The sequence below is a fragment of the Lissotriton vulgaris genome, chromosome 8 (assembly GCF_964263255.1).
Source record: "Lissotriton vulgaris chromosome 8, aLisVul1.2, whole genome shotgun sequence".
NCBI lineage: Eukaryota > Metazoa > Chordata > Amphibia > Caudata > Salamandridae > Lissotriton > Lissotriton vulgaris.
In genome coordinates this window covers 919,507,105-919,651,283 of record NC_141696.1, presented here as the reverse complement: position 1 = coordinate 919,651,283, position 144,179 = coordinate 919,507,105, and positions in this window count along the sequence as shown.

The following is a 144,179-nucleotide window of genomic DNA, read 5'->3' as shown; positions in this document are numbered from 1 at the left end:
ATAGTTATTTCATTATAAGTCAATTATTATTAATTGTTTAATTGAGAATTAATTATAGCCATTAATATAATATTTTAGGTGTGTGTTGTAGGAGTTATTTAAGTAATGAGTAAATGTGAAAATAGTTTTTTTAACTGTTTATTTATGCTCCATGTTTATTTGTGTTATAATTGTAAATAACATTATGTTTGTTTGGTATTTTTATTGTGAGAATATAGTGAGGTATTTTAATTTAATGAATAATATGTTATTTTTATTTAAAATATTTACTAGACATTGTAATAAGTATGTTATTTTTAAATTCATTATATTTTATTTTAACATATTTATATTTTTTGTTATTTAATGTAGTTGTTAAAAAATTGTATTCGTTTGAAGTCAACTTCTGTATCTCTGCTGTTGTACTGATTGGAGTGGGACTGGGTAGTTGTTCAACCTCCTGAGTCCAAACCTTACCCTACTTTTGCATTGTCCGAAGAGGGATTAGTAAATGCTACCCCTCCACGATACAACCCCTTCCAACTTTTGCACTGAGTGGAGTGCGAATAGTGATTTATACCCCTCCTGAGTTCAACACTTTCCCTACTGTTGCACTAACTCTGGAGGCAATAGTACATTTTACTCCAGCTTCGTCCAAAGCTTTCCCTATTGTTGCACAGACTGGAGTGGGAATAGTAATTTGTACCCCTCCTTAGTCTAATGCTTTCCCTACCATTACACACACTGGAGTGGGAATAGTTCATTTTAATCCACCTGAGGCCAATACTTTCCCTACTGTTGCAAAGACTGGAGTGGGAATATTACCTCACCACATTCCAAAACTTTCTCTAATGTTGCACTAATTGGAGTGGGAATAATACATTGTTAGTCCAACACTTTCCCTACTTTTACACTGACTGTGGCAGGAATAGTACATTGTACCCCTCCACAATCTAAAACTTTCCCTACTGTTGCACCAGGTGGTGGGGGTTTAGTGATTTGTATGCCTACTGAGCCCAACACTTTCCCTACTGTTGCAGACTGAAGTGGGAATAGTATATTCTATCCCTCCTTCATCCAATGCTTTCCCTACTGTTGCACAGGCTGGAGTGGGGATCATAATTTGTACCCCTCCTGAGTCCGATGCATTCCCTACTATTACACAGAGTAGAGTGGGAATAGTACAATTAACACCTCCTGAGCCCAACACTTTCCCTACTTTGACCAGGCAGACATTCTAGGGGTCAAAATCTTGTTTAAATCATCCTGTCTTCTAATGCTGGTTGTTTTCCGCCCCCCAAGGCTAACCCCGAGCTTTAACAAACTATTTCTGGAAATTGTCACCGATCTCTGCTCCCGGTACAAATGGCTTCTTATTACAGGTGATTTTAATTATCACTGGGACACTGTCCCGAAAGAGCTGCACACTAGCCAGTTTGAAACAGGAATGTGTGCAATAGGGCTCCATTAAATAGTAGATGGCCCTACCTCTTGACCTCATCTGGACTACACTTCCCATGACCAGCCTAACGGATATTTTTCCCTGCGCCTCGTAATACCATGCACTCTTAATTTTGTTGGGTCCCAACGGACAGCCAACTATTACAACCACCCCCAGAGTCGAGTAAGGTGTGCAATTGAAAGAAAATTGATATCGCCAACTTAGTAGAAGCCCTACTTAGCTCCCCCCAGACACCCATGCTCAAATCATGAAATTTAGATCAAGAGAACAAAGCACTGACTAACACCTTACGCCTAGCCATAGATAAAGTAGCCCCTGAGATAAGAATTAGAGTGGGAAACAATAGGAAGGGAGCGCCCTGGTTTAATGAGACCCTTGGGGTACAAAAGCAAAGCCTCCGCCATGCCGAGACAACAGCAGAAAGCCTAGGAACCAGAGCGGCTGGCATTACACAAATCCTGATTTACCCTATATAAAAAACTATCATTGGCAGGAACTCTGAATGTTATGAGACGAGAATTACCACAGCTCCTAATAAGCAGAAAGAGACTTTCAAAATACTGAAGGAACTTAGTCAAAAAGCCGAAGTGAAAACTACAGATGCCTCCCTAGAATGTAATACCTTTCAGTCTTACTTCTTGCAAAAAGTCAGGGACATTATCTTTCAGATCGAAAACACCCCAATTAAGCAAAACGCAATAGTACAACCCCAGGTGCCCCTACCCTCTGGCCATCAATTTACTGCCTTACCGCTATCGGATCACACATCACTGACACAAATCAGGTTCCCCTGCCGACCACTGCCCCCCGAGGATCTTCCGAATTGCTGCTCCTGGCCTAGAAAACCAGTTTCTATCACTACTGAATAACTCCTTGGTGACCGACCACTTGCCTTCCAATCTGAATGAAGCAAGAGTAACCCTCTCCTAAAGAAACCGGGAGCTGACGCCGCCAACCTTAAGAACTATAGGCCTATCTCCCAGATCCCCTTAAAAGCAAAAGTGGTAGAACAACACATCCTTAAAACCCTCTCACTTTATGCTGGAGGAACACCTACAACTTCAAATGCAACAAGCGGGCTTTAGAGCACACCACAGTACTGTACTGGTGGTGCTCACTGTCCTGGACGACCTCAGAACGATGGCTGATAAAAACAACCGAGCACCCTGATTCTATTCGACCTATCAGCAGCGTTCGACCCGGTCAACCACACCCCGCTTTTGGACCGTTTAACAGCTTTAGGTCTTCAAGAGTCGGCATATCGGTGGCTAGAACCTTTTCTAACAGGGCGGTTCCGGAGGATTCAGTTGGGGGACAGGTATTGAATAGTGGCATCCTCACTTGTGGCATCCCCGCTCCTCTTTAACATCTACCTGCAACCCCTGGTCATAGCCCTGGCCCACATGGATGACTGTGTCTTCAACTATGCAGATGACACCCAGCTCGTTTTCCGGATTGACAACTCCACCTATGCCCAGGAAGCGGCACAAAATATTCTCAGATTTACGGTAAATTGGATGACTGCAAATTTATTAAAAATTAACCCTGGGAAAACTGAAGTTCTTGTCATCCCCACAAAAGGTAACCCATGGAGCAAGCATTTTTGGCCCCAGGAGCTGGGCGCTACTCCCACTCCAGCCATCGCCGTAAAAAGCCTATGCATTAAATTGGACCGAGGGCTCTCCATGGCTAACCAAATCACTACTGTGGTAGGCACCTGCATAGGGCTGTTAGGACAACTATGAAAACTTGTCCCCCTTCTTTCAACTACTTCCCTACAAATGATTGTAGAAGCCACAATTGTCTCTAGACTAGATTACGGAAATGCATTGTACATAGGCCTTCCTCAAAAACTCATCAATAAACTTCAAGTAGTACTTGACGATGCAAGTAGGCTGATATTTAGGCTGCCCAGACGGGCTTATGCCGTCCCTTTGCTGTGCGAACTTCATTGGCTTCCCATCAAGCAGTGAGTGAAGTTTAAAGGCCTCTGTATCGCCCATAAAGCAATTTATGGCAAAGCCCCGGCCTATAATAAGGAACGCCTGAGAAACTTTGTTGAAGGTCGCACACTGCGGTCCCCTGAGGCCTGCCACCTGGCCACCCCTAGATGCAACACCACATCTAAAGTGGGTAGGGCCTTTTCTGTTGTACTCCCACAACTCTGGAACCAGCTGCCCGACCACCTGCGCAAAGAACCAGCGCTTCTCCCATTCAGGAAACAACTCAAAACACTTCTGTTTAGGGAAGCTCTGGTCACTGTCTAACCCTTCAACACTGCGGGGCTTTGTGATTTGCCCGTGACCTTTGGCTTCTCCTCTAAAAGCGCTTAGAGACCTGCCGATGATTAGCACTATACAAAATACAATTACAATTACTGTTGCACAAACTGGAGTGGAAATGGTACATTTTACCTCTCTTTTATCCCACGCTTTCCCTACTGTTGCACAGACTGGAGTAAGAAAAATCATTTGTACCTCTCCTGACTCCAATGCTTTACCTAATGTGCACACACTGGAGTGGGAACAGAATGTTTTACCCCTACCAAGTCCTACACTTTCACTACCATTGCACAGACTGGGGTGGCAATAGTAAATGTTACCATTTCTACGTCCACTGTTTTCCCTCCTGATCAATTGTGTGTAAATGTATTATTTTTACAATCCTATAGTTCTGTTTATATTGTTTAATATTTATAATAGTATGAAGCTAGTGTGTACTTAGTATTATATTATTTTTATTCAGTATCGTTTGTAATTTTTTATATTGTTAGATTTATTAAGTGTAAATAAATGTGTTTGTTTGTATAGCATCACCCTTAGGATCCACAAATCCACAACTGACATCAGCAGCAGTATCACTTTTCATTCCCTGTGGTGTCATTTCAAAGAGACTTATCATTTTCCAGTGACTGTCTTATCAGGTCAGAACACAAGCTTTTCCTAAATACAGAACAAAGCCCTAGTTGTTGCCTACTGATCCTATGCAACTCATAACCTATCACAAAGCCAATAGTCCAATAAAGACCTAGGTGAAAGGTCACTTTTATCAGATATCTGGTAGCAGTGGCAGAAGCAGCAAAATACTTGTGAGGTGGCCCACAAGGAAAAGCACTGATGCGCAGTAAACATGTCATAAAACACAGTTACAATTACCTAAGACATGCCCCTCTTAGAGACCGTCCGCCCGAATTAGTATGAACCCACTGAAAGTTATGGGCGGGTTGAAGGGGCCTTCAAAAGAGTGAGTGGTGTGCATTTTGTAGCAGGCTTTAAAGTGTTTGGGGGTACGTCCCTCATCTGTGCGGGCAGGCCATCAAAGCTGATGCTCATAAGGTACACAATGCACATTCCATAGGTGCACACACCCTCAGATTGCAAAATGTTTCATTATCAGCAGCAATACCATCTTTCAGTGCCACAGATGGAACAGAAAACACACATCACAATCCATACACACGGTTGCCAGGTCAGAACAGAATCATCATCATCATCATAATTTCATGGAGGTAATCAGAGTCCGCTCTCCAATACCTAATGCTACTAACAAAAATTGACAAAAGGAACTATTCTAGTCAGCTGTAGAAGCAAACGCAGTTATATTATCAGATACTAAGATGTATTGCTATGCTACAAGAAGGAAGATATGCCATTGTATGGGACTATATGCCGATCTCAGATGTTCAGGTAACATGTATGGAAATCAGGCCCTCCTGTACATCAGCCACGCTCCTGTGAGAGCCCACCCCACACATAATGTCAACTCAAAGACCTCTTGTGGAGAACAAGAGGAACAGATTAAAGCATAAAGCTACACAGCACTGAACATGTCCACCGCAACAAAGAAGACAGAAAGTGTGTGTATGTGTCAGTGTGGGTAGATCAGACATCCCTGCTGACAATCTACAGATACTGTGAATCAACTGACCTCAAGCACATCAATAAAGGTGGGGAGACACTATATTAAATTCCTCTGCTGTTAATGCACTGTACTAGCAATGCACACAGCAACCACATTGTAAAGGAAAGACAGCACATTGGGTTACCCTCAAACCACTGTCTCAGGCATTTGACAGTCACAGTGTCACTACTGCCAGTGATTTGGGTCAGCCTAAGCTGGTGGAAACCTGGAAAGCAAGTGGCCAAGGCCACACTACACATAGCACTTGCATTAATGTCTTCATGTGCCTAGGACCTATGACATGGTATACAATAAGGACGATGAATATTTTCACCAAGCAGCATACATATGTGGCTAATTTGTAAGTACCCGTCATCTGCATAGGACCCGATCTTGAGCCTGTAGTTTCTGATGATAGTTACGAGTGGGCCATTTAGACATTGAAGAGGGTGGGGCTGAGGGAGGATCCTTGGGGTACTCTGCATCTGATCTCTGTCAGTTCTGAAAGGAAGGGCAGGAGTCGTATTCTCTGTGTTCTGCCTGTGAGTATTGATTGTAATCATTATAGGTCCTTTTCATGGATGCCCGCATCATGGAGTCTGGTGGCTAGTGTGCGGTGGGAGATGGTGTTGAAGGCTGCTGATAGGTCCAGGAGGATAGGGGCTGCCATTTGGCCTTGGTCGAGGAGGGCGCCAATATCATCTGTGGCGGTGAGGAGTTTGGTCTGTTGCTTTGGATGCTGCGAAATCTGAATGGATTGAGAGCTGGTTAAGGTGTTGTTGGTTTCACTAAAGGGTGGTAGCTGGGTGCTGATGGCCTTTTCGATTACCTTAGCTTCGAAAGGGAGCAGTGAGATGGGCCTGAAGTTCTTGAGGAGGGGGGTGACTTCAGCACGCTTCCAGTTGTTGGGGAATGTGGCAGTATTGAGGGAACAGTTGATGGTTCAGCGTAGCTCAGCTGCGATGTCTGTGTCGGACCGCTGGAAGATAGGTGGCGGGCAGAGGTCAGAAGGTGTTCCAACGTGGATGCTCTTCATGGTCTTTAGGGTGCCTTCTGTTGTGAGTGGGGTCAAGGTAAGAAGGGTCTGTTGGGTGGCATTGCTAGTGGTGGGGGCCGTGGTGGAGCAGAGGTCTTGTCAAAGAGTATCTTGGTATTGAGGTGAAATAAGGAGCTTACTCTGTTGCAGAGGTCTTGGGAGAGAGGGACATCAGTTGTTTCCCTGTTGGGTTAGCAAATTCCTCTATGAAGAGTTCCTTGGAGTTATGGGCATTGGAGAGGATTCCGTCTTGGAAGAACTTTTTCTTGGTGAATTTGATGAGTTGGTGGTGTCATGGTGGCTGTTTTGTAGGCGAAGAATGCTTCCAGAATTTTGCTGTTTCTCCACTTCTTTTCCAATCATCAGCAGGAGCGCTTGGATCTTGGTATACCGTGAACAACCAGTTAGCATTTTTATGTTGTGTCCTCTCGTGATGTTCTGCAGGGGGGCGAGTGTGTTTGTGCAGTTGGCGATCCATTGGTGGAGGTTGCTTGCAACAATGTTTGCATCTGTTATAGTTGCGGTTGAAGTGCAAGTGAGGGTGGAGGTGAATTGTTCTCTCATCCAGGCCCTTTGATGTGTAATTCCCTCATATTAGCCAATTAATAGCTATGACTGTAGTCAGAGTTACCAGATACAGTGTCAGGGAACATGAAAGGAGCACCTGGGCTACAGGAACATGACAATTTGCATCACTTTTCCCACAGTCAGGCCTTGGTCCCTGAAGGCTGAGGCTAATTACGCAGAATGTACATCCATATTCACCATTCTTAACCAATTATTCATCCTCTACCTATCCCATATGCGAACATACGGTTGAGTGGCAATAAGAAGGTGAGTTGTATTAATCTTACAGTCAACTGTTGTGCAAAGTCTGATGTGGGCTGAGTGGACAGTGGAACGGTACAATTGGATGACGTCATTTTCTATTGCTAATTACAATATGCAGACATGGCTCATGGTGAGATGCCTAGACAGACTAATGCACATATACCATGATGTGGCTATCCCAGTCAATGTACCAACAATGAACTAGAGTAATGCATAGAGATATGCATGTAACACAAGTGGATATCACCTGCCTCACTCATTCGAATGTTGGCCTCCTCTCCACAAACTGCTGGGTCCCATAGGCCTTTACATGTTTGCCCCATGTAAGGTTCATGCAATGTATGCATTTAATATAATGCTCACCCTCTGAGGCAATTTGTAACCAACAGGATCAGCAGGTAAGCCGTCAAATAGGGTTCAATGAATACATTTGAAAATGACCAGTACCTCAGGTGAGCCATAGAGTCTGCCATAGAGGGAAAGGACTTCAGCAACCAAGACGTCCAGCTCCTCTAGAGTGAAAGGATGGGCCCTCTCCCTTTTAGTCGGCGACATGAGTGATCCCTGAGGTAAAAAAACGACAGCAGGTGATGGGGAGGTGTAGTCATCAGCAGTGTCTGGAGGCAAGTGGTATGTTGCCAAAAACAAAAGGTATAAGAAGGCCACATGGGTGGCCTTCAGTGACCACAGACATTGGACAGCGGTGGACACATTTTTTAAAGTTAGTCTATGCCTGTGACCGCTATTGCTGAAAACACGTACAGTGTACTTCAAATCAGCCAGCAGTCGCAGAAAAAGCCGGTCCCATTGGTGATGACCAGCATACGCGTAGGCGGTCTCCACTGTAGTCTGACTCATCCCTTGAACCGCACCGGTCACAATAACATTCTTCAGCCTCTGGCTGTGATTGACGTGGCTGAACACGCCTACCGCACGGTTCAAATCAGCCAGCAGTCATAGAATAAGCAGGTCTCATTAATGATGTCTGGCATCCACAAAGGCGGTCTCCTCTGTTGTCTGACACACCCCTTGAACTGCACCGGCCACAGTAATATTCTGCAACCTGTGGTTGACATGGCTGAACATGGCTACCACGCGGTTTGAAAGCTCTATCGGTCGAGGATCCTGATAGTCACTTTTTGGAGGTGAGCCCTCCACTGTGTCAGACGTCATTACCACATTGTGGTAATGAGGACTGACACATTGTGGTAAACTCTATATCATCACAAACTTTTTTTACATCCAATACTGTCCCATTCAAAAGAGCAGTGTTTATTTCACTTAAAAATAATGCAGGACTTTTGACATAGTACAATCTTCTTACTCACGTTAGCATTGCACAGTGATGTACTGCTAACATTTTCAAATGATGAAAAACACTTTGACACACTTTTCTAAAAAGACAAGCCAGATAATGACCTTGCAAGCAAGTATTTTTTCTCACTTTACAAGAATCTAGTCCTTGCAACATCTTAATATTTTGTTTAATACTTTTTTTTTAGTATACTCTCGTAAGAAATGTCATTAAATATCAATAGACTCCTATCGTAAAATACAAATACTACTACAATCCCACGTAGACACTGGAGATTTTGTACGTCTCCCTTGAACTTCTTCAGCTATCACTTCTTCCACAATTCTAGGAACCATCTATTATTTTTCAATTGCACAACCGTTCTTCACATCATAAGAATGACCACTGGTATCAACTGCGTGAATAAATTTGTTTTGAAAGTAGCTCTCTTCATTAAAAAAGTTTCTGAACTAGAAGTATGCTTCCATTCACCCAAATTTTTTATTACAAAAGTTAGTTCTGTTGATTAGTCTTTTCCTTTTCCTTTTGTTCTTCATAGTATGCATTGGTTTATCTAATGTTTTCATTCTTTTCAAAACTAAATGAACAATCTTCTTTTCAATTCCAAAGCCTCTTCGACTATACTTTCAATCTCTTTTTTCTTTTTTATCAAATGCAGATCTTCGTTTATATTTCTTGCCATCTTTCAACAAATTTTGTAGCACTCTACTTTTATACATATGTTTCCTAATATCGTAAAACGTTTTCATACTTCTTTCAACATAGATTTTCTTCTCATTCCCTGAATTACTATTAATTTGTCCTTTTTTTCATTTCATTGTTTTTCATTCTACAAGTATTCTTTCTATTTTCGTCAATTCCAAAATCCTTCCCACTCCTTAATATTCTTTTAATAAAACTTTTTGTTCTCTTACCACAAGACTTTTTCTTTTCTGCCACATGTTGTAGTTCATCTAATTCTTATGTTTGTTTCTTCTTTAAATAATGCTGTTTTCTTTCTTGTTTTTTCTTTTGCGCTTTTTTTGTCATGGTAAATCTTTCTTAATAATAATGCAGAATATCTGAAAAAAAAGAATTAAAAAAATAATTTAATATTAGTAAAATAAAGATACACATATATACTTATCTACTACTAAAGAAACACTTTCTATTTGAAAGCTACAATCAAATGCATATATGGTGTTCTGAATATGGTAACAATTACACCTGAGCTGCACAATAAGTGAAAAGAGGTGCAGAAACAATTATACAACAGTAATGTCTTAATGATTACAGCACTACATATCTAGTGCATGCATCATTGTAAGACTGCATGGTGAATACTTTGGTATTTTTATAACTGTGTGAGAGGGGTGCAGAAATTTGCAAGAGAGGTATAGAAAGAAGCAAGAGTAGTCCATAAGAATCAAAAGAGGTGCAAAAAGAGGCAGATGAGGTACAGAAGGAGGAAACAGGTGAGCAGATTAAGACAAGAGAGTTGCAGTAAGAGGGAAGAGGGGGACACAAAAAGGCAAAAGAGATGAAGAAATTTGAAACAGAGGTGCAGGAAGAAGGCAGATCAGAGCAGAAAGAACCAAAAGAGGTGAAGAATGAGGCACGAGAGTTGCAGGTGCAGGCAAAAGAGGAACAGAAAGGAGTAACAGTTGGCCAGAGTGAGGTAAGAGAGGTGCAGAAAGAGGGAAGACAAGTACAGAAAAAATAAAAAATAAATGAAGAAATTTGGAACAGAGGTGCAGGAAGAAGATAGATCAGTGCAGAAAGAACCAACATGGGTGCACAAACAGGCAAGAATGGTACAGAAAAAGGCAAGTGAGGGGCAGAAAGAAGCATCAGAGGTGGAAAAAGAGGTAGCAGCACTACAGAAAGAGATAGGATAGGTGCAGGATGAGGCAAGAGGGTTACAGAAAGAAGAATGAGGGATACAGAAAGAGGAACAGAACTACAGAAAGAAGTAACAGCAATAGTGAAAGAGGCACAAAGGTTCCAGAAATACACAAAACAGGTGAAGAAAGAAGGCACACCAGTACAAAAAGAGACAAAAGTGGTGCAGAAATAAGAGAGAAACGGGTAGAAAGAGGCTGGACACTTCCACAAAGAGGGAACAGGGGTGCAAAAACAGTTTAAAGGTATGCAGAACGAAGCAAGTGAGGTGCAGAAATAGGCAAGAGAGGGACAGAAAAAGGCAGGACAGTTACAGAAAGAGGCAAGTGAAGTGCAAAAGGATACAAGAGAATTGCAGAAAGAGGCAATGTAGGTGGAAAAGAGGCAAGTGAGATGCATAAAAAGCAAATTTAGTGCAGAAAAAAGGAACAGGAGTACAAAGAAGAAAAAGGGATGGTGAGAGAGGTAATAGAGATGCAGAAAGAAGAAAGGTGCAGAAAAAAACAAAATAAGGGGAAAAAGAAGTAATAAAGGTGCAGAAACACGCAAAAAGAGTGTAGAAATATGTAAGAGGGGTACTAAAAAAACAAATGAGGTGCAGAAAGAGGCAACAAACACATAGGTACTGCCTAAATAATTCCATCATTTGTAGCAGTTACGCCTGAGTGATTACAGCACTACATATATAATGCCTGCCTCTTTGTAAGTCGCCATGCGAGTACTTGGGCGTTTTATAACTGCATGAGAGTTGTACCTAGTCAAATATAAAGCAGCACACTATTACATAACTCAACTATAAGTGTCTTCATAGTGTTAAAAGCACACATACATTTCTCTCTATGTTATCAAACCATCATGATATGTAAAAGATATATGTATACAATATTTCGGAAAAATGTTGAAACCTAGAAACTGAGACACGTAATAGATCTCAATAAGTAATCCCAACACTCAATGGGTAGTCCTTGTGTAATCGTATGTATGCAAGGGTACTCACTGGGTAAGTACAGGACAAGATGAAAAGTGACTGGCTAATTTCATGAGTGCAAACATACACAGTGGAAGGGATTCATCAGTCATTAAGTATTCCCTACATAAATACATAAATGCAACAGAAAGACATGGGTTATTTAACGACTGAAAGGGTAGTGTGTAGGTAATGAGATGACTACACAACAACAGCCTGCTTGATTGCATAACTGTAGGGGTAGAACGTAACTAGACCCCGAATGATTCCATGCCTGCAAGCGTAATATGTGGGGAATTACCGAAGTAGATAGCAAGGTAGTGGGTGATTTTATAAGTTCATCAGAACGGACTGGGTGATTACCGAACTAGTAAGATACTGCCTGAGTGAAACACAAATAAGGAATTCTTCACACATCTTTGGTAAAAGTTTCACCATATTACTAAAAGCAGACATAAATATATCAGTATCATAACACTATCCAAACCTCAAAAATTCACAGAACAAACTTTTAATTTCAAAAAACTTCTAAAAATATGCGGCACCTTTCAACAGACTTAAAAAAGAAGCCTAATTAATAACACTTTATATGAGCATCTTTGAAACCACACTTTTATACGGCATCTTCATATTTCTATCTAAAATTATGCGGCATCATTTAACTATACTTTTGTACAGAGTAGAAAACAAGAAGCCTAATTAATAACAACTTATATGAGCATCTTTCAATGCACACTTTTGTGCTGCATCTTCACCATTCTATCTAAAATTATGCGGCATCTTTCATCTATACCTAAAAAAAAAAGCCTAATTATTAACACCTTGTATCATCATCTTTGACACCACGCATTTGTGCTTCATCTTCACAAAGGGATCTAAAATTATGTGGCATCATTCAACTATACCTTTCTATAGACTAGAAAAAATAAGCCTAATTAATAACACCTTCTATGACCATGTTTGAAACCAGACTTTTGTGCTGCATCTTCACCTTTCTATCTAACATTATGAAGCATAATGTAACTATACTTTTGTACAGACTAGAAAAAAACTGCTTAATTATTAACACCTTATATGAGCATCTTTCAAAGCACACATGTGTGCAGTATCTTCAGCATTCTATCTAAAATTATGCGGCATCATTTAACAACACCTTTGTACAACCTAGAAAAAAGAAGCCTAATTATTAATACCTTATGTGATCATCCTTTAAAGCACAGTTTTGTGCTGCTTCTTCACTATTCTACTAGTACTCACACACTTGACCCTACCACATAAAAAGCAACAACAGCTCTTTGTCATACATCATGCACATTAAAATGTATACCACATATGAAAATACATTTAGAAGTAGAAACGTACTTGAGACAGAAGTCCATGCACACCTTAATATTTGAAAGAGTCCACCTCCAAATTTAAAGGAACAGCTAGAATTATGCGGTACACTACAAATATACATATACAAACACTAAAACAAACTACCATAATCAGTAATCTATATTCCAATATACTCATAATACTATACAAAATCTATTACAAACAACAGTTGACCACAATAAAACAAACTATAATACACATCTCCACATTTACCCCGTTTGATGCATCGGAAGGCCCCCAGCTGTCCAGCGTCACGGAGGGCGTGTGCGGAGAACGGCCGGGGGCTGTCCAAACCACGCCCACTTATTATTTTACCCTCAAAGCAGAGGAATTTGTGCTGCGGTCAACGGGTTAGTAATATATTTCAAACAAGTTTATGAATAAATATTTGCCTTTAAAAATAAAGCTAACACGTAATACCCCTAACACATTTATAAATTACCTTTCAAATTGATTTGTAGGATATGAAATATCAGAAACTCACAAAGGATTTTCTTATGCACACAATCAACATAATGCACTGGTGTCAGCAAGGCAAAACCAGTAATTGCAATGTTTCCCTCTCTTTCTCCACACAAATGCATGTAAGTAACAAATCACATTGCTTTCTACATTACTTCAATTTCTAAAACACAGTACTATTGGTTGGACATATTAACCCTTACCAACTGACTTCTAAAAGTACCCAAACACGGAGCTCCCCTTGCTCAAAAAGCATTACTGCTTTGCTTCTTGGAAGCGAGAGCAGGTTTCCAATGACAAGGGGGAGCCACACAGCTCCCGCCCTGCAATTGCAAACAGCAATGTCCTTGGTGTGGACACTCCAGGACATTGCAGGAGCCAACCCTGGTGGGGGTAGCAGTCCCCAGGGCTATCGAGGGCTCCATGAGGGGGTCCATATGGCCCCCTCACTTTATTTACATAGCCCCAGGGAGTTGGTGGTCTCCAGGGCTTGGGGGTGCAGTGTCAAAGCCCAGTTCACCTGAGTTTCTGTTCAGTTCTGATGGAGGTTGAAGACAGTCTGACCCCACCCTGAAACTGATTGTTCCAGCACACTAGTTTTAAAACAGTGCACTAAGAACCAGAAGCTCAAGGGAAGGGGGGAAGTGAATAAAATAAAAAAAGAAAGACAACACCGTTCTTGCGTTTCCACTGTAAAAGAGCTGCTAAAATCTGTGGCCCTCTCTGACTTCTATAGAAACTGGTGCCTAATGAAACATAAACAAAGAACAGATAAGTGCAACCTATCCATAAATGTGTTCCTGACTAAACCTTAATCTTATTAGAAATTCTCTTCTAAAAGTACCTCTTGGATCCTGGTCTCAAGCTTCCAGGTTTGGAATGTGTTACTGTTCAGGGATGTGCTTTCTATTACTGTAAAACTTCTGTAAAATCAAACGAATATCATTAACAGAATTACCAACGTCTAACATTCACCTTAATATAACTAAAGCCTAAATTCTTAATAGCAAACTCACTTTTCACACATTTCCAGACTGTTTATAAAACAAATACTGTACTTTTACATCAAAATACAGCAGGTAATTTGTGCAAGTCCTTGATTTATTGTTTTTCTTGCTGTCAATGGTTTCCTCTGTTCGATTCTTAAAAAAGTTCCATGTAAAACAATGTTGATTTCACAAAGTTCCACAAAGTATTCTTTTCTTATAACAAAGAGTTTGAACCACAAAGTTCGTGGGAGATATCTTGTTCCGAATTGCGGATAAAGTTCTTTCAGGTAATAAAAGGTTTTGCACTTACTTGTTGCTGAAAAGGGATACTGATCAGTCTAACCTTGACCTCTTTCTCTTTTGCAGGTCGATAACAGTGGACAGAAGAGGGGCTAAGCCAAGAAGTAGCCGGAAACCAGAAGAAGGAAGAGCCAGAAGCCGTGCCCGTTGAAGTCAATGACGGTCTGGAAAGAGCAGGAGTGCCAGCGCTGAAGGATCTGTTCTCAGGTAAGTGGGAGGTAGACGAGCACAAGCACTGGGTGAGGCTCAGGGGCTGCCTTTTTTAGACAGGGCTGGGTGTGGTTCGAAGAGCTGGGTGTGGTTCGAAGAACTAGGTGTAGTTCTCACAAGCAGGTGTGCAGAGCTTCAGGTATTATGCTAATGAGTTGAAGTTACACATGGCCTAGGGAGGAGTGTTCTAAATAAGCCTTGGTAAAAGCAAGGTCCAATGTTTTCTAAATAAGCCTTGGTAAAAGCAAGGTCCAATTTTGCAAACAAGACAGCAATGTCCAAACTTGTGAATACATTGAGCAACATACACAGAAGTCTTAGGGAGGGGCTGAGATAACAAGAAATGCTTTCAGTAGTATGTTTAAAGAGAGCTATTACAGAGACCACTAGTGCAATGAGAGGGGACATGCTCTTTGCTGTGCACAAACCCTAACAGGCAGTGAGCCCCCCTTTTCTATTACATATGCCCCGGAGAGGTGGTGGTCCTAATGCTGCTGGGGCCCCCGCATGCCCCCAAAAATTAAAAATTGATTACCCCCGGCATCAGGCCCACCCAGTGGCTTAGAGAAAATGAAGTGCTTAATTTTTTTTTCGTATCTGGAACGCAAATTCTGCCATTTTTATTAGCAAAAATGCTTTTTTTGGCCCTGGGGGTCTCTCTGGAACCCCCTCAGCAAACATAGGGGGTCAGGGTGTTTCTACCTTGCCCCCTTTTCTTGTTGTTTAATATTTTTTTTATGGTTTTCTTGTGACTCGGTAACCGAGTCACAAGATGACTGCCAACACTTCCTGGTTTGGAGTGTTGGCAGCCAATCAGAAGTCAGCTCATGCTCGGAAGGAGTCGCAACTCCTCCTCAGTGCTCAGATATCGATATTTCTCTTTTTTAAATTTCTAAGGAATTACTGAATGGATTTCAACCATTTAAAAAAAGGTTGCTTTCTGAACCAAGACCTACCTTTTTGCCAAATTTGGTGTACTTCCATTCAGCAATTCGGAATGTAGCTGTGTCTAAAATTTCCTATGGAAATTAACATGGGGAAAACGTGTTTTGGTACCCCCCTTTTTCTCGTCCCCAGCTTGACGAATCACCCACAAACTTTCAAGACAGGAGCTGACCGGAGTGTCCCATTAGTTTTGAAAATTTTGCGAAGTTCCGTCGTTTGTACAAAAATGCTTTTTGTATAGAAATGAGGTCCTAACTATTACTACCTACTAGTGACTGCCAGTAGGCAATATACATATATATATTTATGTATACACACACAGACACATATCTAATGTCAAACGATTTAACTCAATTGATATTAGATCAGGCAACTTGTTAACGTTGCTGGCTCCATTGCTTTCAATGGGAGTATGTTACAGTACATTTGAGGAGTCATGTGTGGTGCTTCACTTACCCTAAAGAGAAATATAGGGTACATGTACACCTTTATTGCTTCCTTTTAAATTGTAGTGCGGTTAGTACTGTAGTGTGTGAATAGCAATATTTATACTCATGTGTGAGTTTGTATTAGCATGCCCATCCAAAACTCCTCTTTGAATATGTCTAAATTCCTGTAAGCGACCCATATGCCCCTCCTATACTCATTTCTAAAAAAGAATACATATGTATGTAGAAATCTACAATAAAGGTAGAGGATTTCTACACATAAAAGGTGAGAGAGTCACAGGAAGATTTCTGAGCACACAGGTTTGTGAATAACATATTAAAGTATGTGAGTAGTGCTGCTTTAGTACTACTTTATGGAGAACAAAATGCTGCTATCGACCCCAAAATCTCAAGTTTCACTTTTCTTAGTGTCCAAAGTGTTGTAGATTCATGTATAATGTTATTTGTACAATTGTGAAAAGTCTGCAGTGATAGATTAAAACCCTCTATCAAATGGTGTATTGTTTTTTAGAGAGGAGTGTTAAGTGTAAAACTTCCTAAATAAAACATTTCAGATTTAAATACAATAGGGGTATAATTAGAGATCAAAATCAAACCAATGTCAAAACGTACTAAATCGGCAGTTACATTTTTAAATGATGTTTGCGTCCTATTAGGTAAGTAGATTCATGAAAATGTCATCTCTAAAATGGCTCAAAAATTCGATTACAATAGTCAGCAGGAATCAAAATGCTCTCTTTGAATGTTTATGTTTACAACATTTGGTATCTCTAAGACCTTAGAAAGGTTTTTACAAAAAATCATGTAATAGCCTTCATTTCCTCCTGGTACACTGCGATCACCTAGCTTGTTCCTACGATTTCTATTCCATACAATGTCTGCATGACTTTTTATGTCTATAATTTCTGCTTCCAATTAATAGATTTTGGAAATAACATAGGCTGCATTTTTTACTACACGCCAGAAACTCTTTTTTCCGATATTAGATTATTGGTCATCAATTCTTTGCAGCTTTTTATTTTTAGCTTCCTCTTTAAATAGTCTTAAGAGCTATATTCCTTTATTAGTATCTCCATGATAGACTCAGAGGCTGAGTTCACTGGAGAAAGAGACTAGTTTTGAGTCCTTTTATTTATCAGATAAACACTTTTGTTTTCCGGCTGCCATTAAAAGCAAAAGCAAGAGTAACAATTAAATGGATCATAGGTGCAACAGTATCAGGCCGTAATGATTCAGCACTTGAAGCTCCAAATAACTTGATAAGACGCTAGGATACTTCTTGTGGTGAAATAGATCTGGAATTGTTATAGGTATATCATGTCAAGTATGTAACCAATGAAGTTTTGCACATATAATAGAGGTGAAAAGAAAACATTCATCATGAGGCAGGATATTCAGAACATATTTTACTAACGTGTAAGGACTTGGTGAGTAACGCAATTCAATTACCAATATAACTCATGGTCAGGAATCTAACATTTCAGAGTTAATAGATGTTGTTTCTTTGTCTCTGATAATATTAATATTAATAATAATAATAAACCATCTCTCAATCACTCTTCATATAATTCTGAAGGTTCGATAATTCATTCAGGTAATTCCAAAATAGCCACTTTGTGTATAATATAATTAATACATTTTTGTATAATTTAGCAAACGTCACATGCAAATCCACATAATTGAGCTTTATGTGCAGTTTTTTTCATAACTGCGAAATTGGCAAGTTTTGCCATTACAATAAAAAAACTGCACAAAAAACGTGGGTGCAAGCCAAGTGATTAAATAGAAAGTGATGCAGTCTGACTGAAAATTAACGATTCATATGTAAACCATGTTTCAAAATACGTAGCAGCCTCTGTTTAACTGCATAATTAACAGCTGTTATGTGTCCAAATATTCTTGTTGAGCGGAACTGCCAAGTTAAAATTATAACAAGAATTAAGGGCAGAAAGTAAAGTAAAACAACCGACTAATGAGAAAAAGTGAAGTACAGTTGCTAAATGGCCCTCCACTTTTATTTCAGGAGCAGCAAGACACTTGTAAATGAATAGTTATTCCTTCATTATCAACAAATGAGGAGTTCAATGCCTCTAATATTGGCATATAAAGGTATAAGTGACTGTGTTGAGGCTCATGTACAGTGGAGTGTCTGAGAGGTGAAGTTCTCTAGATAAACATTTACCAGTTGAATATTCTAAATGTGTGGGATAGTTTTACACTGACGAATACATAGCTTGATGTGTTTATTGTACAATTACTTCATTTGCAACGTACCACTTTTTTGTGCGGTCAAGTAACCAGCACAAATAATATGAAAGTAGAACGTCTTATTATAGCTAGGTAAATTACATTGATGTTACTGACATATTCATGTTGAGACTGCAAAATCTGATTCTTTTATACACAGGTACTCGCACTCTTTCCATGATGCATTTTTACAATATCTTTATGCATAACAAATGGACATCTGTCTTTAAGCAGTATGTTATCTTAACTGGAAGTGCGGTCTGTTAAATAATTAATCACAGGCGTTGCTTCTTGGCATTGAGTGGTCATTTGCAGGAACTTTTTTACATTGAAATAGAATACACAGCTCCAATAGAGTGGACGTTAGGAAATGCAAGAAGATAAAAATCAAAATGCATGGCTACTCATTTCTGTACCCAGGATGTAGATAAAACATGCCACCAATAATGGAAATGTTCCTACTCTCCTACTATACAGAAACAAGTTGAAGATCCATCTCTTCAAACAGCATTACTCACACAATAGTACCTTACTTCCTGCCTTACTGTAAATGATTCTGAAACATCCACTATAGCCTTAGAGACCACGGTAGTGGGCTATACCAGCCATTAATGGCCCACTCCAGCATTAAAGACCCAAGCTCAAGGTGAGGGCCTTTAACAAGGGAGTGGGCCTTTAATGACCGGTAGAGCCTGCTATGAAGAGTTAAAGGGCCAATATAAAACATCCCGCCCCTAGAGGGAAGAATGTTCTAATTAATAAAATAAAGGCCATCACCGAGCCGTCCCCTTGGTTTCCTCAAGGCCTTTGTTCACAGCAGCAGCTTTGAACAAACATTGGAATATTGGAGCTCCGGACTTCTACCTGGCATTAGCAATTCCGAGCACTCTTTGAAGAGGCACCTAATATTCTAATGTTCTAATATTGCTTCATCCACTGCTCAGCACTCTGTTGCTTACCAGCTATGTGTGAGACTAAGAGTACTTTTTCATGCATAAATGCATAAATAGATAAATTCAACTAAGGGACAGTAAACCGGCTTCATTTGCTTCGGAGGCCAGTGTTGACTGCCCACATGTGCCAGGCCGCTTGAAATACTCTTCAGTTTTTGAAGCGTGTCTGATTAATATCTATGCTTCCCACTCATTCAGAAAACCAATCTTCTCCTACATTGCTCTTAAAGTGTGAAACCACCTACTGCAACACATAAGAGGCTTCTCACTTCATGAATTCCTCAAGAAGCTTAAGACCTGGCTTTATGAGTATTTCCGCAAGACCTTACTTACAGCTAGACTCACACATGTTTAGTGCCAGGATTCCCTCCTAGGTCATAGTGCACTCTACAAATTTGCATAAGATAACATAATATAACATAAGAACTATGATGTATGAAGGTGGTTCTCTCTGTTACATTCATGATTCTAAATATGAGGAGACTGTTACACTATTCTATCCTTACTTTGGTCTGCCATGAATGGTGTCTTTAACCTTTTAAGTTCTACTTGCCCTTCCATATAGTTATCAAGCACGAAGACCTGATGTGTTTTAGGTTCTAGAGTGCTCCCTGATTTGCTTTACAGATGTCTGTTTCTGCTTTGGCAGTAGTATCAGCAGCAGCAGATACTGTTCATTTCAGTGGTGCAGCTGTGTAAAACACGGGGGAACGATTCGGATGTGCTGTATTGTTTCTTGTCCTGCTCCTTTGTAAATTGCTTGACATACTCGTGAAAAGTCCAGGAAAATACGTAAATATGCGCAAAATAATATTTTACAAGGAAATGTCCATGTTAATTTGAAACTCAGCTGTAAAAAAATGTAATCAGCCAATGGTTTAAAAATATATATAATTAAAGCGATATATTCCTGTGTTATTTTGTGACTTTGGTTCCAGTCTCATTTTTTTGCCACTGGATTCAAGCTAGCCTGGCTGATGAGAGTTACCCTGAAACTGGTCCTAGGATGCTTGTTTCAGTCCCACGGTAGTCCTGGCTTTGCAGTTTGGGCTGGACTATTCTTATGAGGAACCGGGTCAAGAATGATTTGCATATGGCTGGGTCTGAACTGGGATGGAGAACTGAGCTAAAGAATAATGATGGATTCAGCCCGCGATCTATGACTGGGGTTGAGTGTCTGAAAAGTTTCAGCGCTCCGTCTATCATCTCCGTGTGTTTGATTTATTTTTGAATGATTGAATTCATTGAAGAAACAAAAAATAAGTAATGAACGAGTCTGTGTCAAAAGAAGGGCAAGATTACCTCTTCCACGGTTTTCGTTCAGCAACTGTTAACATTCTTCTTCTCTGACAAAGTATTTTCTTCTCAGAGGTAAAAATGAGGACATTGTTGAAAAATTTAACTCAGCTGCCCCCTTGACAGGGACAGTAAGTTTTTCTGGAATTGTGGAGCTGTCACTTGGAAGCAGAGCAAGTGAAATGCATGGATAAATATGTTGCTCTATTCCGGTACAAGAATACAAGAATAAACACAAATGCCCTCTTGCAAAAACCCTGTCACCAGACATTAGTCCCTTCTTTTTAAAAAATGTGCGAGGTTCGCGTAATTTTCTTCTTTTTTGCGATCAAGAGAAATTTCTGAGACATTAAGTGAATTTACGCATAATTGTGTGAAACGCAAAACTGTCATTTGGTGCTGTAGTTTAGAGCAAATGCATCAATCCTTGCATGTATTCTGAAAATGAGGAAACACCACTCTAAAAAAAATGCAAAAATCAAAAGTGCTGCAAACAGAAGCCATGCGCTTCTGGCCATTTACATGTTTATCGTTACCTGTGTCGCTGCATGGCATGCCTTATTTGTATCTAGAAAATACTAAATCAGACGGAAACGTGTAGATAAAAATATATTTTTGCTATAAGATTTTATCTCTCAATTGAGCACAGAATACAGCTGAGAACCATTATCATTTATTTTACCTTCTGATGCTGGTCTTTACCCACTGTTTCAGAATATCCGAGTTGTCATTATTTTCCACCTGAAGGTATTCATTCACTCTTACCCATTGTTTGCTATATTGTTCCTCTGCACAGGAGGAACATTAGCTCACTGAACTAATGTAGTTTTAATTGACACTTAGCTGCTGGTTAAGAGCCAAACATGCGCCCTTCAGTCCTATGTTTAGGTCATATGAATTATGATTTATAGTTAGATTATAAGGAACATATTGGTCACCAAACACAGGGGCCTTTTCACAGATGTAAAAGTGATTGCGAACATACGTTTATATATTTATTAGTCAGGAATCTACAGAATGAGGAATGAGTGTGGAGAAATCAGCAGTGACAAATTCGACTGAAGGGGTGGAAGGTGGGCATTCAAAGTAAGCTTGGTTTTGGAAGTTTGGGAATACCCACACACTGTACATTTCCACCATGGAAGTTATCTGAAACTTACTTCAGCCAAGGGTGGAACAACGCCCATTAAGGGCGGAAATGGAATCGATCTCCACCACACGTGATACAAGTGTAGGACAAGGCATTTATCATTGGGAAAAATATAAACCCCCCCCTCCCTGCCACTCCCCTCCCCCAGGGAAAGAAACAAGTTCCATTAACACAGGCAGCCCTATTTAAGGATTTTTGGGGATCCTGGAAAGGCATAGTTCCTCCCTGTTCAAACACTATTGAAGTGTATCTTACACTTTCAGAAATGTCATAATCATTTCTTTTTGTACTTTGATCTAGATTTTTTTGTTTGCCATTCACAATATTCTACTTGGAATTCAGAGTCTAACTAAACTGTTATTTCCATTTTGGGAAAAACAGGGAAAGAGTCGATTGATGTTTTTTTTTGGACTAGAGCATATTGTTAAATTAAAAGAAAAAGTGTAGTTCTTGAAATGATGCTTTAATTGCTGGATATTCATAATCACAAATAGTTCCTTCTTAGACTGCCATTCTAGCGACTCTAGTGAAAATCAAAGTGTTTCCCTGACAATTTTTAGCTTTCCAGTGGGTGTAATCTGATCATTTACTGCTTGATGCTACCCCCCTACAAGTCCATCCTCTATTCTTTGTATATTTACAAAACAGTGACATCCAACTCTACTAAATAAATGAAATGGTAGTGGGCACGAAACAGGAGAATGCCAAAGAGTTTGGCATAGGTAAATAAAGAAACTGCAGGGAGTAGGGAAGTAGAGATTGAGAGGGAGATAGGAGAGGAAGGGAGATACATAAGGTAAAGAGAGATGGATGAGATAGCAAGAGAGGAAGAGGTAGGTAGAGGAAGAGAGGAACAGAGACAGAAGTGATTTTACAGTACTAGAGATAGTGATCAGAAAACATAGAAAGAGCGAGATGGGAGTGGTACATTCAGGGATGATGTAGAGAAAGAGATATGGCAGAAATATTTATTTTAGCTGTTTTGAGCTATAGAAAGGCAAAGACAGACGTGTAGAGAGGTGAGGTAGTTAGAGAGGTGTAGACAGATGCAAGGTAGAGAAAAGTGAGTTTGTGATCAGTTACTGAAGGTCAAGGTACAAAAAGTAGTAAAATAGATAGAAAGGTCGCCGTATGGGGGAGGCACCTGCTATCTACGTTCAGGCTTCGGAAGCTGTGTGCAGCGGCACCTCCCATCCAAGATCTACAGCTGAAGCCTGAAAGGTAAACAAGTTAGACTGCTAATGAGTCGACAATCGCATGGTGGGCGTGGCTAGCAGCAGAGCAATACGGCAGCGGCCTGAAAGAGCTCTGTGACCGAGGGAGCCTTCCCAGCAAATTTGTCTATTAATCCGGTGCTTTGATACTCGACCCCAAGTGGTGCTGCAACCGTAATGTCTAAGCACTAAATTGAGACCCTCCCGGAATTTATGGGACAAGCGGAGCCCGAGAAATAAAAAGTAACGCACAGCGGCCCGCCTCCACAACCTAAAGCGGTGTGGAACCAGGGTGCTGAGAGCAACATCACGCAAAGCGGCCAGATCAGCACGCCAGACAAGCTATAGCAGCAGACGTGAGGAGCTGCATATGGCAACAGCGGGGGGCCCTAACATCCTAACGGGCACTCAGCCGCAACTCAAGGAAGGAAGCAACCAGTGGAGTAGGCACGTCCGCGGCACCCGCGCAAAAACTCGGAGATGCGCACATCGTGCCGGGGGTCATAGCGTGCCTGTGGGAAACCCCTGCAATTGAGGGCGGGGTGCTTTGTTCCTCTGGGGTGCGACAGCCGCATAAACCGCCTGTCAATAACGTCTGAGAAGACTGAGTAGATTGAGTAGGCGAGCGCATTCAACTGATCGGCGTGGTGTGGCGGTGACACCGCAAGTGGGAATATAGAGTGGACATCTGTGCTCCTCCCGCCACCGCCTACATCAAAGTGGGTCTTTCCATTGTGGAAGCGGACTGTCACCTACAGTGAGAGTGTGTTACGTGTGTTAATTCATCTGAGTTAGCGAGATTACTATTTGTTGTTCCCACTGGATTAGTCAGTCAGTCAGAAGTACTTTATTCGGTTCATAGCAAAAACCATAAAAGTATACAAACATCGGGAGTCAAGACCAAAATACAATATAATATTAAAAACTAACAATTCATACAATGCATTTTCATATTTGAAAACATCCACTAATGATCATTTTTACACAATAAGACAGAATTTAAAAAAAAAAGAAAACAGGAAATTCCGATACAAAACCTAAAATCCACTATTTACAATTAGTCCACTTGATTTTTTCCTTAATCTCATAGCTATTGTCAAGAAGTTCGCTACATTAAAAATTTCCCAAATGTTGGACAGCAGCTGGAGGTACATGAGGGCCAGTTTGGCTTGTCTGAACCCTTTGTCTTTAATTAGAGGTTGAATTAAGATGGCAAGAGGGGTTTGTGGGCTGGGCAGCCGAGGGAAAGTTTTTCAGGGAGACTGTATTGTTCTGACATTTAGATGTCCTTCCCTCGTCAGAAAAATCTTGCAAGAGAATGGCAACTATCTTATAGACAGGGGTGAGATTCATATACTGCCTGCCACTCGGCTATTTCTACGCACCATTAATTCAGTGCCAGAGAGTACGTGGGTTTGGCGCCAACGTATTCAGCCAGGGTTATAATATACCAACTTCTAATAGATTCAATACTTTGTCGGGATTGGAAGAGACTGATTGACTCATTTAATCAATTCATCCCTATCAGGGAAACATGATCTTCCAACCCTTTTTGAAAAGAAACAGGAAGCTCATATGGTCACTCCTAAGCGGTCTATTAATAGGACTCCCGTTGCCCGGAACTAAAATCCTACACTGAGCATTTTCATTCTTCATTAGTAAAACCGGGCCTAGTTATTAGTAATAGACAAGCAGACAGGGATAGTAAATACCACTCCAACTCAATAATCGAAACCACCAGTATAGGACTTAATTCAGCAATGTGTTGTCCCAGATCCTCCCTTAGTATTCTATATTGGAATGTTGCAGACTTGCGTTTAAAAGTGGGCAATGACATTTGGTGTGGATTTATACAAAAGTTCAATGTATTGTGTTTTCAAGAAACATGGGCTACATGTGAAATACACATAGAGGGTTACAAAACCTACTGTTCCGCCACATTACCATCACACTCAGGGAGAGCTAAGGGGGGTAAGACTGTTTTTGTTTCAAATCTTGTGGAAATCAAGGAAATTGTTCCAGTTAAACTGAACCCTAACTTCCAAATAGTAACCCTGTACCTAATACAAACTGATATTGTAGTTGTTGTTAACTTTTATAATAACTTACAACAGGGTGAACCAGCGATAGTATTAAAAGAGATCTTTTTTTCATTACAGGAATTGAAAACCAAGTTAAAAACAGACGCTGTAATTTCATGGGGTGGTGATTTTAATCAAACCTTATGTAGTAACATTGATAACCTAGCCTGTGGCATTTCGGATGAGAATAACACACCAATAACACACTTTCCCCATACCACCACTGGGAACTCCCTGAATGAAATTTGTTTTGGACTAGAGCTAGGTTTGGCAAACAAAATAATAAACCCACCAGTTCCGCTTATTCCTACCTTTAATGGCAGAGGAAAGTTTAGCACAATAGATTTTATTTTTATCTCATGTAGAGCTGGTCCCCGAATCATGAAAGTTAAGACTCACAATAACTCTACTAGCGATCCCTTTCCGAACAGTATAACCTTATCACTCTTGCAGAATTTAAATAGGAGTAACACCCTGGAGACTCTTGGTCAAAATATCCTGATTTTGGATAGACTTAACGGGTATACGCTAAAGTGGGATAAAGTGAATCCGTCAACGATTACTAACATAGTTAAAAACTCCCTAATGGCGATTAACAAATGTCTTGATCCTGCTACGTCAAATAAAGAAGTTATGGTCAATTTTGAAATTGTAACAAAAACAATAAAAGATACTCTGCCAAACTAAAGGGCAGTAAGATTATGAGTAAAGGCTGGTTTAATAGCGGATGCACAAAAGCCTATTCTAAGTTAAAAACAGCACTTTGAAAAACAGAAAGGAATGCACAGGAAATTGCCACCCTTAGGAGGGAGTAAAATCAGGTGATAAAACTCAGGAAAATTGAATTAAAAAAAGAACTATGGGACAAAATCCATAAAAGCTGCAGTATAAAAGATAGTGCTGCTTTTTGGGCAGTTGTCAAGTCTCCCTCCCTTGTACAATCTAGAGATATTCCAAAAATCAAAGTGGAAATTGATGAGCAAACCTGGGTTGACCACTTTGCCCGGATATTTGGTATTCCCTTAAAAGGACAAGAAGCACAGATTGACTTGATATAAAATAATTCCGAACCGGAAACAACTATATTTCCTATTGCACTAGATATAACGCTTGGGGAAGTACAGCAGGCTTTGCTGGCCAGTAAAAATGGAAAAGCACCAGGACCTGACGGGGTCCCAGTTGACCTTTTTAAACATAACACGGAGCTGTGGACCCCAATTTTGACAAGAGTTCTCCAAGCTTAATTTGCTGTAGGACTAGTAGACTCATGGTCGGAATCTATCCTTGTCCCCATTTTTAAAAAAGGGGATCGTCAATCTCCTGTCTGTTATCACCCAATATCCCTGCTGGATTCCTTGGGGAAAGTGGCGGGTCGAGTTATCCTCGAGCAACTCCAGCAGTGGGCGGACGATAAACAGATTATTTCAGATATCCAATTTGGTTTTCGAGAAGGACTCAGCACTACAGAGAAGGCCCTTAATTTATCCCTTTTGATGGGTAAATACGTTAATGGGGGAGCCTTGTATATGGTGTACGTTGACCTATCAGTAGCTTTCGACTGCGTAAGTCATTGAAAACTGTGGTCTACTCTATTGAAATGGAGGTTGAGCAGGCCCTGGTAAACTTCATGCGTGAATTATACTCTAACTCTACTGCAAGAGTAAGGTATAGTGTTCGGGGGGAACTGACTGCGCCATTTGGAGTGGAGAGGGGGGTCAGGCAGGGCTGTGTTCTGGCCCCTTTCTTTTTACCCTTTATACAAATGCCTTAGAACAGGAAATGATTAAAGGGTCCCAGGACTTGCAAACCATTAACAATCATCCAATGCCAGCCCTACTATATGCTGATGACGCTGTAATCCTAGCACGCACCCCCCTAGAATTGCAGCGTGCCTTATGGAGATATAATACCTTTATGGCCGATTTGGACTTGAATATCAATATCAAGAAAACCTACGTTATGTCAGCAGGCCCTAGAACAAAAAAACCAAGGCCCATTTTTATAGATAACAAAAAACTTGAGACCACAAGTACGTACACATACCTTGGATTTCTAATAGATAATAAATGCTCATGGAAGCAGACTATAGAATCTAGAAAATTGCTCTTCGCGAGGGCAACAGCTGCATTAGTTAACTTCTCTCGAAGATTAGGACAAAGGCCCCCCACTGAGCTAATACATATATATAAGGCTAAATGCTCATCCATTGCGCTTTACGGGGCAAATGTTTGGGGATGTGGAAAGTTGATTGGCCTACAATAGGTTGAAAACACCTTTCTAAGTTGAAGTTGGGCCTCTTATATCTAACAGATATAGCCAAAATCCAACCACTCCTTTTATGGCGTCGTATCTGGACGTCTGACAAAACTATCTTTTGTCAAGGGTTCATACAGGACTGCCTTTTGCTAGATAATGCTCATAAGATTGGGTGGATTGCCTATATAAAACAATTCTTCCATGACTTAAGCATGCTCGAATACTATCATTCCCCCCCATTAATCTTGGAATATTCTAGGAAAGCCTTTCAAAAACTATGTCTGACGCATTTAGAACAACTGCGCCTGACAAATGAGGTTAGTAAAGTATCAGTCCAACATATGTTAATGATTCAAACGACTATGAGCATTCAACCCTATTTAACGTTTAATCTGTTGAGGTATGAAAGATTTTTATTAATACGTTTTAGGCTGGATAATTTCAATCGCTTAGTCACTTTTCCCAAAATAAATCAGTGGGCAGCGATTCTACCAATGTGCCCTTGTGACGATGCTTCCCTTCAATGCATACAATTTTATTCTGTAAATTCTATAATGAACCGAGAAGACGCTGGCTGATCCAGATTCTAAAAGCTTTGGGATTACGCAGATGCCGCCCTGCCTTCCTTTCTCTGCAACTTTTGGATGAGGAGTATATCGCAAAAGACACAGCTAAATTTCTGAAGTTTGTTGTCAGGCATAGGCCAAATTTAGAATAGGGTTGTCAAAAACTGTATATCAAGACCACATATTTTTATATTTTGTATAAGTGGATTATGTTTTTAGATTGATTTTAAAGTGACTGCCTTTTTGCACATTATATTAAGTCAAAAATCCTAATGAATTTTTATATGTATTTAATAAGAAAATTATATTTTAAATAAGTTTCTATGTGCAAATTTAATATATGTACTTTTGTGGCTTTTTATATATTTGAAAACCGAATAAAGGATTTTGACTGACTGACTGACTGAGTTACTGAAGGTCAAGGTACAAAAAGTAGTGAAATAGATAGAAAGGTTTAGGGAAGGGATGACTTGAAGAATGAGTTTTGAGGTGCAGAGAGAAAAGGGGTGAAGTGGAGAGAGAGGAGAGGTAGACCAAGAGAGGCAAGGAAGAAGCTGAGGTACAGGTAGAGTGTGATGTAGAAACAGTAGATACAATAGACACAGAGAGGAAATTTAGAGCATTGTATAAAGAGAACGAGGTTGAGAGAAAGGTGAGATAGAACGGGTGTGTAGAATTAGAGATGGTGTACAGATGGTGTACAGATAGAAGATAACAAGAGGCGATAATAGAGGTAAAGGACTGAGGCAGAGGAAAAGACAGTTATAAAGGGTAAGGTAGCAAGGCAATGTAAGAGGTGAGACAGATGGAGCAGATGTAGAACGGGTAGGTTGCGAGATGAGGTAGCAGATGAATGCTGAGGTAAATTGAGAGGTTATGTGGAGAAGAGAGAGGTAGAGCAAAGAGACGACATAGTGAGAGAGAGGTAGGACATAGAGATGACTTAGTGAGAGGGAGGTGATTCAGAGAGAGGGCTGATTGAGAGGTAGAATTAAGCGTGGTGCAGAAAGGTAATTACAGAGAAGCTAGTAAAAAAAGACATGGAATTGAGAAAGAATTGAGGGAGGAGTGAGGTGCTCATATTGATCTGTGAGAAAGGGGGGTATGATGTTGGTTTATTTGCTTAGCACACACTTGTGAAGCTTCTTGGAGCTCTATAGATATAGAAGTGAGCACAAAGAGGCAGATAGAGAGAGAAAGTGATGAGTTCATGCAAAGAGGTAGAGACGGATGTGGTCGAAAGATGAGGCAGAGGTGAGATAAAGACATGTGAGATAGAAAAAGGGGTTGGGTACATACCGATCTATAGATAGGTAGAGAGTGATGTAAAGAGACATGGTAGGGTGAGGTGAATCTAGAAGTAAGAGATGAAAAGAATGATTCTTTTTGATTTAGCTATCACCAATTACCTGAAAGCATTACGGTTAAGGCTGGGCAGGCTGGGCATAACACAGTAACATTCTGCAAAGCGGGCATGCAGGTCGAGCTAAATAATAATAACAACAAATAATTGTTTCTCTATGTGCACTGTTACAGTGGAACCTCAGATTCTCCGAATCACTTCACCAACATGCCCAGTGGAAGGTGGGGCCTTTGGCAATTGGTTCCTTATTCTTAACCTAAACCGTGTCTGTGCAGGGTGATTCCATTCCTTCTGTGTGGAGTTCTCTGCCCGGGGAGAGTAAAAGGTTTTGGTAGAAGTCATGCAACTGTCCCAAAAGTACACTAGGAAATCCGTGTCTGGCATAGTTTTCTAGGGGTGACTTATGGTTAAGAGAAGATGTACATCCCTGCCTGCTTATATGTATATTTTAGTGAATGGTCCACTAAGGACTTGACATGTTGCAAAAAAAAACAGAGCTGATTAAATAAATTAATGTATGAAATACTTTTCAAAACCATATTCTTTAAAAGCATTAAATTAACACAACAAAAAATATGTCACTAAATGTTGTTACATATATATAAATCAAAAATAGCTGATTCAAGAGTATAGTTAATACCATACACAACATCGATTAAATAGTAACCATTTATCAAAACTCGGTTGGACGGTCTTAAATCTCATTGGTTGGTAAGTGGAAGACTTTGTTCAGCTCCACCACCCCATCGTAAAAGACTGCACCCGTAGATATACTCCTCTTGCATGTCCAGGTCTAGGCAATTAGGCGAAGGAGCTGATAAAGATGGGTTGCGAGCTGCAAGGCACCTATCTGATGATTACTTTGCCTGCATTTCACGGAGAAAGGGATGTTCCATCAATTCATGTCAGCAGGGCGCCATACTTCCTATCCTGAGCTTCTATTTACAATACCAGTGCATTCTACAAGTAGTGCTGTTTCTTTGCCTCTGAAGCAATCAATTGTTCTAGAACACCAGATATCACGTGATGGTAAAACAAACACATGGGGTCAATGTATCCTCCCACAATGGGGAGATTTAGCAACCCTAGTTAAAGAGCATGCGGTAGAACAGGCCACAGAACTGAGCATGTTTAATGCATTATCTGGCAAAAATGTTTGTTCTTTTGGTCTTCCCCTGCTTTTCCAAGAAGCACAGTTCAATGTACAATAATAAAGGATTATATTCAATTTCAGAGCCGCATTATTTGACATTATTTCTCTTTAGTGTACAGCAATTCTGAGGGCAAAATGAATTCGTCACAAACAGCCCTTCTGATTTTTTTTTATTTCGCAATAATTTGATAATCATGATGACATTACTTCCCCAGGCACAGTATTTTCCATTCGCATTACTTCTGCCTTGGTTTTGTGTTTCAATGACGAGTGTGCTCTTGATAAATTCCCCTAGCATACAAAAGCACTTTTTCCAAGTGTTCTGGACATCTGCTCTAAACTGCAAACTTGGCAACCACTACATTCTTATCTCTCCTACTGAAAGCAATTGGATAATTGTGTCCATTCACTTTTTAAACAACATATGGATATTTTTCGCAACTCTTTTAGGATCAGTGATGTGATGCTGGCCAGAACCCCCACCCTGAGATTTTCTGAGCACCTTTGCAATACGATGCCCAGACAAGAATTAGCTCCCCTATTTATGTGTTAGATTGGCCTCAACAGGTCTTGGGCTGCCCACGTTTAGTCCGAAGTAGTCTCTATGTGGCATATTATCAAGAACAGTGATAACATTATCGCCGCTTTAGCGGCAGGAAACTACCGCTAAAAAAACGATAATGGGCTTGATAATATGTCATTGTTAATTCCCATAGCAGCCCAGGTTCTGGTGTTAACCTGGCTGCTATGGGAATTCACAAGGGCATATTATCAAGCCCATTATTGCCGTTTTAGCAACAGTTTCCTGCCGCTAAAGCAGCGATAATTTTATTGCAGTTCTTGATAATATGTCCCCAGGTTCTTAAAAAAAGACAAATAGAACATCAAGAGGTTACTTGTGAACACTTGGAATGCTCAGACTTTGACTGCAAAAACAAGACTATCCAACTGTATGTGACTTCGAAAGGATAACTACAAAGCAAAACATGGTGGATATAACCATAGTCAATCAGAATAATTTCTGGTTCACTTGCGCCACTGTCGTTGGATACCTGCCATCAGCGGTTTTCACCCTGCTTCAAAGCGGACATTCCAGTCCTAGCTGCTGGGTGACATCCTCAAAGGCAGCACAAAGTACTACCAGCATGTTTTGGCCTCATCAGAGAGTTGGGATAAATAGTTTAAGTACAATCATGAAATTGGTAGAACTGAGGAATGAAACCATAGGACATATGCACAAGTACTTAAAGCCAGCAGAACGTTACTTTTTAGGATGTTCTGGTGGCGTTAAATACATCGCCTTATTCACAAGGCAGTGTTAAGCCATGTTAAAAATAAGGCCCCCCTTTTATGCCACACTTTAAGTGAAAGGGGCTGGCAATGGGTGTTATTCGGAAACACCCATTAATTTTGAGGCTGCACCCTATTTACAAAAGTGGCACAAATATGGGACTGTGCAAAAATTAAGGCCGAAAAAAATGGTCTTAATATGGCAAAATGAAGAGCAATGTTTAATTTCTCCTCATTTTTGCTGTTTTTATGTGTGCTGCATTGTGCAGCACACATAGAAACAGCAAATCGTCATTTGTGGGGCACCTTCCTGCACACTTCTTGCACATAAAAAATCATTCCCCCAAAGCATGCACCCTTGCAATACAGTGCATGGGTGCCTGCGTTGGAGCTCTGCAGCTTATTTTGGCACCAGTGCTATGGGAAACGCAGGGGTGCACTGTATCACTATAAATGCGGTGCATACCTGAGTTTTTGAACTGATGGAGCGCATCGTTGGCAATTTTGGAGTTAAATCACACTCCACCAATTCAGTGTACGTATGCCTCCATGTTTTCCAACCCAGTACCAATGTAATTGTGCATTTGTATAATTATTGGGTATATATATTATGTATGTAAAAGTAACCACACGTTATGGAATGTTATAAGTTAGGCTGAATAAAAAGTTCATGTAGGGTATACATTTCTACCATGTTCTGCTTATGGTCCAGTAGCAATTGTATACTTGCTCTTCACTTTTTCCAGTTTGGACTATAGAGTAATGCATATAAATGCAATTGTATTACTATCAATATTATTATTATTATTATTATTATTATTATTATTATTATTATTATTATTATTATTATTATTATTATTATTATTATTTGTTTTATTATTATTTAAATAGTTCTTACACTTTTAAGCACATGTGGTTTTATAAATTCAGCACAAAGTATAATTTCACCTGCGCAAGAGTACATAGTCCTTTTTTCCCTTGGCTATCATTTACATTGGTTGCTAGGATACACCACTGCGGTGCTTAAAACGACATTCTCTTCCATTAAGTATTCCTGAACATCACTTTATTTTAATGAGGCTCACACGCATGTGCCCTCCAGCCCCAAAAAGAACTGTACGAATACAAAAGAACTGAAATTTAAAATTCACATTAGTTACTTCATTTGAATTCATGCCACATTTTTTTGCCTATTGGGTTATTGTAATACAATACATGTAGCTAAATCCTTGCATTTGAGCCTTTCAGCATTTTATACTCAGCTGAATATAATTCATTTCGTGAGATGTTGTTGATAAATGGAGACCACAATATTAAAAAGCGGAACTAATAGGTGACTTTTAACAGTAACACAGCAAGGAAAGCACATATACACAAACAGATTCAAATTTGCAAAACGTGTTTTTCATAATTCACTCTTTTATTCTTGCTGTTGTCACTTTTTCCCTCATATTCAATTTTATTCTCGTTCATGCAACGTTTTCCCCTCTTTTTTATTACTTATGTCTTGTCTTTTGTACCCTCCATCTCTAAGGACCAGATTTGGAATTTGACATCCATCCGTGTGTTGGGGAGCATTGCTTCTGCTATCCTAAAAGACTACTGTCTGTCAAATTTAGAGATAACCGTGTAACGACTCGAATGATTGAGGCAGTCTCATTTAGGTAAAAGCTTTATTAAGTTCCCAAACGTATGTCCGACATGCAAGCCGGACAGGTTAAAATGGCTGGCACCAACTGACCAGCCTAACTGTCACAATGACATCACTAGACCAACGGACTGCACGAGGCAAAGGTGAATGGAGCCAAGCGCACAGGGTGCATGGTGGCAGAGACCACTACATATATCTCCTTTCCAGAGAGAGAAGGGTGAACAAGGCGGCAAGGAACGGAGAAAAGAAGTGGGATGAAGAAAAGAGGAGAGGAGAGTAGAAGAGAGGAAGCAGAAGAAAAAGGAGAGAGCAAAGGAAAGGATAGATGAAGAAGAACTAACGCCGGTACCTGACCGGAATCTTTATTACACTATTGCTCCTCCTCAACACTGAGGGTGAATGGCCTGAATCATGAACACTAGGATCTCTTGAAACAGAGTGGTGTGACACATCAGATACATCATTGATATTTTGCAAACCATCCACACATTTTTTAACTTTTACAACTTTGTTAAAATTCCACCAGTTTCTTCCATTGTCACGTACAGCACTGCCACACACTTTGTCCACAACCATTGGTGTACTGTACTTGGATTTTCCCTTTTTGACAAATCCTTGTTTCTTTATTTGCACCCAATCACCTACAGCAATCTCCCGACTTGTAACCCGCTTTCTGTCGTCAAAGTATTTTTTCTGCTTGGACTGGACCTTTTCAACCTTTGATCTGACCCTTTCGTCTAGTTCCTGTGAAGTAGTGGTGGATCTAAACCATTTAGACATCCATGCAGGTCTAAACTCAGTACATGGCATCCTGCCTCTCAGACGTTCAAAGTGGGATACTCCTGTAGATGAAAGAGGGGTGGTCCTTTAGAACCACAACATTGTTCTTACAGTCGTGGAAACAGCTTTGTTGTGTTCAGTGGCCCATTTGACACAATCACCAATTACTCTATTGAGCCTCTCGACCAAACAATTAGTTTGAGGGTGGTACAGAGAGCTTTTCAGATGGGTAATAGCGGATTCTTTGAGAAACTCTTCCACATCAGCAGACACAAACTGCACCCCATTATCGGAAATGATGGATAAAGGGAACCCCTCTCTCATGAAGACTTCTTTCAAGAAGTCCACAATTTCCTTCGAGTCTACTCTTGAAACAAACTTAACCTCACACCACTTAGTGTGATAATCCATCATCACAATGGCAAACTTACATTGATGAGGTAACGAATGGAAAGGTCCTTAAACATCAATACCTAGCTTCTCCCACGGAGCTTCAGGGAGAGGTATGGGAGTGAGAGGGGGATTAAATGTGCAGAGACTTTTGTCGCTGCTGGCACAAATGGTACACTCCTGCACCATAGCATCAATGTCTTTATCCATCTGTGGCCACCAGAAGTATTCTCTAACCCTACGTTGGTAAGAGTGGCACCCAAATGTCCCTCATGAGCTTTTGCAAGTAAGGTGGGTCTAACGCTTTCAGGCGGCATTAGCTTATCTAGCCTGAATACTAGACCATGTTCTATTGTGAGCTCCTCACATATTTTCACGAAAGGTTGTCAGGCCAAATTCACATTCATATCCTTTGGCCAACCCTGGATAGTGTACTTCTTTACATCATTTAACACTTCATCTTTTGTCATAGCTGCACTCTACCCTTCATGCATCACAGGACATACATTCAATAACTCAACACTGGCTATAATACAATCCTCTTTCTCATCATAATCAATGTCGTCATCACTCTGATTGGCATGACAGGAGTTTGCTGGCAGGCATGACAGAGCATCCGCCCTTCCATTTTTCCCTCCAGCGATGTGAGTTACCTCAAAATTGAATTGTAAAAGTTTTGATGCAAGACGGGCTATACGAGGTGTAGCATTTCGATTGTTCGTGTTACCTAAAATAGCTACCAAAGGTTTATGGTCAGTTTGCAATGTGAATTTCCGTCCCCATAGATAATTCTTGAATTTTTCAATGCCCCACCAACATGCCAGAAGTTCTTTTTCAATAACTGAATAATGGGTTTCTGCCTCCCTCAGTAGCCTGAATGCAAAACCTATAGTATTTCCTTGAAGACCAATATCCTGTGTCAAATCTGCCCCCAATCCATAGCTACTAGCATCCACAATCAATGTGCACGGTACATCAGACCGAACTGGTTTCAATGCTTTGACTGTACTCAGTTGTTCTTTGAGCCAAGTGAAGGCTTGTTTGCACTTATTGTCCCACACAAATTCACATTTATCTTTCAACAATTTCGAAATGGGACGTACTTTGGTGGCATAGTCTTGAATAAAGCGAGCATAAAACTCCTTCAGCCAAGCAGATATTTAACACCTGCTTTATCTTTAGGGGCAGACACATCCAAAATGGCCTGAACCAGACTTGGCTTGGGTGTGATCCTGCACTTGAGATGGTGTGACCCAGGTATTCAACCTTGTCTTTAGAAAACACACATTTCTCCCTTTTTAGAACCACACCATGCTCCTGAAATATGGTGAGCATCTTGTTCAGAATCAAATCATGCTCATTCTGATCTTTTGCCAATAAGAGTACATCATCTTGAAAAATTGCTATGTTCTTTATGCCTTTAAGTAAGTTGACCATAACTCTTTGAAAGACAGAGGCTGCCGATGCCAGACCAAACAGCAAACAACAGAATTGGAACAAGCCAGAGGGAGAGTTAAATGTAGTGTAGTGGCGTAAATCTTTATCAAGCTCAATCTGGTGGTACGCAGAAAACTTTGGCCCCTGCTACCACCCCCAGCATTGCTGTAATATTGGGTAAGGGATGCAAATCCACCCAAATCACCTTATTTAAGCTGCGCAGGTCAATGAAAATCCTCAGTTTATTATTTTTTTTCCGTGAAACTACCAAGGACGAAGACTAGTCTGAGGACTCAATTGGCTCAATTACCCCTCTCTTATACATGGACATAAGCTCTTTTTCCAAGTCCTCTCATATACTGAAAGGTATCCTTCTGACCTTATGTTTGATGGGCACAGCATCCGCTCTGACCTTTATTTTGTGTCTGAATCCTTTAATTCTTCCTAGCTCACCTGAAAACACTTTGGGTATTTGTTGAGCGAATCTTCCACATGTGTGTGATCACGGATAGCCAATATCTGTTCACTTGCACCTGGGCATAACATCATGCTAAACAAACCTTGATGAAACCATCCTAATATGTTGAGTCCTCGACAGCTACATATATTTTACATATATATGTCTGTTCTTGAAAATCATAACATCCTCAAAATACCAAGCAGTTGTAGGGGTCTTTCCCCCCATTTCTCTCTGAAAAGTTATTCTGTGATCATTGTGATCCGTGCACCTGAATCCACAAGAAGTCTCAACTTTTTGTCATCAACATCAATGACCACATACGGATCCACACAGTCATTTGGATCTCCACTTTTTACACTACCATCGTTCACAACCAGTACCATGTCTTTTATTTCACTCAGCGTATCATCACTGTCACTGTCGCTCGATTCTTTTACACACTGTACAAGAAGGTTGTTTTTTTTATGAGTCTGACACACTTTGTCAAAGTGTCCCATCTTGCCACATTTTCGACATACAGCGTTTCTGGCAGGACATGGTCTTCCATTTTTTTGTGTGAGAAGGATAACCACACTGGAAACAAATGTCAGTTCTTTTGAAAAAATTATTTTGTTGAAGATCTTTTTTTTTTTTTGTAATTTGAGAAACGCACTGGAGTAACCATTTCAGCGTTTTTACTTTCCAGTTCTTTAATGGAAGTTTGAGAAGTTTCTATGCTCTTTGCTATGTGGATGGATTCATCAAGTGACGGATTTTCTAGAGAAAGCAATTTTTGTCTGATGGTTTTTTCGAGACAAACCAACTGTTCGCTGAAATTTTCAAATTCGCATTCCGCAACTAACTTCCTTAGTGCTGTGATGTACGTGTCCACATCCTCCTCCATTTTTTGTGCCCTCTTGAAAAACTTGTGCCTCATCACTACAACACTTGGTTGTTTGTCATATCTTTTAGCCAGTTTCCTAACCGTGTCTTTGTATTCATCAGTTTTCTCACCTGCTTCTTCCGCTACGTCTGGTAAATGTTTGAGGGTGTCCCTACCTTCAAATCACAGTGAGTGGAGCAATAAAAATGTTTTCCTCTCTGGTCTAAATATGTGCGCTACTATTGCCCCCAAATAGTTTTCAAAAGCGTCAAACCATTTTCTCCAGGCCACAGGTGGCTGTCCAGGAGTATCTAGAAAAGGTTGTGGAGGGTAGACTGACTGCATATTTAAATAAATTAAAGGTTCCAAAGGAGACTTCCTTGAAAATTAAATTAATCTGGCAGATATGTACAAATAATAGTGGAATTGAACCCTATTAATACATGCTAAATGTTGTGCCCACAAAGCCTCCTGTATTCTTTTCCATCCACTTCGAGAAATATTTCCTTAAAGCTGCTATTCTCAACTTGTATTTCCTTTGCTTCAAGTGTGCGTGCCACTGTGTTAATCAGCACGCCTTCGTTTACGCTAAGGAAAAAAACCTCCACTTTACTTCGTCACAAATTTTTTCGCAAAATAAGAAGTTGGAATCCAACACTTCTTTACACCACAGACGCTATTTTAAGTTTCCAGCATAAACTGTTGAAAGCGCCTCCTTCCCCTTTAAGAAAAGCCTTCTGGCAGGCAGGGATGGTGTAATGCGATGACTGAGAGAGGCGGAGCCGAGACGCGCCAATTTCACGTGCGTCAGAATTCGTCAGCTTGTTTCCTCACCCCTCTCACCTCAAGTTAGTCGCTGGGATTCCGCTACACCACAGCTCCAACTCTGAGACACCAGCAACTGGAAACCACTCTCCTCCTCGTTCGAGCTGACTCTGGTAATCTTTTCTTTTCTTACATCAAGTCTTCAAGCACATCGTGACGATCTTGCTTTTCACATGGATTCTTTTTGGGAACTCTTGACCTCGTTGCCAAAATCAAGTGTAACAACTCGAATGATTGAGGCAGTCTCATTTAGGTAAAAGCTTTATTAAGATCCCAAACGTAGGTCCGACATGCAAGCCGGACAGGCGTAAAATGGCTGGCATCAATTGACCAGCCTAACTGTCACAATGACATCACTAGACCAACGGACTGCACGGGGCAAAGGTGAATGGAGCCACGCGCTCAGGGCGCGCGGTGGCAGAAACGACTACAAACCGCTACCCCAGTGCTCATCTGTGTACATTCAAAAGGAACTGCCATCACATCTGCACCTTTGCAAGTATAAAAAGTTTCGTGGACGCTTGCCTTCCAGTTTTGAGAGCCAGCCAAAGCATAAGTTTATTTTTGAAAAAAAAAAAAACCAACAGAATACGAATGAGCTGAAGACCATGGAAATTAATTTTTAGTCTTGACGGTCATTACTGTTTTTTTCTGTCCTTCACTAAAAGTGACACACAGATAAAAAATAAATTCCTCTATTTACCCAAAAAAAAAGCAAATGGTCTAATGTCCTTCATCCAACAGTCCCTAATTCATCGGACCATAGGAGTATGTTTTCTGTGCACAGAGCCAATGGGGACTGCGCTGATGGATACCTTATGGTTCACTCATTGCCAATGGCTGACAGAGTGCTCCTTTGTGTTTGCAACAGAGTACCTTTTGCGCAAAATTCTAAATCAGGCTTGGATACACTTTGGAAAGTGCACTGCAAGTATTAAAATAGGAGTTTCTAGAAGGTTATGGCAATGAAGTTCATTAGTTATTGATACTTTTTAAACAAAAAATTGTAATCTGCGTGATCACACTCCCGATAGGATGGATAATGGCAAAAAGTGTACCCTAGTGCTACTCAAGTGAAATCTGAACTCGTAAACCACACAGAGCTTTTGACATGTGCTCAATAGGAATTGAGATGTGATCCTCATTACACCATGAGAAATGAAATATTGTAAAGTAATATTTCTGTTGAAAATGTTTCTGTGACAAATACAAGAATCTATACAAAGTAGGGAGCCCACTAATGAAGGGATTCTTTCCTTTTGTTGCATAATTTATGCAGCACTATAAGCATGATAGGGCATTATTTTGACTTACAGTGAGTGTTCCGTGTGTCTTGACAATGATATGCCTTTCTAGCAAGCTGTAATTATATTTAAACATATAAAGTCACTAAATATTATAAAAGGGAAAAGTGCCGTTATAGTTAGATTTTAAATTCAGGTGAAAAACAGACTTATAAAAACAAAGCTGAACTTCATTTGTTACAATTTAGAAAAAGTAACAATAACGTTTGCCCCTACCAAGCACTGCTTATGACCTCCTATATCACAAATACATCATTAATGACATTAATGTTTTACTTTATCGCTACATCTAACAATCACATAATTTAAACCTTTGTTTTTTTCAGTAAATTCACATTTGTGTGTGGGTACATATATATGGCATCAGTGATGTCATTTGAGATGTCATGAGTGATGTCATGAATGATGTCATTGACCATGTCATGAGTGATGAAATATGTGAGGTCATAAGCAGTGTATTGTGGGGGCTTGAGTTGTAGTTAGCTCAGCTAACTATAACTGCTGAATTTGTCAGCCTAACTATAAAGTCCCTGAAACCTGTGGTTTTTCAGTGAATATATATATATATATATATATATATATATATATATATATATATATATATATATATATATATATATATATATATATATATATATATATATATATATATATATATATTCACTGAAAAAAACATAGGTTATAGACCATATATAGTTAGGAATTCGCATTTACAAAACCTTATTTTACTCACACAAAACCATTGAAATTCCATATATAGTTAGTTGCACTAACTATATATCACGCACCCGCAATCCACTGCTGATGATGTCACATATTACATCATTCATGACATGGTCAGTGACATCACTGATGACATCACTGATGACATCTCAAATGACATCACGGATGACATCTCAAATGACATCACTGATGACATCACTGATGACATCTCATTTGACATTACTGATCACATCACTGATGATATCATTCATGTGATAATACGATGAACCTCTTCAGACTCTAATATAACCTTAGATACAATCAGTGTAAACAGACACTCACATACTGTCACTCATCCATGGAGTTACTCACACACCTAGTCAGTCATGCAAAGAATTAATCACACCTCCATTTCCTCAACTATACAGTTATACAAACTTTACTTATTCAAACATATACTAACACATATTTACTCTCTTATACAATCCCTGATACAAGTTCACAATGATCCATACAGCCACTCACACATTCACTGGCTCTTATGCACAGTTATTTATATATGTAAACTCTCACATGTACTGTGTTTTACATATGTACTTACTTTGACATGTAGCACTGAGATATCCATTCACTCACCAACACACTCATGCACACAGTCAACTGCCCATACAGCTGTTTCCACATGCACCTTTGAAACCATACATCTAGTGAATCAACTGCTCACACATCTATGCACAGAGTCATACACCTCCCAGCCACCCACACACACACTCAGTCTCCCATACAAATACTTGGGCAACCAATCAATAACCCATATAGTTACTCATATAGCTACTTATCAACACATGCAACAGTTTACAGAACAACAGACATAATGATGCACAAATTAAGACAGTTTAGTCACTAACCCATGCACTCAGTGAGACACATTTAATCACTCACTCATACAGTCAGTCATGCACCTACTAAATCCTTCATCCAGACACCTATACATCCACTCATTCTTCAATATGTAAGACATATTTTAACTTTACAGAAACATACAGTCACTGGATGTTGTCATCAGTGATGTCATCAGTGATGTCATTTGAGATGTCATCAGTGATGTCATCAGTGATGTCACTGACCATGTCATGAATGATGTAATATGTGACATCATCAGCAGTGGATTGCGGGTGCGCGATATATAGTTAGTGCAACTAACTATATATGGAATTTCAATGGTTTTGTGTGAGTAAAATAAGGTTTTGTAAATGCGAATTCCTAACTATATATGGTCTATAACCTATGGTTTTTTCAGTGAATTTTCAAGGTTTTGTAAATGCTAATTCCTAACTATATATGGTCTATAACCTATGGTTTTTTCAGTGAATTTTCAAGATTTTGTAAATGCTAATTCCTAACTATATATGGTCTATAGCCTATGGTTTTTTCAGTGAATATATATATATACATACATATATAAACATATATCATCTGTATATCTATAAAAATACAAACATAAATGCATGCATACATATACTTATATGCATACAGATGCATGTTATTTACATGAAAGTTGAAAAAACACTAATAAAAGCAAAGCTAAAAAGCCACCTCATTACAAACAGAATGGCTTTAACTTAAAAGAGGGCGAGATCTATTGCATTTTCAATGCTTGTTTACTTTGGTTCCATCAAGAAGGCATTCAGATGTGTCACACATTTGCCATCAATTCTGAATGTTAGCACTCTAGTTGCACATTAGATCACTGTAGTAAAGCTACTGCTCACCAGGGATGTCTGCTGCTGGTATTCAAAGTGCATGTTTCAGTCTGCATGTCTGAATTTTTTTAATGAAATAGAAGAGGATTTGAGAAGTCACTCAAAATGATCCCTAATTTTTCTTTCTGAAGCACTAATCATACTTTCTATGGCAAAATTAACCCCCTCATGCTGTTCCTTTTTAAATTGAGTGTTTTCAGACTTACCACTTCATTCCAATCAAGATGGCTTCTGGTGTGCCATACTTTTGTCATAAGTAAGACTGTTAGCGCTCTAGTTGTTCTTTAGAACACTCTGGGACATTCTGTCATTGGGCTATACTTGGGGTACATCTGGGTGATATTTGGGCTACATTTAGGCTCTTTTGTCTCTGGTGGCCATCTTGGGAGACTGCATGTCAGAATTTTTTAATGAAATTGAAGAGGGTTTGATAAGTCACTCAAAATGTGCCCTAATTTTTCTTTCTGCAGCACTAATCATAATTCATATGGCAAAATATACCCCCTCATTTTGTTCCTTTTTAAATTAAATGTTTTAAGAGTTACCACTTTATTCCAATCAAGATGGCTTCAGGTGTGCCATACCTTTGTAATAAGTAGGACTGTTAGCGCTCTAGTTGTTCTTTAGAACACTCTGGGACATTCTGTCATTGGGCTATACTTGGGCTACATCTGGGTGATATTTGGGCTACATTTGGGCTCTTTTGTCTCTGGTGGCCATTTTGGGAGACTGCATGTCAGAATTTTTTAATGAAATAGAAGAGGATTTGAAAAGTCACTCAAAATGTGCCCTAATTTTTCTTTCTGCAGCACTAATAATACCTTCTATTGGATAATATACCCCCTCATTTTGTTCCTTTTTAAATTAAATGTTCTAAGAGTTACCACTTTATTCCCATCACGATGGCTCCAGGTGTGCTATACCTTTGTAAAAAGTAGGACTGTTAGCTCTCTAGTTGTTCTTTAGAACACTCTGGGACATTCTGTCATTGGGCTATACTTGGGCTACATCTGGGTGATATTTGGGCTACATTTGGGCTCTTTTGTCTCTGGTGGCCATTTTGGGAGACTGCATGTCAGAATGTTTTAATGAAATAGAAAAGGATTTGAGAAGTCACTCAAAATGTGCCCTAATTTTTCATTCTGCAGCACTAATCATACTTTCTATGGCAAAATATACCCCCTCATGTTGTTTCTTTTTAAATTAAATGTTTTAAGAGTTACCACTTTATTCCAATCAAGATGGCTTCAGGTGTGCCATACCTTTGTAATAAGTAGGACTGTTAGCGCTCTAGTTGTTCTTTAGAACACTCTAGGAGGCTGCAGTAGAACACAAAGGAATCAACTGACAGTCTCTGTCCTTGTTGGATGTACATGTTTTACTGAGAATGTCAGACTTCATTTTCATATGACTGAGAAAGATAATGTGAATTTAAAGAAAATATGCTTTCAGTTTAGCTTATAGATCCCCTTTCAAACCACTGTGGGAAAATCATGAGATATTAGTTTTCTTTCAAACAATATTCATGATATCACAGCAGAAGGTTTTTTCACATGGTAAAATCACCTTAGAACCCACCACAATTCCTAAAACGAGTATGGTACCATTAACAAATGATTTATAATGTAACTAAAGTCCTAAAACCCTCTATTAACTACAATGCTTTTTAATGAGGTGCTATCATGTATATTGGTCCCAAGATGGCTGCCAACACTTCCTGGATGAAGTGCTGACAGCCAATCAGATCAGATGTGTGGTTAGGCTCCGCCCAGATATATATCTTTTTTTGAACCTAAAATACTCAAAATCCACTGGAGCACATATATTGAGACCTAGCAAAGGCACATCGGGCTAACAGTCCCTACAATTTTGCCAAGTTTCGTGCAAATCCATTCAGCCGTTCGAGCTAAAAGTGAGGCCAACCGCCCTATGGAAATTAACATGAGAAAAACGCGTTTTGGGACCCCCCTTTTTTCTCGGCCCCCCCTTGATGAAACCCCCCCAAATTGTCAGGGGCTGCTCAGAAACAAAATGTTCAATTTTCCTGAAAATTTCAGCCAATTCCGTCCACAAACGCCAAAGTTATAAGACATAGAATTTTCAAAAATCCCATAGAGAAAAAATCCTAACTATATATATATTCACAGAAAAAACCATAGGTTATAGTCCATATATAGTTAGGAATTTGCATTTACAAAACCTTGAAAATTCACTGAAAAAACCATTGGTTATAGACCATATATAGTTAGGGATTAGCCTTTTCAAAACCTTATTTTACTCGCATAAAACCATTGAAATTCCATATATAGTTAGTTGCACTAACTATATATCGCGGACCCGCAATCCACTGCTAATGATGTCACATATTACATCATTCATGACATGGTCAGTGACATCACTGATGACATCACTGATGACATCTCAAATGACATCACTGATGACAACACCCAGTGACTGTATGTTTCTGTAAAGTTAAAATATGTCTTACAGATTGAAGAATGAGTGGATGTATAAGTGTCTGGATGAAGGATTTAGTAGGTGCATGACTGACTGTATGAGAGAATGATTAAATGTGTCTCACTGAGTGCATGGGTTAGTGACTAAAGTGTCTTAATTTGGCAATCATTATATATGTTGTTCTGTAAACTGCTGCATGTTTAAATCAGTAGCTATATGAGTAACTATATGGGTTATTGAATGGTTGCCCAAGTATTTGTATGGGAGACTGAGTATGTGTGCGGGTGGCTGGGAGGTGTATGCCTCTGTGCATAGATGTGTGAACAGTTAATTCCCTAGGTGTATGGGTTCAAAAGTGCATGTAGAAACAGCTGTATGGACAGTTGACTGTGTGCATGAGTGTATTGGTTAGTGAATGGATATCTCAGTGCTACATGTCAAAGTAAGTACATATGTAAAACACAGTCCATGTGAGAATTGACATATATAAATAACTGAACATAAGAGCCACTTAATGTGAGAGTGGCTGTATGGATCATTGTGATCTTGTATCAGGGATTGTATAAGAGAGTAAATATGTGTTAGTATATGTTTGAATAAGTAAGGTGTGTATAACTGTATAGTTGAGGAAATGGAGGTGTGATTGATTCTTTGCATGACTGACTAGGTGTGTGAGTAACTCCATGGATGTGTGACAGTCTGTGAGTGTCTGTTTACACTGAGTGTATCTAAGGTTATATTACAGTCTGAAGATGTTCATTGTATTATCACATTGAGATTCCGTGACGATTTGAACCCGTGTTTTCAAATTTGTCGGAAATACATAATATTGGTATCAGCGAACCGCAAATGATCCATTTAGCATATCCTGGTGTTTTCGCTACGCTACGAGCAAGAGTACTCCCGTTACAAACACATTTCTGATCTACCCATGGCATCCATCTTAGATCATGGCAGCCATTTTGTGTTTCTTGCCCTCACATACGCAATAACCTTTGATCACTTCATTTCGATTAAGGACACGTAGCCTTAGCCGGAGATTCACCTCTCTAGTGACACGTGCACCTTAGACCAGAACACGCTGTAGCTGCATGACTCGACAAAGGCTGCCTCCTCTGCCCAAGGCCAGTCCTGCTGAACTGGTCCTCGTGTCCGTTGGCCTGATCACGATTAGGCGGCCGAAGCCGGTAGCCTTGCCCATTTACAACCCACAAACATCCCTTATCCTACTTTCCTATCTTCCACACCTGGCTCCGTTCCTTTCTTTCTGAATCTTTATTAGGGGGAGGTAACGAAATTTACGATGAGACGGTCCGGCTCTTGAATACAATATTGACAAGGGATTGTGATGAACTAGTGGGAACCCCTCTTCGTAATGTTTGGCATCAGATATTATCGACGGTTCCTGTGTAACGCCAAATATTTATTGTTTAGGACACAAAGGTTCTGGGAATGTATTACATGTAAAGAATTTGCCTCAAGCTCAAATTTTAGTATATAAGGAGCAACCCTCTTTGTACAAATTGAACAGGCTCCTAGACACTGCCCATGCGTAGTTTCTGTGACTTCTGTGTCCCTGCAGTAATAAACCTTTGGTCTTTGACGCCACCATCGAGAAGCCCGAGTTTCTGTTTATTTGTGCACCAAGACAGGTGGAACTCCGGGGTCTTCGGGTGTTGTTCCCTGACACCTCTGGACGGAACCAAAAAGTCCAGAACTCCAATTGGCGCCCACCGTGGGGCGACGTCATTCGGTACCGGTCCAAAAGCCTGAAGAGTTCGAGAAGCTTCGTGTGAAGATTCCTGAGGGAGGCGCCCCACTTCATCGATCCCGGCATATCGCAAAAGTGGCCCGAGGGTTCCCGTTCAGGACGGCTGCAGTGGGCCGTTGCCTTGACCGTCGCCCTGTCTTGGACCCGAGGTGCAGTCCTTAGTACGGCGAAACGTGACGGGTTTCTCCTTGGTGACGTCTTCAGTGCCTCAGTTAAGTATTTAGTGGTTGGTAGCGTGAGGGTTGTTAAAATCCTTTTTGGTTCTTGGTTTGGTTTGGTTTCGTAAGATTATCACTGGATGTTCTGGTTGCGATAATCTATTTGGTTTAGTTTGGGTATCGATACATTTGTTCGCTTTTGGTAGGCCTAAGTTCTTGGTTCGAGTGCACATTCTTGTTTGTGTTGTTTGTTCTGTGTTCCGGATTACAAAATGGTAAGTCGGAGAAATTGTATGTTGGCGTGTTTTGGTTGCAACAGTGATTCACGATTGGAGGACTCATGTTTGGTTCCTCCGATTGGGACTCCGTTATATGATCTTTACTGTAAGCATGGTGTGGGTCCTATATCTTATAATGAGGTATGGGTCCGATACACTGAAAAGGATGGTGTCCTTAGTTGGCCACTGCATGGTAGTTTTGAACCCGAAATCCTTGACAATTTAGAAGTGAAATTGTTTAAGAAGAAAGCCCGGCCAGCAATGTTTGATTCTTTCCGTTACTGGCGAAAAGAATCTAAACAGAGAGAGATTAAAAGGTTGAAGAAGGAACAGAAAGAGCAAGAGTTAACTTTAGAGCAAGCGGCTAAGCAGCTGCAAGATAACGAGTCAGAGAAAGCAATGGAGATGGCTACTAGAGAGCGTAACTTAGCAATAGATAAGTGCTATCCTGCCTTGCCATCGAGTACGACTAAGATAGTAGAGGATCCCGAAAACGATCCTCTGTTGTCTTACTTGTTACAGTCACCTCCACCGTATGCACAGGCTCCACCTGTACCAAATGTTCAATTGCCGGTTGCTGGACAACCTGGTATTCCTGCTCCTGCCCCTCAGAATCAAGCTCCTGTACCTCCTGTGGTCAATGTGAATGTTCCTACGGCACCTCCTCTTCCTGGGTTGCCGACTTCTTTACCTATACCTATATCGCTTACACCTACTGTTCCACAAGCTATCTTCCTCGATACTCCTACTGCTCCGCTATCTGTTCCAACTGCTACTGTGTTCTCTGCATCTGCCAGTATGTTGACTCCGCTTTCTGTTCGTCGAAGAATCACTGATTCTGTCTCTAGCATTATATCTCCTCTCTATAAATCTTTAATTAAGACTCCTACTTCTGACTCTGTACAAAGACGTAGTCAGCTCCCAAGTACTGAGGAACGGGGAATATTAGATTCCACGGCTCTCAGATGGATTTCGAAAAGTAGGAGATATAGTACGAGAGATGTACTAGACACATTTATGCAGTGGAATGAACCAACGCAACGATATGTCTTTGACGAGATGTGCTCTCTTTTACGTGATGAGTTAGAAGAAGATGACTCTGAATTGAATTTAGAAGACTTAATTAAGGTTCAGAAAGAGTTTGCTGCAGGAATGATAGTAGGTCAAAATATAAAGGAAGCGATGGAACTGATTTTAAGTTATAGAAATGATCCATCACTTCGTTCACCGAGAGACTTAGAGAAAAGTAGTACGAAGCTGAATCGCCAATATCCAATGAGGGAGGTTCCTCCAATTTGGCGCGAAGCTGTGCAAGCTGATGCTATTAATGGTATTCCAGCCGCTCCGGCGCAATTCCAGAGAGTGTGGATACACATTCCGTGGAAGCGAGCCGAAGTGTTAGCAGTGAAACAGGCCTTGCCAGATCCGCGTAAGAATCCTGCTGGATACTATAAGGAATTAGCGCAAACAGTTGAGGCCTGTGTAATGAATCTGGCGGACATTGACATGTTATTTGGCAATGTAGTTCCGCAACCAATTTGGGCTAAAATTCGTGAAGAGAATCATCCAGTTGCCCTAGGTGGTGATTGGGCAGCTATCATTGCAGCGGATGGTCAGCAAATAGGTGGTTCCAAACCCGAACCTCTAATTGCTAATCTTCCAGGTAGGATAATCGACTTAATGAAGACTCTGATGCCCGCATTGCGTGTTAATTGGGACAAGTTGTCCGCATGCAGGCAAAAGAAAGACGAAAGTGTCTCCGATTTTTTCACGAGGTTCGAAGAGACTTTTGTAGATCATAGTGGTCAGGATATGAGCACAGAAGGAGGAGGACAGAGACTGTTTGTCAATAAATTCGTACATAATTTGTTACCTGAGCTATGCAATAAATTAAAAGATTCCGAAAGTGCGTGGGCTGTCTCTACAACCGCGCAAATACTTGCAACTGCGCAGTATTATGAAAATAGGGATAAAGAGGAGAAAGAGAAATCAGATAAGAAAACGAAAGACTTAAAGACTAAAGTTCTTTTGCAACAGGCGTATCCGCCTCGCATGACTCAGACTAATACGCAGCAAGGATCGTATCAAAGGACAGATTATAGTTCACCTAGGCCACAATACCAGTGGAATCAGTGTGCGTATTGTAAGAAAGAAGGTCATTATAAAAATGAGTGTCCAGTCCTAGCGCAAAATAATGCAGCAGCAGCTCAGAGAGGTCGTGGTGGTTTTGTGCAGAATTCTAGAGGTCGAGGACGAGGTGCTATGCCTCCACAGACGAATGATCGCCCTTTCAATCACTTTGATCAACGAAATGGACAGTCTGCCCAACAAAATAGATCTCAGCAGTATCATGTTGACGACTATTGTGAAAATGATGAGGGATTTCAGCAAAATGGGTACTAGGACAGCCATGGACAAAGAGAGGGAGTAGTATCAGTTCCAGTGGATCAGAGTGGGCCTTATGTCGCAGTAGCAACATCAGGTGTAGTCGAACCGTTTCTGTTGGACACTGGTGCAGCAAAAAGTTCTATCATTCATGCGAAACTCCCTGGCGCACCTTTGTCCGGCTCAACAAATGTTTCTGTAGGTTTTTCAGGCGCCCCTGTTTACAACCCGGTATCTGGTCCTTTGTCTATTTCTGTTGGACCGTGTCAATTATAAGCACCCCTGATTTTGACGACAGGTTGTAATGAAAATCTGCTTGGTTTAGACTTGTTAAAATGCCTATATGCGACATTGTACTGTTCTCCGGAAGGAGTACAGCTTACGTTGGGTAAAAGAACCACCTCTCCGATGTACTTGTCAATGGATGCACTCCCGCCAGAGCTGCATTCACTCCCTGATACTCTTTGGGCGACTGGTCCTAACGATGTAGGCCTCTTAGAAATACCACCATATGTAGTCACTTTGAAAGCAAATGTAAAATTTCCACGAATTCCTCAATATAAAATATCTAGTGAAGGTGAACGTGCACTTTTATTGATTGTACAAGACTTGATTAAGAAAGGTGTGGTTGAAGAAACTAGAGGAAATGTCTGTAACAGTCCTGTATTACCGATTTTGAAATGAACTGATCCTACAAAGCCTCCTGTATATAGGTTTGTTATAAACCTAAGAGAAGTTAATAAGATTGTGGTTCCACAGTTTCCTGTGGTTCCAGATATTACTGCCCTGTTAACATTGATCCCTGCTACAGCCACATGGTTTTCAGTCATTGATTTGAAAAATGCCTTTTTCAGCATTCCGATAGCCGAGGAAAGCAGAGATATTTTCGGCTTCTGTCTAGGAGGTCGAAGCTTCAGATTTAAACGCGCTCCACAAGGCTATTGTGAGAGCCCATCCATTTACAGCCAGGCATTAAAAAGCCAGTTAGATTCCTTTGTACTTCCTCCAGGTTCTGCTCTAGTACAGTATGTAGATGACCTTCTAGTGGCTGCCGATGACAAGGAAACTTGCAAAGCAGCTACGATTTCGTTATTGCATCATTTGTCTAATTTGAATCACAAGGTATCACCTTCGAAAATGCAATATTGCTGCCAAGAAGTGACCTACCTAGGTCATCTCTTGTCAAAGGAGGGAAGGAAGTTGACCCCAGAGAGAATAAAAGCAATTACGCAGATGAGTGTTCCTCGCACACAGAGAGAAGTGCGTGCCTTTTTAGGTATTACCTCGTACTGTAGGCAGTGGATCCCAAATTTTTCTCTTTTAGCGAAACCATTGGTAGCTTTGACTGAGAAAAATGTTCCGAGTCCGGTGCCATGGTCTAATGAATGTCAGGAGAGTTTTTCTGAGTTACGAAATGCACTTTGTTCAGCTCCTGTATTGGGCACACCCGATTACAGCAAGCCATTCACGCTCTATGTTCACGAGAGAGAAGGTTGTGGGTTGAGTGTTCTGACACAGAAATTTGGTGATAAACAACGCCCTTGTGCGTATTTTTCATCAACATTAGATCCGGTAGCTAGAGCGTTACCTAGTTGTTTGAGAGCTACAGCGGCAGCTGCGGCTTCCATTCGACAATCTGCTGGTTTGGTGATGAATAACATGCTAGTGGTCATGGTTCCTCACGCTGTGGATACACTCATGAACAGAACCAAGACGCAACACCTTACCAGTGCTAGATTATCTGGCTACGAGCTGACACTGCTAGCGAGTCATGTTCAGATCAAAAGATGCAATGTATTGAATCCAGCAACATTGTTGCCGACTAATCAAGAGTCGAGTGATTTCGAGCCCCATGATTGCTGTTTTAGAACTGAGGAAGAGACAAAAGGACGAATTGATTTAAAAGACACCCCATTGTCAGATCCAGATGGCACGTTGTATGTTGATGGGTCATGTTTTAAATTGGAGAATGGTGATGTGACTGCTGCCTATGCGGTAACGACTTTGAGTACGATTGTGGAGACTGCAAGAGTGAGTCAGAATTCTGCCCAAGCTGCAGAATTAATAGCTCTAACAAGAGCGTGTGTTCTAGCTAAGGGAAAGAGAGTGAATGTGTTCACAGATAGTCAGTACGCATTTGGCGTGGCCCATAATTTTGGCCGTTTGTGGAAAGAAAGAGGTTTCATTACGTCCCATGGGACTAAGATTCAACACGGTCAGTTAGTTAATGACTTGTTGGAATCTCTAACCTTGCCGACTGAAGTTGCGATTGTGAAATGCAGTGCGCATAAAGCAATCACGGATGATGTTGGTCGTGGGAATGCTTTTGCTGATGAGACTGCTAAACAGACAGCTAGAAATATGATGAGTAGAATGTATGTTGCAACGTCTGCAAGATGGATTTCCGAGTCTGGAATGTGTGAGGATACAGTGGAAAGTGTGAAAGAGATTCAGAAAGAGGCAACTGAGGAGGAAAAACGTGCATGGAAAGAGAGTACGGGTAAATTGGACTCGAGTGGGTGTTGGATTGATTTGTCGGACCAACAGCGTTGGATGTTGCCTGATGCGTATGTGCTTGCAGCGGTGACAATGGCGCATGGAGTAGCGCACATAAGTTCTAAAGGAATCTGTAAAATGTTGGCTCCGGTCTGGAAGAATGATGGGATTAGTAAATGTGCAGAGAGAGTGGTGAAAAACTGTATGGTATGCCTGATGCATAATCCTGGCAAGGGAACCCCAACTCCTGCTGGTCACTTCGCTCCTCCTTCTTGCCCCTTTGAGGTAATTCAGCTAGATTTCATACACATGGATCGTTGTAATAATCTAAAATACGTCCTGGTGGTAGTCTGTGCATTCTCCAGATGGATCGAAGCATATCCACTAAAGGACAATACTGCCCTATCTACTGCCAAAATTCTTCTCAAAGAATATTTCCCTAGGTATGGAATGCCACGGATTGTATGGTCAGATAACGGAAGTGAGTTTATAGGGAAAGTTATGCAGAGTGTGTGTGCCGGTTTGGGCATTAAACAGAAATTTCACAGTGCAAACCATCCCCAGTCTGCTGGTTTAGTTGAGGGTTACAATGGCACCCTCAAACTAAAACTTGCTAAAATACAGGCATCCACGGGTTTATCCTGGCCAGACGCACTACCTTTGGCTTTGTTATCCACGAGAGCACCTGTACATTCTAGGGTAGGGCTTAGTCCTTACGAAATAGTTTTTGGCCGTCCTGCGAATGTTTGGGGAGTGCCTAGGCCAAAGGAGTTTTGTTCTCTAGAATATCCAATGTTGATTGATTACCTTTACGACTTGACTGCTAAATTGAGTCTTATTCACCAACAGGTTTTCGATGCATTGCCAAAGCCTCCGGAGAGTCCAGGTCATCAGCTGAAACCCGGCGACCACGTTGTGGTCCGAAATTTTACGAGGACAAAGAACCTTCAGCCCAAGTTTGTCGGCCCCTTCCAGGTGCTGCTTGCAACAAGAACTGCCGTTCGCGTGGCTGGACGTAAGCACTGGATACACGCAACTCATGTCAAACGTGTACCTTTGCCACTTCCTTACGACGACTGGGTGAAGAAGGGAATTGGTGCCTCTGAATGCGAGCAAACACCCAAGTTTATCCCTTTCAGCGATGCCGAATTGATAACTGACTCTCCTTCTGAAACCCTTTCTTTGACTCCTGAACACTTGCCCTCTGCATCAGAAGAAACTTTGCCATCTGCGAACTCGAACATTGCAAATTCTATTGACAACACACTGTTTCCTGATCAAACGGTTCCTGCAAAACTAAAATACAACTTACGACCTCGTAATATGGACAAATAAAGCAGGAAACTGCCTATTGTGATATTTGAAATTTTGAACTTTTGCCTTCAGCCAGGAAGTTTGCTATTGTTTTATTGTTTTTAAAATTGCCTTGCCATCTGGGTAGCCGTAGGGTCGTGGCTGTGTGCCTAGTTGAATCTGCGGGTGTCTGACACAAGGTCGATCTTTCTGTTGGTTCTGGGAACTCCCAGGGCTGATAGAGGCATTTTCATCTACGTACACATCATCAGTGGTCGCGAGCGGATTGTAGAAGATGGAGCTTCCTGCGCTGCAACGAGAAAATGTGATTTATGTTCGCAGAAACAGACTTTACAGAATTCTTCACAGCAAATGCTTTCTGATACAATGTGCCATTACATTCTTGATTGTTTTGATAACGTTGGTGGGTGGAATCGTTTTTGGTATGAGTCTAATTTTTGTGCCAGTCACTACAGTACCTCCCCTTGATCCTGCTTCCTCTACTGTTTCTTCTGTACACTCTTTTCACTCGTTTCCTGAACATGAGCAAGCTCGACGCTCAGAATTCATCAATAACACTTTTGTACAGCTCTTGCACCAACACCAACTGGTAGTTAACACTACAGACTGCTGGGTGTGTGGCTTGATACCCCACACTATGGATAAAGGCATTCCCTACCTGGTTTTGCCTTTCAGCTATAATGGATCATTTCAGGCCCTTCAAGCCATCTTTGCTTATACCCTTGAAACCTATCCTCCGCGTCCACCACGTTCCACTAAATATAACTCTGCCAACAAAGCTTTAGTCCAGGGAATTATTGACATGATCAAGGACGTCAATAATACTCCATCTTACCCTAGAGACGAATTGCGAGTATATTTGAGTTGGAATTCTTCAGAGTATCGCCTTAGCTTGGGAGAAAGCAAGCGTAAAAGCTCAACTCCAATCTGGGTCGTACCTCACCGAGGTCAGGTCTGTTTGCAAGGTAATGGGAGAAATCCGAGAGCTCAGCTAGGGAGGAGTGAGTGCGTAGAGACTTACGTGTTTCCGTCTAACTCTTCCCCTGCTTTTCTTACTGCTAGGGGTACCTACTTCATCTGTCAAGACAGAGCGTATACATGGTTGCCTGCTGACTTTTCAGGATCATGTTATATTGCTCGATTATTGCCTCCAACATACACTGCTTCATCTGATTATCACAAGACCAGAGTAGCAAGAGGTGTTTTCAGCAAGGAAGACACCGCTGGTCAGGAAGCTGGAGACTTCTTCAAAGGCTTCCTTCCGTTCTGGGGGCCTATGGCCAATAGTAGAAACATACGTCAGCTAACACGGGTAGTTGAATCTGCTATTACCGAAACTGCTGGTGCCCTTAGCAATTTGACAGCTGAGCTTCAGGCGGATAGACTCATGACGTTGCAGAACCGTATGGTTCTAGACGTAATACTTGCAGATCGAGGTGGGGTATGTAGAATGATCCAATCGAGCTGCTGTGTCTTTATTCCCAATAATGCTCCAACAGTCTATGAGGCGATCTCTAAGCTACACAAGATTTCCGACTCTATACACGTAGACAAGGGAAACTGGTCCTTCATGGAGTGGTTTTGGACTCTGATATCAGCGTATTCCCGTTTCGCGATATATAGTTAGTGGAACTAACTATATATGAAATTTCAATGGTTTTGTGTGAGTAAAATAAGGTTTTGAAAAGGCTAATCCCTAACTATATATGGTCTATAACCAATGGTTTTTTCAGTGAATTTTCAAGGTTTTGTAAATGCAAATTCCTAACTATATATGGCCTATAACCTATGGTTTTTTCAGTGAATATATATATATATATATATATATATATATATATATATATATATATATATATATATATATATATTCACTGAAAAAACCATAGGTTTCACACCAGTTATAGTTACCTGGAAATTTTACTGACATAAAACCATTGAAATTCCCACGTTATAGTTAGTTGGACTCACTATAACTTGCGCGTGTAATGCACTGCTGATGACATCACATATTACATCACTCATGACATGGCTTTGGATTTCTTTTGGAGGAAGGAATATCAAGCGAGAGGTGCTCCTCATATACATATGTTGTTATGGATTAAAGATGCACCCAAATTTGGATCAGATTCGGATGAAACAGTGATGAGTTTCATTGAAAAGTATTCAACATGTGCTGTTCCGAAAACTATTGACGTTTAAGGCAACAAGTTTTACGTTTTCAATCTCATCGTTGTGGAAAGTACTGTTGTCGAAAATTCAAAAACGAGGAAAAGTACTACACGAAATGTTGTTTTGCGTTTCCACGACCAGTGATTTCTAAGGGAAGAGTAAATCATTTTATGTCATCTCTACGACATACTGTGACGAGGAAATCACACAAAAATACATATAATTTAAAAAGGAATGAAGAGTCCAAGTACATCAACGACTACAACCCAGTGATTTTGTCCATGTGGAATGCTAACATGGATATTCAGTTCGTTGCTGACAACTCTATTGCTGTGGCTCGATATGTGACATCTTACATCACAAAAAAAGAAAAGACAGAACTGAAGGAAATGTGGGAGGACATTTCACAAGAAAAGAGTCTAAGCAAGAAATTATACAGTTTCGGTCTGAAGATGTTGTCGCATCGAGAAATTGGAGCATATGAGTGTTCTGATCGGTTATCATCAGCAAGTCTCTATGCCAAATCAAGAACAATCATTTGGGTGAGTCTAGGTCTTGCTGCAACACGAAACCGAGTTTTAAAATCTGTACAAGAAATTGAATATTTGGCGGAGAAAGAACCAAACAGTACAGATATTTTGAAGACAAATATGTTGGATACATACTATCCAAATAGAAGTACTCACCTTGAGAACACTTGTTTGTATGAAGTTATGCAAAACTACAGTTATAAGAGGAACATCACAGAAGATATCAATAATGGAAAATATGCTGTCATTTGGTATGAAGGATGTCTAGTGAAGCAGAGAAAAGGCCATTTGATTAATCATCGAAAATTGAGTTGCGAAGCTCCAGACAAAAGAGAATTTTACTATATAGTTATTTTGCAACTCTTTAAGCCATGGCATACTGAAGAGGAACTACTTGGAGATTTTCTCTGTTATGAAGACTCTTTTAATGCAACTAAGGATACCATAGTATGTCCTGTTTTTCAAAATTATCTGCAAATGTTGAACGAAGAAATAGAGCAAGAAACCACAATTGCTGAAGAGATTGCTAGAGACAGTTCTCAAGACAGTCAGAGTTCTACTTCATTGAGTCAGGATCCCCTAGGAGGACCAATTATCCAAAATGAAGCTGCAACTGCCATGGATGAGGTGGAAAGAGCTATGGAACAAGCTCAAGAGGATGAAGTTAACTTAGAAGATTTGGTAAAGCAACTAAACGTTGACCAGAAAAATATATATGACGAAGTTACAGAACAGATTGAACATGGATTCAGACATGAGAAAAAAGTGTGCTCATGTACATCATTTAAGCCTCTTCGACTGTACGTAAGTGGAGAAGCGGGAACAGGAAAAAGTTTTCTGATTAAAGCCATTGCAACTTATTTGCAGAAAAGGACTGAATCATCGCTGTCTTGTGTTGTAACTGCTACAATTGGACTCGCAGCACATAACATTAAAGGGATTACTCTACATTGTTTACTGATGCTGCCAGTTGAGCATGATAATAAATTGCATTACAACACGTTATCTGGAGATGCGTGTTCTGAAGTTTCCAGAGTCTTGAAGAAAATGAAACTTCTTATCATTGATGAAGTAAGCATGGTCTCAAATCTAATGCTTGCTTTTGTGCATTTGAGAATGCAAGAAATTCTTAGAACAGAGTATGATGTGTTATTTGGAGGAAAACACATTATTGTTTTTGGAGATCTACTGCAGTTGACTCCAGTAAAAGGACAACCAGTGTTTAAAATGCTTACGCATGAAGATACCAGGAAGTCCCTTGGAAGCATTGGAAACGTTAATATATGGTTAAATTTTAAATATGCTGAACTGCTTCAAAATATGCGACAGGCAAAGGATGAAGATTATAAAAATATTCTACAAGATGTAATAATAGGAAAAGTAAGTGAGCTTGGGAAAGAAGCTTTACATGCTAGATTAATTTCAAATTTGTATCCAAATGAAAACATTCTTCCAGAGAATATTTTTAAAACAATGACTGAGAAGAAATCTGGGATATGTTTGATGCCAACTCTGCAAGGATGTTCCACCTTCAACAACAAAATGTTAAAGTTAGAAAATGAAGAGATTGTGAAACTGGAAGCAATAGATAAAATAGAGCATATGGGTCTAACAATTGTTTTGTCAGAACATTTGAAAACAAAATTGGATTCATTAGAGAAAATTATTTCTAAAACAGCTGGTTTTGAAAAGACTCTGAATGTGTGTTTAAATTGTCGTATCATTTTGAGAAGGAATTTAAATGTTGAAAGAGGTCTGGTAAATGGAAAAATGGGTTATGTTGTTGATTTTGTGAATTATAGAAATAGAGATGGAATTGAATTTTTAAAAATAAAATTTGATGGTATTGAGCAAGTACAACAAATCAGTCATTGTTCTGCTAGATTTTTGCTTGTAAAAGACTTATATGTTCGCCGAAAACAGTTTCCTGTTTGTTTGGCATATGCGGTGACAATTCATAAATCTCAAGGTTTAAGTGTAGATAGTGCTTTGGTGAACATTGGAAGATCTGTGTTTAAAGAGGGTATGGCATATGTGCCATTATCACGAGTCAGAACGTTATCAGGATTGTACTTGATTGAGTGTGATGAGACAAAGATTTGTGCAGATCTAGATTGTGTTAAAGAATACAATAGGTTAAGAAGAGAGTATGCTCCACATTTGCCTCAATATCCTCTGTTTGAAAAACGTGTGGTAGGCCGAAAAAGAAGAAATGAGAATAATTGCAGTGAGGTAGTAGCAAAAAGACAAAAAGATGAAACTGTAATTCAAAACAGAAAGAAAAAGGATTCTGATGAAAATGTTGTTGGATTTCAGTTTGAAAACAGTTCTGGTGTCAACTGCTATGCTAATGTAGTGGTTAATGTTTTTTTTTTCTTCAAACTTTACAAGAACAGATTGTTGAAAATCGGGATCAAAGATTGTGTGGTTTATTGAATTCTGTGTTTGAGAAATGTAGCAGTGATAGAGCAAAAATAGAAAGTGTAACAGAAATTCGAAATATTTTAGATATGTGTTCTGGTCAAGATAAATTTTCACAGAACATTCAGCAGGATTGTCAGGAATTTTTAATGTATATGTTTGGTGTCTTGGAAGATGAAGGTGTAGATGTAGATAATCTTTTTAGCCTTTCTTATCAATGGCAGCATGACTGCCACAACTGTAGTTCATCAAGTACTACTAGAATAGACACTGAAAGATTTCTATATTTGACTTTACCAGACTGTAAATCAGTGTGATTTAAAAATCTAATTAAAGCAGCAGATCATAATATGGTGTGTACCCAATGTAAGTGTCCAATGCTATCCACATTATTTATACAAAGTTATGGTCAGTATATCATTTTAGTTTTCTAACGATGTAGACCTGATGGAACTAAATTGGCAACTTCTATCAAAAATGTTGTGGCTTCTCAGTTATCAATTTCAGGAAGAACCTTTACAACTGTAGCTATTATTTATCATGACGGTTCTTCGACAACATCAGGACATTATACATGCTACTTAAAATGTCAAAAAGGTTGGAGTTACTGCAATGATTCTCATTTGACTTATAAACAACGTTTGCCTTATGACTTTAAAAATTCTTACCTAGTGTTTTTAAAACTAAAGTTTTAGTAAAGGTAATTGGCCTTTGAAGAAGGGAGTAGTTAATAAAAGTTATTTAGTTAGTTAGTCTAATGTTTAAAATTATTTATCTCATATAGGTACTGTAAGTGGATCTCATAGTAAAAAATACTTATATTTCTGACACGATTTGGCCGTAAGGAAAGTGTAAGGTATGATGTTCTTAGATCTTTTTTCAGGAAACATCCTTTACCACGAAACCATTACAACGCGGTGTGGTTACATCGTGGTTTTAACAACGCAAGTCATTACATCGACTTGCACTGAAGGGCGCTCCAGACTAAGGAGTAGTGTGAATTACTATTCCAACACCTTCCCTACTGTATGTTGACCGGAGTTGGAATCTGTAATTCACACTATCCCTAAGTCCAGCGCCCTCAAGCGCAAGTCGATGTAACGACTTGCATTGTCAAAACCGCGATGTAACATACTGCGTTGTAATGGTACACGTTGTATCATCACACATCCCTTTTTTCATAGGAAGTCGATGAAATGGAAGTTATAGAGAACAACAGACTTTGTTTCCACCAAAAGGACCTTCACTATCTTCTATTTGGCCTCAAGGAAAAGTAAGTGATTCAAAGATTAGTGTACATATATGATTTGTAGGTTTTTATGTTTTTTTTTAAACACAATCTTTTAGATTGTGATTTTTTTCCCGCTGTTATATGATGAAGAGTTTGAACTCACTAATTTAAGTGAAATTCAATATATTCTGAGAACAGCAAAAATAAACAATGTAACATATTGTATAAGTCATTCTATAGTTTGCATTGTGTAATTTATATTGTTATCCCATTGTCTCACACTCATTTTCCTTTTTCCACCCTTATTTAGCTCTCCTTACTCACTTACACTGCCTTTTTTTCACTTTGTTTCATCGCTGTTCCTTTACTCCACTTCATTCACAACTCCTCAATACAATTTCAACTGTCTGCATTTCCTCTCTCCCTTCCACCACTTTTCATCTTTCTCACATTCTCTCAGTACCACTGCTTTAGTTCTCTTTCCCTATCTTTCCTTCTTTTGCTCCTTTACTCTTTTTCCTTTTTCACTCATTTTACTGCAGTTCACTCAGTCCTCCCTTTGGCTTTCTGTCTACTTACTCTCTCACTCCTTTTTCCTCCATCATTCTATATTAACCTCATTCCTTTCATCCCTTCACTCTGTGACTGCCCTTCACTCACTCTCAGTCATCTTCCATTCCTCTTTCTTATTAATAGTTCCTCATTTAGACTCCTCTCCTATTCACTCATTTTCCTTTTACTTTCTTCTCTTTCCTGATTTCGTTTTGGTATCTAGCATTCTTTTAGTATCTTACTTATCTTCAGTAATTTGTTCTCTTTCTATTTCTTTTTCCCTCTTTTTTGTCTTTCTACATTACTTTATTTCTGTTTTTGTATCCTTCACTATTGCTTTATTTCTTAGTACACTTTTTTTGATTTTTAACCTCTTGACCTGTTTCTTCTATTTTAAAATATATATTTTACTAATTATAACTTGTTTTTTCTTTTGTCTTTCACAGATACAAAGTGTAATTTAAAGTGTGACTACAAAATGTAGTTTGTCATCACCCTTTGCTTTAACCTCACTACTTTTCTCTCACCCTACCTCACCCCTGTTTTCTTACTCTGCTTCCCTCACTTATTCTTATCCTCCATATTTACTTCTCTTTTCCTTACTTTCCTACCACATTCAACTTCTTTCAGTGCCCCTGCTCACCCACACTCCCTCTCTTTCCTTTTTTTCTGCTTCACTTAGTCCCTTTCTGACACTCCTTCCTTTACTCTCTCTGTTCTTTCTTTCTGTCACTCCCCATGTCTTACCCTTATTCACTTTTATCCACCCTCTTTCACTCCTCTTTACTTACACTCACTGCTATTTTCTTTCCCTCCGTCACCACTGTTCCTTTTCTCTGGTTCCGTCACTACCTTTCATTCCTCATCCTTTACTCTCCTTCCTTTTACTCTCATCACCCATTCACATTCTCCCAGAACATCTGCTTTAGTTTTCTTCCTCTTTCTTCTCTTCTTTTGCTCCCTTATTCATTTTCCTTTTCTCAGTTACTTCCTCTTATACCTTTTCTCTGTTTTACTATCTATTACACAGTCCCTCTGTGTTTCTCCCTCTAGCTCTCTTTCTCTTTACACCACTCTCTTTGTCCCCAACGCTCATGCTCCTTCATTATTTTTTTTTCTTATTTTTTGCATGCCCCTCAATATTTTTGGTAGGTCGCGATCTTCAAAATGGTCACACTTCCACGCCTGCTGTACCAACTGCAGAACCACCCATATAGGATTGAACCACAGTGGTTTCGTAGGGTCAACTCAGTGTTGGGCCACTTCCTGTGGGCTGGGGGTGCCGCCAGAGTGGCGCTACGGACATGTTTTCTGTCCACATACTGTGGGGGTCTGGCCACATCGGATCTCCTGTCTTACTATCAGGCCTCCCACCTTTTGGTTCTCAATGAATGGTGGTATGGCGATAGAGGAGACCCTGCATACGCTCTTGAACGCTCGTTGATGGGAGATACCACTCTGCATACGCTATTGTATTCGGCTAGGCAACGGAGGGTGCTGCCACGCGCCACTCAGGTGGTCTTCGTGATTTGGCGGCAAGTGCTGCGCCATATGGGCTGGTGGGGCAGACTGACAGCGGAGACCCCACTGTGGAAGAACGGACAGCTCCCCGCACTGGCCTCGCTGACAGGGTTTGCCGGCTGGGACTCTATTGGAATCTCCTCGCTTGGACATGTTCTGACCGGGGTTACTCTCAAGTCCTTCCAAGAACTTAGCACTGAATTCCATATGCCCAAGACCCAATTCTTCAAGTACTTACAATTCCGTCATGCGCTTGCACCTAGTTTGGTTGGCTTGGATCAACTACCAGAATTTAGTCCAGTAGAAGCCAAAATCTTCATGGGGGACCTTGGGGATAAAAAGGTGTCTCGAATCTATCAAACGCTAGTCACCCATTGTTCCTCTTCCCTGCTACCGCTGAAAGAATCCTGGGAAACGGACATTGGCCCATTGGACGAGGATGACTGGAGGGAGGCCTTGGAGTCCCCGGGCGGGGCTGCCATTGCAGTACGACTCCACCTAATACAATTTAAGCATCTGCACAGGGCTTACTTTACCCGGGAGAGACTGTGGAAGGCGGGCCTGATTGCGTCTCCAGAGTGCCTGTGCTGTGGGGTTGAGAGAGGTACGCTGCTGCATACGGTGTGGTCCTGTGTTGGTCTGACTCGGTTCTGGAACGGCGTTTGGAGTTGTTTGTCGGAGGTTCTGGGGTGGGATCTTCCCCGTACGCCCAGGCTGGGACTTCTACATATCTTGGAGAATGTGGGTGGGAACATCTACAAACGTCACCTTATGTTGTTGGGCCTGGTGGTTGCTAAGCGGGATCTGGCAAGGGCATGGAAGGCTGAGCGTGCTCCTCCGCTAGGTGCCTGGAAAGCGGGCCTAGATTACTTTATGGGATTGGAGCTGCCTGTGTTTGAAGCCAGGGGATGCCCCCGGAAACATTACAAGATCTGGAAACGGTGGGCGGATTATAGGGGGTTGACTCTGGAGCCTCCAGCAGACTCAGAAGATGGGCTACCTGCAGAAGAGGACCTTCAGGCCTAGGGGGGCACTCGACGACTGCTGTACTGTATTCAAAGACTGCGGCTTATTGTGATCACGTGCATCGGGTTAGGGTGGGATAAGGGGTGGGTAGTCGGGGTGTTGGGTAGTTGGGGTGGTGGAGGAGGGGCGGGAGGGTTTTTTTCCAAGTGATTAGGTTTGCATATACATTAAGATATGTCTACCATTTGACAGTACCCTCCTGACTGTGGAGAACTGTATTTATGCTCTGCCTAATCAATCAATAAAACGGTTGTGAAAAGTATAAAAGCGTGCAAAAACACGCCATGATATGTACATTGTAGCACACTTAATCTAGATTAAAATTACAATAAAAACGTATTCTACATGATGTAATTGATTCTAAGGACTACATTTTTGTGATAAGACACTTCAGCCAGTATTCTATAAGATTGTTCATAAGCGTGTCTATTTCTCCAGCATGGGATAAAGTGCTTGTGCTGATATGAAAACAATACGTGGGTTAACTCAACAAGTCTACGGGTAGGATACAGTTCATCTGTCATTCTTTTCTAGTTCTTTTGCCGCTAAGTTAAAAAATGTTATTTTCTTACGGGACAGCCACTCTACACGTCCTTGTTTGTTCTTCTCTCATAATTGGCCACAAAAGGATCTTCCTCGTGTTTTGTAGAACTGGACAGATACACAGTAGGTGCAATAGTGACTCTTCTCCAATTCCAGAAAGGCAGCAATCCGTAGTCAACCAGGTATGTTGCCATTTTGTGATGAACGCTTTTGGCGGGAAGGACCCCAGTCTCAATAGGGTCAAGTGCTGCTTACAATAGTCGGTGAAATAATCTTGTAGATATGGTTGCGGTTTCAAGTGTTTATAAGATGGCATCACCATCCATGCATGTCTTTGACAAAAAAAAGGAGACTTTATCAATTTTCAGCGATTGTTGTTTGATTGCTTTATTGGGAATTTGTTTTAATGCAGAAGGCAGTGATGTGTGCCAGGCTTCCTCTAGCTTTAATACTGAAAGTGCTTGTTTTACAATTTTAAATATTGACTTGTTCTGCCTTGATTGTTTTTCAGCCTTCTCCCAGCAGTGATGGGCTAATGTATTTTCTTCTAGACCTATAGATTTTTGGTACACTTATCAAATCAAGAACAGGAGATTATTCAAAAATAATAGCAACTTCGGTTAGTCTGCTATCTGTGAAAGACTGAATCTTTGAGACAAAACTATTACACCACGGGATTTTAGAAAAAAAATATATATTCTTATTTAATTTTTCAGATTTTTACACAATTTAGTCAATATTGTCAATAAAAACATATAGGTTGCCCCAAGAGGGGAGTGCAAATAGAAAGTGTGGTTTCAAAGGGGTGAATAGGTGAAGTGAAAGGAAATGGCACAGTGGTAAATAAGAGACAAGTTTATAATTTAAACAATCAATACTGAATACGGAACTTCACGAAATAACAGTATTGGACACCTAGCCAACAAATATCAGTTCATTTGAATTTACGAACGACAACATTGTAGGGTTCTCATAACAATATCTACAGTCTTGCACTGCCTACAAAGTTGGGAAGATACTGGTCTAAGGTGTGTATGTAGAGAATGTCGACGTTTCGACTCGACTTTTTCCCGAACTGTAATTTAGACCTGGGGACTGCGAGTCTTCATCAGGACAGAAAACAAACAACGAGGCAACCAGGGAGTATTCAATAACCCCTTTGTGGTAGAGAAGGTATTTGGTTAGGTGATCCGAATTCACCAAACAGGAGTCCTTGTAGTTGTATTTAGTCCATAAAAAAGGGAGACGTATTTTCTTACATGGACACGATGGGTGATACCTTCCTGTGTATGAACCCAGCCTCCATGAAGGGAAGGATTCCACGAAGGGTAAAAATTCAAGATGTCACTCCTGCGATGCAGCACCGAGAGGCTCGTAATCGCTAGACTCTGTACCCGGAGATATGGCGTTCGTAATCGAGTGGAATTAATTTCCACAGCACCTTGACATCCGATGGCACTGAGAGGTTCGGATGGTGACGCCTAATCGTCTTCAAAGCGGTTTATATCTGGAAACTCCTTGGGATTAATTCCTCCAGAAGCACAGCTTCAGTGTGCATCGCAGATGTGACATCTTGAATTTTTACCCTTCGTGGAATCCTTCCCTTCATGGAGGCTGGGTTCATACACAGGAAGGTATCACCCATCGTGTCCATGTAAGAAAATACGTCTCCCTTTTTTATGGACTAAATACAACTACAAGGACTCCTGTTTGGTGAATTCGGATCACCTAACCAAATACCTTCTCTACCACAAAGGGGTTATTGAATACTCCCTGGTTGCCTCGTTGTTTGTTTTCTGTCCTGATGAAGACTCGCAGTCCCCAGGTCTAAATTACCGTTTGGGAAAAAGTCGAGTCGAAACGTCGACATTCTCTACATACACACCTTAGACCAGTATCTTCCCAACTTTGTAGGCAGTGCAAGACTGTAGATATTGTTATGAGAACCCTACAATGTTGTCGTTCGTAAATTCAAATGAACTGATATTTGTTGGCTAGGTGTCCAATACTGTTATTTCGTGAAGTTCCGTATTCAGTATTGATTGTTTAAATTATAAACTTGTCTCTTATTTACCACTGTGCCATTTCCTTTCACTTCACCTATTCACCCCTTTGAAACCACACTTTCTATTTGCACTCCCCTCTTGGGGCAACCTATATGTTTTTATTGACAATATTGACTAAATTGTGTAAAAATCTGAAAAATTAAATAAGAATATATATATTTTTTCTAAAATACCGTGGTGTAATAGTTTTGTCTCAAAGATTCAGTCTTTCACAGATAGCAGACTAACCGAAGTTGCTATTATTTTTGAATAATCTCCTGTTCTTGATTTGATCAGTGTACCAAAAATCTATAGGTCTAGGACCATTGTTTGTTTATATTACTAGATACCCAGGTCCATACCTTTAGGGTCACCCCATTTTTGTAATGGTTAATGTATTTTCTTCAGCTGCCCTCATTCTCAAGTAATATTTAGCCAATGCTCATTGTCGAGCCGGTATCTGTTTTTATAAACCATATTCCAGTCATTTCTGTGCATGAGAAATGTGACGTGGAATAAGGACATTTTACCAGTGAAGCTTTTTGGTCATACTAAGGGTTCTAAAGCTCCTGGCTAGCCCCTTGATTCGTGGATGCCTTTTTCATGTACTCAGCCATTCTGGACCTTAGGCCTAATACATAGTCCACAATGTCTCCCAACCCTCTTTTAAAGACAGAGAGGTCCCCTGACAGGATGGCCAAACAGAAGTTCAATGGGAACCATATTCCCTTTTGAGGTACCTCCCTGTAGGTGAAAAGCAAGCATGGTAAGAGGAAATTCCATCTCCATTTGAGTTTTTCAGGGAGCCCCATAATCATGCCTTTCCACCCCCACCCACCTCGCCGGACACACACTCAACGCAGTCTTCTCTTCCAGCACAGACATCGACTTCAGCCACGCCACTGAGCTTCAATGGACGGACCACAGCTGCGTCCACTTCACCTTCAAGAGAACGACGACCCACCACCACCAGCAACAGGCCGCCCGCAGAAGCTGGAACAAGATCACAGCAGACCAGCTCGCCACCTCCCTGAGCCAGCACCCTCCTGCCAGCTCAGCGAACCCCAGCCAAGCCGCCGACAACCTCACGAAGTGGATCAGCAACTGCGCGGACGAACTCGCCCCACTGAGGACCCCGCCTAGCAGACCTGGCAGCAAGAAGGCCCCATGGTTCACCGACGAATTCAAGAGCTCCAAGAAGAACTGCCGAGCCCTCGAGAAAGTCTGGAGAAGGGAACCGACACCGGACAACAGGACCTCCTTCAAACTCGCCACCCGGAAACACCACCAGCTGATCCGCGCCGCCAAGAAAACAGCATTCAAGGACCGGTTGGACAACAACGCACACAACTGCAAGGAACTCTTCAACATCGTGAAAGAGCTTTCCAACCCCAGCGCAGGAAACAACGACATCACCCCATCGCAAGACCTCTGCAACTCCCTCGCTTCATACTTCCACAACAAGATCGCGGACATACACAGCAGCTTCAACAACCAACCAACGCACACCATGACCGAACAACCGCCCCCCACCACCACCCTCCACGCCTGGACCCCGATCAGCACCGAAGACACCATCCGCACGATAAACTCCATCCACTCCGGATCACCGACCGACCCCTGCCCTCACCACGTCTTCAACAAGGCCGACGCTGTCATCGCACCCCACCTGCGAGACATCATCAACACATCCTTCGACACCGCCACCTTCCCTGAGAGCTGGAAGCACGCCGAACTCAGCGCTCTACTCAAGAAACCCACAGTGGACCCCACCGAACTCAAGAACTACCGCCCCATCTCGCTCCTCCCGTTTCCAGCCAAAGTCATCGAGAAGACCGTCAACAAGCAGATGGCCGCCTTCCTCGAGACGAACAGATCCCTCGACCCCTCATAGTCCGGCTTCCGAGCCAACCACAGCACCGAGACCGCCCTCATCGCCGCCACCGATGACATCCGAGCCCTGATGGACAAGGGAGAAACAGCGGCCCTCATCCTCCTAGACCTCTCCGCGGCATTCGACACGGTCTGCCACCGCACCCTAGTACGGCGCCTCAGCAACATCGGCATCCAGGACAAGGCGCTGGAATGGATCATCTCCTTCCTCGACGGAAGAACACAGAGAGTCCGCCTTCCACCGTACAAGTCAGAGGCCACCGAAGTCATCTGCGGCGTCCCCCAAGGATCATCTCTGAGCCCCACCCTCTTCAACGTCTACATGAGCCCCCTCGCGGCCATCGTACGCAAACACAACCTCAGCATAATCTCCTACGCCGACAACACCCAGCTGATCCTCTCCCTGACCAACGACCCCGCCGCCGCCAGAGCCAACCTGCACGAAGGGATGAAAGAGGTAGCCGAGTGGATGACAACCAGCCGCCTGAAACTGAACTCGGACAAGACGGAGGTCCTCATCCTGGGCTCCTCACCCTCCGCCTGGGACGACTCCTGGTGGCCTCCCGCCCTGGGCACCGCACCCAAACCGACAGACCATGCACGAAACCTGGGCTTCATCCTGGACTCCTCCCTCTCCATGACCAGGCAAGTCAACAATGTCTCCTCGGCGGGCTTCAACATCCTACGCATGCTATGGAAGATCTTCTGGTGGATCCCCACCGAGACCAGGAAGACCGTCACCCAGGCCCTCGTCACCAGCCGACTGGACTACGGCAACGCCCTCTACGCCGGTACCACTGCCAAGCTCCAGAAGAGACTCCAGCGGATCCAGAACGCCTCAGCCAGACTCATCCTCGACATCCCACGAACCAGCCACATCTCCGGACATCTGAGAGACCTTCACTGGCTCCCCGTCAACAAAAGAATCACCTTCCGCCTCCTCACCCACGCACACAAGGCCCTACACGACCAAGGCCCGAGCTACCTCAACAGCCGAGTCAACTTCTACGCTCCCAAACGCCACCTCCGATCAGCCAACCACGCCCTCGCCGCCGTCCCCCGCATCCGAAGAGCGACTACAGGAGGAAGGTCCTTCTCCTACCTGGCCGCCAAGACCTGGAACTCCCTCCCGACCGACCTGCGCCTGACCCAAGACCACCTCTCCTTCAGGAAGAAGCTGAAGACCTGGCTGTTCGAGCAGTAGCGGCACCCCCCCCCCCCCCCAAGCGCCTTGAGACCCTACGGGTATGTAGCGCGCTTTACAAGTGTCACTGATTGATTGATTGATTTCAATGTCTTGTTCAACCTCTCAACAATGTATTTATTTTGCATTTATTAAAGAGCCTGGTTACATCACTGGTGTGTCCCCGCGCTAACATTTCTATCAGACCACTACGGAATCAAACATCAGAGGGACGAAGGTTCAGAGGGGCAAGCACTCCGAGGGGAGCCAATATACAATCACAGTTGAAAGAGGCATGTTTTAAGTTTTTTTTCGGAAGAGGCTCTCTTATGGTTCCAACTAGACAATGGCAGGAGTAGGGCGTTCCAGCTTTTCACTGCCAGATAGCTAAAGAGCGAGCTCCCATTCGTGCATTCTTTACCCTGGCACTTTCACCAGGTGAGTACCGGTGGATCTAAGATGCTGTTCTGGATTCTAAGGAGTATGAACGTCCCGTAGGTATAGTGGGCCTAAGTCCTGCAGGGTAGGGTAGCAAAAGCATAGTGTCTTGAAGGACATTATTTTCTAAATAGGCAGCCAGTGAAGTGACTCAAGCACTTTCTTCGAGGATTCCCATCTGGGCAGACTTAGGACCAAGCGAGCTGCTGTGTTCTGGATGCACTGCAGCCTGAGGAGTCTCTTTTTCATTGAGCCCAGATATAGAACATTCCCATAGTCCAATTGCGATGAAACAAGGGCATGGGTCAGGGTTTTCTTTCCAGAAACAGGGAGAATGTCCAAAGTTTTCCTTAGAGTCTTCAGGACTCCAAAACACCTGCCTACAACTTTATTGATGTGATTCTCAAAGCAGAGGGTGGAATCCATCCAGACTCCCAAGTTTTTCACCTCTGCCCTTGGGGCGGATGGGTCTAAGACTATTGGTTTGTGGGTGATAGGGTGTTGTAAACATCTACTGCACTTCACACTCTTTCCACATGTGTTTTAGGTAAGCAGACATGAAGTTGGAACCTCTGTCGGAAACCACCTCCTTAGGAAACCCTACCCTGGTGAAGACACCAATGAGGGCCTTTGCTACTGAAGGAGCTGTAGAAGTCCTAAGGGGAATTGCCTCAGGATAACTAGTGGCAAGATTCAATACCACTAGAATAAACTTGTTTCCTGAAGCTGTGGGAAGTTCAAGTGGTCCCACTATGTCCACACATACCCTTTCACTGGAAGTGGAATAAAGGGAGCCTTTGGGTGTCCACAGGTGACACAGGAGCTGACAAACTTCTTTACTTTCAGGGACATCAGGGGCCAGTAAAAGTGGCTAACTAACATTTTACAGGTTTTGGTTTGGCCCAGATGGCCTGCTGGGGGATGTCATGAGCTAAAGTTAGTAGGAACTCCCTGTACTACTCTCCTAGTGGCTCAAGGGGTTAGGGTCTTTGGCTTCAGTGTACAGTAATCCCTCTTGCCAACAAACTCTCTGGGTACCACTAACATCTCCCTTTTCCTGGGTAGCAGTGTGGCGCCTCTGGCTTTCAAGAGTGAGATAGTCCTGCTGTCCAAGGCACAGCTCTTCCGTAGAGGGTCCCCCTGGGCCTAAATGTTCAACCTGGTAAAGGTTAAGCTCCATGGGCTCAGTTCCCTCTGGGGTGTCCAAGCCCTCTCCCTGAGTGGAGGGCTCCTGAACCTCTAGCTGTACAGAGGTTGTTTTCCTAGTCATCTTACCCTTTCTCCTGGAAGTTTGGGCCATACTTTCAGGCTCCAAAACTGCTTTTTCACCCTGCTTTTGGCTGTGTGCTCTTATTTGTACACACACAATCTCGGGGATGCCCAGCATTGCTGCCTGGGTTTTTAATTCTACCTCAGCACATGCTGAGCTTTCTAGGTCATTACCAAGCAGACATGCAGCTGGAAGCTTTGGAGATACGACTAACTGTTTCAGGCCAGTAACCCCTCCCCAGTCTAATGTCGCCATTGCATGGTTAGTGGTAACACTGTCAACATTGGTGACTGGGTAAGTTCTTCCAATCAAGTTTTTGCTCTGGGGAAACCAGTGTATCTCTCACCATAGCGACACTGGCACCTATATCCCTCAGGGCTACTATTCTATTCCCATTGATCCAAGGGTATTGTAAGTATTTCTTTAAGTTGGGTGGCCACAGAGCTAAAGTGGCAAACTCAACTTTCCCTTGTGTGACTTGAACTGTTTCTGTGTGTAACCTTATTTGCTCTTGGCACACTGTTGATCCCATCTGGAAACTGGCTGTAGGAGGACTAGGGGGGTTCTTTTTAGGACAAGTAGCATCTACAGTTAAGTGTCCCAACTTCTTACAGTTGTTACACCAGGCCTTTGCAGGATCAAAGTTCTTTCGCCTGTACCTATTATGGGAGTGGGAAGAGATTTGGGTTGCCCCCACTGTGCAATTTTTTTTATGCCCGTTTAAAGACTCAGGCTTTTTATCTTGAGGATTCTCACCACCTATATCCTGGGGAGGTTTTGTAACCGGTTTCTTTTGGTCACCCCCAGTGATTGTTTATGTCACCCTTGTCTTGACCCAGTGGTCTGCCTTCTTTCCCAATTCTTGGGGAGAAATTAGACTTATGTTTACTAAATTCTGATGTACCTATTATAGGAGTGGGAAGAGATTTGGCATGCCCCCGGTGCATGTTTTTTTTTTGGGCCCTTTTGAAGAGTCAGGCTTTTTATCTTGAGGATTCTCACCCCCTATATCCTGGGAAGGTTTGTAACCCTTTTCTTTTGGTCATCCTCAGTGGTTGTTTTTTTCACCCTTGTCTTGACCCAATGGTCTGCCTTCTTTCCCAATTCTTGGGGAAAAAATAGACTTATGTCTACCAAATGCTGATGCAATTTTTAATTAGTGCAATTACTTAAAATATGTTCTTTCATGAACAAATTGTAAAGGCCATTAAAATAATGCACATTATGTCCAGTTAACCAATGAAATAGTGGCTTAACTGAGTAGTCAAATTCCCTCAATCAGAGTTCTCTTCATGAGGTCATAAGTCCCAGCATCTGCACCTGTAAGGGTCAGGAGTCTGTCCCTGAAGTTACCAGAGAACAGTTCCCTAAGGAGTGCCCCCCAGTGTGACTTCTTCACTTTTCTTATTTCACAAGCCCTCTCAAAGGCTGTGAACCATTTTGTGATATCATCACTTTCCTCATATTTAGGGACTATCCCTTTGTGGATTTTAGGATCATAAGATTGCTCTTCATCCTCATTAATTAAATTGCTGCCACCATTCATGGGAACTAAGCTCATCTCTGCTCTCTCTTTCTCTAGAGCCTGAAGTCTGGTCTCTAGATTCAATCTTTTGGTCAACCTGGTTGTCCTCCTCATTGAGGCTGTCCTCAATGTCCTCAGTAGTACCAAATCCACATGTGTGGGCTCTAGGTACCAAGAGATTGATTCTTGGAGTCAGGTTCCCTGGGCCTCTTCTCTCCCTATGAAACGGGGGGGTTTGGAAGACATCCTTAACCCCTCCATCTTCTTCAACAGCTGGGAGGATTTCACCATTCTCAGAGAGATGGTCCTAAGCATACCCATCCAACAGCTCCTGGAACTTTTGTTTGGTGGTATGGGACGCCATGGTTATATTTTTAATCTTGCATAGGGATTGTAACTCCTTGAAAGCTAAGAGGAGGTAAGGGGTGAGGTCGAGCTCCTCAACCTGGTCCTCTATGCCATTGTAGTTATCTTCACTAACACTGGGGTTCTTGTTAAGATACATTGGTAAAAAAACCTTCTAACCACTCTTACCCCTAACTAAACTGATTTTTTTTTTTAAAATTCTAAAGGGTCTTAACCAAGGCCCTAACAAGACTTTTAGTAATTTGGAAACATTTCTCAATTCAAAAATCTGAATTCTTAAGAAAATGTAAGAGTTCTGTTGAAGAAGGTAACCCGTTTAGGGCCACCTGGGTCCTCTCAGCATTCCATACCAAACGAAGAGTCGGTCAGACAGTAGAGAATACAAACCAATAACTATTTATTATTATTAACTCAGAGCGGGGCCGGTCTGCCCAGTTGATAAGAGTGCTGAAGAGTGGACTGTAATCGAAAAGCATAAAGATAAAATATGTACATTTCATAAAAGGGGTAAAACACGCCCACAGTGGAATTTTCCAGCTAAACAGTGAAATACAGAAAAAAACTGTTTCAGCACTTCTATCTAACTGACCCTCCTTTTAGCATGAGCAAAAACATTTTCTAATAGCAACAGTAAGAATTAAAACTGCAAACAGTAATAAGAAATCACATTGATAACAATTATGAACACTTAATATTTTCAAAATCAGGAAATAAAACAGTAGGGAGGGAAGAATTCTCAAAAATTAACTTATCAATGTTCATCATGTCCTCAGTATCCTTCTGTATCATAATGGCGCCATTGGTGTCACTAATTGATATTTTGCTTTTGAGGTGAGAATAGTGGTGCAATAGGAGAACACTGAAGGGAAGGCACTTCTGTATCATAATGGCAGCATTGGTGTCATAAATTGATATTTTGCTTTTGGGGGTGAGATTAGTGGTGCAATAGGAGCAACAGAAGGGAAGGCAGTGAATAGAGCACAGCAAAGCATCAATATCACAATCAGATACATCACTTTTTCAAGAATCCAGCCCCAGGTACCAAAGAGAGACCAACCCCAGTTCCCACTTTCTATTCCTCTGACATTTTCAAGAACATCCAAAATATGTTTGGTAATATTCTTTTCCATATTCTTGATCCCGACCACACACTAATCGCCTACTATTGTGCATACACCACCACTCTTAGCTAGATCAAAGTCCACTGCATACCTGGTCTGTTCAGAATATTCACATACTTTCCAACTGAGTGGTGAGGTAATGCAAAGCTGCTACTGTATTTGCAGCTTACATCCAAAATATTCTCTAGCTGTCTCACCCTTGGCCATGGAAGTACCACCCAAAGTGAAAATAGAAGAAAGGATGTTTCCAAAAGTGATCCCATTAGTATAAATAATGACCTCTAAATTGGTCACTCCCTCACATAATTCTTTCGTCAAAGTCCTTTTGACCCAGCGTACGTTAGGCTTAGCATATTTACAAGGCACACCTAAGGGCAACACCATCCCAAGAGCTACATCATTTGTACCATTATGGACTTTGGAATATGTACCGTTAGACAAGAAGTAAAACCCTTGGGTGTGCATAAATCGGCCCTTCATAATCTACTGCAGCATATCTAGTGTTCCTTCCAAAAGTACTTGGATCTTTTTCATTCACCAAAGGGATCCCATTCTTGTACAGCACTATTCCAGAACAGTTGATATACAAGGAAGTATCAGTGCTATTCACAATGGAGCAGCAAGCTGGATAATAACCAGCCTCCCAGGTTACTATCAAATCCTGGTAATGCCAACCCACCAATGTGACATTATGTTTCTCCATATAGAAAGTATCACAATAGGTGTTGTTATCACAGCCTGGATAACCCACTCCCAGTGGCTTTCTGTGATACAGACATGGTCCCTGATAACCAAAACCAATTACTCCTTTTACTTCAGTAAATTGGGGTGGCCGAGTACAAGTATAATTGACAAGGGACAATGGATATGCAGTCCAAAAACTAGTGACAGATTTTGTGGGGTAACAAGCTGTCCCTTCTCCCAAAAACCTCTTATGTGTCTTTAAGAATACAATACTCTGGGTAGTTATTTTATTTGTTTTGGGGAAAATAACCTTACTATTGCTGTGTAAAGGCACATTATGATCATTTTCCAAAACCCATGATACCCCACATAACATAATTGTCTTTTTTAATTTGTATTTTTTTTAATTAAATGTTTGTGTAGCGTACCATATTGTATTTATAACATTATAATAGAACAAATAGATAACAGGCAATACCATCATTCAACATTACAGCGTGACTTCAAATTTTCTGATTCATTAAGTACAGTACCTCTTGTACACATATATCTATACATGAATAGAATAACAGTTACTTATTAATAGACTGCAGAGCATCCGGATGAGATAGTAAATAATCCGTCAAGGGTGACCAATAATCTCTTGGTGTGGAGCCAGACGGTAGTTCTTCTTCGTAAGTTTTCAATATGTCTTTACAATATATCAAATCCGTTAGCCAAAGTTTACTGCTAGGACAGAAGAGGATCATACATAAAGTGCTGGCAGAAAATAAAGAACTCACCAGAAAACACATTGAACCATCAGCTATGGCAAGACTTAAGCAGCTCCTCCAAACTACCGGCAAAAACATTTTTAGAGGAGTCCCTGACTGTTACAGGTCTGAAATAATTATGGGAAACTCCATTACCACATGCGCAATTCAAGCATGTTGTAAACAAGTGCATAAAAAGACTATCGCATGTGGAAGACAAAGCTACCTTTTCTCACAGGCGACACGCCTGGATGACTCTGTCCTCATACAAATCGCAAGGGTTACAAGCATACTTTTGGTCTGGGGTATGGCAGGAAATCTAAAGAAGCCTTTTTAAAACAAAGGCTAGGAATCCTACCATCTATTCCACATTTACAACCATGGCTGAGAAGGGACTGTGGGACAAAATGCAGGCTGTGTGGTGCAGAGAATGAAGACTTCGAACATCTGTTATGCACCTGCCCGAGGCTGAAAGAGGAAAGAGCAGCCCTGCTAAAAACTGCCTTTAATGAACAAAAAATCCGCACACGTAGACAAGCAGTACTCGCTTGTTTCGACCCAGGTCTTCCGCCATTAAATGGGAAGTTGGTCAAATTCTTGAAATTATTAGAACTGAAACTAAAAAATCATGAAATCGGCCCTGACCAGATTAATTGAACTATGGGCAAGACTTGACGCTATGAACACGTTCCCATATCAAACTGTTTTAGCACTACTACTTTTTAACCAAAGTTTTCTTGTTTTTAATTTTTTTTTCTTATAATCTTTTACCTGATGATATGAGCCATCAATGTATTTTTTTTGTAATGGTTTTAATTAACCTAAGACAATAAAAATGTACTTACTTACATGCTAGGACAGTTCTTACTATCCCAACAGATGGAGATTAGTCTTTTTGCTAACAATAATGCTATTCTACGGAATTTTTCTTCATAGATCGCAAGTGTTTCACTAGACCCAATAGGCAGATTTGTATCATACATTCCATTGTATTCGCAAACATTTTGTCTAAAAGAGACAGAACGTCCTCCAAATATTCACTAACTTTGGTCTGACGGCTGATTGGTGGCGCTAGTGAGCAGTGTGAAGCGCGAGCAGTTGAGTTGTGTCCAGGAGACCACGGAGCGGACCACGGAGCGGACCCGAGCTGCGGTCACTGCGGTCGCGGAGCAGAGGAGATTCACGACTGAAGGCGGCAGCTGCTGCGGCGACTTTTGGCATACCGAATACCGCGCTTGTGCGGTACCGTGCAATACCTTGCCTTGCGCAGTGACTTTGTGTCCCGGTATTGGTCCTGGCCCATCGCCCCCTGCGACTTCTCAACTTCTCAAGTCTCTCACTGCTCACTGTTGACGGCTCCGGTGCAGATAGGAGAGAAGCAAAAGGTGGGAGAGGTGGGGGCTAAGGAAGAGAACCCCCGGCCCCGGCTGGCCGCCCCTGGCCGCCCCTCTCCACCCATCCCCGATGGAAAAGCTCGACTTACGGAGCTCAGCAGAAGAGCGAGAGAGTGGAACAGAGCTGAGCTGTGAATCGACTTACGGACTTACGGAGCTCAGCGGAAGAGACCCGAGTTTTGACAGTAGCCGTCGAGTGTGGAATGAGTCCTGGAATGAGTTCTGGCAGAAGTATACGAGCAGACCTGCCCTTCCCTGTATATGAGTGGAGGAAGCGGAGCAGCGAGGGTGAGTCTTGATTTGTGAGTGCTAAGCCCCTTTAGGAACTCCCCCCCTGGAACAGATCATAAAGGGTAAGGGAATAGAAGGACCCGGAATACCCATAGGAGGTGAAGCGACTTCTTGCTCTTGATTATCCTGACTGTGTTCCTTTGCCAGGTTAACTGCATTGCACCTAAGGCCCTCCGCAATCAGTCTCCAACGGCAGGTGCTTTATACCCCTGTAATAGCCCTTACTGCCCTGGAGCAGAGTGATTTGTCAACTTGCCAACTTGCCTATCTGCCTACTGAATATTACATGGCTTCTTGCTTCATTCTGTGCTGAGCTGTGCTGACATTGGCAACAATTCTGGGCAGCTTGGTGATAGCGGCACTAGCAGCACTAGCGACATTAGTACTTGAGTAGGCATCGGCAATAAATTGTGTGACGGGATCTGGGCTCTGGCTATAGAGGAAACAAGCATACAGTAGGTGGAGGGAACCTATTGAGGGTGTGTTACGACGGTACCACAGCAGGCTGGGCCCAGAGGGAAACAGGAACCAATTGTGAAACTACACCCTTTGGACAACTCCCTCTCAGGCTCAAATTTAATAAACGGGACATCGGTCATGAAACAAGCACAAGTGAGAGGTTAAAGAGTTACCACTATTATAAAAATGTTTTTTTATTGAGACAATCATCTTGTGTTGTCACACCAATTAGTACATCAGCGCTATAGAATTCCTTGGTAAGCCTACCAACAAAAAGTTAACTGGGGATGCGTTGTGGGAAGGAAAGAACAGTAGGTCCCCTGACAAATCAGGCACAGAAAACTCAAGCACCTAAGGTACAAAAAAAGGTAAAAGCTCAAATAAAAGGATTAAACCAAACCCTAATCTCACCAAATGCTCAGATGTTCGAAAGATCAACAAAAATACCACAGAAATTCGACTTCCTGGTAGATCTGGCCGGAGCACTCATGTCAATGGAATCAGACACAACCAAAAACCGATTACAGATCCCAATTGAACCAATAAATATCTTAGAAGGAAGAAAAAGTGAAATATTAGAAACCAGTGATGAAAATAATATCAAAAGTAAGATAAAACAAAAGGATTCATTATGTGAAATCATAGACCTAAGAAGGGAACTACTAGATCATAGCCCATCGCAACCAATTCAAGCAGAAGGAACGAATATGGATCAAAGCGAGATGGAAGAGATAACACAAGACTCGCAAATACAAGAACACTGTACAGGAACAGCAACTAGGGATATTCCAATACCATTAGAAGTTAAAATTGAGATAACGAAAAAGCGGAAACTAGTAGATGCAATTAATACCGACACAATGTGTGCGGTAGTAGTGGAACCCACGAGATTAAAAAAAACTTGAAAAAAGTAATGAACAAGAATGTCTCATCCGAAAACTTTTCAATTTCACGTAAAAAAATGGGGACGTGAACTATGTAAAAACCGATTGTATCATCTCAAAGGGAGCAAATATTGAAAGTGGAGGCCAATGTGAACACACTGCATATGGTATAGGTAATTATGATCACTTAGCTAAAAAAAAAAGTTGGGAGGAGATGATCACATTGATGAAATGGATAATAAAAACCATCCTACTAAGATAAATTTTGATAAAAACACAAAAAATACAATAAGTCATGATCTAGGAGCTACATGGGCTATATTTTATCAAACATCAACCTTAACACTAGAGGGATTGACATACCAGCCAAACAAAATGGATACACAAATTGAAATACTTGGAGTAATGGCCAATGCAGTCAGCGGAATAGACCGAAAATTGTCAGAGTTAAACAACTTAATTAACAAAGCCCAAAAAAATGCAGCTTCCAACTACTTTGAATGCGCTTGTGAACCAATCATGAACAAACTTTCAACTATCCCAGAAGTAGTAAACACCATACTGGATGACGTCAAAGACTTAGTACTAAAAAAACATGATAATAAACAAGAGGACGTATCTCACTCTCTGGACAATAAACGTAAACATCTAAATAATGCGGGAAGAAACCAATTGGAACTAGTGAATGGTAACGAATTGAAGCAAATGGAAAAAAGAATATGCCAGAATGTGGAAATTGAAGTGATAACTAAAACTAAGCGAGAAACCCATGAAAAGACAAATACAAAGAAGGAAAATTATCAGGTTCATAAAAAAATGAAGAGACAAAGGAAAGAAATTTGTAAGGCGAGAAATAAGGTAAAAAATGAAAATATAGTAAAAATATATCCTAATTTGGAACAATCAGTAGAAATGAACCATGAAGGATCAATGCAAGAAGAATCAGGAATAGAAAATATTGAGGTACTGGGGACCCAGTCCGAAAAGGCGGAGAGTAATGAAAAATACTATGAGATCTTTAATAAGTCGGCAAAAGTCCAGATAGACAATAAACTACATCCAATCAATACAACTACGTTAGTAGACACTATGGATCAGCAACACCTGGCCCAAAGGCAAACCAAATGTAATAAAAAACAACACCAAGATGAAAGAATTCAAGATGGAAAAGTAACATGCGGTCAAAAAGGAAATGGATGTATATCTTGGAGCGATGTAAGTGATATCCAAAGTAACCTGAAGGAAAAAAAGAACAAATTGACTTCAGTAGAATCTAACACTTTATTAAATGGGGCTAAAAATCGCTCAGATTTAAGACTACAGAGAACAATTCAACAAGATCAAAATAACTCATTGAACTCAAACGCAACTCTCTCGCAACAAAGAAAACATCCAGATCCTAAAGAACAACAGTTAGGTGAGTCCGTGGTTAATACTGTTCCAACAAATAAAAAAGAGACCGACATTAAAAGCTACAAATGTAACTAATTATTACAAACATTGGTCAAGAAGAGCAAATTACCTATAAAAGCTATCAAAATGGTGACAAAAAAAGATAGACTTGTTACCTTCAAAGATGACGCCTCAAATAATTTTTACACCATTATATGACTCAAGAGGTGATAGCGACATTTAGAATAGAAGTAATATTCTACAACTAATGAAATCAATTCCTTCATTAGAAAAAGTAGCAACAAAAGATATTGAATCTGTGGGCTTTGTACAAAATCCGGAAGGCACCCAACCGCGTACACTCTTAACTGTGAACACAGTTTCCTTAGTGGATCAAATCATGCAGGAACAAGAAGTTTTTCAAAGTTGGGGGATAAAAATCAGTCAACCTGTGTCTAAACCTTATCCGAGTCCGTTTTTAAAGGAAGAACTTCCAACAAAAAACTGTAAAGAGATAAAGACCAACCCAGTGTATTCAATATTGAAAAAAACCCTAGGTAGCACGCACCGGGAGGATGAAAAATGCATGGAAGAAATAAAAGTTGTAAAAACAAAACAAATAAATGAAAATTGGATTAGGACAGCACTACATGAGCACTGACAGGATAGAAACCAATATAAAATAGATAAAGGAAGGGATGATCAGCGACCAATAGGAATATGTTCCTGGAACATAAATGGATTATGCAAAAAAATGAAAAATGCTCAAATAGATTCCTTGTCAAACCTCTATCAAATCATATTACTGCAGGAGACATGGGAAACGGACCCTTTCTTTCTACAAGGGCACAAAGGGTACTATGTGCCAGCAATTAGATATTGCAAATTTGGACGTCCACGCGGAGGATTGGCACTATTTATTATGATTGACTTGCAAATTGAACATGAACAGTTGGATACAAATAACTAAAATATGTAACCAGTGAACAAAAAAATAGAAATATGTTAATACTATTCAACATATATATTCCACCAAAGCATTCATCAAGGAAGAATATAAGTGTTGCTTTAGTAGAATTTCTTTCTGATACAACTAACACGGGACGATTTCATCCAATCCCAAAATTACGAATGGTCAATCCCGGAACAAACGCTCGATTTTATCATAAATACTAAACAAAATCCAATTGGAACAAAACTATTGAAGGATGTGGAAGCACTGGGACTAAGAGTACTAAATGGCAGGTTTCCAACCGATCAACTGGCTGGCTGGTCATTTCAAACGCAAAAATCAAAATAAACATTGTTATCTAAAAATATTTTTGAAAAAACTTGTCTCCTATAGATTAAAAAAGTGAACGAGAGTGACCATAGCCAACAAATACTAAAAATGGAAATGGAACTTTCAAAACACCAAAATTATTTAACTACACATGGCGAGATCGATACAATGAATCATAGCAAACTTATTTGGAAACCAAACAATAAAGATGACATGGAAAAAAGGCCCAAAAATTAGTTCAAAAGTGCTTTAAAGAACATTCTATGCAGTCTGCACTTAAGCAATGGGAACAATTCACACAGAAGGTAGTCCAATTGAATGAGGCTACCTCAAGTAATCGGAAAAATCAACAGATTATAATGTAAAAAAGAGATACTACTATCAACCTTCCATATACAATTAAAAAAGTCAGGCGGATTCGTAATAATCTGAGAAAGCATTTAACCAGGCTCCCGAATAAGGAAGAAATTCAAAACAAACTTAAAAGTATCAACAGTAACTTGAGGAAACTATTGTGGAATGAAAAAAATCAAATCCAGCAAGAGTTATGGACAAAAATCTTTCACGCAAGTAACCAAGTAAATTCCAGAGAATTTTGGAAAATTATCAATGGCTTGTATAGACCTAATAAACTTGTGGTAGCTTCACCAATAACGGAAGAGGACTGGACAGAAATCCTCAAAAGGACCCTAGACGCTGAATCTGAACCTAAGCCTCAGGGTGACAAGCAGACAAAGAAGGCCAATAAAAAACAAGAAATTGAACTGGTAAATGCTTTCTCGAACACTGAAGTAGCTAATTTAATAAAGAGACAAAAGGATGGAGCACCGGGACCTAATGGAATTCCGTTTGCACTCTATAAGGAGGATCCTGACTTATGGGCTACCTACCTGACAAAGGTGTATAATGTAGTTGTCCGAACGGGGCAAATACCAGAATCCTGGAGAGGATCATTAATATCTCCCATCTACAAAAAGGGTAATTATCAACTAAACGAGAACTACCGCTTGATTACTCTCCAGGACATGGACGCAAAACTATTTGCAGGTATTTTATTGGCAAAATTATCAGGTTGGGTCAAAGGAAAGCAAATATTACCCCCAAACCAAACCGGGTTCATCAAAGGATTAGGAACTTCAACAAATATATTAACCCTATCTGTTTTAATGGATAAAGCACTTTTAGCGAAACAGTCCCTCAATTTTTGTTTCGTCGATTTCAAATCTGCATTTGATCTTATGAATAGAAATCTTCTATGGAAAAAACTTGAAGACTATGGAGTTCCGGACTCACTACTAAACCTAGGGAAAGTTTGCTCCAAGTGTTGGCCAAGTGGGGGGCGCGCGGACAGGAGAGGGGGTAACCCCTAAAAAAAAGAAAAAAATTACTATATTCCTAAAACTGGGTCAGGGTGAGGATTGGTGATGACCGAACATTATCCAATAAAATACCGGTGACACGAGGATTGAAGCAGGGTTGTGTCCTTGCCCCACTACTTTTTAATCTATTGATAGCCGACCTCACCATTGCACTAAATGAAGTTAACTCACATCCACCAAGGCTAGCAGGAAAACATATGTCAAATTTGTTGTATGCGGATGACGTTGTGCTGCTGAGTCAGACTAAAGTGGGGCTGCAAAGACTACTTGACCGAATATCGAGATACGCAAAAGACAATCAAATGGTAATAAATGAGGCAAAGACGAAAAATAATGGTAGTGACAAAGAACAGAAAACAAAAAAAAAATGGATGTTGGAACAAAGTCAGCTAGAGCAGGTTGATAATTTCCGGTATCTCAGCGTCTTATTTAATGATAGTGGAAGTTTTCTCCCACAGAGAAAAGATATCACTAGGAAAGCAAATAGTTTGGTGACTGCATTTAGAACCATACAAAAGAAACTAACTACACTGTCATATGGCCCTTTATTAAAATTCATATCTGCTAAATTACTAACAACTTTGACATATGGCTTTGAAGTCTTAAATGGTAAAGATGCAGAGATAATTAATAACGCAGTGGCGAAAACCTACAAGATATTATTCCACCTACCAGGTAATGCCTCGCAAGCACAGGTGAGGTTTGAGTTTGGGATAAATAATCAGCAATATGCCCGGAAAGGTCAAATTCTGAAAGTTTGGTATTGTGTAAAAAATGACCTTGACAATCAATTATCTCGAACATTATGGCAAGAAGTAAAAGACAAGTGGAAACTGTAAGCTTGGGCATATTTAAATGAAGCAAAAGAAGAATTTGGAATAATTCCAATTTGGGAAAACACAATTACCCAGGAAAGTTTCAAAACAACAATTAATAAGGTGACTATTCATCTTTCACTGATAAAAGACAAAGAATTATTGGTAAAAAGAAGGCATGCATGGCCAATTATAAATGTATACAAAAAAAAGCAAGTCCAAAAATATCTTGAAACTCTTTGGTCACAGCAAAGTAAACAAACTTTTATAAGAGTACGTTTTGGTCTTTGGCCAGGTTTATGCCATCGGCCAATATGGAAGACTATCGAGGACAATACGATATGTAGGTTATGTGAATGTGGTCAAGAAGAAATTTTGCATCTACTATGTCAATGTCCTGCAATAGAGGTGGAAAGGAAAGTTACCCTTAAGAGATTATTTAATGCTCGAGGAATAAGAACATGCCGACAAGCGCTAATGGCATGTCTAAACCCGAATGATGTATTAATGAATTCTGCATTTGTAAATTTTTTATCTGTGTTTGGTATTAACCTTAAGGAAAACATTACTTAGGGTTTTCCTTTTTTAAATGATATAATACTAGATTAATTATGTGAATGGTGTTTTAAGCTTTTTACTGCTTGATGATATTTTAAAAATGTATTTTTGTAAGATTTTAATTAATCAAACAAATAAACTTGACTATGGTACATTCCCACGCCAGATAAATAAAATCAGCATTGTGAGGCCCACATCTTTCAGTTAATGCACTACAAGCATACCACTCAGCCTCATCCAGCGGAGCATCCAAATGCACATTCCATCTCTCCCTAGCTTTTAGAGGATTACCTGATATGTCTTCCTGCAGTAATTTGTATTATTTTGAGACTATATGCGTGTTATTCAGGTTGGTAATAATCATTTGAAGGGCAGATATTGTCGGTGGTTCTGCGGGAAAGTTCTGATATAACTGCTTGATTGCCCCTCTCACCCTATGGTAGATACATTTAAATAATAGTGACTGATTACTTATATAATTGAGATCAGTGGTGTCTATAAACACGCCCTAGGTGTAAAGGTCACCCATTGTGTCCAGCCCTACCTGTTGTAGCATTTTCACACCGGCTTCTTCCTGTGTCACAAAAAAGATCTGGATGGTGGTGCAATGGCATTGCCAGCGCGTATAGTGGAAATTTGTGCGCTAATACACCCATGCGTCGCCATGCTGCGTTGGTCGTGCATATGGTGTTTATTTAATTTCTGGCTATGTGTGGGTGTTTATGCTTGAGGCTACTACTGAGCGGTAAAGGGTGGGCGCCCCAGTCCTCAACCGCTACATGGGTCAGATATGTTATCCGGATGAAACTAATAATGGGCGTATTGCAAATCCCCCTTTTTAGTAGGGCAATGTTAAAGTTTTCAGTTCAAGGCTCGCTTGCTTACCAGTCCACATCAGCCGCATTAGCAGTGATTTTAGATTCTGAAATACCGGGGCTGGGGGTGTAACAGGGATATTGTTAAATAAATACTGAAATATCGGAAGTATCACCATTTTAATTATGGATATCCTGTCCGCTAGTGAATGAGGAAGGCAAATCCAAAGCTCTATTTTATATTCTAGTTCCGTTAATGCTGTGCCATAATTTATCTGTATTACGGTGGCTGGGTCTCAGTGGTACCAGATCACTAAGTAGTTAACCAGTGTGTTTTGCCACTCCAGCGGCTATTCAGTTATGTGCGGTTTTGTTATTTCTGTTAATGGAATCACAATAGATTTGCTCCAATTTATCTGTAATCCCGAATGTCTACCAAATGTACTGTATTCCTGAAGGAGGGGCGATAAGTTCACTGCGGGTTCCCTTACATAGAGCACCAAGACGCTGTGGGAAGTGCAAGACTGAGGTTTTGTGCTGCTGACGAATTTTGCATGCTAGTGGCTCTAACGCAATTGCGAACAAAAGGGATGATATTGGGCACCCTTGTCTTGTGCCACTGGTGATTTGTATTTGAGCCGATATATGTTTGTTCACATTTATGCATGCTACTGGTTTAGTATACAGGATTCTGATCCATTGCATGAGGTCCAGTGGCATACCCATTTTAGATAGCACTGTGCATAAATATTTCCATTCAACCATATCAATGGCTTTGGCTGCATCTAGGAGTGCTACTGCAGCTTCTAAGTCTGGATTCAATTGGTGTGACAAAGCAAAGAGGGTGTGGATATTGTGTGAGGTAGACCTTGTCGGGATTAAGCCTCATTGGTCATGCAATCCTATATTCGTCATGAGGGGTCGTAGTCTTTGTGCTATTATTTTTGGTAATATTTTTGAATCTGTATTTATTATTATAATGGGTGATATGATACGTATAGATATGGTTCTTTACCTGGTTTTAGCAGTGCAATTAGCAGTGCTTCGGGTAGAGTGGGAGGGAGAATTTGCTTATCATATGCATCTTCATATATGCCAGCTACATATGAGCATATTTCTTCCAGGTATTCTTTGTAGAATTCACCAGTGAAGGCATCTGGCCCGGGACTTTCCCATTAGGTAGGGACTTAATAGCAGCTAGTATCTCCTCTTTTGTAAATGTTTGAGACAGGAGCTCTCTCTGGTTGTCCGAGAGCCATGCCATATCTATATCTTCCAAATATTTCAGGACTTCATTGGCAGTAGCTTTGTCTCTAGATATATACATTTCACTATATGTGTCCCTAAATGCTTCTAAGATGCCGGCAGTGCTATATTGTGTGTGGCCTTTATTATCTTGTATTTTAAGAGCCGTGTGAGATGGGTGGTCTGTGTCTATTTTGTGTGCTAGTACACGCCCTGCTCTGCCCCCTTCACCAAAAGCTCTTGCAGTGTGTCGAGAGTGTATATATTTAATCTCAGTCTCAGGATAATCTTGATATTCTGATATCGTGTCCCTGATGGGTAATCATATCCTGTGAATGGTCATAGTCTTGTTCAAGGACTTTTAGTTTTTGCTCACACCAAGTAAGTTGTTGCCTTATATCTTTCAGTATCCCTGCTTTCGTACTGATACAAATACCTCATATTGTGGCCTTAAAGGCCTCCCAAAGCAGTCAAGCGTCTTCCACTGAGTGTACATTTAGTGAAAAGTAGTCCTCTATAGCCTCTGTAATTGTTTCTTTTTACATTTGGGTCCAAGAGTGCTTTGGCATTGAATCGCCATGCAGAGGGCGGTAGAGTACAATTGGGAAGCGTCAGCATAAGTAGGATTGGTTTGTGGTCTGACATCGATTTTAGCAAGTGCGTGATGTCCTGTTCTCATGTGCTGGCCATTTCTGTCGCTAACCAGTAGTCTAATCTGGACCAACTGTTATGGACTGTGGAGGTGTGTGTGCTTACAAACTGCTGTGGGTATCGCTCAGCCATACAACCACCATGCGAAATTCATCCATTCCATCAAGCACCACTTTTGCCGCCTTCTTATGTGGCTCTTTCATGTTACCAGCTCTGTCTAGGTGTTCATTAAGTGAGACATTTAAATCCCCTCCCCAGATTAGGTCCATCTCGGGTAGTTCTCTCAATGCTGTCCATATTGCCTGAAAAAACTTGGGATCATCCACATTACGGGTATATACGTTTACCAGTGCCACATAATGCCCACATAAGTGCCCTGTGAGTATGGCATATCTCCCTTCTTTGTCAGTGATAGTATGTTCCACCTGAAACTGGACCCCTTTCTTAATCAACAATAACACACCTCATGAGTAGGACGGGTATGATCAGATCAAGACTACTTCTGCCCATCGGCTACCAATCGTGTGTTTGCCAGACTTAGGCAGATGAGACTCCTGTATCAGAGCTTTTTCGACCTGATGTCTATCTAAGTAAGCCAACATCTGTCTTATTTTTGGGGGATTATTAAGACCCGGGTTGTTTCAAGTTAACTGTCAAATCTGCAGTGATCTTTTATTATCATTCACTGTAAGTGATGTATGTTATCCCTGTCTGCATTTTTAATTTGTAATTATGCGGTAGATGTAGTGTATTGGTCGGTATTCATTAGTAATAATAGTTGTAACTATGGTTGGTATTGTGAAACATTCTGGTTTGCCTGCAAAACAAAAACTACCCTTTATCCCCCCCTCCGACTCTAGTATCCCAATCATGCCAAAGACATACCCATAAAACAAAAACTTGTAACATCTGAACTGTGTAAGGTCACCCCCACATGGGGGCTGCTAGGGGCCCACATACTCATCCGAAGAGCGGATGTGGCCAATATCTTATGTACCTATTACGCATTAAATGAACACTTATATAACGTAAAGTATCCCAGTGTCCAGTTTACTCTCAGTGCACCATATGCAAGTGTCCACATTTGTTTGATGCAAAACGTTAGTTCAATGCATTTTAATGGTGAAACCCAGCAGTCCCCAGCTCATGCGTGCCGACCAATCCCCACGCAACAATGTTTATTTGTCATAGTACATGGTGCCGGAGTCTCGTTCCCTATGCATGGCAAATAGTTCAATTCACCATTGTTCGTGTTGAGGTTCAGTTATCCCAGCGATATCATAGAATCAAAGTCTGTCTCCTAGCTTAGGCAGGTTCGGGATTGACGTTCCAGTACTTTACCCTTTCAACATTCCTGGGGACTGCTGGTCCTCGTTACAGCAGAAGCTTGCATCACTTTGTAATGTTAGTTCTTCTCTGAGTGTTGCGATGAGCTTGTTTGGTCCGGGGTTTTTCTTCACGGCAAGATCTTCTTCATATAGTCCTGCACATCCCTTGGTGTTGTTAAAATGTTGGTGCGATTCTGATGGACGATCTTTAGCCGTGCTGGATAGAGCATTGCGCATTCTATACCCAATTCACATAGCTTCTTCTTCACTGTCAGAAATTCCCTACACGCTGCTTGCACTGCCATGGAATGGTCTGGGTTAAATGACATACTGTTGTTTTGGTAGTGCATACTTTGTCTCTTGCTAGTCTCAAAATTGTGTCACAATCTCTGTAATTCAGAGTACGGGCTATAATGGGTCTTTGAGTTGTTCCCTGCCGGGGTTTTGCCTCTAGTGTCGTGTGGGCCCGTTCAACAATAAGCAAGGGCGAAAATGTATCTGCACCAAACACACCTCGGAGCATAATTTCTACATAGTTCTCTGGTCTACCAGTGTTTGTGCTCTCCTGTATACCCACAATTTGTATATTGTTGAGGCGAGATCTCACCTCTAAATCTTCCCTCTTGCGTTTAATACTCTTTAGCACTTTCTCCATGTCTGCACACTTCTTTGCTGTATCGCTTGATTCATCTCCCACCGCTGATAGTCTTAGCGCTGCTGCATCGAGGCGTACCCCCTGTCTGTCAAGTTTAGTGGTCATGTTGTCTACTATAGCAGTGAGGTTGCCAATCTTCCCCTCTATCTTATGTAGACTTTGTTAGATAGCATGCAGCGTTGCTTCCATGGCTGTACCTTTAGCGGACGTGGTTTCTAATTCCGTGTTGGAGTGAGCAGAAGTGGATTTAGTCGTGCTCCGATTGTTGAATGTCAGGTTTGGTTGTTGCTTTTCCAGTTTACCCATTTTGGTGTAGTGATGGTATCACACAGCAGAGGAGAAATAGTGCTTTTGTAGGGGTATTTATCTTATGAACCCAGTTCCGCTGTTAGTAGTGTGTATTAAGTTGAGCACAGGGTCACTCAGTCTGCGTCCATATTGTTGTATTCCACTGACCTATACTAAGTGGCTGTACTTTTGCGCTCTAGGTAACATTATTGGACATCAGATGTTGGATGTAGGAACGTCAATTTTGTGTATAGACGTGCTGCCTACGTTGTTTTCGCTAGAAAGAGCGCTGGTTTAGCGTTTGCACAACTGCTAGTCCAATTTTATTGTGGTATCTAATGCAGTATAATTTGGCTGGCAGAGCTTTTATGCATACCTTTGTGAGAGCGCAATATTACTGTTTCCTGCTGGTATATTTTTGAGTCTCAGTAAACTCACCGGAGCAGTGCATTCTACATCAACCTCCGTCTGGCCAACGCAGGTGGCAGCCCGTCTCTGCGCTTGCACTTTAGTGTAGACCTGCATAGGCACGTTCGTTGGTGCATGTGAAAGTGCTCACCAACTCTCTCAATATTGGAGCGAGACAAAATGGCTGCCATGAGGGCCAGAGCGTCTTCTTCGTATTTGGTGGCAGTTACTGTGCTACATGCCATATCAGGCGTGACAGCCGTAAATGGTGCTGAGTAATTGCCAGATTCATGCAGAATGCGTATATAGTCGTGTAGTCCCTACGTATGACTTTGATAATTGTGCATGTATGGTTATCTAGTAGGTGCCAGGATACAGTGCAGATCGCCATTGTCCCCTAGTGCTCTCGCACTTATCTGTTGGACGGTCCATTTTGTTCCACCGCTCCACCGGGATTGATCACCAGTCCCTTGGTGGATATGAGGTGCCGTCTTCTCACCCGGGAGTTAGCTGATTCCGCAGCATTGCTTTGGGCTCTGGGTCCTCATGTGCCGCCATCTTGTTGCGGCTGATGAGCTCCAATACTCAGTCAGTTCATTTGGGTCTTGTCAGACACAGTGCCTCGGTATAATAAGCTTCTTTCCCCTGTACCTATTATTGGAGTGGGAAGAGATTTGGCATGCCCCCCGTGTATGTTTTTTTTTTGGGGCCCTTTTGAAGACTCAGGCTTTTTATCTTGAGGATTCTCACCCCCTGTATCCTGGGAAGGTTTTGTAACCCTTTTCTTTTGGTCATCCTCAGTGGTTGTTTTTGTCACCCTTGCCTTGACCCAGTGGTCTGACTTTTTTCCCAATTCTTGGGGAAAAATTAGACTTATGACTACCAAATGCTGATGTAATTTTTAATTAGTACAATTACTTAAAATATGTTCTTTCATGAACAAATTGTAAAGTCCATTAAAATAATGCACATTGTGTCCAGTTAACCAACAAAATAGTGGCTTAACCGAGTAGTCAAAGAAGTCAATCCAGGATTCTTTTGGGTTTTGTGAGCCCCCATGAATCTAATTCTGTATTCCTCAGTTGTGAGTCCAAATCCCTCAATAAGAGTTATATTCATGAGATCAGAAGTCCCAGCAACTGCGACTGTAAGGGTCAGGAGTCTTTCCCTGCAGTTACCAGAGAACAGTTCCCTAAGGAGTGTCCCCCGGTGTGACTTCTTCACTTTTCTCATTTCACTAGCCCTCTCAAATGCTGTGTACCATTTTGTGATATCATCACTTTCCTCATATTTAGGGACTATCCCTTTGGGGATTTTAGGATCATAAGATTGCTTTTTATCCTCAGTAGTTAAATTGCTACCACCATTCATGGGAGACAAACCCATCTCTGCTCTCTCTTTCTCTAGAGCCTGAAGTCTGGTCTCTAGGTTCAATATTTTGGTCAACCTTGTTAGCAGGCTGTCCTCCTCATTGACGCTGTCCTCAATGTCCTCGGTAATACCGGATGCACCTCTGGGGGCTCTAGGTACTAAGAGAGTGATTCTTGGAGTCAGGGTCCCTGGGCCTCTTCTCTCCCTTTGAATTGGGGGGGTTTGGAAGGCATCCTTATCCCCTCCATTTTCTTCCACATCTGAGTGGATATCACCATTCTCAAAGATATGGTCCTAAGCATACCCAGCAAACAGCTCCTGGAACTTTTGTTTGGTGGTATGGGACCCCATGGGTATATTTTTAATCTTGCATAGGGATTATAAATCCTTGAAAGCTAAGAGGAGGTAAGGGGTGAGGTTGAGCTCCTCAACCTGGTCCTCTATGCCATTGTAGTTATCTTCACTAACAGTTGGGTTCTTGTTAAGATACATTGTAAAAAACGTACCCCTAACTAAAGTGACTTTTGATTTTTCTAAAAAGCTAAAGGTTCTTAACAAAGGCCCTAACAAGACTTTTAGTAATTTCGAAAAATGTGTCAATTCAAAAATCTGAATTCTAAGGAAAATGTAAGAGTTCTGTTTTAAGAAAGTAACCCGTTTAGGGCCACCTGGGTCCTCTCAGCCTTCCATACCAAACGAAGACTCGATCAGACAGTAGAGAATACAAACCAATAACTATTTAATATTATACACTCACGCGCTGCCATCTTTTTGCGGCTGATGAGCTCCGATACTCAGTCAGTTCATTTGGATTTTTGGCAGACACAATGCCTCGGTATAAAAAGCGAGTTCGCCTTCTAGCAGCTGATACCTTCTGACGTTGGTTTTTATCTGATTACCGAAATTATTGTGGCCAAATATGTTTCTTTTGGAGGATTCTGTGTCCCAGCCAGCAGAGTATCACTCAGGTGCAGCCATTCCACAGTGCGCCCTTTAGCGCCCCCACATAATATTATCATCAACAAAACCAACAGAACAATACATATTATTTTTCTCTTTTGTGTCCACCCCAGATTATGCTGAGCAAGAAAATCCATTGGATGCTCTTCATCAGCAACCTTTCTACCAAAGGGATGCATAATGTATTATAGAGGGGCAAAAATGAAAAAAGATATACATGTTCCCAGTGTCCGCCAGAGCCTCACTGGTACAGGCCCCTTTTGCCCATCAATAAGTTGGTGCTCTTGAGCACCGTCGGTAGAGCTTGCTCTGTCCTAAAATCTCTAATCTGTCCCAAGTCGATAAAAATGATATACCTTCAGAGTATACTTCAGTTTTTCCTAGCTAATGTTAAATCAACAGAGGCAAAGTGCATGCAATATTTTCCAATGATTGGAATTAATGAGGTTGGTACTATGACTCAGTATTTCCTTTCTTGGACAGTTCATCCCTAATCTCTCTTCTCCTTGGACTCAGTATCCTTAACCGAGGGTCCAAATTGTACCTAGTGGTAGCATTCACTGTATGATCAACAAACAAAGGTTCCAGGATAGCTCTGATCTCTGGAGTAACAGCTTCATTTAAAACATCCTCGTTCTCTGCATCCAGATCAACTGGGCATCACTAAAGGGAATAAACCTGGGTACCTGCTCGCACTCTGAGTCACCCACACCTTCTTTCACCTATTGATTGTAAGGTAACGGCAAAGGAATCCTCCGACAGTGGGTGGCATGCACCCAGTCCTTTGGACCAGCAACCTTTAGAGCCGGCCATATCACCAACAGAACCTGTTTAGGACCTTTCCAGCATGGCTCCAAACTTTTCTTCCACTGGAAATTTCAAACTAACACAAAGTCCCCGGGCTATGAGTCATGGCAGGGCCCCTCTGGTATAGGAGGCAAAGATTCTCGGATCTGTTGGTGAATAAAACACAAACTTTATGTTAACTGGCCAAGATAATCAAGCAACACAGGATATTCAATATCAAAATACTTACGAGGATGCAGAATGCCCCAAACATTTGCCGGGTGCCTAAACAGGACCTCGTAACAAGACAATCCTGTCCTAGAATGAGCTGTACTTGTTGACAAAAGAGCTAAAGGTAAAGCATCCGGCCATTGCAATCCAGTTGTTTCGTGGATTTTCGCCAATTTTAGTTTGAGAGTCTCATTTTACCTCTCAACAATGCCAGCTGATTGAGGGTGATTAGCAGCATGGAATTTCTGCTGAACGTGCAAACCGTTACATATCAATGTAATCACTTTCCCATGAATATGACTTCCGTTGTCACACCAGATAACTCGAGTCAAGCCGAAACGAGGAAAGTACTGTTTGAGAAGTACCTTTGCAGTCGTACTGGCCGTATTATCTTTAGTGGGGTAGGCATCAACCCATTTACTGAATGCACATACAACCACCAAAATGTACTTGAGATTATTGCATCTGTCTAATTCGATATAGTCCATTTAAAGGACTTCAAAAGCAAAAGCGGGTGGTGCAAAATTACCAGACGGTGTAGGGTACGTTTACCTGGATTGTGCATCAACATACTATACAATATTTCTCCAAAAGTGCAGCTGTCTTGGAGATGTTATCATTATGCCATAAAGGAGCTAACAATTTAACAATGCCTTTTGCACTAATTTGAGCTAAGCATGTGTCATAGTAGCCACTGCCAGAACGTATCTGTTGCCCCAATTTATCAATCCAACATCCTTACTAATTTAACTGTGCTGTACTCTCCTGCCATTTCACCAATTCCTCTATAGTGGCTTCACTCTGTATCTCTTTCACTCTTTCAAGGCTATTTTCAAACATGACAACTTCAGGAACCCACCTAGATTGACCGGCAACAAAAAGGTGTTTCATTTTACTTCAAGCTGTTTCCTTAGCAGTCTGGTCTGCAAAAGCATTCCCTCTTCCCACATCATCTGTGTCCTTTCAATGGGCGCTGCAATTAACTATTGCCAATATTTTTGGGAGGGTTAAAGAAGACAAAAGCCACAATATCAGATGGCCATGTGGGATCTTTCTATGAGAATTAAGAGACGCTCTCTGTGCCTAAAACCGGCCAAAAATATGGTCCCGCCCGAATTCGTACTGGCTGTCAGTATAAATATTAACAACAAACCAATCACTCAATTCGCAAACTTGAATAAGGGCAGCATCTGAACAGCTTGAGCCGATCGATAAGGAACTTGTGATGTCTCTACCACCGTCTGTAATGTAGTAATAGCATAAGCTGCAGTGGTGGTGCCACATGGTAATTTAAAAGAAGAGTCATCAACACATATGTCTCCTTGAGGGTCAGATAAGGTATCATCAGTCAGGTCCACCCGTGCTTTTACACCTTCCTCTATCCGGAAAATACAGTCATGTTTGTTGGCTTCATTACTCTCAGAAGGTAGGGGTAGTAACGTGGCTGGATTGAGAGCGGCACATCTCTGGATTGTAATATGTTTAGCAAACAATGTAAAGTCATATCAGTAAGATGTGCACTAGTCAGGTGAGGTGTCTTCGTCTTATTAAAAAGTGTATCCACAGCATGGGGTACCATAACTGTGAGGTCAGTATAACGCTGATTGTCTGATTGAAGTGGCCACAGCGGCGACTGCTCTCAGAGACTTCGGAAGGGACCTAGAAACAGGGTCAAGCACAGAAGAAAAATAAGCTCAAGGCCTCTGCTTATCCCCAAACTTTTGTGTTAGGACAGGAAGCGCGCAATCATCCAGCCTGTTCATAGATCACAAATAGTTTGTTATAATTCGGTTTACCAAATACCGGAGTTTTTATTTGCTCAAAAGACTGCTGACATTTGGGCTTCCAAGACAAAGGCTCATGCACTGCTATAGTTGTTAATGCAAGCAAAGGTTTGACTAGTAGCGAGTAATTTGGGATTCACTGGCGACTGTAGGAAGTAATACCTATAAAAGCTTGCACATTCTTCTTAGTCTGTGGAATGGGCATTTTAACAGTGGTACTAATACGCTCAGGTATCAACCTCTTACCCTCCTTTAACAGTAGGTGACCCCCTGTCAACCATTCTGAAATTTCGAAAGGAAAACCTTATGTCCATGATAAGCCAAATGCAACAACAATTTCACTGTACTGTCTTAACAAGCTTGTTCAGTATTGGAAGCTATTAGTAGATCATCTGGCATATTGCACACATACATGTCATGATTCCACTTACCCCTAACACACATATCCTAAGACATGTGCTGATATCCCCCTTATAAAAACCCACCCCTGTCCCGTGCTCCACGCACGCTTCTAGTCAGTGTGATTGGGTGCTTACATTTACATTAGCCTTATTACATGTTGGACACCTTCTTAAGGTTTTGCTACTCTTGACTTTGCATGTGCCCTTTTTGCTAGTACACTGTAGTATTGCCTTGTATGCTTGTTGCCCTGTATGCTTGTTGAAGTTTTGGAGCTCTATTATATGCTTTGTAGGTTCCGCTTGTGGCTCCGTGAAAGACAACGCCCTCGCGAAGGTCTTTCAGATCTCTCCCCGCATCCCTACACGCTGCCTTTTGGTGCGCGCTAGAACTGGGACTGCATTCAGCGTCCCCGCGCACGTTAACAGAACGTGACTGGGAGCGGCTGGGTGCGGTCAGGTATTTAAACCGCACCCAGCCTTCTGGAAGGCGCTTTGCCTTCAGGTTTCCCTCGGAGAAGGTCGCGTCAGTAGGAGGAACTCACCTGAAGGAGAATTCTATCCTGGCAGGACTCCACGGCGGTGCTTCTTATTTCCTGGAAATTGAAGTCCTAAGAACTAACTCTGAAAGCTAAGTACTTTTGCTACATTTAAGGCGCCCTTCGCAAGAAAGGTTAATTTTTGGAACAATTACTTTGTGAAAGCCTTCACGAAGAAAGAGACTTCGGACATTCAAGGCCTAACAGTATTTTGAGGACTATTTGCCAGTTCATTATGTTTGTTAAATTGTGAAGAGAATTACAAAGAACTTTATGTTTGTAAAATAGTGAAGTGATTTACAAGGAACTTTTAGATTTTGTTTAAGAAACGTGGGATTTAAGAAAGATACCTAGGATTTGGTGTGTCTTTGTTTAATGCTTCTTTTATAGCACAATTATCAAAAAGGAACAGAAACCCCGAGACCAAGAAGCAAAGGTTAATACCAAGTAAGTTTAGGAATGAGACAGAAAGAATGCAAAGGGCTTCTTAAAAATAGTAATTAATCCTTCCTTTCTTTTATGTACATTTCCAGACGAACAAGTTGACATCACACCGGACAACCAACTATCCTAGAGAACATCTGACAACTTTATCACCACAACCCTACATCCCTACAAAGACATACTGGGCTAAGGCCTACAACTTGCTGATTGCAGGTAGGGGGATCTCAGAACAGCTTAATTAGGTTATAGGAGCTCTGATCAGATAGAGATTGTGGCGAAGGGGGCTAGGGAGGTTAGGAAAGCTGACTCCTAAATTGGAATACTAAAATCTTGGTGCTTGTTGCTTCGCAGGTCGACAGCAAGAACCAAAGTCTTCTCTTCAACGCCCAGTACCGGCCCTCCTCCCTAATTTCTAGTTTAAAATCTTGTGGTTAAATATTTAATTCAGTAAGTTTTAGTTAGTGATTTGGGAAGTTGGTCCCTTGCGTCCCTGCGAAATCATCCACGTCTTCCGAGAGAACTTCAGTCAAGACAAGGTAAGGGACGACGTGGTTAGCTTTGACAGAAGGCAAAGCCCACGTAGATAATTTCGCCCGGACGCAATGGATCAAGTAAATATGCAGGATTTAGCTGCAGTTTTAGAAGCAATTAGGCAGGATAATGCAGCCTTACGTAGAGATTTATCCTCTCTTCAAGACTCTATTCAGCAAAAACCAATCACTTTTCTGAGTCCCTCATCTAGTACAGATACCAAGACTCAGATCCAAGTGGTAACTCCGTTCCCCACTCCTTTAGCCCCACCAGAAAGATTTTATGGGGATTGTAATAAGTTTTCTGTATTTTTACAGCAATGTCACCTACATTTTATAGCCAAGACTACAGCCTTCCCGGACGATTCTTCTAGAGTAGCTTTTATGTTATCCTATATGGGTGGAGATGCTGCTCTTTGGTCAGTTCCTTTAGTAGAAAAGGACGACCGAATTTTGTATAATTTTAAGGATTTCGAGAGGGCTTTAAAGAAGATGTTTGCAAAACATCTTTTCGTTCAGTCTGCAGACAATGAGCTTCTAAGTTTAAAGCAGGGATCTTCGGATCTGATACATTACATATCCACCTTTAACCGTCTGGTTTTAGAGGCTGACTGGCCATACGACAAAAGAGTTTCTATTTTTTACAGAGGTCTAAGAGAGGAATTAAAGGACATGATTACTCAGATTCTTGAACCCCCAGAAGACATAAGCGAGTTCATTGACTTAGTGGTAAAACTTAATCATCGTATTTCCGAACGAAAGGGAGAAAGAGGGAAAACAGAGCATAAAGTAGTTTTCTTTAAGGAAAGGTCAACCCCGAATCGAGAATCAGGTCCAAAATCTGACTCCGTCGAACCCATGCAAATTGGTTCGATCCGTGGACCTTTAACTAAGGAGGAGAAAGAAAAAAGGCGACGTTTAAACCAGTGTTTTTATTGCGGAAAGACAGGACACTTCGTAAAAGAATGCCCTACTCGACCTAACAAGTTTAAAACCAAGACTTCCGATGTGGCCATCACTCAGGAAAAGTCGGAAAACTAGTACACTCGGTAAAGGGAGAGGTCAGTTTATCGGGTGGTCTTTCTAGTTTGGCCTCAACTCTTCCCCCTGCAGGTTTCAGACACTTTTCAATCTTAGTGGAACTCCGAGATTTGCTTCCTAAATCTCACACAAGAAAAGTGGAAGCCATTATAGATTCTGGGGCTACAGGTAATTTTATTGATTCCAAATTTTTCTTACAGTTGGGCTTTCAGTCTGTGTTTAAAGATCATCCAGAAACTGTCAGAGCAGTTGATGGCAAGGAATTGACTTAAGGGCTGGTAAACAGACAAACCGAACTTTTAGAGATGGATTGTTCTCCCATACATCGAGAAAGAATACAATTTGACATAATTGATGCCCCTCAATTCAAGATGATTTTAGGGATACCTTGGTTAATAAAACATAACCCAATCATAGATTGGGTAACCAGGTTAATTACCTTTAAGTCAACCTTTTGTACTGAGCAGTGCTTCCTAATCAATAGGTCCAAGGACATAGTTCAAGGTTTTGATTTCGGAATTGAATCACCCAATGTCCTGCTTTTGGAAGGGGTTCCATCGGTTTATAGCGACTTATCTGATGTGTTTGACAAAAGAAAAGCCAATACTCTACCTCCACATAGAGATTTCGACTGTAGAATAGATCTCATGCCTGGAGCAACCTTACCCTGCAGTCGCATTTATGCTCTTACGGAGGCAGAAAACATTCACCTGAGAGCATACCTTGATGAGTATCTTGCAAATGGTTTCATTAGGCACTCTAAATCTCCAGTATCTTCAGCTCTTTTTTTCATTCCGAAGAAGGGAGGGGAATTGCGCACGTGCATAGATTATAGGCAATTGAACAACGTCACCATTAAGAACAGGTACCCCTTACCCTTGATTCCAACACTTTTGGATCAAATTAAGAAAGCTAAGATTTATACAAAACTGGACTTGCGAGGAGCCTACCATTTAGTCAGGGTAAGAAAAGGAGACGAATGGAAAACGGCTTTCCGCACTAAGTTCGGTCTCTTTGAATACCAAGTCATGCCTTTTGGACTGTGTAACGCTCCTGCCGCCTTCCAGTTTTTTATAAACGAAGTGTTGCATGAATTTATTGACATCTGTTGCGTAGTGTATATTGATGACATTCTCATCTACTCAGACACTGAGGAAGAACATGTACAACAGGTCCGCGCCATTCTTCAAAAACTACTCTCCAATTCTCTTTATGTAAAATTGGAAAAAAGTCTGTTTCATGCCTCCAAGGTGGACTTTCTGGGTTATATAATTAGTCCCGAAGGTATTGAAATGGATCCTAAAAAGGTTGAAGCGGTAACAACCTGGCCCAGTCCAACTTCTGTGAAGCAGATCCAAAGCTTCCTAGGCTTTGCAAACTTTTACCGTAGATTCATCCAGAACTTTTCTCAAATAATTACACCCATAACCAAGTTACTGAGAAAAGGAGTGAAATTCTTGTGGAACTCTGATGCTGAAGAAGCCTTCCAAATTTTAAAGAAGAGATTTACCATGGCCCCAATCTTGTGTCATCCAGACCCCAATCAACCGTTTATTGTAGAAGCAGATGCATCTCAATATGCATTGGGAGGAATTCTTTCACAATGAAATTCCGATACAGGCCAAATGCACCCTATAGCTTACTTTTCCAGGAAAATGTCTGAAGCTGAACAGAACTATGCCATTGCCGATAAGGAATTATTAGCAATAAAGGCGGTTTTTGAAGAATGGCGCCACTACCTGTTAGGGGCCCGTCATCCTGTAACAATTTATACTGATCACCGTAATCTTCAAGCTCTAAGATCTGTGAAAGCTCTGACTGCTAGACAGTTACGTTGGTCTATGTTCTTCAATGACTATACCTTTGTGATAACTTATCGCCCTGGGAAAGAGAACTTGAAAGCGGACGCTTTGTCTAGGATAGGTGATAAAGACCCAGAAAAACCTGAAATTATCCATCCTGTAATCCCGACTTCTTGTTTTCAGGGAAGTTTAACCACTAGTAACATTATTAATGATATTAAGGAGACCTTGAAAGATACGGATGTTGAGATGTTGAAAAGAGATCATCCTTACCTCCTGGAGAACGATGATTTGATGATGGTACATGGTTTGATTTACGTTCCTACTGAAAAGATTCAAAAATCCATAATTCAGCTTCACCACGACACAATGTTATCTGCCCATCCTAGCATTTTGAAGACCATGGAGCTAATAAGACGAACCTTTTGGTGGCCTTTGATGTTTAAAGACATTCAGTTGTTTGTAGAAACTTGCAGTGTTTGCATTCAACATAAGGCCTCTCATCAAGCTCCTAGTGGTTTGTTAATGCCTCTGCCTATCCCACCTCAACCCTGGCATACAATATCGCTAGACTTCATAGTTGAACTACCTGAAACCAAGAAGGGATTTAATACAATTTTAACTGTAGTGGATCAGTTCACAAGAATGGCCCATTTCATTCCTTTAAAGAAACTTCCCACTGCCTTAGAGCTGGCTCATCTAATTATGTCACACGTGATCAGATTACACGGAATCCCATCAGTGGTCATTTCGGACAGAGGCTCCCAGTTTGTTTCTAAGGTTTGGCAAAGGTTGGGTACATTGTTACAAATGGACGTTCGTTTGTCTTCTAGTTACCATCCCCAAACAGATGGTTTAACAGAGCGAACTAATCAGACAATCGAACAATATCTCCGATGTATGTTACCCAATGTCCCTGATGAATGGTCTGATCTTTTAAGCCCCCTAGAGTTCGCTTATAATAACTCTGAACATTCATCTATCAAAATGTCTCCGTTCTTTTGCAATTTCGGATTCCATCCCAAAAGCATTCCTGAAAATTCTTTAAAATCTTATTCAGTACCTGCAATTTCTGACTATGTATCCAAAGTATTTTTTATCCAAGAAGAGGCCAAATTCAACTTGGCAAAGGCGAAAGAATCTCAGAAAGAGACCAAGGATAGACATCGATCTGAACAACCGCAATACCAAGTAGGTGAAAAGGTATGGTTGAGTACAAAAAATCTGAAACTTAGAGGAAATCGGAAATTCAATCCAAAATTTATTGGTCCCTTTCCTATTGAGAAGATAATTAACCCGGTTTGTGTAAGGCTGAGTCTCCCTCATAAGTACTTGATACACCCGGTCTTCCATGTCTCCCTGGTTAAGCCATTTCATCCCCAGACCCGCATCTCCAAATCCCCATCCCCCATCATGATTGATGATCACCCGGAATTCGAGGTTAAAACTATCCTAGATTCCAAAAGAGTTCGAGGAAAACTGTTTTACCTCATAGATTGGAAAGGTTATGGCCCAGAGGAAAGGTCTTGGGAACCTTTAGACCATCTAAAAAACTCCCCTAGATTGATCCGACTCTTCCATCTAAGGCATCCTGAGAAACCAAAGCCCATCTCAACCGTTCTGGGGGGGATCTTGAGGAGGGAGTACTGTCATGATTCCACTTACCCCTAACACACATATCCTAAGACATGTGCTGATATCCCCCTTATAAAAACCCACCCCTGTCCCGTGCTCCACGCACGCTTCTAGTCAGTGTGATTGGGTGCTTACATTTACATTAGCCTTATTACATGTTGGACACCTTCTTAAGGTTTTGCTACTCTTGACTTTGCATGTGCCCTTTTTGCTAGTACACTGTAGTATTGCCTTGTATGCTTGTTGCCCTGTATGCTTGTTGAAGTTTTGGAGCTCTATTATATGCTTTGTAGGTTCCGCTTGTGGCTCCGTGAAAGACAACGCCCTCGCGAAGGTCTTTCAGATCTCTCCCCGCATCCCTACACGCTGCCTTTTGGTGCGCGCTAGAACTGGGACTGCATTCAGCGTCCCCGCGCACGTTAACAGAACGTGACTGGGAGCGGCTGGGTGCGGTCAGGTATTTAAACCGCACCCAGCCTTCTGGAAGGCGCTTTGCCTTCAGGTTTCCCTCGGAGAAGGTCGCGTCAGTAGGAGGAACTCACCTGAAGGAGAATTCTATCCTGGCAGGACTCCACGGCGGTGCTTCTTATTTCCTGGAAATTGAAGTCCTAAGAACTAACTCTGAAAGCTAAGTACTTTTGCTACATTTAAGGCGCCCTTCGCAAGAAAGGTTAATTTTTGGAACAATTACTTTGTGAAAGCCTTCACGAAGAAAGAGACTTCGGACATTCAAGGCCTAACAGTATTTTGAGGACTATTTGCCAGTTCATTATGTTTGTTAAATTGTGAAGAGAATTACAAAGAACTTTATGTTTGTAAAATAGTGAAGTGATTTACAAGGAACTTTTAGATTTTGTTTAAGAAACATGGGATTTAAGAAAGATACCTAGGATTTGGTGTGTCTTTGTTTAATGCTTCTTTTATAGCACAATTATCAAAAAGGAACAGAAACCCCGAGACCAAGAAGCAAAGGTTAATACCAAGTAAGTTTAGGAATGAGACAGAAAGAATGCAAAGGGCTTCTTAAAAATAGTAATTAATCCTTCCTTTCTTTTATGTACATTTCCAGACGAACAAGTTGACATCACACCGGACAACCAACTATCCTAGAGAACATCTGACAACTTTATCACCACAACCCTACATCCCTACAAAGACATACTGGGCTAAGGCCTACAACTTGCTGATTGCAGGTAGGGGGATCTCAGAACAGCTTAATTAGGTTATAGGAGCTCTGATCAGATAGAGATTGTGGTGAAGGGGGCTAGGGAGGTTAGGAAAGCTGACTCCTAAATTGGAATACTAAAATCTTGGTGCTTGTTGCTTCGCAGGTCGACAGCAAGAACCAAAGTCTTCTCTTCAACGCCCAGTACCGGCCCTCCTCCCTAATTTCTAGTTTAAAATCTTGCTGTTAAATATTTAATTCAGTAAGTTTTAGTTAGTGATTTGGGAAGTTGGTCCCTTGCGTCCCTGCGAAATCATCCACGTCTTCCGAGAGAACTTCAGTCAAGACAAGGTAAGGGACGACGTGGTTAGCTTTGACAATACATTACCTGAGGGAAGCAATAATGAGGGGACTAAGGGATGACCCCTTGGGGACTCCTGTGGACACAGACTGTAGAGAGGAAGAGGATGGCGGAATCAAAATCTGCTGGGCCCGCCCTTCTGGGAAGGATCTAAGCTAGTTCCATACATCACCTGACACACCGAACCAGGTGAGTCGCAAGAGAAGAAGAGAGTGCAGAACCGTATTTAACTCCATCGAGAGGTCGAGCAGAACCAATGCAGTCCTCCCCCTGGTGTCCAGACATTCCTGAATGGCCTCGACAACTTCCACCAGGACCGATTCGGTGCTGTGAGTGGCACGGAACCGAGTCTTTTCTGGATGCAGAATACTCTCCCTCTCAATGAACACCGTGAGCTATTTATTAACAATCTTCTCGCACACCTTGGCCAGACCAGGCAGCAGAGAAATGGGTTGGTATTTCCCTGGATTGAGTGGGTCTAGAGATGTTTTTTTTAAAAGTGGCAGAATTCTGTCCTGCTTCCAGGCTGCTGGGACACTGGCTGTCTGGAGAGAAAAGTTGATAATGCTGTTCATCTCTACATTAACTGTCTCCGCTGCTGCTGCTAGCAATCTAGCAGGGCAAGGATCCGAGGGCAGGCCAGATTTTAAACTCTTAAGAATTTTAAGAGAGTCAGACACATCAACGGGCTTAAAAACATCCAGACGGTGTTCAGCGGCGGCCGGAGGGGACGGACCAGCTGCCTATATTCCATTGCCACCAGAAGAAAGAGTCACCTGTATAATGCTGATCTGATCCAAGAAAAAAATGTGGATGACACACTTGCTTGAGCCAAAGGAGAGGTAAAGCTCTGAAAAATCGCAAAGATTTCTTTTGCGTCATCTTTAGCAGAGTTGATGTGGTTTGAATAGAATTGGCTTTTGGCAGAGGATATGGCCCCATAGTAAACCTTTTGTTTGATTCTGAGCTTCAGCTCGGCTGTTGGCAGTAATCACTGCGACGCCACACTCGCTCAAGTATCTTAGATTCATGTTTGAGTGCTTTAAGTTCAGGGCTGAACCAGGGTTTAGAGGGAGATTCCCTAGGAGAGCACTGACAGCCGAGTATATCAACTGCATTAGACACCCAACTGGTAAGGCCATCAAGTCGATTCTCAAGGCCATTCAAAGGGAAAGGTCTAGAGGTTTCCAAGACTTGATTGAACATGCCAGGGGCGATTCTACCAAAGGCAGGTTAATAAAAAATGAACTTGCCAAGGGCTCCGCATTCGTCACGTCCCACGAAAAGTAGGTCACAAAGTGGTTGAACCAGGAAACCGGGCAAGGGTCTGTGATTGAGATGGGGACATTTGAACAAATAGGGTCCAGTATACGGCCAGCATGATGAGTAGGGAGACGGACCCGCTGGTCCAGCTGGGCCAGATTAAGAATATCAAGAAAAAAATCATACATTTCCTTAGCCTAAGCCTGGTCAATATGGATATTGAGTTCCCCTAAAACATATAGTGGGAGAATCTCAGCGCCCTGGGAGCAATAGCATCCCCACAAGCCTGTATGAAAGGTCCCACCAGACCAGGGGGCCTATAGGGCAAAGAACCTCCAAAGGAAAATGGTCTGAAAATCGAATACTGAAATCAAGGGCCTCGCAGCCTCCCCATAAGGTCACATCCCGCCTGCGTGGATCCCGCTTGTTTTTATAAAAAATGGCACTCCACCCCCACCCCCCATTCCTTCTGGCCGATTGGCTCTAACAATCTTATATCCCTCAGATGTGGCGAGGGTAACAATGGGGTCTGACATGGAGTCAAGCCAGGGCTCCGTAATGAACAACGGGTCTAAAGAACCCTTGTCAAGAATGACAAATATAGATAAAATTAATGATTGTTTTTACTAAGCACTTCATTACCAACATTTGCTCCACATGAGCTGCAGCTAACTCTTCCGGGATGAAATCCCATGCTGCATGCAATGTTTAAATGCAAAAACCACAGTTGATGGACAGAATGCAGAACAATGTCATACATTCACCCCAGTACAGAGATCTGGGCCTAAATCCATCATTTTTTTGCACTCCACACCACCCCAGTTCAGACATAGCCATATACAAATCAGTCTGACCCTGTGCCTCATGGGAACAGTCCAGCCCGAAATGCCAATCCATGCCTTCTCAGGACCGGAAACAAGCTTCCGAGGACCGGTTTCTGGCATTCCAGCCGTCTTCAGCCCGGCTTGCTTGAATGCAGTGGTGTGGAGAGCATGGGACTCACATCTGAGCATACCCATCCCACTCGGGGTGACAAATGCAAAAACTACAGTTGATGGACAGAATGCAGAACAATGTCATACATTCACCCCAGTACAGAGATCCGGGCCTAAATCCATCTTTTTTTGCACTCTGAACTGAGGTGGCAGAGTGAGCTAAAGAACGGTGATGGATTAAACCCAGATCAGTTGACTGGGGGTGAGTGTTTGTATTGTCAACCCTCCGTCCATCACCCCCTTTGGTTTTTCTTTGTTCGCCCTAAGTTGACAGGGTACGCTCAGACATGAGTCCCTTGCTCATTTTGCCACTGGTTTCAAGCAAGCCCGGCTGAAGACGGCTGTAATGCCAGAATCCGGTCCTGGGAAGCTTGATTCCGGTCCAGGGAAGACATTGCTTGGCAGTTGGGGCTGGACTGTTCCCATGAGGCACAGGGTCAGACTGATTTGCATATGGCCATGTCTGAAATGAGGTGGCGGAGTGAGCTAAAGAACGGTGATGGATTAAATCCAGATCAGTTGACTGGGGGGTGAGAGTTTGTATTGTCAATGCTCCGTCCATCACCCCCTTTGGTTTTTCTTTGTTCGCCATAAGTTGGCAGGGTATGCTCAGACGTGAGTCCTTTGCTCACTTTGCCACTGGTTTCAAGCAAGCCCGGCTGAAGGCGGCTGTAATGCCAGAAACCGGTCCTGGGAAGCTTGATTCCGGTCCAGGGAAGACATGGCTTGGCAGTTCGGGCTGGACTGTTCCCATGAGGCACAGGGTCAGACTGATTTGCATATGGCCATGTCTGAACAGGGGTGGCGGAGTGCGCTAAAGAACGGTGATGGATTAAACCCAGATCGGTTGACTGGGGGTGAGTGTTTGTATTGTCAATGCTCCGTCCATCACCCCCTTTGGTTTTTCTTTGTTCACCATAAGTTGGCGGGGTATGCTCAGACGTGAGTCCCTTGATCACTTTGCCACTGGTTTCAAGCAAGCCCGGCTGAAGACGGCTGTAATGCCAGAAACCGGTCCTGGGAAGCTTGTTTCCGGTCCAGGGAAGACATGGCTTGGCAGTTCGGGCTGGACTGTTCCCATGAGGCACAGGGACAGACTGATTTGCATATGGCCATGTCTGTACTGGGGTGGCGGAGTGAGCTAAAGAACGGTGATGTATTAAATCCAGATCAGTTGACTGGAGGTGAGTGTTTGTATTGTCAACGCTCTGTCCATCACCCCCTTTGGTTTTTCTTTGCACGCAATGTTCAGGCATGTGCATTGGATGTTAGTCCATGGGCCAGGTCTGTGTCAAGGCTTTGCAGCCAACTCCCAATAGAAGCTATCCACCACCTTGAATAGCATTTGGCAATGTGTAGCAGAGCTTTAGCCACACAATCTGACCTTTTAAAGGCCCTGTGCCTAACATGCTGTGGGTGGACAATTTCCTTTTGAAATTGCTTTTTAACAGAACCTTTTTATCTTCTACTTTACCTTTATATTGGTCACATAATCTTTTTCATTTTTGTACTGTTAACTTTACTTAAAAGCTCTTGCATTTTATTCTAACTTTTCTGTTTAAATGGTAGCTCTTTTTTTTAAGGAAGCATAAAAGTCCCTGTGATAAGTTTTGAGATGTAAAAGAAACAGGCTTTGGTTCTAACAGGCCCAGATGGGTCGATACTTTAAATTGGAAATAGAAGTTTTGTAGGGAGTGTAATAAAACAATCTTCAAAAGAATAACTTTTTTATTGAACTTTTTATTCCAAGTCTCTTACATTAAATTTCAACCACCATATCCTGAAAATCATATCTAGTTTTTCAAATCTTAATACCATACATTGAAATTTATCTCAAACTTTATTACATATGTTGCTGACTGAACTAAACAAACCCCCCAAATTGGCATTGTATTTCCACACAGTTTGCTTATCCAAATAGAATTCTATTCAGCACACAGTTTCCAGCTAAATGTGTTTCACTTCTTAATGTGCCACTTTCTCATAGCTGAAAAAGTGAATATAAAAACACTATTTAGATGTATACTACAGCACTCACAAATCATCATTCTACACGCTTCAATGCTTGGGAAATATGGCTATTGTTTATAACTATTTGCGACCCCCCACCATGCACAGTATTATCAACAAAGACAGCATTTCAGATTGTTTAGGGATATTATAAATGTAGAGAATTAATATGTTGTGAGTTATTTAACCCCTTCACAGCAAGGGAAATTCCCCTGCTGTGGTGGGGCGGGGGGCACGCACAGCGCCCCCGTGCTCATGATGAGCCACGGTGGTCGTGTGCTCATGACGCTGAGCTCATCATGACCACACCCGTTTCTTTAGAACGCTTGCACAGCAGGGGAATTTACCCAGCATGCGAGCGTTCTAACTCTCATGACGAGCTCAGCTCATCATGAGCATACGAGCACCGTGGCTCATGATGAGCTGAGCTTGTCATGAGACTCACAGGTGTCAATATGTGAGGATAAAAGCAGTGTATGGTATGGCACAAGTTATAGTAACTTTAGGGTATGAGTTAAAGGTATTTGATATTACTACAACTGGTTAATTTCAGTGGTTTTGTTAGTTTCAAGTAGTGTTAAAGTGACATTTTCACCTAACTATATCATCCTTTTAAACTTTGTTGTTTTCAACTAATTTCAAAGTTTTCTGTAAAGTAAAATTGGATGTTATTACAATTTTTAACTATAAATTCACTTTAATCTTCAATTTTTTCAATGAATTTTTAGCAATCTTTTAACATAAAGTAAGATATTTATTGTAATGCATGACAGGGGGCCTGATCCCTTCTTCTGCCCCTGTCCAAGCTTACTGCCCCTACCCCCACTTGCTTTCCCTTCATTGCTCAATTCCATACATCTTCCCCTTCGCCCAGCTGTATTTTTCTGCCAAAGCCTTTCCCAGCTGCCCCGCACAGTTAACTTGCTGACCATACCCACCTCCTCTCTGCTCTCTGTTGTCCATGTCCATGCACCTGCCCACTCTCCCCTGCCTTGCATGGTCTGATGTGCTGCCACTGCCCATCAGTTAGCTTGATGTCACTGCCCACTCCTCCTGCCCTGAGGTTATGCCTCTATGCTGCCACTGCCCCATCCCTCTCTTTTCTGCATTGAGCACCTACCTTTCCCTCCTGCCATCCATGGTCCTTAGTGCATGGTCATGCCCCCTCGTCTTTGCCCACCATGGCCATTGTGCTGCCACTAACCCTCCTGCTGGCCATGCATGGTCTTTCGTGCTGCCAATGCCCCTCGCACCTGCCCATTGAGGTCAGCTCACTGCCCTTGACCCCCTCCCATCTTCCCTTCATTGTGTGTATGCCATGATTGTCTCCCTGCTGCCCTCCATGCTGTGTTGTGCTTTCAGTGACTATCCTGCATGCCCTGTATGGTCAGCTTGCTGCTCCTGCCCTACCCCTTTTGCCCCTGCTCTCCATGTTCCATGTGCAGGCTATCCCCTCCCTCTTGGCTTCCATGGTCCCTTGGCCTGCCCATGCCCCTTCCTCCTGTCCTTCATGGTCCATTGTGCTGTAACTGTCCCCCCTGTGTGTTTGATATGGTAAGCTTACTGCCATAGCCTCTTTCCCCTTTTCTCTCTATTGTCCATGTGCATTAGCCTGTCATCTCCCAATTGCTTTTCATGATCCATTGTACTGCACTGCCCACCCGCTTGCCTAGTGTGATGCATTGTGCTACTGTATCCCCTGACTGTAAGGTCAGTTTGCAGACCATGACCACCTTCCTCCTGCCCTCTGTTGTCTGAGTCCATGTCTCTAAACCATTTCTCCTGCAGTCCGTAGTCCAATGTACCATATATGCTAACAATCTGAGCTTTATAAAAGGGAGATTTTGATGAAAAATATCGGGAATTAATTTTCCCTATTGACTTACAATGAGAAAAGAGGAGCTTTTAGGGGGGATACTGCTAAAAAAAGCCTTTTTGGGCTTAAAAACATTGGGAGTATCCAACCTGAATTGAGTCTGTTTCCATTTATGGTTGTACGGACACTGCCTCTCCCTTCTTTCCTCAGTGGTGTATTGCCACAGCCTCTCTTCCTTGTCCTGCATGGTTTGATTGTTTGCCCCTGCCCTCCTTTCCTATGCCCTCTATGACCCATTATGTCACCCCTGCCCAGCATGGTCTACCTGAGACCTCTGCCCCCTTCTCTCTGCCCTCAATTGTCAGAATCTGTGTCCCTGACCTCTATCTCCCACAGTGTTCTAATGAATAACTAGACTGCTAATGTTCTATATTTATTACAAAAGGGTGTCACGCCTGAACTCATCTTGATGCAATCTAAACTGTAATAACTAAATTATTTCCTTTAGAAATTATAAAAATTAAATGGTATTTTCCCATTGAAATGATAGTTAATGCCCTACAAACTAAAATTAGGACACATTTTCTGCATTCTCTTATAGCAACAAAGCCTTGTTTTATTATTGGTTATATTTATGTTTTTATCATGTTGATCACTTGATTATTTATTGCACTTGGGGGAGAGGATGTGATGTTATGGCTAGAGCAGACCAAGTTTGCAACTGAGCGGGAAACATCACTTACAACGCAACTTTTACCACGCAGTGCCTTTACGACGCAACTTTTACAATGCAAACCATTACAACGCATTGCGCTGGGGGGCGCTCTAGGATAGTGAATAGGTTTAATTTACTGTCCAACACCTTCCCTACTATCCACGGGGACTGGAGTTGGAATAGTAAATTAAACTATTCACTATCCAGCGCCCCAAACTATGCGTTGTAATGGTATGCGTTGTAAAACCCGCGTTGTAAAAGCATGCGATGTAAAAGCATGCGTTGTAATGTTGTACATCCCTGGGGAGCTGGATTCAAGTTTTGGCATTGGGTCAACCTCCTGTGATTCTTGACAAATCATTAAATCTTCCCAGGCCTAATATCAAAATGAATGTGTAAATTAACTGATGCTTATATAAGGAACTCCAATACCTTTGGTCAAGTTACCGCTATATCAAACTGCAAGATTTTTTTTTAAGGTGTCATTTCTGTCATTGGCCTATACTTAGGCTGCATTTGGGTGATATATGTGCTCTTTTGTCTCTGGTGAAGCTGCCTAATTTCCTCATTTACTGAGTATCCTAAGAAGAAAATGCTTTCAGCTTTCCACTTCAATTCCATCAAGATGGCATTCAGAGGTGCCACAATTTTGACATGAATTTTGAATGTTAGCACACTTGTTGCTCATTAGAATAGTAAAGCTGCTGAGCACCAGGAAGTTAACTGGCAGCCTGCTCCTTTTATTGAAGGTACATGTTTTGGTCTGCATGTCAGAATGTTTGAATAAAATAGAAGAGGAAGGTATTTGAGAACTCATTTAAAATGATTCCTAATTCTGCTTTCTACAGCACTAACCAAAATGTATATGACAAAATTACCCCCCCCCCATTTTCTTCCTTTCTAATGAAATGTTCAGGTGTGCCACACTTTTGTTTTAAGAAAGATTGTTAGATTGTTAGCGCTCTAGTTGTTTTTTAGAACACCCTGGGAGGCTGCAACACAACACATGGGAATCAACTGGCAGGCTGCTCCTATGATTTACTGAGAATGTCAGACTTTAGTCTCACATGGCTGGGAAAGATGTGTGTGAATTTGCTGAAAATATACTCTCATTTTGGCTTCTGCATCACCTTCCATAACCTCTATGATAAAATCATGAGAAAACAGTTTTCTCTCAATTATGATTCATGAAATATCAGTAGACCTTCAGCATTTTTCACAGGATAAAATCACCTTATGACACACCACAATTCCAAAAATTCCTAAAATTAGTCTGGTACTATGAACAAATGAATTAGATTGTAAATAAAATTTGTTATCACCCTTTATACATGATCATTTTTGTGACCCTTAAAACCGACCTTTCACTACAATGAAATTCAATGGGGAACATGTCCCATAGTCCTGTAATTGCTGCCACAGCATTACGTCCATTTTATGGCCAATAAAGGGGAGGTTCCCAATGGGGCTACCCACATGCTGGCTTGGGTCTGGAAGTGCTCAATTTGCCTCTACATCTTTTTTTAACTCATTTATAGGACACAGGAGCTGAGCCTTGTAATGGATGCAAACACATAGCAATCAGGTTTGAACTAACCAATCATGATTGACTAGTCTATTTAATGTGGCCAATCAGAGCAGATCTGGACACCAACTCTCCAGATACTATATTGAACTTTCATTTTTCAAATGCTACTGAACAGATTGAAACCGAAACACAATCTTTGAACCAAGATCTAACTTTCTACCAAATCTGATGCAATTCCGTTAAGCAGTGTTTGCTGTAGCCTCTCTAAACAAATTCTATGGAAAATGCATGGGGATTTTGAAATTTGGGACATCCCTTTCTCTTGGTCCCGCTTGGCGGATCACCCCAAAACATTCCATCACCAATCAAAAACTAGCACCTTTTTGGAAAATTTCATAGGGATTTGTCAAATGGTGCCAAAGATATTAGCAACACAAAAATAATTTTCCTATGGGACACCTGACCTAACCGTAACTACCTAGTGGTGACTGCCACTAGGTAATATATAATGTAGATTTTCCTAGTAATTTATGAAGGAAAGTCTTAATTATATTAAAGATACCGAGGCGAGTATTATGCTTCTCTAATCTTACATTTATTAACATAGCGGCATTCAAGTAATGGAAAACTACAAATCACATGAGGGGTAGTAAATAGGCTAGCCAATGGAAACAGAAAAATAATCACAGTAATCACCAATAGAATACCAATACATGTATTACCTCCATCTTGACTGCAAACAATCCTCTATTCTTGCTGGTCACAGTCAACATAAGAACTTTATTTAACATTGTGCCGTTATAAATATATCTGGGGCAATTAGATATTTTCTATGCCTGTTAGTGAATGTCTGGTTCCTTACTGTGCTGTATTCCTTGATATTCTCCTTGGGTGCCTCGTGTGCCATGCTATCGCTTTATCAGTCAAATGCTGTACTACATTCACTTCACTTCGCGTTTGCAATTTGAACATGCAGTTCCTCCAACTGTCAACAATCGTCACAAATGCCAATGTTAACTGTATTTCTGCTGTTAGGGGTCTCAGAGTACTGGGTATTTCAGTCCTGCTCTCCTTCTTTCATCTCCACTCAGTTTTAATTCTTTCAACTAAGGGGCATATTTACAAGACCCTATCACCACCAGAACGTAACTTTTTTACCTTGTGGTGGCAATACAGTCTTCGACTTATTTACGAGGCAGTGTTAAGCCACTTACCGTGGCTTAACACTGACTTGTAAATTAGGCACCCTTTCAACAATACTTAGCCTGAAAGGGGAAGGCAATGAGTGTTGCAGTGGGTGTTCTGCCACAACACCCTTTGATTTTGATGCTGCCCTATATTTGCAAAAGTGGCATAAATATGAGTCAGTGCCAAAATTAAGACGAGGGAAAACCTGGGCTTAACAGGGCGCAACAAGGAAAACTGGTTAACTTCTCTTTGTTTTTGTTGTTTTTTATGTGTGTCGCACAATGCAAAACAGCAAAACACCATGCATGATTGTTTATGTGCAGGAAGGTGTTACTTTGTTAAAAATGACGAGTTGCAACTTTTATGTGTACTGCACAAAGCAGCGCAAATAGAAGTTACACATAATCATTTAAGATTGTTTATGTGCAGGAAGGGACAACTTAACAATAAACAATCATTCCTCACAATGCAGGCACCCTTCCACTGTGGTGCAAGGGTGCCTTTTTTGTCGCTAAGCAGCTCAAATTAGCACGAGCTCGGGAGGAAATACAGGGCTGCACCATATTGTTGTAAATAAGGTGCAGTCTTGCATTTCAGAAGTGGCGGAACGCAGAGTTAAATCAAGAAGGCTAACTCCATGCTCAGTCACTTGAAAATATGCCCCTAGGTTTCATCACCGGAGGGGAGCAGCTTTTGTCCCCGCCTTCCATTGCCCACTCAGCTGCTTGCTTGGCGTGTACAGACCCTGTGGGAGTGAAGGGGACTTTCTCTCTGCCTCCATATATATTAAAAAAAAATCTGCCTAACATTATTTGTTACATTTGCTTTTAATATGAAATTAGACAGTTCTAAACTAGTAAATTACAATGATGATGATGGTGGGGAAGCATTTAAAAATTATTTAAATGAATGTATTTATTCTTCTGTTGAACAGGTTGTGGCAGCCTCTATGAATAAGATATCTAAGAACATTGAACATTCTGTTGTAAATATGATGCCAAAGACAGTAATGGCTCATTCTTCATGGGGAAAGCAAAAAAAGAAAAATACTACCTTTACCTACAAAAAAGATACAGGTCCCAAATCCTATTCCTGAAATTGCACTTTTGAATGGTGAAGTTTCCTCAAAACAGCCAGAGGATGTCGTTCCTCCCAGGCCTCCTTTCGAAGAGGAGAATGCTAAAAGTCATCCTAAGTGCAAATCTAAAATTAAAAATATTGAAGATAAACCACAAAATATTGGCATTTCGCACATTCTGGATACTGATGATGGCATGGGAGATTCAGATGGTGAAACCAATAATTTTGGATCAAATATCCTTCTTTTTGCCTTCCATCAAAAAAGACCAAATTTCTTCCTTCCACAGCTGACTCTTTTCTGGCTTAAACAGTTCTGAATGATTAAGGGAGTCCCATGTTCGATCAAACTTTCAGACACCATCCAAATTCCATTGGAATGGTTTTCTGCTGACCAGGTAGGGGATTATATTTTTCACAGGCAGTATTTGCCCTTGGACTAACAAACTATGACCAAGTAGAAATCGGAATGCTTTAGGCCTTCTTTGTATTCTAACATCACCTCCACTCCAACTGTTGACCCTTCTTTGCCTACTTTCTTTTCAAAATGTGTGAATAATTACTGTTAAGGAGTTGACAAGGCCTGGTCTACTTATCAAGAAAAATGACTTGAGCTTGTGGGTCCTTTGGTCCGTATTTCTGACATGGAACGGGCAGCCAGGTAGGAAAACTCCATTATTGATCCAGAAGCTCTGTCATTATGGATACAAAAAAACTTTTTGATTGCTGGGAAACACTAACTCTACCATAATGCATAAGCACAGGAAAGATCCCTTATTAAAGTTAAATCCTAAGCTAGCAAATCTGGCTACAATTGATCATGGTATCAAAGCAAAAGGTTTTTCATTTGGAGAGTCTTTTATAAAAGATCTCAGCAGATTTCTAACTACCTGTTCTTCAATTGATAGAGCTCAACAGTCCCTTAAAACGATTTTTCACAATGGGTTTTTGCAAGGGCCAGTAGAGGCTGGAGCCACTTTACCCTCCATAATTATCATAAGCAGGAATCCAGAGGCTCTTTCAATTCAAACTTCTGTGACTGCCACAAATATAAGCCTCAGTTCCACCCTGTGATAGGTACTGGGTATTGAGGTCTTGGACTAAAGATATTGAGAGTCAACAATCAACAAGATGAGTCCTTCTTCTGGCCGTTCTCCCGTAGGAGGCTGTCTTCAATTTTCCATCAAAAAGTGGCAATCCATAATTGCAGATCCTTAGGTTTTAAATACATTACAATGGTATGTTAGAGATCTCTAAACAACTCCTTTCCAAACTGTGTTCCCTCTTCCTATGTTTTCATCCAAAATGTCAGACAAAAGAACTTTCTGCCACAAACTTAAGACAAACTTAAGACAGACTTAAGACAGATTAAGATAGACTTAAGACAGACTTAAGACAGACTTAAGAAAAACTCTTATACCTTTACTACTACTAAATGCCTTCTGTGAATACCAAAAGTAGTAAGTTTCGGATTTTGTCTCAGATTAGTTCTGTGAATTGGGCCCAGCGAAATGAGTTAGTATCCCATCACATCCGATAGAGTTTATAGGTTTTCAAACAAAGATAAAAGCAATCAAATTCAAAATTCTTCAGACTCCTTGCAGCTCCTTCATCTCCCTTAGATCTCTGGCGAGAATTGTAGGCCACCTGTCTTCTTTCATTCAAACCCTCTTTCTGATCTTGTATTAGAATCTGATGCGAGTTGGACAGGTTGAGGTACCTGATATTGTCCAATCTCGACTGGGGTACATGGTCTCTGGTAAGCGTGAGCGCAAAATCCGTTCCGCTCCCGGATTTCGTGGAATTTCGGTAAATCCGCGATCCGCGAACTCCCGCAAATTTACCAAAAATCCGCGAATCCGCGAGCGGCAGATTCGGGGGGCAAAAGTTCAAGCCTTCAAGCTTAAAGTTGTTGTTGTAACTATTTTAGGATGGTGCCGGCAAGCTGCCAGCGCCATCCAAAAATAGTTACAAAGTTAGCTTCAACAGGAAGCACAGGAAGCACTGATAGATAAAATAAAGCAGGTGCTCGAGCACCTGCTTTGTTTTATCTATTAGTGAAGCTCATTTAGTAACTATTTTAGGATGGCGCAGGCAGCTTGCCTGCGCCATCCTAAAATAGTTACAGGAAGATGATGGATGGACAGGTCACTCACGGGACCCCTGCGCACATTGTTGCGATTGCATAGTAACACAAACATGGTCGCTGGAACTAGTTGAAGCTCAAATTCAGTTACTCATTCATCAGCCCAAAAACAATCATGAGCGTCGTCGAGGCTGGGCAGATGTGCCTTCTTCCCAAATCTACCGTCGAAAATCAGCTGTGATGCCTGATAGAGGCCTTTGCATCCTTGACTTTCACGAGCGCAATCCTCGAGCTGCTCCTGTGACCAGGAGCTTCTTTCTCTTGATCTGCTGCTCTGATCGGTGTCTGACCTTTTATACACACAAGAGGCATGTGAACTCGCATGGAAGCCCCTCCCGTTTGGCCTCGCTCACACACTCGCGGTGTGCACCGTCTTCCCGCCATTTACCCACTATGATGGACAGCTCACTCAAGGGACCCCAGCGCCCTTCGGGGCGATTGCATAGTAACACACACATGGTCGCTGGAACTAGTTGAAGCTCAAATTCAGTGACTCATTCATCAGCCCAAACACAATCGTGAGCGTTGTCAAGGCTGGGCAGGTGTGCCTTCTTCCCAAATCTACCGTCGAAAATCAGCTGTGATGCTGGATAGAGGCCTTTGTATCCTTGACTTTCACGAGAGGCACTTGAACTCGCACAGAAGCCCCCCCCCCATTAAAAAAATCTGCAAATCCGCGAATCCGCAAATTTGCGGAATTTGCGGATCCGCAAATCCGCAAATTCGCCCATGCTTAGTCTCTGGAGGAGTCCAAATTTAAGCATGAGCGAATTTTGCGGATCTCGCGTTCGCGAATTTTGCGGATTTGCGGATTCGCAATCCGCAAAATCCGCGAATTCCCGCGAATTTGCGGATTTTTTTTTTGTGTTCGCCCGTGTTTCTGCCAGTTCGCGAGGGTTTTTACAATTTCGCAATTTGCGAACTTACCTGTCGGGTCGCAAGTTTTGCGAACTTGTTGTTTCTACGTGTCCAGCCTGTTTGGGACACTCTTCTTCATCACTGCCACTCTCTGTCACCACTGCCACTCTCTGACTACTCATGCCACCCTCTGGCCCACCCATGCCACCCTCTGTTTCATCACCACACCCTCTGGTTGTCCAGTGTACATTATTTTCGGCAAAGCAAAGCACACCTTCCCTGCCTCAAGTGACCTGAATTAATTTGGGGCTGATTAATGTGTCACAGAATATTTTTTTAGCTGGCACCTGCTTCCTTAGTGCGCCCTGATTAGTGATCTTTTGCACTTGCTAAGTGCTTTCATTGTTGCAAAATTAGTTACAACACCTGCCCTGCCCCAACTGACAATAATGAATTAGGGGCTAATTAATGGATTTTAAATTCCAGCCTGGCTCCTGCTTGTCTCCCTTAGCTGTAATTCAGGACCTTTGTGGCATATGTGTAACTATTCTGAGGTTCAGAGCAGGGTCACATAATAGTTTCAACTGGCAACTGAACTCTGGAGGGGCCCCTCAGGAAGCACTACAGGAAATGGCTACTAATGATGAGCCTGAACTTTTGAACCTGGTAAGTAGTTACTTTCAGTTTTGCTAAGATCGTATTTCTGCAATTTTGCACTTATTCGCGGGGCGCGAACTCACGCGAACAGTGCGAGCAGTGCGAGCAAAATCCGCTGCTCGCGGATTTGCGGATTTTGCGGGAGATTCGCGAATCTCGCGGATTGCGAATTTCCCGAAAATCCGCAAAATCCGCGAGCGGAACGGATTTTCCGCCCATGCCTATCCAAATTCTGTATAACCCTTTTAGAGATGCTTGTGTCAGGGACTGTCCGGGACTGTATGGGACACAGTCAGGGTCTTGGGTAAGGACTGGGAACTGGGTAGAAAACATATGCAGAAAGAGGAGTACAGCGCTGCCCAGGATCATACAGGAAGTCAGAGGAGAAAATGGATCCAAAGGGGAAGCCTGCGCAAAGGAACAAGATGGCTAAGACTCAGAAAAGTCAGGCACTCATAAGATGATTTAGCATTCTGAAAAACTCCACCCCGGATGAATGTGCAAGACATATAAATGAAACAAATTTAACAATAAAGGGAAGCGTGTGGTAAAGCACTCAGGAGCTCCACACAGTAAGACAGAAGCTCAGTAAGTTAATCACCCACAATTGCAGTTACAGATACTGACTGCAAATACCCACATATGGGATATGCATGCAAAGGGTCTGTGGAGCATATACCTATGGTGATGTTATAAATGTAACTGAAAGACAACACTCACAGTGAACAAGAAATACCACCTATGTAGTCAGCTGTGCCCACGGATCCAGGCGATCTAACAGGAACACACAAGGCTGTAACAGCAAGGGGGTAGAACTAAACACAAGCACAATAGACAATGGGCTAGCAAGTAGGAGCACTTAACAAGAAAGGAAAGAAATCACAGGGCACCCATTTCAGAATGCCGATAACACACATACATGGTAACAGAAGCAAGATAGCAGAATAGAAAGACAGCAAACTAGGAACTGGTACCAAGGAAATGAGAAGAAAGGCATGGACTGGAAAAAGACATACAGAAGGGGAGGCTACAAGGGTACAGCAGAACAGTGCTGGATCAGGAGTCAAGAAAACAAAGTAGCACTAAAGGCTGTGCTGGAGCTAGGCAAGAATTTAGCAAACACTCACAAGCCGAGGTAGCACTGCAGGCAGTGCTATTTTAGGAACAAGGGAAACTGCTGTAGCTCAGGAACAAGAAATGCTAAGGCTCAGGACCGGGAACTAGAATTGAGCTAAAGCTCAGGAGTCAAGGTAGCACTGCAGGCAGTGCTAATTCAGGAAGAAGTAAAACTGCAGCAGGCCAGGAACATGTAATAACTTAAGTTCAGGAAATACTGGAAACAAAGGATAGCAAAAGCTCAGGGACACTGGAAACAAGGGTCAATCTCACCGGTACACAGCTACAATGAGCAACCTTAGCCTAAAGGGAGCTGGGGCTTAAACGAGCTCACAGTAATCACATGCATGAGGTGTGAGCAGGCTAGCAGCAGCCAGCCACAGGTGAAATGAATTTCTCCACCCATCCTTGGCCTGCAGGGGTGGATACGAAGCAGTGAGCATCAAATTCTAGGTAATGGAGTTTCAGGTATGAGCAGGCTGTCTTCAAGCATGAGCAGGCTGGCTTTCACAAACCCCAGCATGGATTATGAATGGATGGCAATTGGCAAGTATAATCCAAATGACTGGAAGCCAGTTTGTACATGAAGGGGAAGGTATGAACGCTTATTAGACCACTGGAGAGTCCCACAATTCAGCCCACTGGTGGTGGATACGAGAACGCAGGGAGCAAGTTGCAACAGCTTGCAGGTTCCTTTGAAACCTAAAGCCTAGCAAAAAACAGAGTTCAATGTTCCATCCTTCTCCATATGGACAACGTTTCTGCATTCCATCATGATTAAAGCCTCTATTTCTTCAAATTTTGGGGAATTCTGTCTTCCTAACAAGTTCTCAGTTCGAGCAGAATACTTAAATGTGAATCTCAGTTCCATAGCAAATTGCCACGTCTGCAATCTTTGTGACTCAAGCGTTTGGAAACTTCATCCTTCAGTGTTTCAGTCACTAATGCAGAAATGGGTCCTGTCAACATCAAACTTTTTGCCACCAGACTATATTCTCAACAGCCCTGCTTCTTCAGTTGGCTTCCAGACCACCTAGCTTTAACGATTGATGTTTTTATGCTTCTATTGTTTCCTCCTCTTATGGAGTTAGTGATCAACTTTCTTGTCCTTCTTCGCTTCTTTCCCAATCTCCGTTTGGATCCATTGGGCCATCCTCACAATCTAGTACTAGATAATTCCCTCAATCTCTCTGCTTCAGCAAAAGCAGCATCACCCAATCACTCTCTTTCACTTTGACAGAGGCTTCAGATTACATTAGCAAAGCATGGGTACCAGGCAATACCAAAGCCTACAAATTGGCTTGGGCTTTATGGACAAGCTTGTGTTTGGGAAAATATATCAATCCTGTTTCAAAATATATCAATCCTGTTTCAGTTTATATAATTTAAAATGTTTACTTCCTGGCAGCTGAAGCTAGCAGAGATACATCCTATACAATCATAACTTGGTACAGATCTGCTATTCCCATGAATCATCCCAACATCAATAGTAAACCAGTGGGAGAGCATCTGCTTGTCTGTCATCTTTTACAGGGAGTAACATTTTGTAATCCTCCCCTTCCAAAAAACAGTAAAATGTGAGATGTAAATGTTGTTTTGAAATTCTTTATTTCCTGGCCTGATAGTACTGCAAAACGTACTATGTTGTTATGCCAGATCTCATAAAATGTCTGTCTGATGTAATGCATTACATATTTATTCTCGCCAATTTACTCCCATAGGGGTATGTTCACAGTTAACAAATGCACAAAGACTAATTTTAACAAAGCGTTTTACCCCTATTTTCAGAACCAATGCAGACTTTGTGTTTCACAATGTCTTAAACTGTACGAACACCAAACAATTGATCTCAGAAGGTCCTCTCACTCGCAACTGCTCATTTCCTTCAGGAAACCCCACAATCTAGATTCGTCTCCTACCCTTGCTCGCTGGGTCAGATAGCTATTGCCACCCCAGTTTTCGGGGATCACTCTTCAAGGAGTGCCAGGGCCTCAAAAGCGCTCTGGGCAGGTTCCAGACTAGAGGAGATTCCAAGCTCAACTAACTGGACTAATGATAATGTTTTTCAGGCTTTTTTGGTAAACCTATTCACACTGCTGCTTCTGTTATAATTAACATGCTTTAAACAAGCCTAAAAGGAGCTACCGGTCTTTCAATAAAAGGAGCTTCCGGTCTTTCAATAAAATGTAGATTTGTCTGGTAAATTATGAAGAAAAAATTTAATTTTATTAAAGACACAGAGGCGAGTTTTACTCCCTGACATCTATTCCAGAGTTACCACCTGCTTCCTCTTAAAGACAATGCAGTACCTTCTGGATATTCATCTTCCACTCCCTTTAAGGTGGATTTCCCTGGTGTTCTTCTTTCTCTGCCTCAAAATACTTCTTCAATTTCAAAGACTTTTGCCAAGAACTCTTTACTTTTCCATTAGCGTTATTTATTGTACTATCGATTTGTCCTTTGTTTTCTGGTTTCATTTAACCTCTCCACCAGAGGGCGGTTTGCAGTCAAGTTTGGGCCTAATACATGTTACTGGTATACTATTGGTGATTACTATGTTTACGTTTCTCTTTCCCATTGGCTAGCCTGTTTACTAAGCCTCATGAGATTTATAGTTTTACAGTTCTCAACTGCTGCTATGTTAATAAATGCAATATTAGAGAAACCTAATAGGAGCCTCCAGTCTTACAATAAAATTATTATATATTCAATGAAAAAACAAAAGTTAAAGTAACATTATAATTAGGTGAAATGTTAAGTAACTGTCATGCCACTCACCTGGCTCTTGTCCGCAGAGATGATGCTGGACCTCCTATCTCTCCAAGGGCGGCATATTATTTGGAAATTGGAGCCATAAATCAACTGCTGCTCCAGAAGAGAAGGGGGTGTTTGGCCAAAATAACAAACAGAGAGACTTGCATGCCTTCAAGCTCAGCTAACATCTTCTTGGAGTCGTACGTATGTCTCTTCCCAGTCCTGGAGAGCGATGTTGAGATATGCACATAATGCGTGTGCAGTGTGTTGTGCTGCAAATACAAGTAGAGAGGTTATTCAACAAATGAGTAGTGATAAAATATCCCCTCCCACCTTTAACATGTGTACTAACAGTCAAGTACAGGATAATAAATCGATTGCTGCATAGACTTCAAAAAACCGACTGTTACCCTTGAAATTACGGCACTCCCAGAGGAAGTTATGTAGTGTAGTTCCTATATTCCAAATAGGCTGTGCGCATTGAAATAATATATCATGTAGCTTAGACGTAGGACTGAGGTCTACTAGGTCTCTAACGGCTATATTAGACTTAATTGTGAGTGCCAGCTAGCTCAGAGGTCACTAGAAACTTTCCCGGATAAACAAGAAGGGATGAGTTTCTGACAACCGCATTAAACATGACAACTTTGTTTCCCAAGAATAAGAAATCAAATCTCTAGAGTTGCGGAAACAATAGATAACTATTTCACTCAGTCAATTGTGCATGCTTAGTTTCACTAGAGGTTCAAGAGAAATAGAGAGACGGGCGTTTTCAATAAAAAGGTATTTATTGAACAGTCTTCTTTCTCAAGCATTGAAAATGGACTGCTACAATAGTAAGGCTTACTATGAGGTACAATGCATATAATACGAACAGTATTATGAAGTAGTAGTGTAAAAGCATGGTATGGTTTCTAAGCTGTAAAGTGCATAAAATGTATGAAATACATAAAATACATACAGTGATAAAAGGATGACTAAAATACTCAACTGGTGCTTCTAGAATACGCCTACCCCGGTGTACCTAACCTAAGTCTGGTAAGAGGGAGGGAGTTTAAGTCTAGGATTTCTCTGCCAGGAATCTGATTCCAATAATTCTCTAAGAGGTCTAATCAGCTCCGTACCTTTGTTCTAGAATGAAGGAGGTCTTGTATCTCGTTCTCGGGACTCGATTTCCGAGATACCCGCAAGGGTAGCCTGGAAACACTGGAGCTGGATTTCTCGGCAGGAGAAATAACAGAGTCTCGCAGTGCGTCTGCTGGAGGGACGGCTTCCTTCGGCAATTGCTGCTGCAGGGCGTCGGGCAAGTAGATAGTTGATCTGCTCCATACCACTGTGTGTTTGTTTAGGCAAATCAAGGCATATTTATACTTTGATGGTGCCGAGTTTGACGCATGTTTGGACTTAATAACGTCACTCAAAGGTTCATTTCGTTGCAAACGCTGGGAGGTCTAGGAGAACCTAATATTGTAAATCCAGGGGAAGTCTTGGGCTGCTGAAGGCAGGTTTTTCCAAGAAAACTTTGTTAATTCTTGGAGCTTAGTGAAGTATCCATGCCGTATTTGGGCTGAATGGTTTAGGCCAAATATGGTAATGATTTCTATGCCTATATAAGGGAATGATAACGTATACCTATATAAGGGCATGCCTCTGGAAATGTATACTAGGCTCCGAGATTCATTTACAACAGTTATATCATGTTTTCACATCACACACTACACCTTGTTTATTCAACACTAGGAACAAGGTGTGCAAGAGTGTGCTTTTGGATTCACAGACTACAGCACAATAACTCATGGCACACAAGAATGTCACTGGGCGCCAATATCAAAGCCTCAGTGAGAGCGATAAATAATACCCACAATGTGTCATTGGTCAAGAGTTGCCCTGTTTTCTGATTTTAAGCATCATAAAAACAAGTATTTGATTGATACGCTTTCCATTAGTGCACTAACCTTAAGGATGGTACTTAACCATGTTTTCTCCTTATAGAAGTGGCATTGCAGGTATGGCGTTCGCTGCGCTGCTGGATTTTCATTGGGGAAGATTACGCAGTGTCAGAGATTTGCAAGAGAACCACAATGCGGAAGAAGCTTGTCCGAGTTGTCGGGACATTCTAGTGAGTGGGGTCACTGAAGAGGATCTGTTCTCTTTGACCAGTCGGTAAGGCAAGCACTGCCTCTTGGTTTGAGTATAGTATAAATACAGTTCGCAAATCCTGATGAGTCTGCCCAAATGTCCCCATAGTCATGTGCCTATAAGTCAGCCCAAATATCTCCCCAGTCATCTGCCTATGAGTTAGCTCAAAAATATTACCATAGTCTTGTCCCTATGAGTCAGTCTAAATATCACCATAGTAATGATGAGTCCGCCTGAAGACCCTTGGGGATGTTACTGTTTGTACTGTGGTTTTTCCTGACTCAGTGTCCTAGGGTTTTGAGGCATAATTACCATGCCAAGAACACTGTCAAGCCTTCAGGGCAATGAGTCCCATGAACAGCCAGGGAGGCATTGAGACGTGTGCTTGATCCTGCAAGCCTACCACACACAAGGTATAGGAGGAGTGAGAACACAAAGAGGTCACTGTCATGACAATATCAATGTAACGTAGCATTTTAAACTCAAACACCCACAGAAATATACCATTTATAGTAATCTCAAGTTTTTATAACTCATGCCCTAATGTAACTATAACTCACGTCCCCACCATACACAGTTTTCCCTTCGATAATGTCATTGCAAATGTTACACTGATATTATCAATGATGTCATAGAAGCTGTCATGAGTGATGAAATATGTGGGGTAAGTAGCAGTAGATGGCTAGTGTGTGAGGTGAGTTTTAGCTACTTGAGATGCTTTCCATATTCAAGTTTAAAACATAACTATTTCAGGAATCCCCGTTGGAGCGATGGTTGTAAGAAGGGCAAATACACCATGAATTGATGTTGCTGACATACGGCTCTCTAATGCAGAACATGAGGGGCATCTTACAAACCTGAAAAATAGGTGGACCAACACGTTGGTAAAACTGTTGATGAAGACTTCCAAAATGTTCTGGGTTTCTCAACAGAGGGGCCCAATAAGGCTAGGTTCAGGCTAATTCAGCTTAAAGTATTACACAGGATATATTTTACCAAAACCTTACTTCACAATAGTGGGAGGGCCGAGCACTCTTTATGTCTCTGGAAATGTGGTGCTGAAGGGTCCTTTATCCCTACATGATGGCACTGCCCCAGCATCTGCCTATGCTGGGAACAAGTGACCAAATTATTGGAGGAAGGTTTTTGGGGCCAGCATTAAACTTACACCATGTAGGACCTTGTTTGGCATATGGGAACCTTTAGATCTCACAAGGTACCAGAAGATTCTGGTAAACATGGGGTACATGGTGGCACAGATGGACGTTGCGCAGAAATGTAGGTGTGAAATATCACCATTGTTGGGGCACTGGGAGGAAAAAGGCTTGACACACTGCAAACAAATTGAAAGAGAGGTCCATAAGGGTAGAGGATGCAAGAAAAAGCACAAGGATATATTGATGACCCGGGATATGGCTGACACAACAGAATAGGGATGTGACCACTGGATGGTGTGCTAATAGAGGTGCATGGATAGAGGGAGGAAGGACCCGTGAGGGATAGACACACACAAGGACTAGTTCACAATGGGATTTTACAATTGGATCCCACCAAGCTGGGAGGCTTCATCATGCACAGGGAGGTAGACAGGGATAGGGTGGATGTAATATCTCAGCAATGTATTGCTTGGCTTTTGGTCCGCTAATGTGTTAATGGGGTTCCCTGGCACCTATTGTTAGTTGTATATGGAAATCATAAAATGTTACCAGCAAAAAAATATAATGTTGTTACTGAGCAATTCACCACATAGTGAGCATGGCTGCCAGGCCCTGAGGCCAACAAGCCAACAAGCGACAAACCCATACTGTACATAGCCTCTGGCTGTGTGCAGAGGGGGGTTGGCGACAGGGCCTGGGGCCAACCCACCCAGATTCACCACATATATAAGTGGTTTGCCCAAATCTTCCTCCACTTTATGGGCTGTAAATATATTCAAAAAACAAAATGATGTAGTGGAACAGATCTTCTAAACAATCAAGATAGGGTACATTCAATTACTCCTATTCATTGGTTCAATTTCCCATTAAATTATTATGTATTTCTTAGTACTTAACATTCATTATTCATTCCTGGTCAAAATCATATTTTATTTCTTAATTCATATCTGCATAGGACCAATTGTCTTTTTTTTCTGCCAACTTTAAAAGAAACAATCAGACAAAAATATATACATCATACATATATAACCCATACAAAATTACAAAAGATCACACATAATACTAATTTCCTAGACCCCAAATTCGTTCACAGCAAGTGTCCATTCCTAAAATACATTGCAATCCACTGTGAGGTAAACCTATGCACATCAGAGGTATCCTTTCCACCTCAAAGAAAAAACATTTTTCTGTGCATGTCCGTTGTTATATTTCAATTCAATATCCAACAGATTTGTCCTTCTCTAGTTGTCTGATGTAGCAAACCCCATGCTGCACCCAGCCTTTGGTTGTGAGTGGGGTTGGACACACATCCTGGCTTGCAGCATTGCCCTGGGTCCAACTCCCCGTGTCTGCCAACCCCACACTGTGCATTGGCCATGTTCGACGGGCTTGGCAACAGGACTTGGCCTGCAGCTAGGCTATGTGACAAAGCCCTTCTAGAATATCTAATTAATGAAAAGACAAACAAACTTAGGAAAGATATATATATCGATATAGTCGGGAAAAAGTATACCAATATCTACTAAAAGATTGGCGAATGGGCGCCTATGTCAAAAGATGGCACTAATTCCAGGGAGAAGCTGCAAGTTTAAACCACTATCTATGGAAAGAGATAGAAAGTAAGAGCAAAGGCGTGGCCGCAAAATATCTAAAGCATTCAATAAACTCCTTGTGCGTACAAGAAGCCTGGAAGTGCAGCGGGTCCCATAACATATTCAAACAGCTAGTCAACAAATCAGTAAGAATTATCTTGTCAATAGAGGACAAAGCAAGCCTAGCTAACCGGGCCCATGGCTGGATGGTTATTCAAAGCTACACAAGCAGCCTCTGCCAAAGCTTTTAAGGTGTTGGGTTCACTAGGCGTATAAATGAGAAGTTTTTATGCTTAAGGCTGGGCCTACTTCCATCACAAAATCATCTCCCCCCATGGAAAAGGCCCCATGCAACAATGAACTGCCGAATATGTGGGAACGGAAAAGAGGATATCCTGCACCTAATATGCACCTGTAAAGGTTTGGACAAAGAGCGCAGATCTCACTTAAAATTGCCCCTTAATAAGCTGGGCATGAGAACATGCCGGCAAGCGGTCAAGGCTTGCTTCGATGGAAAAACATTCAACTAGCAAGCCACCTTGTCAAATTCTTGGAAAAAGCAAAAAAGAAACAAGAAGGACAGATGGCAGAAACTGGATGATGCTAATCCAAGAAGCAAACCCAAAGGGGCAATGATTACCGAACTAACCATCCAATACGGGCAAGGAACAGCTTCCCGAATGCAAGTCAGCACACAATAAAATAGTAGAAGCTGATCGCTACGAACTAATCGACTCCAGTGAATAACAAGTTTATTTTATGTACCAAGTTTACATTTCAGTACGGTTTAAACCCAGGTGCAAGGCTTTTAATACAGCCACCTCAGGCAATACAAGGGGAATGTAACGGGGAGGACTCGGGACTACCAGGCTTACCTGTCTCACCTCTCTTTGACCAGCATACAGGGACCTGGAGAGACACCGACGCCCTGGAAGAAACGGATCCGGAAGACTGCAACGAGCCCTGCTTCTTTAAGTGGGCGGAGTTAGAACAGGACAACGTCACGAGACACACCCCCTCGACCCAGGTAAAGGCCGGTCAGGAATCATCCCAGGTGTGTTATACACTCGGAGGAGAGCGGAGCTGGAAGGAGGAGGACGATTGCGGAGGAGAGCGGAGCTGGAAGGAGGAGGACGATTGCGGAGGAGAGCGGAGCTGGAAGGAGGAGGACGAGAACGGAGGAGAGAGGAGTAGGACGGAGGAGGACGAGTGCGGAGGGGAGCAGAGTCGGAGAACGAAGGCGGAGGAGAGGCGGGAGCAGAGGCAGGAGGCGGAGGAAAGAGACCATCGGAGGAGTGAGACGGAGACGAGATCGGAGGAGGGAGAACGGCGAGGGACGGCGGTCAGAGACGAGGACGGAGAGAGAAGTATTGAAAGGGGAAGGTCCAGAGGAGCGTAGTCCACCAAGCCAGGAGGCCAACAGGAAGGCGCTTCGCCCAGCCAGACTTCATCGAGGGAAGTGTGGCTACCAGAGGTACGATCACGGCTTTCGGGCTGGGCGGGATTTAAGTGGGCTAAACCCTCGTAGCAAAGACCTTAAAACTCACACCCTGTGCACTTCCCCTCCCTCACTATCCCAACACTGTCGCCCATAGTCTAATACGAGTGCACGTGTGATCCCTCACTCCTTTCCCCGTGCTGATACGTCGAACAGTACCTAAAACTCCGTTGTCTTTCTTCCCTGTACAAGCGAGACACCTCGACATCGTGGAGGAAGAAGGGCGAACCACCAGTCCTAGAAGGCACCGGGACGAGAGACGGAAAGCAACGGAGAAACGCCAGCAAAGACTGTCTGACGACACAGAAACCCCCCTGCCATATTACAGGAAAACCATCCACAGAAAGCGAACATTTAAAACAATAAAACCTGCTTTACCCAAAGTACCGGTGTCAGTAAGTCTATTCGAGGGGTCGTTATCCCCGATCACCCCAACGCCAGTCAGTCAGGGACACCCCGAGGCGCCACAAGTGGTGGAGAATGCGGGCAGTTCAGTAACCATCTGGGACACTATGATGGAAGAGCTGCTACAAAGACTGGTCAAAGGGCAGGAACAGCTGGGGTGGGCGGTGGAGCAACAGATAGCCACGGCTCAGGCTGACCGGGACAATTTCCGAGACACCGTGGTGAAGCGACTGGGTGAACTACAGCCTATAACGATCGACCCGGCAGGCAACCCAGTGCGAGAGATTAGACAACACGTACCCACACCGTCAGGCATATCTCTTCAGAAGTATATCGCTGGAGAAGACCCAGTCGCTTTCCTCGTCAACTTCGAGAGAGTTGCCCTCGCCTGTGGTTGGCCATTAGAGAAATGGCCATTCTTTCTCGCACCTTTGTTAACAGGGGAAGCCCAGGCGGCCTATCAGGTGGCCAATGGCAACGGCCAGACTCCATACGGACAAATAAAGAACATCATCCTGGATCATTTAGGATTAGATGCAGAAGCATACCGCGTTCGCTTCCGCAAGGAGAGAGGGACCCCAGGAGAGAACCCGAAGACCTTGTTCTTTAGGCTGAAGTCAGCGGCCGATAAGTGGCTAACCCCCACACAGAGTACAAAGGAGGCCATAATGGATAAAATCTACTTGGAGCAATATCTCAAGGCACTGCCATTCGGGACACAACGGTGGTTGAGGCAACACTCAAACCTGACCACAGCACAAGCAATGGAAATGGCATCCACATTTTCACGGGCTCAACCTAGACTACATCCGATGGAGCCCGAGAGAAACGTCAGGGCCCCTATTCGGATGGACCTCAAACCACGACCCCCTCCAGGGCTTCCTGGTCCAAGACCACCAACCCCGGACATCACCCCGTTCCGAGGCCCTCAATGCTTTGACTGTGGCACCTGGGGCCATATTGCTAGATTTTGCCCAAGGAAGAGGAACCAGGAGGAACCCATGGAGGTGGAGAGCTCATTATCGGGACAGACAATCCCCACTTCCTAGACCTTTTTTCAGAGACCCTTAAAATCGGGACGGCAGGCCCCAAGAAATGGCTCACAGCCCCTGATCCGTGGGAGGTTGACCGCAGTTTCCAGTTTGCGCAAGCCAATGACGCCACTTTGTTTAACGCCTGGGAACAGGCCCACGCCGACCAAGATAACCCCTCCCCCAGGTACCCCCAGTTCATGATCCAAGACAAACTCCTCTACAGACAAGGGAGGATAGACGAACCCAAGCAACTTCTTGTACCAGTATGCTTCCGGTACCAGGTGACGTTTTATGCCCATACCCACCTCCTAGCAGGACACACGGGCAGCGAGAAGACCACACAGAATATCCTAAAGAACTTCTACTGGCAGGGAGTCTATCAAGATATCAAGACTCACTGCCAGACCTGTGACGTCTGTCAGCGAAAGAACGTGCACAGACCCCCGGCAGTGCCTTTGCAGCCCCTACCCATTATTGGGACCCCGTTTGAAAGGGTGGCCATTGACCTCATTGGCCCCCTCCCTAAGACTCGGAAGGGGAACCAATACGCTTTGGTCATTGTGGACTATGCCACTAGATTTCCCGAAGAATTCCCCTTGAAATCCCCCACGTCCAAGAACATCGCAGAGAAGTTCCTAGAGCTCTTTTCACGGGTCGGGTTCCCGAAGGAGGTCCTTACGGACCAAGGCACCCCCTTTATGTCACAAGTGATGAAAGAGGTGTGCCTTCTCTTAGATCTGCATCAAATCAAGACCTCCATCTACCACCCGCAGACCGACGGCCTCGTGGATTGATTACAACGGGACCCTAAAAAGCATTCTGAAGAAAATGCTCACGGCCAACAGAACGGACTGGGACATGTTGCTACCCCTGGCCCTCTACGTCATTAGAGGACAGACCCAAAGCAGTCTTGGGTGTTCATCCTTTGAAATGTTGTACGGCAGACGACCCCGAAGTCTCCTAGATATGACCAGAGAATATTGAGAGGCCGAACCATCCAGAGATACGAAGACTCTACTCGAGTATAGCCAGAATCTAAAAAACCAGCTGGGGAAGATAAGGGAATTGGCATACTCCCAGCTAGAAAAAAGCCAAACGAAACAAAGAACCCATTATGCCAAGGGAAAAAAGTGGAGAAAACTCGAGGTGAACGACTGGGCCCTGGTGTTGTTGCCATCCACTACTAAGAGGTTTCATACAGAATGGCAAGGTCCCTACCAGGTTCTGGAAACCATCAGTAAAACGACGTACCGGCTACGGTTAAGGGGAAGGAAAACCCAGATCTTTCATATTAATGTCCTCAAGAAGTGGCTGGGAGCCCCTCCCCTTTCTGCCTATACCACCCCTGCCCAAGACAAACAAAGGGAGGCCACGGTCAGCCAACTGGTCATCAACGAAGAACTATATATAGGCCAACAAGAAGGATTACAGGAAGTCCTTAGGCGCTGTTCGTCCATCTTCTCGGACCTCCCGGGGTCGACGTACCTGGCAGAACATCGAATTGAAACACCAAAAGGGACCATCGTGAAGCAGCGACCCTATCGGATACCCGCCGCTAAAAGGGAAGCCATCAGCCGGGAGGTGAAAGAAATGCTCAGCCTTGGTGTCATACGTCCATCCAGAAGCGAATGGTCCTCTCCAATCGTGATGGTGCCGAAACCCGACGGAAGCAGTAGGTTCTGCATGGACTTCAGGGCCTTAAACGCCGTCTCCTCGTTCGATGCTTATCCCATTCCAAGAATCGACAAGTTGATCGAGAAATTAGGGGAAGCTCGATACATCAGTACCCTCGACCTCACAAAGGGGTATTGGCAGGTGCCACTGCGGGAAGAAGATCGCAAGAAGACAGCATTTTCCACACCAGACGGATTGTTTGAATTCACAGTCCTTCCCTTCGGATTACACGGAGCCCCCGCAATGTTCCAGCGATTGATGAATGAGGTACTCCGGGAACATCAGGAATACAGTTCGGCGTACCTAGACGACATCATTATCTTCAGCCCCGATTGGGGGACCCACCTCAGACACCTTGAAACCATCTTGACACAGTTAGCCAAAGCGGGACTCCATGTCAATGCAAAGAAGTCAAGGATCGGCTTCCAAAAGGTGAAGTACCTGGGGTACGTCTTGGGGCATGGAGTCATTGAACCCCAAGATGAAAAAGTCTGAGCCATTGCTGATACCCCTTTTCCCATCAACATCAGGGACATGCGAGCCTTTCTAGGATTAGTGGGGTATTATCGTAGGTTCATACCCTCCTTCTCAGACATAGCCTCCCCTCTCACCGATACCCTGAAGAAGCAGACCCCAAAAGCTGGGTTCAGCGAACCAACCCCTGAGATGCGAAGGGCCTTCCACCTCCTAAAGGAGATAACCACCACCCATCCCGTGCTCTCATCCCCCGATTTCACCAAACCATTCATTCTCCACACAGACGCCTCCGATTTCGGGATAGGGGCAGTGTTATCCCAGACGTCGGAAGAAGGAATAGAACACCCCATCCTGTTTATAAGTCGAAAACTATTCCCTAGGGAGGTGAGGTACCCCACGATTGAAAAAGAATGTCTGGCAATCAAATGGGCAGTTGATAAACTGCGGTATTACCTGGAGGGACACCCATTTAAACTGTACACTGATCACGCGCCTCTCCAAAGGATGAGTCGCAACGCCTCCAACAACCCAAGAGTGATGAGGTGGTTCCTATCATTACAACCTTTTTCCTTCCAAGTGTTACACAGAAAAGGGAAGGACAACGCTAGCGCTGACTACCTCTCCAGGTTTCCTCTCCCCGATCGGGAGAATCCAAGGGGGGAGGGGTGTAACGGGGAGGACTCGGGACCACCAGGCTTACCTGTCTCACCTCTCTTTGACCAGCATACAGGGACCTGGAGAGACACCGACGCCCTGGAAGAAACGGATCTGGAACACTGCAACGAGCCCTGCTTCTTTAAGTGGGCGGAGTTAGAACAGGACAACGTCACGAGACACACCCCCTCGACCCAGGTAAAGGCCGGTCAGGAATCATCCCAGGTGTGTTATACACTCGGAGGAGAGCAGAGCTGGAAGGAGGAGGACGATTGCGGAGGAGAGCGGAGCTGGAAGGTGGAGGACGAGAACGGAGGAGAGAGGAGTAGGACGGAGGAGGACGAGTGCGGAGGGGAGCAGAGTCGGGGAACGAAGGCGGAGGAGAGGCGGGAGCAGAGGCAGGAGGTGGAGGAAAGAGACCATCGGAGGAGTGAGACAGAGACGAGATCGGAGGAGGGAGAACGGCGAGGGACGGGGGTCAGAGACGAGGACGGAGAGAGAAGTATTGAAAGGGGAAGGTCCAGAGGAGCGGAGTCCACCAAGCCAGGAGGCCAACAGGAAGGCGCTTCGCCCAGCCACACTTCATCGAGGGAAGTGTGGCTACCAGAGGTACGATCACAGCTTTCAGGCTGGGCGGGATTTAAGTGGGCTAAACCCTCGTAGCAAATACCTTAAAACTCACACCCTGTGCACTTCCCCTCCCTCACTATCCCAACACTGTCGCCCATAGTCTAATACGAGTGCACGTGTGATCCCTCACTCCTTTCCCCGTGCTGATACGTCGAACAGTACCTAAAACTCTGTTGTCTTTCTTCCCTGTACGGGCGAGACGCCTCGACATCGTGGAGGAAGAAGGGCGAACCACCAGTCCCAGAAGGCACCGGGACGAGAGACGGAAAGCAACGGAGAAACGCCAGCAAAGACTGTCTGACGACACAGAAACCCCCCTGCCATATTACAGGAAAACCACCCACAGAAAGCGAACATTTAAAACAATAAAACCTGCTTTACCCAGAGTACCGGTGTCAGTAAGTCTATTCGAGGGGTCGTTATCCCCGATCACCCCAACGCCAGTCAGTCAGGGACACCCCGAGGCGCCACAGGGAATTACTTATTTTAATCTATGCTCAGTGTGAAAGAAGTATACATCTCTGTAGTAACCTCTATTTACCACACGAAGTTACTGTCATTTTATAAATCTTTTTAATAATCGTATTTATTTAATGTATTATATGCTACTATAAAACTATGGTTTTAATTAATTAACTGAGCAATAAAGATTTACTTACTTAGTTACTTACTTACTAAAAGATGATGATGATAACCCAGCTCAGTAAATACATCAGAATACGAATTGGTATCCATACCGACCTCGTTGTAAAAAAAAAACAAGTAAGCTTCTCTGACACCTTAAATACAAGTACAGAATCCGAGGACGAGACTGGTACTGAAAAAAGAAATAGAAAATAAACGAATGGAGGACAAAATAGAGATACCCCAAGGTTTTTTTTAGGACAACAACAACCAAGACAAAATCAGGGAACAAGAGGAGGAGGTCGGGGTAACTTCCAACCGCAAATACCACCATGCAGGAACCAGTATATGAAAAACAGGAGTCAGAAGACCTGGGACTAACCAATCAAGACCCTATAATTAATCGTTCAAGCAGAACATTAAGTAAAAATCTCTGCTTGAAAAAGGATTACGGTTTGCCCCCAATACTATGAGTTTTTACTTAATGTACATCCGGTAATACCAGCAATGTAGGGACTCCCCAAAGTCCACAAGAGGTTAACAAATCCCCCCATGTGTCCTATAATGTTAAGCAATAATTCAATTACTGAACCGTTGAGTAAATATATTGACACATTCTTGCGAACATTTGTGTCTCAAAAAAGATCTTACATTAAGGATACAACTGACATGATTAAAAAGATCGAGGGTCTTAGCTTCAATCCACATAAACAATGGCAAGTAACCTTAGACATTGAAGTGCTCTACAAGAATATCCCTCAAATAGCAATGGTCAATACCATCAGAGAAATTTTGAAAGATGATGAAGGGGACCTATCAGAATGTGCCTTGCTGATTAATAAGTTTACAGAGTTGACATTGAAAAACAATATTTTTTTATTCAATGGAAGCTATTTCTGCCAAATTAAAGGGACTAGCATGGGTGCAACATGTACCCCAAGTCTGGCATGTCTATTTGTAGGAGCATTTGAAGACAAGCATAGCTACAATGAGGCAGCGCCATTCTATGAAAATGTGACTCATTGGTCGGGGTTCATAAATGACCTATATTTTTCTTCTGGTAAGGGGAAATGCAAGCCTTAGATAATTGAATAAGTTGGCTGAACTGTGGGGATCCCAATCTGAGATTCACATCATCCATGAGTCAGGAATATTGTGACCTCCTAGATATTAAGAATAAAGTCAGGGAGAATCAACTAACTGTGGATGTATTCACCAAACCCATGGACAGAAATACCATTTTACACTACGAAAGTGATCACTCAAAATGTCAAAAAAATAACATCCCTTTCGGGCAATTTCGACGCATGCAAAGAAATTGCACTGACAGAAGCGACTTTGAAACTCACACTAGTATCTTGAAGATTTAGTTACAAAATAGAGGCAATCCCAAAAAGATCATAAAGCAGGCATACAAAAGGGCTAAATATTTCAATAGGGAACTCCAATTTGATGATACTAGAGTAAAGGAGAATAAGGGAGAGAAATTGGTTTGTGCAACTCATTTTTCTAATATCAGTAACAAAATAAAAAATATAGGGGCATATTACCAACGTTTAGCAATATTTACCGCTAACGATGCTTAGCAACGAATTTTTTAACGCTAAGCATCGCCGGAAATTATCGCAGAGATAACTTGCAATAAGCAAGGTTTATCTCAGTAGTGATAAAAATCCTCGCGCTAACTGCCAATTGAGAGATTATCTCTGGAAAACCAACGATAATCTCTCGAAGTTTGGCGTTAGCTTGATAATAGGGGCTCACAAACTTAGCCATGATATCCACCTTCCATAGGATATCATGGCTAAGTCAGGAAAATACCAGGTGTAAAAAAAGCAGTGCTAACTGTGGTTAGCGCTGCTTTTTTTTATCACTAACAGGGTTAGCGAAATCCTTGATAATAGGAGAAATGTCGCTTAACAACATTTCTCCTATTATTTTTCTCTGGAACGCCCCCTTTGCATCTCATTAGAGATGCAAGGGGAAGCTTAGAGAAAAGGGGTGCTAACATGCGAATTTGCGTGTTAGCACCCTGTTGCTAATAGGGAGATCATTTTATCTCCGCTTTCTTGGCTTTTAAAGCCAAAAAAGCGGAGATAAATCCCTTGATAATATGCCCCATAATCAATAGAAATTGGTCTCTTTTGCAGGACAGAAACTGTGAACTTTTTGAAAAACTGCTTTTTTCCTATCGTAGGAATAAGACTATTAGAAATTGGTTGGTCAAGACATATAGAGAACCCATTGAACTCCATCAGAGAAGTATTGACACAAACCAAAGAGTAATTGGAAACTTTCCATGTAGAAATTGTGAGTTAGCAATTCAAGGTAGGGAAATCATTATGGATGACATAAGACATAATTTTAATGACATGTTTAATTGCAAAACAAAGAATGCTGTTTACCTCATTATATGCCCTTGCGGAGAAGGCTATGTGGGGGAGACTTCTAGAGAAGTCTGAGTCTGTCTGAATGAACATAGATCAGCACTTAGCACCAATAAATAAATGCTTCACTTACTGAACATTGAAAGATGTGTAACCACACAGTAGATCATTCATTTTAAGTGGTGTATATTAGAAAAGGTAACAGGTGGAGATCAAGATAAAAAACGCAAAGTACGAGAACAGTACTTCATGTGTAAGCTCAAAACATGCATCTATGTATTGAATAATTGAGAGGAGTGGGAGAGAATCTATAGATGAATGAAGTGATTCTTATCTGGTATACACCCTGGTGTGCTATTATTGGCATTTTAGTATCCAAGACCCTTACTCGGTGTTCAATGTAATCGCTTGAACTCAGAACACGAGTGGATGACAGAGAACCAGATTCCAACTCTATAAAAAGTGATACTGAGGTAGCATGAATCATGTACAACAGCCATTTTATTAGAATGAGACTTTGCATTGTTCAACTTAGCAGGGGTGAGGGTATATGTTTATTTTTATGTTTATGTTTAATTATTTGTTTGATTAATTAAAATCTTAAAAAAACAGATAAAAATGTATACAATACTTAAATACTGATGCATTGCTTACATTCAAATATTTCTCATAAAACAATAAAAAGTACTCTGGCCCAATACAATTATTCCATTAATCTACTTGACAGTAGTTACACAAAATTCAAACACAAGTGTCCAACTTTTTCTTGGCCAATATAAGAAATTTCACAAATGCTGAATTAATTGCCAAGTCTTCGGGATCTAAGCTTGCCATAAGAGCCTGTCTACAGGTCCTTATACCACGTTCATTAAATAGTTTCTTAAGTACAGCTTTTCTTTCGACTTCCAGGTTCGGGCAAAGGCACATTAGGTGTATGATGTTTTCTTGACCAGATTTACAAAACGTACACGCCCCAAATTCTTCAGGTCTTTTCCATGGTGCCAAATGACATGAGCCTGGAAAGATACCAAACCTGTCTTGAACAATGACAAAAACTTTTTTAGACAGCCGGATATGCATCCTAGATGTTAAGAAAGTTATCAATACATCAAACCAAGATAGTGTTACAACAAGACTATGAATAAACCTCTGGATGTTAAATTCCCCTGGTGTACGTGTGAATGAATGTGGAGTGTGACATGCACTTAAGGATGCACGCCCGGACGTCATAAAATACTATACAGGATGTATGACCTGTTTGGGGAATGAGTGTCTATCTTCTTCTACCTCCTTACAATAGTACTTGGAATGTTCAATTAAATAAAACTATATGAGTGCAGGTTTCTGTTTTTGGCATTTCATGAACAGTGATAGCCTTGCACAGAATGTGAAAATTTCTCAGAATTTAAACATCTGTACTTTTCTTCCATTTTATGTATGAATCCAGATTCTGTTATACTGCTTTTTCTGTCCTGAAGAAGGTGGTGTTAACCAGAATTCTCCACTGAAACGCCGCACAACACTTTTGGAGTATTGTTGTTTTCAATAATTTTTTTGTTTTAACTGATATTTATGAAATTTGTGTACATGATATAGTAGTGGATATATGCTAAAAGAATTGGCATTTCGAGAAATGTTGTGTACCGTTCAACATCTATAAATTATGACACATAAAAGATATGAGATCTTTGTACCCATGAGACAATCATGTTTTTAATTTAATTGTATTGTGCATCAAATTGTGAAGAACAGTAACTTTGAATTGTATTAGATATTTTTAGAGATAATTTTAAAGTACTGGCAAGGCAATTCATTCTTATTTCCTTATTTTATTATCTTCTTATTTCTATTAGGGGTACAAATGTTCGTATGAATGTATAAAAATAGGAACTTGTCTAGAAACATCAAAGGCAATAGTTTACTATTATTCTGTGACAAAGCCCCCAGCAGGCTGCCCACCCCATGCTGTGCACAGCCTTAGGTGTGTACAGGGTAGACTTGGCCTTCAGGCCCTGGGGACGCAATTTCTGGAGTATGTATGAGAGAAACACTTATCCCATTACCACGCATGGCTTTACAATGCTGTCACTACAACAACTGTGACACTAGCACACAAGTCTGTACCACGCAAATCTTTACCACTCATATACCTTTACCACACATGCTATATATAGTCACTGAAAAAACAAAGGTAAGAGGGTTGTTATAGTTAAGCTCATGTTTGACTCATACAAAACCAGTGAAATACAGTAGTATTAACTCTAACTCATGACCAACAATGCACTGCTTAAGACCTCATATATTAAATTACTCATGACATGGTCAGTGACATCACTCATAACATCACTGATGACATCTCAAATGATGACTTCTCAAATTACATCACTGGTTACATCATCAATTGACTGTGAGTATTTAAAAATGAGTATATGAGTGTTAAATATCAATCAGTGGGTGTATGATAGCCTGGATGGATGATTTAGTGGGTGTGTGACTGACTGTATAGGTAAGTGATAAGGTGTCTCAGTGAATGCATGTGTGAGTATTTGGTTGTGTGAATGTTTGCATCAGTCTGTCAGTTTGTGTCTTAGTGGTTGTATAGGTGTTTGAGTGGTTATGTGAGTGACTGTATGGGTGACTGATTGGTTGTCTGAATACCGGAATGGGTGTGTGAGTGTATGTGTGGGTAGGTGAGCATGGCTGTGACTGCCTGTATGGATGAGTGCGTGGCTGAATAAGTGGATGTATAGGTGTGTGAGTGTGTGTGTGTGTGTGGGTGGCTATATGGGTGAGTGAGTCTGTGTATGGCTGTTTGGATGAGTGAGTGGATGTGTAAGTGATATATGGGTAAGTAACTGGCTATGTGAAAGGAAGCATAAGTGAATGGTAGGGGATATAAGTGACTGTATGGCTGAGCGAATGAATGTGAGAGTGGCTGTAAGGGTGAGTTTGTGCTTGTGTAATTGATTGTAGAGGTGAGTGAGTATGTGTTATTATCTGTATGAGTAAGTAAGTGATTGTGGGTCTAGCTGTATGGATGAGTAAGTGGCTTTATGATTGCCTGTATGGGTGAGTGAGTAGGTGTAATAGTAGCTCTCTGGGTGACTGACTCAGTATGTGAGTGGCTGTATGGGTGTATGAGTAGACATATCAGTGGCAGTATTAGTGAGTGAGTGGGTATATTATTGGCTGTAGGGGTGGGTGAGTGGATGGATGCATAGATCTAGGAATCAGTGAGTGGACGTATAAGTACTGGTATGGGTCTATGAATGTGTTTGTGAATGGTTGTGCAGGAGTGGTTGTATGAAAGGTTCTATGGGGATGTGAGTGGGTGTGTTATTGCTTTTATGGATGATGTCATCAGTGATTTCATTTAAGATGTCATCGGTGAAGTCATGATTGATCTCACTGACAATGTCATGAGTGATGCAATATGTGAGGTCATAAGCAGTGCATTGTAGACGCGAGTTAGAGTTATCTTAGCTAACTATTACTGCTGAATTTCACTGGTTATATATGAGTGAAACCTGAGCCAACTGTAACGTCCATGTAACCCTGTTTTTTTCATTGGATTTCTATGTTTTTTTCAATTCAATTTCCTAACTATAACTTCCATGTAGCCTTTGTTTTCCTTGGATGGTAGATAGCAGAGGAATAATGACTTGCACCTTTTCACAGTCTCTCACCAAAGACAATGTTCATGTGCAATATCAGAGACACCACCCTTCTAAATCAGCAACAGAATGGGTAGATCTGTTTAGCAGAGCAGAACAATCAAAATGCATAGAGCCAAGATAATTAGGAAAAAAAAGATAAAAAGAGGATCTTTCTAATCTAAATGTATGCTTGCATGATTATACCCTATCAGATTCAAAAATACCATTCACATTTAGACTGGATAATTTTGACTTTTGAAATTTGAAGTTAATGGTCACACATCTCAAGATCCTATAGTATAGAGAGCTTACAAACTCATTCCCCATGGCTACTTATAAACTAAATGAAAAAAGAAATGTTAAGAAGCCCCCTCTCAAGATCTGGTTCACACATTAGCCGAGATAAATTATTACAGTTTTGACTCTCAGCATTCACACACAAAATAATCCTGGCTCGGGAACAAACATGATTTGTCATCATTTAAAAAGAGTATTAGACTCTGTCCAGACTTAATAAAGTAGGTAGTGTTCTAACAGACTCACACTGGAGCTTACTGATAGTTGGGTGGGACTTAGTACACAAAGGTATCTAAAAACCACATTGTTTTTCAGTAAGGAAAGTAGTGCACTAGTAGTAATTCTTTACCTATTGGCGAATGGTATCCACTCATATGTGGCCCGAGATTTCGCTAAATGCATGTCTTATTTCTTATGTTGGAGTTCACCAGCAGGAGCGCAGAGAACCTTGCATGTGTGGGTAGACACTTTAAGATTAAATGTCGGTGAACAAAGGGGAATGGCTGACAAACTGTGACTATCTTCTACAAAGTATGTCGTGGGGTACTGCAAACATTAAGGAAGGGCTCAGGTGGCCTCACACAAATACTAAAACACACAAATGAAAGTGGAAGTCAGTTGCAATTCACCAAATGTACACCACTATTCATTGCAGCAGTTCAAACAGGCTCAAATGTTCGCCTGCCAAGCTTTGGAGTAAGAACAAAAAACAGACACAGACAGCTATTTGTACTGCAAGGCCATCTCATAGGACTTAATAGAGACAGTGAATAAGAGTAACAACACATGTGGAAAATTAAGGGGAAATTGAGGAAAGGGAGACATTGTTATGTTTTAAAAATGTTTGTTAAAACCATTTACTATTTAATGGAAATTCAAAACCATAACAGAATGTGTAGGTAACAAATGTAGGAAAAATCTTTTATTCGCATCTAACCTGCTAATGGAAGAAGGTATGGCTTCAACATTCATGATCCTGTCACAGCCTCCAAAAGGTGTACCTTGCTACAACATCAACCAAGAGAGAGAGAAAGTATATACGGGCAGAGGATTACCATTTTTGGCCTGTCAAAGGAAGCAATAATTGCTTGATACATTTTTGTTCTTAATATGGTAGCAGACTGAGAGCACAAACGTGCCTATTCTATAGCCTGCCACAAGGCCCTCTCTGCCTATGTCATAATGCTGGCTTTTCTCCACTTCCTGACCACTGGATCTTTCCAGGGGGTCAGTGGGAAGACAGGGGGCAAATTACAGGCAAGTCAACCACAGTGCTTGCAACAGGTACTGGGAGGAATGAACAGAGGAATGCACATTTATCATCTTGATATAGTCACTGGCAGAAGAGCAAGTAGTGTCAATAGATTTGTATCGCATTGCCCAATGGCTTGGATGGTAAGAGCCAGACTGGGACTGGTACAGTCAAAGAACAGTCAAAGAACATGATGGCAGTGGAGGTGAGGTGTCTAGGGGGTCCAGGGCAAACCTCTCAAGCTACCTAAAAATGTGCGACATATATGTACTAACATTTCATACAGCGTAGTAAGTGAAGTTCTCAGTTATGGTGTTCCTTTCACTGCTCTGTGGGATGCCTGTGCCTGATGAGGGCACAGCTGATCTTTCCAGATTAGTATATGTAGGGAAAATCCTGTAAGGTAAGCAGTGACCATTGGAGCAAGTCTAACTGATTGATAGCCATGACCTCTGTTCTGTGGAGGGGAATAGATGCTCAAGAGATGTTAACTGTGTGAACCCACTTACCTATAAACAATCTCCTTGTTAGTGAATTCCCGAGACAGGTAGGAAATCAGTAGGAGGGAGCACTCAGGTTGCCTCATTGCAATATTTATAGGTATGGCCCATAAGGTAAGAGTACAGAGACGCAAGAAGAAATTAAGGTAGAGAAAGTGGGTGCCACTCAATTTGAGGGATCCTGAGGGCAAGGGATTACCTGCTCTGTCAAGAGATAACCCAAAGACTGTTGCTGGTGAAGCCATTTCTGTCCTGGAGGTTGTGCCATCCTTGCCAGAAAGACAGGCAGCATCAGACTTGGACAAGGCAGAACCTTGCATGCATGATAGATTGTGCCACCCTAACTGTGGACTATATGGCCACCTTCGAGCCCTAGTTTTCCAAACAAGTGTTACTTTTAGGGGTACAGACCCTGAGATGAAGCATAACGGTAAAAGTGTCTGCTGCTTTCGGTGATATCCATTTACTCTGAGAACTCAAAAAGGACAGAGAGGCCTTTGGGAGCAGTAGGTGACTCGCTGCCATCCCTTAGACTGGAAGTAAGGACTATCTAAGGCACTGGAGTCGGTATATCACCTGTGATTGGTTTGCAGTGGCCTGGATCATAAAACTGACAGCTATCAGTGGTTTCTTACCTTTTGGTTAGAACTGGCCGTAGGAACAAAAGTTTGGCCCTGGAGGCAGGATGGGCCACATCACCATATTTGCAATGGTAGTATGGATTGCATCCTGGAATTTACCTGTGGGTGGGATTGGGATGACCTTAACCCGGGTGAAGTCTACAAAAGAGAAAAGCTAGCCACTTGTATGGTTACTGGCTGAAGCTTGACAAAGGGTCAGTGCAGTAGAAATGTTCAAAACTGTTCACATGGCCCTTCTCCCTGCAATAAATGGACTTTATAATGGCAATTATCACACCAATGAAGATCTTTTTCCCACATTTCTTCCAGTGTAAAAAAAATCCCTCTTTTTTTTCATGAACATTCCCATTTATTGCTGATTGGTATTACTACTTTTTAACCCAGCTCCCTGACACAACTGTTCAGGTCCTGATGTATATTCTCTGATCCATACAACATGCTAAAATTAACAAATTCCCAAATAGCCCTTTTAATGTTTCAAAAAGGCCATAGTATATGGTGCAGGCAAGCAGCTGTGGTTTGGAATTTAAATGTACCCAGCGGACAGCAGCATGTTTAATGTCATCCACCAGACTTAACATGACATGAGGCCTGCATGTGCAGCCTGACTACTGATGCTTTAAAACTTGCAGACAGACCTGTTAAAAACCCTTTATGACAAGAAGGAATCACACATTCAATTTTAAGTATGTCAAACCTAAGTTGCCCATGTAGCTTTGAAGATTTGGGGCCCAATTCACAAAGGTAAACTGAGACAAACGTCTAACTTTACGACTTTCGGTATTCACAAAGAGCATTTATGAGTAGTAAAGTTAGACGTTTGTCTCAGTTAAACTTAGGTTTTGGTCTTGAGTGTACCTGAGACCAACACTGAGACAAAAGTCTAACTTTACTACTTGTAAATGCCCTTTGTGAATGCCAAAAGTTGTAAAATTGGAATTTCAGCTCAGTTTACCTTTGTGAATCAGGCCCTTGGTGCCTAGTATTTATATGTAGAACATCTAAGAGGTTGGCATGTCCCTACAGTGATTTGCCCCAAAAGCTATTTTTACTGTTTAGGGGTATAGCTGAAAACGTAAGTGCAATTGAAATGCTATTTTGTGTAACATTGTTTCAGAATAAGCCACAGGGTCCATTTACCCAGTGATGTTAATATTTATTACCGCTCCATTTCAATGGTGAAGATAACTATGCAAGAATTGTGAATTCTATGAAATATACATTTGCTGTCTGAACCCCTGTTGGCTATTTAGCATTGGCCTATCAGTAGATGTTGTCCCTATCAGTGATTTCCCTTTGAGGAGTTATGAAATCTGCCCCCATGGAAGAGACAAAGGCTTGGGCATTTTGACAGGAAGACAGGTGTGGGGTGTTTAACTCATCCTGTCTCAGAAACACAGTTGGGAAGGGTTCAAGAACGTCATTGACTTAAAAGGGACCAGGGTGAAACTTGTCTATTCACAGTTCAGTGTAAAATAGGAGCTAGACAAGGGAAGACTGTTGGTGCCTGGGCACATTTTAGACATCCTGGTTCTATCTAACTGGTTTGGGAGCAGGTACCAGATCCAGAAAAGTGTGGTTGAGCAGGAGGGGATTACTCATTTCCCCAGACACACATCTGGGTGGACCACCAGCCTCCCCAAGGGCACAAATGTTCTCCATGTTGGATTTCTCAAGGAATATTGCTCTGTGGGATAGTTTATAGTAAGGTGAACAGCATGTGCTGTAGAAGATGGAGTGGGCTTGAGAAAATGGTGCTGATTGCTAGGGAGAATATCTAGGAATCACCACAACCACCCAAATGGATTGTACAAAATTGGAAGTTTACTCCCTGCTCCTCAGAACACTTCTAGACCTGCTGGCTGTGAGGATACCTGCAGTGCTGAATCCTTCAAATACCCAGGACTAAGTAGTGGACTCCAACATTACCTTACACACTATATCAGCCATTAGTAACGAGAACATGCTCCCGCCTCCCAACATGACCGATGCCCAGAACCTCAAAGATCACCACATCAACTCAATGTCCAAAGTTATGTACACCATAGCCCCATAACAAATAAAAAGAATCCCGTCCAAAAGATCTAACCCCTGGTTAAACAGAAACCTTAATGAAGAATGGTGACACCTCAGACTTGTTCAAAGAGCATAGAGACACATATTTTCCGTGCCCAACCCCAAACTTCTACGTTAAAGATGCAGAGCCTGCAATAGGCACAGTAGAAACTCCAAAGCTGCTTTCTTTCAAACTCAAGTAGGCACTGCAACCAATAGACCTAAGAAACTATTCAAAATTATCAGAAACCAATCTTCCTGCAAAAGTGATCCTGCTTCTGCAAATAACAAAGCACTCACTAACGGAAACATTTGTCTCCTTTATCGCTGAGGAAACATCACAAATTACAGACGACATCCAGATCGCTCTCAAACTACTAGTTCATGATTCCCCATGTACCCCTCCAGTATGGACCAAGTAACATACCCGTATAATCTCCCCATTTTACCCAGAAATAAAGCCACCTGGTTTAGCTCCAGAAATGTCGAAGAGATTAGCATCCTAAGTCTTTTGACCTCCTTGAAATACTCAAAGCATTTCAGTGAATCCCTCCCCTCCAAACTTCTAAATAAGTCTATTCACCTCCTATGCACACTCTAGACTAGTATAAGCAATGCTTTACTTACCCATGGCTCCTTACCTGACTGCCTCAAAAGTAGCCAGGTTACCCCATCCTAAAAAAACAACTATGAACAGTCCAACCCCAACAACTAGTGCCCTATCTCAATCATCCCTACTTTGTTCAAACCCTTGGAAAAATGTGTGCACTTACAGTTTCACAATCACACTGAACAATATTAACTCTTCCAACCACTACCAATATAGCTTCTAATTTGGTAATAGCACTGTAATGATCACGGTCCTCATTGTTGACAAAGCCCTACGTTCGCTCAACAAGAATAAATCTTGCCTCCTGATCCTACAGGATATATTAGCAGCTCTTGACACTATCAGTCATACTACCCAAGTAAATGGTTCTCCTCTTTTCTACACAACAGGTCTCAACGCATCTTGATCAATCATACTCCTTCCAAGCAATCTCCACTATCACTGAGGAGCATTCTCCAAGATGTTATCCTCTACCCTACACTGTTTAACCTCTACCTGGAGCCCCTAACTGAATTACTCTATCTCTCGCACATACTCCTAGCACGTGTATGCTGACAACACCCAGCTCTACACAAGAGTCACCTCACCCGAGGACTCCCACACTCTCAACACTATCCTTACTTTAATGTAACAATGGCTGACTCGTAACCGCCTCAAACTCAAAGTCCTTAAAATTGAATTCTTACTGATCGCACCAACCACTACCACCCCTAATGTCAAAGACTGGCTCCCTCTTCTCACTGCCTTGAATTGCACCCCACACATTACCAACAGCTAAATCGCTAGGTATGACCTCAGACAGACCTCTGTATACAAAAATATATCAGATCTATCACTAGAGGATCAAACCATCAGTCGCATATTCGTAGGAAACTAAAACCGTTCACCCGCAATTGACCACACAACTGCAACTGATGCACCTGTGCTGTAAAAAAATTTCTATGGTAACACTACCCTTGTGGACCTCTCAAAAGCCTCACTTGTACTTCTGAAGGCAACACTGAATGCAAAATGATCATATGACTCCCAACCACTGAGCACTAACATGGCTACCCTTCGAGGACAGAATTTATTTCAGATTCTCTTGCATGACCTACAAAGCGCTGCACCACAATAACCCCTCCTACCTGACCCGGAAACTGACCCTATCGGGTAGAAAGAAATCACCCAGAAGCACAAGCTCCTTACTTACCAAGCCACAATAATTCAAGAGAAAATTAACCTACAACCGATCCTTCTCTGAAATGGCCCCAACAATTTCAAACCTTCTCTCCACTGAGATCAGATGCAACCCATCAACATCCTTCTTCAGGAAAGTATTTAAAACAAATTCTCTCCAACAATTTCCTCCCTCCAGAGGACTTAGCCACACCCCATTTCCATGTTTGACTCTTCCCACATACTGCTACCTTTTGTCACACTGAAACCTTACTTAGTCCTAGACCTTTGCTACATCATGTGCCTCCATCTCCCTACTTACCATTTCCATAAGTAATATGTTTGGGATGTTTGCTTACCATTTTTTTAGATGGCTTATGCCTGAATGTTTTGTACTTTTAACTCTCTGCTTTTAATTTTTCACATGTACTATTGTTAATATTTTTAAGCCTTATATAATGTTGACTCATTCCTTTGTGTCCCCTCCCATGTCTCTATTTTTCCCAGTATCTGTAGAGTGCTCTGTCATCTGAAAGGGTCTTGTTCACCTTATAAAAAACTCCAAATAAATAAATGAATAAAATAAAGAATCTAAAATAAATAATGTAAGCTGTGTGTCTTCCTGTGCGGCTACAGGAACATCAAAGGCTGCAAGAGGCCCTTTTCCTTGAGTGACCAGTTGACCAGTTGCAGCTAGACCCTTACTTTGCTGCTGGTGGCCTCCATTGGAGTGCTTCCTGGCCCCTTAGT